The following is a 144179-nucleotide window of genomic DNA, read 5'->3' as shown; positions in this document are numbered from 1 at the left end:
GGACCATGGGACTGATTGCTTTGGGTTTGGGGGGAAAAAAAACTTTCTCTTTCAACTAAGTGAAAACCGCGGGGAATTTTAGGGTCGGTTTTCACCAGATCGGTGCCAATATGATATTGTTGATAAAGCTAGGGATTCTCCTGCCTTGGTGTTGTTGCTTGCCATGGATCTATTACTTGGAACCCTGACAAAGAGAGGACATTCCCATCCAAATGAAGGTTGGTTCTCCTGCTCGTTTCAGGCCTCCAAAGGTCCAACAACTCTGCTGCGTCGTGTCATGTTACTCTCTCAAAGCCATGTCACCACATATGAATACGGGCGATGCCAAGAATGAACTCTCCCAGCTCTCGTATCTGATATATCAAACCCAGCTAATGTTTCTCTCCTCCCTCTCCTCCCCTCCCCCCAACATCACCCTTCTCTCTTCCAATTCTCCGTCGCTTTCGCACTGTTTTGCTTTCTGTCTCGGAGCTTCATTGAGTTCCTCCTCGCTTTGAAGTCTCTCCCTAAATTCAGCCAAAGCAGCCACTTACGGGTTTTAATGGACTTCGTAGGTTAGGTTTATCAGGTTCCCTATGAAGAACAGCTGCTGCCTTGTGGTAGCAAAGCCGCTGAAAGAAAACTGGCCAGACACGACAAAAGGACCAAGGAATTCCAGGCCCAAAGGCATGCCTTTAATGGAATCTTCCTTTCTGAGCGTCTTTTTCTTTCTATTTTTGTTTATTTAGAAAGTCAAGCTATTTAGAGATCAGACTGTCCTGTGGCCTTACAGGGCAATATTAGATTTAGAGAAAAAAAAAACACCTAGTGATTTATTCTGGATTAGTGTTTTGGGAATTGTCACCACATTACAAAAAAAGATGTGAAGACTTTGGAAAAAGTGCAGATGAGAGCCCATAGGATGTTTAAAAGCCTGGAGACTAAAACAATCAGTCACATGGTCCAATCAAGGCACTGTCTCGTTGCCTGGTGACATCACTCCTCCTTCCTCTGACCAGGTGTGAGAACATCTTTGGTTCCCAAGAGAAAGTATTTTGTTTTGGCTACACAATCCCAGCTATGTCTAATGCACTACTCCCTATCCCTCATCTTAGGAAACAGGAAGAGACTAGAAGTTGGGGGCTATAGCCAATCAGATTAGGCCAGTGTTTGTCTACCTTAGCAATGTTAGGATGTGTGGACTTCAGCTCCCAGAATCCCCCAGCCAGCCATGGGAATTCTGGGAGTTGAAGTCCACACTGTCAACTCATCAAATATTTCTATGGTCTTTTTAAAGTTGCCAAGAGACAACAGGGAGGGGGAGCAGTGCAGCCACTTGCAAACCGAAAGTGCATTCCATAAATGTTTTCAAAGATAGTAACTAGGTGACTGAAGTTTCTGCCGTGCAAAATTCTAACTGGAGAGCATGATTGATGACTCTGGGCTATGGATGTGTCCCATTGGAGGATATACACACAGCGGGTGGGGGAAAACCAGGGTCAAGGGTGACAATTGACAATTGATTTATGTGTCTCAGAGTCGGCTACTCCCCAGGCAGTGCCGGACATGTTAACTCCCAATAAATCCTTTTTAAGTTTTGGAAGTTTGGCTTGAGACTCATGATTTAAATGGGGGTAACACACGTCTGTTTGTTGCCGAGACTGAGATAGACAGGATTAGACAATAATCTTGAAATGGACCAACAGATCATGTAAATGGAAGGCAGCTTCCAGCATTCGTGTCCGGAACCTATTCCTTGATCCTTCTCCTCCTACGAGTATTCATCATGATTCAGCCAAGATTTCCACCTGAAATACAGATATCTTTTTTTTTTTCCCTATCGGAATATATGGCTTCAGACATTCCCAAGGAGTAGCATGATCTTTCAGTCTTCCCCTGACATCCCCTAGACCTCATTTGCTTGGAGAATGAGAAAGGCTGATTTAAATATCCTTCTCCATATAATGATTGCAAACATATTCAGTTAAACTAATATAAATTAACTCCCTCCCGGTCATCGGGGATTGGCCTGTTGCCTCGATTTGGAAGCCAGGCGCTGATATGGGAGCGAGGGGGGAAATTCCAACGGCCTCAGGACATGCTAATTGCTTAAAGGAATGTTTGGTTTGGTACAACAGAGAACTCTTGGAGAACAAGAAAGAGACGTGCAAAAGAGAGCCATCGAAATGAAGAAGAAATGTGGCGGCCTCCGATTATGTTCACACCACCACCACCCCCATACAAACAAGGGACATTCAACCTGTCAGAGAAAGAAAGGAACCTATAAGAGAAGTAATTAAATACTGTGTTTTGGGACTGGAGAAAGATGCTTAGCGCATGGATCTTCCGGCAGACACATTTCATATTCCATCTATTAAACTCTCCTGACCTTTCCTTAACACCATTAAAAGATAAAATGTTAATCTACTGAAGAAATGATGCTTGACCTTTGGAAGAAAAAAAAAAGGCAGCACACTGCTCTACAGTTGGCCGTCATTAATAGACTTGATGTTGGAGAGCTGAGCATTATGTGTATCATAACAATATAATTGTTTAGAATAATGTAAGTGTTCAGGCGGGGAGCCTCACAGGCTACTTGTAACATAAATTAGAATCAGAACAAGGTGAACTTTCAGCCGCTGATCAAGTTAGCCTGTCAAAACAAACCTCGCGCGCCAGCTAATCGTTTTTTCTGAGCCCTTGAAGCGTCTTTTTTAAAAAAAACTTTCCTGTGGAATTGAAATGTGTGCTTTGGGGAGGAAGGAAGGGAGGGAGGAGGGCAGGGAAGGAAGGAAGAAAGGAAGGAAGGGAGGAAGGAAGGAAGGAAGGAAGGAAGGAAGGAAGGAAGGAAGGAAGGAAGGAAGGAAGGAAGGAAGGAAGGAAGGAAGGAACTTTCTGACAGTGAGAATAATCAACCAATGGAACAGAAGTTGCCCTCAGACGTTGTGGGAGCGCCATCACTTGAGACTTTCAAGAAGAGACTGGACTGCCATTTGTCGGGAACGGTGTAGTGTCTTCTGCTTGACCCGGGGGTTGGACTAGAAGACCTACAAGGTCCCTTCCAACTCTGGCTATCTGTTATCGGAAGGGGGGAGGGAAGAGGACAGGGAGGGAAGGAAAGAGGGGAAGGGAGGGAGGGAGGAGAGCAGGGAAGAAAGGAAGGAAAAGGATGGAAGGGGGAAGGAAAAGGATGGAAGAAAAGAGGGAGGAGAGGAAAAGGATGGAAGGGGGGAGGGAGGAGGAAGGAAGGAAGGAAGGAAGGAAGGAAGGAAGGAAGGAAGGAAGGAAGGAAGGAGAAGGAAAGGAGAGGGGGAGAGAGGAGGGACAGAAAGAGGGAGGGAGGTGGAGGGAGGGAGGAAGGAAGCTCCAAAGTCCCTCCCAACTTTGTTATTCTCTGTTAATAGGTTTTAATGTCCTTTATTCGTCATCCAGCAACAGCCTGCGTGCCACAATGATGGGATCAGATTGGTTTCTAGGAAAATAAATTCTGCATAGCAAGAACCTAACTCACAGGGATTAGTAGCAACCTCTAAACAATAACAACCCCATTTTGTTTTGTAAGAGTGATCATAATACACAGTGTAGATGCAATCTGATACCTCTCTTTACAACTCTTTAATTGTAAGTTTGGTGGAGTGCTGTAAAATTCCACCCTGTACCGTGCATTTTTACGTAGGTTGGAAGCAGGTAGTACATAGCAATTTCTCTCATATCTGTGTAGTGTAATTACTGAATAAAACACCAAATCTATAATTAACCTCAGTCTGGAATTACAAACTAAGGTTTGCCTAATTATCATATTAAGAGCATTGACAAGAATGATTTGATTAGCACCTAGATAATTGTCTGCTTCTGGTTTATAATAACTGTTTTAAGAAGGAATGCCTTTGCTTATTTATTTATTTTTTAAATAGCAACATCTTTGGGAAAAGATTACATTAACATTGACTTCCTAATCAGGAATGGTGTGAAGAGCATCTGCCTCTAAAATGGGCTGAAACCTGAAACCTGAAGCAAAAGATGAACAAGAAGTGAAAGGATTTTGGATAAAATGAGATAAAAAACTATTTTCTTCCTGGATCTTCCTGCTCCTCCTGCTCCTCCTCTCTTCTTCCTTTGTTTTGCTTTCTCCTCCTCCTCCTTTCTTCTTTCTCCTTCTCCTTTCTTCTTTCTTCTTCTTTTTCCTCCTCCTCCTCCTCCTCCTCCTCCTCCTCCTCCTCCTCCTCCTCCCCCTCCTCCATTTTCTCTGCATTCATTTTTGTTAGTTTTTATCCTCTCTTTAAAACTTCTAATGACACAAGCTGTGCAACCATGGTGATCACCATCTTCACATTGGGGAGAGTTGTAATCCGTAGGTCTTAGAGCTGCCGCGGTTGGACACCCCTGCCCTACATATTTAGTCTGACAACCTCCATCAATTTCCCACTGTCCCCAGTATGGTGAATTCACATGGATTTTCAGAGATACCCCTGACCAATAGACTTTTTCAAATACAAGATTCGATGCATCTGGAAGGTCCCAGGTGTTTGTGCAAGATTGTTGCACGGAGGTGAATGAATAATATTTTCCCTCTGTTTAGTTGTCAGACTAAATATGTAGGGCAGGGGTGTCCAACCGTGGCAGCTCTAAGACCTATGGATTTCAACTCCCCCAAATGTGAAGATGGTGATCATCATGGTCGCACAGCTTGTGTCATTAGAAGTTTTAAAGAGAGGATAAAAACTAACAAAAATGAATGCAGAATATAGCATCTATCAGCATTTTCCTAGCAAAGAACACGTTCTCTTCTCACTTTATATGTATGTATGTATGTATATACATATACATATGTGTGTGTGTATGCATGTATATGTGTATGTATGTATGTATGTATGTACACACACACACACACACACACACACACACACACACATTTAAGCAGAAGACAATTCTTGCCCCTAGAAACAAAAGTACTTAAAAGCCCTTCAAATTAGGTTATCTAGGAAAGAGAAAGGGGAGAACACAGAATATTGTGACATATCATAGCACTGAGTGATATATTACTCATTCAAGGTCTCCGCCCTCTTCCCCCCCACACACACATACAGTCTTTCCAAGTTTTACTACCTAGAGGGAATGCCACACAGTCATGAAAGCTCCAGGAGAGACACCGGGAATGAGTGTGGAATAAATAGGGTTGGAAGAGACCTTGGAAGTAATTTTTCCACTACTCTGTCTGTTTTTTTTTTTTTAAAAATAGTTATCTTCAACCAGCTAACTGAAGAATTCAGTCTCTTCTCTCATGTTGGATCCCTTACTTTCAATTATGCTTCTTCCTCTTCTTCTCCTAAGAGGGATACTGTGGCTCAGTGGCTAAGAGGCTGAGCTTGTCAATCAGAAAGGTCGGCAGTTCAGTGGTTCGAATCCCTAGCTCAGTGTCATGGAGTGAGCTCCCGTTCCTTGTACCAGCTTCTGCCAACCTAGCAGTTCGAAAGCAGGTAAAAAATGCAAGTAGAAAAATAGGGACCCCTTTGGTGGGAAGGTAACAGCGTTCCGTGCGCCTTTGGCATTTAGTCATGCCGGCCACATGATCATGGAGACATTTTTGGACAGCGCTGTCTCTTCAGCATTATAACGGAGATGAGCACCGCCCCCTAGAGCCAGAAACGACTAGCATGTATGTGCGAGGGGAACCTTTACTTTTAACTTTACTTCTTCTCCTTCCTTCAGCTCAAAGATTCTCTCTTATTATTTAAGACTGGAGGGTTATTGGGGTTTTTTTTTTTTCATCTTCAGCCCCAGGAGTGCAAACTGTGGTCTTGAGTGATGCAAATGGCATCATAAAAGTCCCTGATGTAAGGTTTCCCCGAAGTCTTCCCTACCCACCCAACCTCTTCCCAGGGGGACCATTTTTCTCTCCTGGACTCAATAGAAGGATGAAGAACTGGGGAAGGGGGCCTTGGCTTTTCTCTCCCTTTCTCCACCCAAAGGAAGTGCTCTGTGCATAAAAATTGGTGGAAACCAGTGGGTGTTCACATGAAATACCCTGCCGGCTCCTGCGATGACAAGACAAATAGTTATATGCGTGCTTCCTTCTTTTGTACACTCTATGAAAGATGGTGGGGGGGCGTTCTGCAGTGACTGGAAATTGTGGGTTGCAAACATTGCGGCTTGCAGACTACTGTAAAAATAAAACAGAGAGAAAATAAAGAGCCAAGGTGGCGCAATGGTTAGAGTCAGTGGTGGGATACAAATTTTTTTACTACTGGTTCTGTGGGTGGGGGAAGGATACTGTAAAATCTCCAGTCAGAGGTGGGATTTGCCAGTTCTCCAAACTACTCAAAATTTCCTCTACCGGTTCTCCAGAACTGATTAGAACCTGCTGAATGCCACCTCTGGTTAGAGTGCTGAACTGCAAGCCACTACTGCTGCTGACTATCGGCTGCCTGTAATTTGGCAGTTTGAATCCCACCAGGCTCAAGGTTGACTCAGCCTTCCATTTACTTCTGGCCCCAATCTTACTCCTGCTTGCTTAGTCTACTTGGGTATACAATACAGTCATACATCCCAGATAAGGAAGGGCTGGGAAAGTGAGCCTTTCATTATAGTTGACCATAGAGTAACTGAAGACATTTTCAGTGGAGCTGTGGAAAGGTTGCACAGATCACCGGAGCAATGGCTTTTCTATGAAAAATAGGAGCCCAAATGGTTAATTCAGACTATATGATATGTAGACATTTGTATGGAATTTTATATTCATGTCTTTTTCTTTTTCAGGGCGATGATGTTCTTACTCTTTTGTTTAATAGATAAAGCAAAAAGAAATCACGATCACATTAATGGAATCCTCAATTATTTCCTAAATTTCACACACACACACACACACACACAATTCTTCAAAATAATCTCCTTACCAACATATGGAAGGAAAATGGTTTAAAAGTGCAGAAGATACTGGGAATAACAGTTAGATCTGTATCTCGTTTAGTTTCTGCCTTTTCTCTTCCTTCTCCTCCTTTAGTTACTGATACTTTACTCCTTGGCAGTTCTCAGGCAGAAGGATGTTGAAAGCTACATGCAAAATTACTAAAAAAAAAAAAAGAAGTTCATTGTTACAAAAAGCTGAGATGATATTTAGATAACATTAATGGAACGCCAGGAAATAAATGCCTCCATAAACACGATTGTAATTACAACCATTTTAGGCTAAGCATAGCTCTCTAAAGCTTACTTATTACTTAGGATGTAAATGATATTAGCAGCAATAACTTTAGGATAATCAGCCTAGTCTGCAACCAATAAATTTCAAAGACATGGATGGACAGACAGACAGACAGACAGACACATCTAGGACCCAAGAAATGTCTTTTTCCCAAAGAGACTTCACAAGAAAACAAGGGATGGGTCAAAACATATAACTGCACTTACTTTATTTTCATTGCACTCATGAAGCTCTTTATGTTTTGTGGAAAATATTTATGTAATGTTTTCCTTCATTAATGAGTATCATCATCATCATCATCACTATCATTGTCATCACCACTTCTGGGAGTACCTGGCCACCTTGGTTGAAACACAAAAGTATCTACCTTGGAAAAAAGTATTAACACTTCTCCTTTTCATATCTTCTTCTCTTCCTCCTCCTCCTCCTCCTCTCTTCTCCTTCTTCCCATACCACATTCTTCTCTTTCCCCTGTCTTCCCCCTTCTCCTTCTGTTTCTCCCTCTCCTTCGTCTCTTTCTCCTTCTCTTTCTCCTCCTTCCTCTCCTCCTCCATACAAAACTATAACGAGGCAGGCCTCTACACAAGAAAGTGGTTTCTTGAGGGAATCTGGTCTTGAATTATTCCATGTCTTTGCAACCAGCCATAATATATTGATCAAAGAAGCCAAACAATATTGGATTAGCAGAACCAACATTTCTCACTTTTAATACTTGTTTATACCCGGCACACTACTTCAAAAGAATAGACTCCTTCAACAGAATTCAACAGAACAGTCATCAATTGATTATGCTGGAATTTGATGGGCTCAGGTATGAAGGAGATATATAGAGAGAAGTTCCTTCCCAGTAAAGGTAAAGGTTCCACTTGCACATATGAGCTAGTTGTTTCCAGCTCTAGGGAGCGGTGCTCATCTCCGTTACAAGGCTGAAGAGCCTATGCTGTCCGAAGACGTCTCCATGGTCATGTGGCCTGCATGACTAAATGCCCAAAGGTGCACGGAACGCTGTTACCTTCCCACCAAAGGGGTCCCTATTTTCCTACTTGCATTTTTTACGTGCTTTTGAACTGCTAGGTTGGCAGAAGCTGGGACAAGGAATAGGGTGATGCGGTGCTAGGGATTCGAACCGCCGCACTGCCGACCTTTCTGATTGACCTTTCTGATCAACAGTCTTAGCCATTGAGCCACCACATCCCTATTTCCTTCCCAGTAATGAACCCTTAAATTATAGGAAACCAAATTAGACAAGAACGCTGCAAGCTAAGTTATGTAGCACAGCAATTCATCCAGCGTCCAACGTCAAGTTATTTATAAAAGCCACGAGCTTTACAAGGGCTGGCCTTTCTGCTTCTATTCCCTTGTAGCCAATAGATTGGGGCTGTTCCACCTAATCAATCCAAGACAACAGACTGATCTGTTTTCCTCCTGAAAGAATGTTGAGGTGTTGAAAGGACAAACCATCGAGGTGTGGCCTGGAATGTGATGGAGGAAGGCTAAAATAAGTGCAGACAAGAATCCTCATACTTCCTTCTGTGGCGACATGTGGTATCTCCATGGGTTATCAGGGAGATAATGTCCTGCGTTCCTTCTACCCACCATAAGTGTCATATCTCAGACATGAGGCCCTGTGGAATTAACATTGCAGGACAAAGCATACAAGTGTCTCGCTATCCTATTATTGAAGATAGGAACCATTTATGCTTTGAAGAGACTACATATAGATTCTTCCATAGCTCTGCTTCTTTCCAGCTGGAGGAATGGGTTCCATCAAAGAATCCTTCCCCTTCCAAACAGCTTCAGCAGATCATTGGTCAACAAATTATCTCTTTGGCTTTCTATGCTGTTTATACATTGAAATATTTTCCCCCTTCCAGTGATCAGGAGGGCCCTAACCAGAGGTGGTATTCAGCAGACTCGGACCAGTACTGGAGAATTGGTACCGGAAATTTTGAGTAGTTTGGAGAACCGGAAAATACCACCTCTGACTGGCCCCGCCAACCCCATCTATTCTCTGCCTCCATTGAGTCCCAGCTGATTGGCTGTGCCCTGCCCAGGAGAATGGAGCTGGAAAGCAGGTTAGTGGGGTGGGGAGGGAATGGGGATTTTGCAGTATCCTTCCCCTGCCACAGCCACCATGCCATGCCATGCCCACCAAGCCATGACCACAGAACTGGTAGCAAAACATTTTGAATCCCACCACTGGCTTTAACCTCTTTAGTCTTTCACAAACCGTCAGAGATTTGATTGTTCCCCAAGGCAGGAAGTTAGTGGTGCTCTATCGGTGATGTGGCTGAGTCAACCTTGAGCCTGGTGAGATTTGAACTGCCCAATTGTAGGCAGCTGGTAGTCAGAAGAAGTAGCCTTCAGTACTGCATTCTAACTACTGCACCACCACGACTCTTAGGTACAACTCTACAACCACTGCCCCATCACAACTCTAGAAGATAGGTAACTTCTAGAGGTTTTTTGGGCAAGAAATATTTTCCAGAAGACTTTAGGGAGATGAAGAGGCAAACCCGTGGATAATTTCAATTCAATGCTAAACGTGAGAAGTTGTCATGGTGCCCAGAAGCATGACAGCTTCTAGCTTCAACTTTATTTCCAAAAATAGCTCCATTAAGAGCACTGAGGCAGAAAAGTGCTGGATGATGACGATGAATAATAATAATAATAATAATAATAATAATAATAATAATAATAATAATAATAATAATAATAATAATAATAATAATAATGGCAGCAGCTGCCCATAGAAGTTCTCCTGTCCCCTTGTGGTGCAACTTTTTGTGGTGCAACTTCCATACCTTCATGAAGATCGAACATTTTTGGATTATGACTGTATTTTATGGTTTATTTATTGAGTAGTCTAATTACTATTTGGAGTTGAGGGTTGTTTGGAGTTTGTATCATATTGCCATTTTGAGGTACAGATTACTTTTCTTTACCAAGGAACTATCATTATATTTATTGAACTACTATCAAAAATTATCAAATAATGAGATATACAAATCCACAATAGAGAAAAAAATATAGAAACCCCCTCCTCAAATCTACTAAAAACCAAAGAGACAGGTGTTATACCTGTACAGGTTTACCCTACATCTCAAATATTACCATTTTTCTTTTTTCTTTTTCTATTGCTGTGGAGATCGTCTGTAAAAGCTGTTCACATTTCTCAAAGCTGTGGTTCTACAGCAGGATGTTTTATTTGTATTCGTATTAATTTGGTTACCGTGGAAGTTTTATTGCAATGTTACATTGCTGTGAGCTATCATAAACCCTGATGAATCAGCAGTGTAAACACCAGTAGTAATTATCATCATCATCATAAGAAACAACTGGTAATTTTTTTTAAAAAAAAAAGTTGTTGTAGGGTTTTGTCTGCAAAGCAGCTGAAGCATTTCCCTTGTTTGTCCCTGCGTTGCCCTTAACTGTAAGTCAAGATGTTCTTCGTGGAGGAATTTCAGCTCAGATCTAGACTGTGAGCCTCGGGATGGTGAATCAAAACCCAGACAAAGATTAGTCACAGTTTCATGCTTGCTTGTACAGAACTGAGACTTTTAGTTCCTGGATATACCAGACTCCCCCCTGCAGGCACCGCAGTCTACACACCCAGCTTTTTGTCAGACTTGTAATTTTTTAATGACTCTATATTTTACTTACTGAGGCATGGCACACCTTTGCTACAATAAACTCATCTCCTCTCCAAGATGGGTGGTGGATGGATACTTGAGCAGAAATTAAATGCAAGTAATCTTGCTCTCCCTTCCCAGAGAGGTGCAATTTGAAAAAAAGTGAGAAGCCTTGCATTTTCTTTTTAAAATGCAATAACAATATAATAACAGGAGGAAGAAACACCACGTAATTCAATATCAGCATGTTAAACCGCTTTATTCCACTTTCAGAAAAGAAATAGGGTGGGGGGAGGGAGAAACCCTTGATGGAAAAAGTTGCACGGGTTGTCTAAATAGCCATCTGAATATTTGCTTAAAGAGAAAGACTTAAACCCAACTTAGCATAATGCCCGTGACTAAACGTATGAATAAATGCATTCGTTAGAAAAATAAAACTTTCCGGATCAATTTTTTCTAATATAGCTCTCCTGGACAACGGTATCAAGACGGTAGTGTTGATTTATTTGGATAAATATTGGAGTGGATTATTATTTATGCAAGGAATTCAGCTCCACTGATGTTGATCCTATCCGCCAAATATATATTCTCTGGTGGGGGTGCAATCCCCTTATCTGTTGTATTTGTGGGAATTTTGTGGGTTCCCCCTCCCCCCCGCAATTCCTCTCTTACGTGCATACATATTGAGCAGCCAATCTGTCTGTCCATTTTCATTTACCTTAAATGCAGGGATGGGATTCTACCAGTTCTTCCTGGTTCGGCCTGGTTCAGGTGAACCGGTAGTTATGGCGATGATTTGGCCCCGCCCACTTTCCCCTGCCCTATTCTGTCCTTTATTGCCAGGGTTTTCAGCTCAGCTGTTTGGCGTGGTGTCAGGGGTCTGGTAGTTTAAATCATGAGTCCCTAGCTGGATTTTCAAGGCTTAAAAAAAGATTTATTGGGAGTTAACATGTCGGGCACTGCCTGGGTGTAGCCGGCTCTGAGGCACATCATTGACCCTGGTTTTCTTTCCCCACCACCACCCCCGGGTGTATTATAATTCATATTCTCCAATGGGACACATCCATAGCCAAGAGTCATCAGTCATTCTCTCCAGTTAGACAGAAACTTCGGTCACCTAGAAATTATCTTTAAAAACATTTACGGAATGCAAGTTGCCCACTGGTTCCCCCCTCCCTTTCTGTTGGCAACTCTAAAAAGACCATAGACATATTTTATGAGTTGCTACTCCTCAGCTGATTTACTCACCATGGCTACAACAGAAGGTAAGTTTTCGAGCTGAAAAAGCAGCATTTTCTAGATGCTGTGCACGCGCAAAGTGCATGTGCGTATGCAAAGCACGTGCTCACCAAACCGGTTGTTACACCGATTGAATCGCACCCCTGCTTAAATGTCTTTTTTTTTCTTCCCATCTGCAAGTTTGGCAGAAACACCTCGCAGTTGTTTTAGTTGAAGTTCACATTTATATTTTTAGGAATTTTTGTGTACGTTGTATCCTGCCAGAAAAAAAAATATTGGAATGTTCTCCTATTCACTGTATGCTTTGCAAATAGTTTCTCCCAATGTATTGTATTATTTGACATTATTTTCCCCAAAATTGCATTTTGGAGCTGATGTCATCCTTAGCACGTAGATGACTGTTTTTTGACAAGTGAATGGCATAGCAAAAGTTGGACAAAGGTGAGGACGGGTTTAAGAAGATGGCTGAATTTCCGTTGGTAAATGAGTCTGAACCAAAAGAAATAAATAGAAATAAATAGAAACCTTTCCATTCTTTACCATTCAGTCAGAAACAAAGAAGCTTCTTGGATGAGAAGCGAAATGTCTTTGTTTGGAAAAACAAAGAAAGTCTAGTTGCCTTTTTAAAAAAGCACCTTTGGGACAACCATGACCTAGATGAACTGAGAATCTCCATAGACATGTATGTTTGGAAGAGTTAGTGGTAAAAAGGAAACCAGGACATCAAAGAACACAGTGGCTGGACACCATTAAAGCTGGCATCAGCCAGAGCATGGAAGAACTGAAAGAAATAATGCAACATCAGAAGATGTGGAGAGACCTGGCCCACAGAATCGCTAAGAGTCGAACACAACTGAACAGATAACATCACCATCACCTATACATTTGGTGGATATTCCCAAGTGATGATATGTCAATTAGCCTTAAATAACTGCCAAAGAACTGCAGCTTGCATGAATTTCCCATTTCTTATGGACAGGGACCACGGCAAGAAAAGCAAGCGTTGGCATCTCCATTCAGACTTTAGCAGTCCATCACCTTTTCTAAGAAATCTGCCAATCACATTGGCTTCAAAGGGTTGATGGAACACAGCTGTGGAGATCCTCTTTCTAGGACTTGTTGGAACAGAGGAGATACCTGGGGCACCTTGTAATGATAATAAATAATAATGAATTACAATTTATTGAGGCCATGGAAACAATTCTTAAGAAGACTGGGGGTGTTACAGAAGTATCTGAGGAATGATAAATGGCTTTCTTCTCCAGGATTTGGCCTCTGTTCAATAAAAGCATGTCTCGCTTTGTAGGCAATGATTAGATTTTGTGTTAGTTGCATCTTGTTTTCTCTGCATGGGGAAAGGTAGAAGTTCTCGCTTCTGCAGTCAGGATCTAGAAGCTAGCTAGGTGCTTTTGATACCCCAAATTTGTCATCTCTCTCTCTCTGTCCTCTCGCCTCAAATGTAATCATCAATTGTCAATGCTAGCCTAGTCCTTAGATCAAGGGTCTTCCAACTTGGAAAGTTTAAGACTTGTGGACTTCAACTCCCAGAATTCCTGAGCTAACATGACTGGAGGAGGAATTTTGGGAGTTGGAGTCCACAAGTCTTAAAGCTGTCGAGTATGAAGACCCCTGCCTTAGATAAAGGGAAACAACTTTCTCTGCCGGGAGGGACTAGAACTAGAGAAAAGCAAAATGAAAGAACACCGTGAGTTCTACCTGTGGTTGTTGAGTGACCTGACTGCCTTGAAATTCTGTTGAGGATGTTGTCTCATCATTAAGAAAGGAAGGACCAATTTCACGAACACAGCAGAGGAGACAACCTTGTTCCTGCTTGATTTCAATCTTGGGTGAGATATCTCTATGGCTTTGCTGTTGCCATAAATTAGGACAGCCAGGTTAGGTTTTGGGTTTCATTCAGGGGTGGGCTTCAAAAATTTTAGCAACGGGTGCTCTGCCCAGTTGCTGGGTGGGCGTGGCTATGATGGGCGTGGCCTAGTCATCCTCCTGCACCATGGTTGGGGGGGCATATTTTTACTCTCCCTGGGCTCCGGAGGCTTCCCTTGAACCTCTGGGAGGGTGAAAACAGCCTCCCACGGGCTCCGGAGGCTTTCTGGAAACAGGAAACGGGCCTATTTCCTGCTTTCCCGAACTTCTGGGAGGCCCGTTTTTCACCCTCCCCTAGCCTCCAGGTAAGTGCACTTACTTGCATCCAAAACAGGCCGTGTGGGGACTCCTTTGGGGGTTCTTCAAACTGCATAGAATCTTAGCTAGGGGCTCTCCCAAAACCCTGCAGCCCATCCCCCGGTTTTATTGCTTTGTGCTGTTGTTTTTATGTTACTGCTTTGAGTAAATATGGCAATATATAAACATAACCATAGACCAACATTAAGATTGAGTTTTGAGACGGTGACTAACTAGAAGGAACTTCCATAGTTGAAAGTGGACTTTAATGCAGGTTCTCCATCTTGTCTCAGCAACTTAAAGAGTGTTCTCCTTTTCAGAGGAACCTGTTTTGAAGCCTTGAACTTCTTGGGAAAAAGTGGGTTAAAAGCAGGACAAAGTAGAAATATTTCCTAATGACAGTTAAACCAGGAATTGTAGGCGCTAAGATGCCAATATATCTAGAGGGCATCAGGTTGAAAAGACCGCTCTATTATTTTGAATGTAAGATAAGATCAACAATTAGTGTCTTGGGTTCTAAAGTTGGGATGAAGGAAGGAAGGAAGGAAGGAAGGAAGGAAGGAAGGAAGGAAGGAAGGAAGGAAGGAAGGAAGGGAAGGGAAGGAAGGAAGGAAGGAAGGGGAAGGGAAGGGAAGGGAAGGGAGGAAGGAAGGAAGGAAGGGAGGAAGGGAGGAAGGAAGGGAAGGGAAGGGAAGGGAAGGGAAGGAAGGAAGGAAGGAAGGAAGGAAGGAAGGAAGGAAGGAAGGAAGGAAGGAAGGAAGGAAGGAAGGAAGGAAGGAAGGAAGAACTAAAGAGATGTCTGAGCTAGGGCAAATATTGAAAAGATAAACTGGCTCAATCTATTAACTTAAACCACTCGTACTGATCCCAATTCTTAACAAACGATCAGTGATCCTACCCTTCCTAACTAAAGCATTTTAAGTGTTTTTTTCTTCCTCTAATCAAGCAAGCACAGATAAAAGTCGATAGAGTAATTCATTAACAAATCTTGCAAGATTCACCCTCCCTTCTCCCTCTCCCTTCCTCCCTCCCTCTATCTTTCTCTCTCTCTCTCTCTCTCTCTCTCTCTCCTGGGGTTACCAAGGGAAAGTGGATGCACACCGCAGACATAAAGCAAAGCCTCTTTCGGAAGGGCCTTCCATATGCTAAGGGTCAAGGGAGCCGAGTGCTTTTACTCTGCCTACTATTCACTCTACACAAATGCGCAGCTATAAGGTCACGTTGATCAGGCCCTGTTCTTGGGACACAACACAAAATTTCCATATGGCCCATGAAAATGGATCTTCTCCTCCCCTCACACCCCCAGCCAAACTTCCCACGGCTTCTTCTTTGTGCCGTGCTGGTTTAAGAAGAGTCAAAAAAAAAAAAAAGACCCACTGGTGTGTGTGTTTGTGTGTGTGTGTGTGTGTGTGTGTGTGTGCATCAGTCAGTTGCCCTTCCAGCACATTGTGCATCAATCCAATGTAGGACATTGTGGTGGCATTCCTCTCCCCCTCCCTCTCTCCCTGTCCCCCTCCCAACCAGCCCCTTCCTTCCATTCCTCCTTTCTCTCGACCCCTCCCCATCCCCGTGACTCCCTGTGTCCCCCCTCCCCCATCCCATCCCACCCCAGCCATTCAAACCCAAATGCTCATGTCAGTCTATTAGAACGTGATAGAGGTATTGATCAGCGCCTGGGCGTCTAAGTCCTTTTGAAAGCAGTGTGACCTGCTAAAGTGGGCCCTTCACACAACTCTTTCAAAACCACATAAATAAAGCCCTTCGCTGGCTTAAAATGGCCAGTCAAGATTGGGAACTACAGAAGCCTCCTCTTTCTTTCTTTCTTTCTCTCTCTCTCTCTCTCTTTTCCCCCTTTTCTTTCTTTCTTTCTTTTTTCTTTTTTAAAGAAAAGGGTGACATGATTGTCATGGATATTACGCAACAGAAGGAACAAGGAGAGAAGTCTTGGTGCCAAAAAAGAAAAGCAATCTATTCTTCTCCTTTTCCTCCTTTGTTTCCGCCCCCCCAAAACCCTTTCTGGCTAAGGCCTCCCTTCCCCCCCCTTCAGATCACACACAACTCAGTAAATAGGTTGTTTAACCCCTTGAAATTGAATAAAGCAGTAGGAGAGCAATGCATTCAAACGGAGTTTCTGCCCATCTAATGAGCAAAAAAAGTATATTCGTCTTTTTTGGGGGGGTATTCTTGTTATCTGATCGCCACCAACGCTTGGCTACTTTGAATGCAAGACTACAACAGCAGCGATTTTTGCCCCCCCAGATAAACAAGGGGAAACTGTAGTTTCAAAGTCCGATTGGGGTGGGGTGAGGGGAACGAACGATTGTTTTGAACCTTGCTTAGTTCAGAAGTCTACACCCCCCTGCGATGTCAGGATTTGTCGTGCTAGGTGCTTATTAAAGTTTTTTCAAAATATGCCTGCCAGGTGCCAAGATGCAAATCACTTCATCTGCTCTCTGTACATAAGCATAACAAATTACCTTTTAAAATTTCTCAGCTGTTTCCAATTCATTCATATATGAACACACACGTGCATGCACATAGACAGAGGGGGGAAATATGTTGGATGCAATAGTTTTAAAGTGTTTAGCTCTGTCTTCGTGACCCGTTCATGGAAATGGGATTATTTTTGTTAAATCTTTGGAGAGGAGAAGAGAGGAGAGGAAAGGAGAGGAGTGGAGAGGAAGAGGGAGAGGGAGAGGAGAGGAAGAGGAAGAGGAAAAGGAGAGGAAGAGGAAGAGGAGAGGAGTGGAGAGGAAGAGGGAGAGGGAGAGGAAGGGAAGAGGAGAGGAAGAGGAAGAGGAGAGGAAGAGAGAGGCAAGAGAAGAGGAGAGGAGAGGAAGAGGAGAGGAGAAGGGAGGGGAGGGGAGAGGAGAGGAGAGGAGAGGAGAGGGAGAGGAGAGGAGAGAGAAGAGAAGAGAAGAGAAGAGAAGAGAAGAGAAGAGAAGAGAAGAGAAGAGAAGAGAAGAGAAGAGTTGGAAGGCACCTTGGAGGCCTTCTAGTCCAACCCCCTGCTCAAGCAGGAAACCCTATACCATTTCAGACAAAAGATTGTCCAATATCTTCTTGAAAACCTGGAGTGATGGAGCAACCCCAACTGCTGGAGGCCATTCATTCCACTGATTAATTGTTCCCACTATCAGGAAATTTCTCCTTAATTCTAGGTTGGATCTCTCTCTTTGTTTATCTTCCACCCATTACTTCTTGTCCTGCCCTCAGGTGCCTTGGAGAATAAGTTGACCCCCTCTTCTCTGTGATAACCCCCGGAGTCCTGGAAGACAGCTATCATGCCGCCCCTGGTCCTTCTTTTCCTTAAGCTGGACATACCCAGTTCTTGCAAACATTCTTCATATCTTTTAACCTCCAGTCCCCTGATCATGTTTATTGCCCCTCTTTGCATTCTTTCCAGAGTCTCAACATCTTTTCTTTTTAGCATGCAGAAGGTACCCTTCTGTTTTGTCTTTTTATTTTCTTTGTCAGCAAGGGTTTCAATGGCTTCCTTTTCTGGTTACCTTACCCACCAAGGGACATTTTCTATAACTCTGCAACTTTCTGAAGAGTATCATCTTTCTCTATTGAACCTAGCAACCACGATGGCCTAGAGTCTAGACTGTAGTTCAGCATTCTTACTCAAGAAGATGTCTTTACCCTCTGTAGAGAAATCTCCCCTCTGATATTTTGGATGGTCAGTTTTTTGCTAAGAAATCTTTAATCGCTGCTTGCTATTCACACACTGAAATAAATATATATTGTTTTGCCTCTCGTGACTCTTAGCTTGATTACAAGCAGATCAATCCAGGTCAGGAGAAAGCAACATTTAAATACACCTCCCTACCCACCCCACTTCCAATATTATCTACCGAAAAGGAGATCCCGACATTATTACAAATTACAAGGTTAAGACTTCTTGAATGGCATCCTAGCTAGTTAAATATTTAAAACTCCAGAGTAAGAAACACATGGACTAATCAGCTTCAGGCAACAGACTATGGGGATCTGGGGGGAGACAACTTGTTTTATATTAGAGAGCATTAGTGAATATAAACCAGCCACAGAAGTGTTTAATTAAGGATTATATTGATATAGGGAAGGAGAAGAGAGATATGAATTTAGAAAGACTGCTTCTCTGTGTAAATTGGAACTCAGAGGAAGCACTACACATGCGTGCCTATGTTGCACACACACACACAAATTTGCATCTAATGTTCATTGTTATCCACAAAGATCATATTTTTTTATCAGAATGAGTTGAAAAATTATACTTCTGCTATTCGTGAATATTAGATCATGGCCTTCTTTTTCTTTTCCTTCTCTTCTTCCTCCTCTTCCTCTTCTACCTCCTCCTCCTATTCTTCCTTCTCCTCCTTTTCCTCCCCACTCCTCCTCCTCAACATTCTTTCATATCACTGATGCTTCTTCTTTCATTTTATTTTCCAATTTTGGATAGAAACAATACCTCCTAATACTTTCTCATTAACGGGTCGCTATGAAAGGAAGAAGACAGAAAATGTGATTCTCACATACATAGTGTACTTATTAATTACAGACAATCACACATACATGCACACACACACACACACACACTCATCCATTTCAGTTCTTAGAGACCACAGGGATAGATTTCTTCCCATGACAGTCTGATCCCCAACTTAGGGTGTGGGAGAGGACCATTCCTCCATTCCTGAATGATAACTTTGTACACCTGTAGAAGTTGACCAGCAATAATATCAGAAAGAGGGATGGAAGAAAAGAAGGAATGAGGAAGGGAGAGAAGAAATGAAGGAAGGAGTACAGGGAGGGAGGGAGGGAGGAAGGGAGGAGGGAAGTAAAGAGAAGGGAAATGGAAAGGAAGAAAGGGAGGGAAGGAAGAAAGAGTACAGGGAGGAAGAAGTGAAGTAAAGGGAAGGAAGGGGAAGGAAGGAAGGAAGGAAGGAAGGAAGGAAGGAAGGAAGGAAGGAAGGGAAGGAAGGAAGAAGAAGGAAGGAAGGAAGTGCACAGAGGGAGGGAGGAAGAAGTGAAGTAAAGGAAAGGGAAGGAAGGAAGGAAGGAAGGAGGGAGGGAGGGAGGGAGGGAGGGGGAGAAGGAAGGAAGGAGGGAAAGAGTAGAGGGAGGGAGGGAGGAAGAAGTGAAGTAAAGGGTAGGGAAAGGGAAAGAAAGGAAGGAAGGAAGGAAGGAAGGAAGGAAGGAAGGAAGGAAGGAAGGAAGGAAGGAAGGAAGGAAATTTGCCATATGAACCACACTTAGTTTTCTTTCACAATAAAAAACAATCCACAGTAACAATAACATTGAGACTAACATTGGCTCCAATCAACACTAGCAGATGCAAACCCTGACTCACACACACACACACACACACACACACACACACCCTAGCTGCCATTTTAATAAGAAAACAAACCTCCAAGCGGCCCCCCTCACGGGCCCCCCTCCCCACCGGAGAGCATGCATCTGGATCATTAAGAATTGGAGGAGCGGCCTTGTCATCTGGCACGGGGTGGGGTGGGGGAGAGGACGACGCATCCATGTTTCTCCTGCGCCTTAAACTTCTTTTGACATCTAGTTATGTCGAAATGTGACTGATCACCTAGGGGTCCAGGCTGCGGTGAGGGAAAAGTTCAGTGACAGACCAGAGCTGATCTTAAACGAAAATCAAGAAGAGCAAGGGCCATCCTGGCATCTGACAGCCGGCAGCTGCTACCTGAGCCTGCTTAACGAAGAGGAGGACAGCCCCAGTGAAGAGCTCCATTAGCATCTGTATCCTTCTCTCTCTCTCTCTCTCTCTCTCTCATTATCACACATCTGCCCACTTTTATTCCAATGACGCCTCTTCTGATGTGACAGCTCCGGTGATGTCAGGAAATGGGTACCGGGGAAGCCTGGAAGTGGAGGTGAAATTAGTCCCTTTTTACTTGCTAAAGACCACGCTTCTCTTTTGACTAGTCAAATGTCACCCAAGGAAAGAGAGATAATTAACATATTTGGGGCAGGTTGGAAACAAAGCTGGGAGAAGAAGGCTCAGAGGGCTGCGCCAAGGAGCAAGGATGCCTCACCAGGGCTCCCGAAAACAACGAAGGATTTTTGAGCGATGCTTTCGAGTTTTGCTCTGGCTGGGTTGTTCCTCTTCGTTTACACCTGTGCGTAAAACACAAGCATATGGATTCAGCAATAGGATTATAAATGTCCCAGAAAGTGTAAAAGCACCAATGCGTTGGGAGAACTTTTATTTGAAAGTCCCATTTGGTGATCCTACCTCAACTTCAGAGGATAATTAGGACTGCAGAAAAAAACAATTGCTACCCACCTGCCTTCCATCGAGGACCTGTACATTGCACGAGTCAAAAAGAGGGCTGTGAAAATATCTGCAGAGCCCTCACATCCCGGACATAAACTGTTTCAACTCCTTCCCTCAAAATGACACTATAGGGCACTGCACACCGGAACAACTAGACACAAGGACAGTTTTTTCCCGAATGCCATCACTCTGCTAAACACATAAGTCCCTCAACACTGTCCAACTACTTACAAAGGCTGCAGTACTATTACTATTAATCTTCTCATCCCTCCTTATCACCCATTCCCTCCCACTTGTGACTGTATGACTGTAACTTTGTCACTTGTATCCTTATGATTTATATTGACTGTTTCCTAGTATGATTTGATTGTTGATTGTACCCTATGACTATCATTAAGTGTTGTATGTTATGATTCTTGTTTCTTCACGAATGTACCTTTTCTTTATGTATACTGAGAGTATTTACACCAAGACAAATTCCTTGTGTGTCCAATCACACTTGGCCAATAAAGTATTCTATTCTATTCTATTCTTTGCTCAGATCTTGTCTGTCAAAGAAATGTGGTTGACTAGCCAATCATTAGCCTCAAGATCTGATTCTTAGATGATCCCATTGACTGTAATCGCAATCGTTCTCTTCAGGGTTGTCTCTTTTCTTTCCCACCAGGCTAAGTAGAAGAGTTGAAGTTGGAGTCAAGTAATCTTGGGGTTGAAGGTAACATCTGAGGATTTTCTGGAAAGAGAATGTGTTACCTGACAAAAGAAGATAACAAAAGAGTCCTTTACCTGGTCAGAGCTAAAAATATATATATACTTATAGGCTTTACCATTTATGAATGTGAGTGAATATCCTCTTTTTATACCAAATAGGGAAATGGAAAATGATTGCTTCAATGCTTTGAGGTTCTTATAGAATAGAATAGAATTCTTTATTGGCCAAGTGTGACTGGACACCTAGGGAATTTGTTTTGGTGCAAATGCTCTCCGTGTACATAAAAAGAAGAAAAAAGAAAATGAAATACATTCAAGAACCTTAAGTATAACACTTAATAGTAAAAGGGTACAAATAAGCAGTCAAATCATACTAGAAAACATAAGTGATCAAAACAAATCAAATCATACTAGTATACAGTCAATATAAATCATAAGGATACAAGCAACAAGGTTACATTCATGCAGTCATAAGTGGGAGGAGATGGGTGGAAGGAAGGATGAGAAGATGAATAGTAATAGTAATAGTAATGCAGACTTAGTAAATAGTTTGACAGTGTTATGGGAATTATTTGTTGTTATGAGCGATTATGCTCGGGGAAAAAACTATTTTTGTGTCTGGTTGTTCTGATGTGTAGTAGTCTTCTTCTGCTTTTCTCCTCCTCCTCCTCCTCCTCCTCCTCCTCCTCCTCCTCCTCCTCCTCCTCCTCCTCCTCCTCCTCCTCCTCCTCCTCCTCCTCCTCCTCCTCTTCTTCTTCCAGAAATTAAATATAGTTACTGAGATAACAGATGTTAAATATATTGGGAGAATATATTTGGAGAAACTGGAGATCCATCAAAAAGGAAAGAAGCAGGAAGATTTCTTGGACTTCTATAAAGTCTTCAAGAAACTTCTCAAATGGCAGAATCTGGACAGAAATCTGTCAAAGATTTTTGAACATTTTTGCAGGTGAAGTTCACAACTTCATTGTCCACACCTCAAGGTTGTGTTGGCAGATCCTATATCATGTCACAAATAGGCAACCATTCTGTGACTATTTTTTGCAGGTCGATCTTTCGGCATGAAAGGATTTTCAAGCAAGTTAGCCAATGATCTGCCATCGTAACTAACTTGGGGTCAACAAGGAACCACTATGATGAAGTAATCTAGTTTCTACCCATGAAAACCAAATCTACACGGAATGGAGAATTGGTTTGCATTTGAAATCGATAATCATAACCCCTGCTCCCTCATTCTTTTGCTTCTGTTTAATTCTGGGTGACCCCAGTCCTTTTTAAGGTCCTCTTAACCAAGACCAAACTGAGCAATCTTCCTTTGTTTAATTTCTAAGTTTCATTTCCCCTCTCTCTCTTTTTTTGTTTCTGTGATGGCCTAGAATTTTTATGAATTAATAGAAGGAAATATATATACATATACACATACACACACATACATACATACATATATATGTTCCTCTCTCTCCCTCCTTCTTCTCTCCCTCCCTCTCACCCTTCCTCTTTCTCTTTCTCCTTCTCCCTCTCCTCATCTTTCTTTTTTCTCCCTCCCTGTCCCCTTCCCCACCCCTCCTTCCTTCTCTCTCTCTCTCTCTCTCTCTCCCTCCCTCCCTCCCTCTCTCTCTTTGTGTCTCTCTGGCAATCAATACCAGTCCAACACACTCATAAAGCAACAATAGCTTATTCAGATTGCCAAGGCTGGCTTAAATTCACAATAGCAAAGTTTCAATGCAATATAAGACAGTCACTTAAGTGGACCTTGAAGAAAAAAAAAGAAGAAGACGCAGAGAGAGAGTGAGAGAGAGAGAGAGAGAGAGAGAGAGAGAGAGAGAGAGAGGGGAAACCTAGTGTCATTCATTCTAAAAAGGCAATACAAGCTGCCCACACTGTACCAAAAAATAGAAGCATTGACCTTTTTATTACTGCTGTTTTTGTTCGCTTGCCCTCTTTTCAATTGCACGTCCGCTGTCTTCCTTTCTCTCCCTCTCGTGGACACACACAAATGCATACACAGACAGACACAGACACAGACACAGACACACACACGCGCACACACACACACACGCACTTCGGCTGTATGTTATCTCAAATAATTACCCTCTGCTTTCGGCAGTCCCCAGTGGTTCCCGCTTAAAAAAAAAAAACCACTCATTGTCGGTGGGAGAGTAGGGATTTCTGGAGGCCCAAGCAATCCTCTTAATTAACCACTCAGGCATTGAGATGCCTCTTAAGGCCGTCTTCTATCCATATGGCTAGAACTTGTCCGCAGCAATCATCACGGAAGAAAATAGTGTATCAAAAAAAAAAAAGGAAGAGAGAGAGAGAGAGAGAGAGAGAGAGAGAGAGAGAAAGGAGGAGGAAAAAGAAGAAGAGAGGAAGGATGGAGAAAGGAGAGAGCATCTGACCAAAGAGAAAGCGCCTGCAAATTATTTATTTAATGATTCTCTCCCGGGGCATCAGATTATCTGTAATTTCAAGACCGGCAAAGAGCAGAAGGCGGCAAGTCAACCATAGCTGTCTTTTGACTCGCCTCCCTCTGCATTTGCCCTTCTGACCAGCTCTCCACACTGCGACCCTGGTTCTTAACACTGATATCAAAAGAGTGAACCTGATAGATAGCCGAAAACATGCCTTAGGCACTCAGAGAGAGATGCCTTTTTATTGCCTGTGATTTCGATAATCCTTTGTTTCTGCTTTGTGACTTCTTCTTTTTTAAAAAAAAAGCCCATCGGTTAGATGGCTTTCCTGCAAAATATGCGATGCTTGCAACCCAAAGTGGCCACGTCAATTGGGGAAGGTGGGTTTTGGTTCGTGGATTGATTTGTTCTCCCTCCTGTCCAAGATTTGGCACCTTCTTCGCGTGGACAAGCTCCGTCCACCGACGAAGAGGGAAAAGCGGAGAAGAGAATTTGGAGCTTAGCAGCCTTAATTAAAAACAAAAGCTTGGGCCATTTACACTTTTATTTATTTACTTGTTCGGCGCGCGGCAGGAATCGTGCGCTGGTGGTGTCAAAAGACATTATGTATGATTTTCTGTTCTGACAGCAACCATTACATTTAAAAATTCATTACAGCAAGGTTAGTTAGACGTGTGATGGATGCGGCTTTAATCCTTCCATATATTATTATGGTGAAAATGTAAATGATGAAAAATATTTTGTGCTTATCAGCATGTATGTGGAAATGTGTTTTGCAGTGATATATGGTGTTATATTTCTTTTCTTTTCTGCTGAGGAACAACAAAGGAAACGTGGGTGTGGGGTGGGTGTGATCGGTGATAAGCTGTACTTGGGAATGTGGGTATTTGCGTGCATCCCTGTTTCTACAGATATAGAAATGCATCTCTGTGTGTCTATGTAGGTGTGCACGTGTGTGCATGCTTTTTGATAGAAGATTCTTGTTGTATAGGACTTTAACATATTTGCTGACTCTTGAATCCGAAATAAGTATGAAACTTGCTTTGCAAACTGCACTTTGTCTCTCTTCTCTTCCGTTCTCTTCTCTTCTCTTCTCCTCTCCTCTCCTCCCTTTTCTCTCTTCTCTTTTCTTCTCTCTTGTCTTCTTTTTCTCTCTCTTCTTTCTCTCTTGTCTTCTTGTCTCCTCTCCATTCTTTCTCTCTCTTTTCTTCATCTTCTCTTCCTCTTCTTTCTCTCTTGTCTTCTGTTTCTTCTCTTCTTTCCTTCCTTCTTCTCTAATTCTTCTCTTCTCTTTCTCCCTCTTCTTTCTCTCTTTTCTTTTTTATCCCTCCTTCTTTTCTCTCTTCTTCCTCTCTCTTGTATTCTCTTGTCTCCTCTCCCTTCTCTTTCTCTCTCTTCTCTTCCTCTTCTCTTTCTTTTCTTTCTCTCTTGTCTCCTGTTTCTTCTCTTCTCTCCTTCCTTCTTTCCTTCCTTCTTCTCTCTAATTCTTCTCTTCTCTCTCTCTCTCTTCTTTCTCTCCTCTTTCTCTCTTTTCTTTCTCTCTTGTCTTCTGTTCCTTCTCTTGTCTTCTCTCTGCATGTTGGTTTGCTTGTGGTTTTCTTTGATGACAGAGAAAGTGGTTCAGGGTGGTTAACAACACATCATGCCAATAATTATCTGGGATGTGAGGGACAATTGTTCTGGGACAACTTTTCTATTTGTGGCAGGCTTTGTGGCTCAGCCATTAAAATGCCTATGTGTACCAAGTGTGGTGCATAAATATGCCGTACACACTTTAAAAACAATGGGGAAGATGTGCTTGCAAATTCATGTCAGGGGAACAGAGAATTTGTGGAATTAATTATGGGAGTCATATCTTCTTTTTTTTTTTGTGGCTTCCTATGGGAAGCTCAGTGGGGAGAAGAAGAAAAAAGATGAGGCTGCTTTGATAAGTTGAACAGTGGGACTTTTAAAGCAGCTATATCTTTGAAGTACCTCTTCCAAAAGTTAGCATATATCATATATAGGCATATGTTCATCATTAGTTTTTCTGGATATACCATTGAATCACTTAAATGTAACCAATAGTCCCATGTATGGTGTCCAATTAATGGGTGTGTGTGTCAAGGCTGCAATCTGGTTGTCCTCCCACCCCAAAGGAGCAATCTTTCAGAAAGGCATCAACAGGATATATTGGAGAGAGACAGAGAAAAGATCAATCTCAGCTTCTCCATTAAGGTTGAATGTATACATCCAAACTAGACTGTGTTGCTTCTCTGTGTCATGTAATACATGTGGGTATATTGGTAATGTTTTAATTCATTTATTTATTTGTCATGTTTATGCAGTGTATACTGAAGATGGTGACCCTTTGAGAGCTGCATGCAATGAAATTTAATTTTAATGTATGTCAATTAGTGTACATTCAAAGTGACCATAAAGTTATCCTAAGTCTAAGTAACTCTTCGGGAGGAAGTTAAGACTGGGTATAATCTTGGAAGGAATAGCTGACTTAGCTTCCTCCCTGATGCTTGTCCATACCTGATTTCAAAATGGGACATGGAGAATATACGTGCCTGAGCTGAATAATAACAGGATTCTGTCAAGTTAGGCGGAACAGTCCCCGTTCTACTTGTAGAAATAGAGCCGAGTTGTCTGTTTCTGTCTGCTCAGCTTCTCATAACTGTCCATATAGCAACAACTCGGTCTTTGAAGTCCAGTATGTTCCCGTGTCAGAGACACGAGAGCCAAGCTCTTGCACAATCCAGAGTTCAGATTTTTCCAGCTCAAAACGAGGAACCTGCACCTGGAATTTTATTATGAATGAAAGGCGAATATACGTGTCCCAGAATAACATTTCAAGATCACAGTCAGAATAGAGCTGGAAGGGACTTTGGAGGTCTTCTAGTCCAGCCCCCTGATCAAGCAGGAGCCCCTATCCCATTTCCAATCTGGGTCCGTCACCGCAACCAGAGGTTTTGTGTTCCGGGATTTCAGACTCGTTCTGGAACCCATCCTCAGGGAACTTCTCTCTAGCATAGTGTGTGCTGTTCTGTGTGTGGTATTTATATAGTGCCTGTTGTATGTGGCTTTTTAGATGTTGATTGGGTGTGTTGATATGCTGGCTTTTGAGTGGTTGGCTGTTGTTTGCTTGTGTTGCCCCAGCCCTTGCCTTCTAAGTATTGGATGATAGTAAATCAATGCTTCTGTTGACTGACTGTTGACAGGCCTCTTTCCCAGGCTTCAATCTCTTCCCTGGCTGTTTTTGTACCTGCTCGTCCAACAATCCTAAGAGCAGACACAAAAGATTGTTGGGTGAGCAGGCACAAAAACAGCCAGGGAAGAGATTGAAAACTGGGAAACAAGCCCCTCGTCAGTCAACGGGAGTGCTGGGGAAGTTGAAACAATTTATGTCCAGGATGTGAAGGGTCTGTAGATATTTTCATAGCCCTCTTTCTGGCTCATGCAGTATACAGGTCTTCAGTGGAAGGCAAGTTGGTAGCAATTGTGTTTTTTTCTGAAGTTCTAACTATCTGTTGAAGTCTGTGTCCATCCTGTTGGGTTGCAGAGCCAAACCAGACAGTGAAAAAGAACATTTACAGTTGCCATTTGAATCCTGTTTCCGATGGATTAATCATTTTTCAGTTCTCCTCTATCATCCTTTATCTACCCAAGATAAGGGATGAGCCCCTCAAAGTTTGCAGGCACCAAGTCAATGTATATTACAAAGTGAGATCGGAGGTACCCTTGAAATTACAGCTTCCGGTGATAAAACCCAGAGAGAAACACAGTAATGTTGGACAAAACTAAGACCTAAAATGATGTCTACATTCCAAAGACTACAGTGAAAATTGCATCTTCTTTCTGTAGAAAAAATATCTCCCACATACCCGCAGCTATGAAGCAAGTCAAAGAGAAGAACGGTTGGTTCCTGCTCCTTTCTCAAACATCACTTCTGCTTCTATAATCAGAACTAGCCGAATTATGAGAACAAAGGGACTTGAAATATATGATTAGTGGAAATTTCTCTCCCCCTCCACCCCTCCAGGACTGCTAAGTTTTCTTTCTGATGAAACTGGAGAGAGAGAGAGAGAGAGACCCTGTTCCCTTAAGTGCCTATTTCCGTATAACTTTTCAAGTGCAATCATAACGTTTATTCAGTTGTTACTGAAGAAATCCATAGGCCAAAATTACCTAATTTGTTACATAAACTGTTGCTTTTTCTCCTTCCTCATGTCGATGGCAGGATTATTTAATTGATTTTGAATCAGCCAGGCTGGGAAAATTGGTTCCATGTTCTACTCACTTGTTGGAGTTTAAGTTCTTGAGAAATCCATTGAGTGAAAACGATGCAAAGATCAAATGCAATTTACAACAGATTATGGTTAAATTCATACATGTAGCAATATATATGTATGTGTATGTGTATGTGTATATGTATATGTATGTGTGTGTGTGTGTGTGTGTGTGTGTGTGTGTGTATTTTCTTAAGTTTTCGTGGGTACTTACATGTATGGTATTCAGCTTTGTTCAGGTATTTTCCCACGTCATTGTAGTTGTGCTTTTAAAGTTGTAGCAACGTTTTGGCAGAATCTCATCTGCCATCATCATCTCATCTGCCATATATATATATATATATATATATATATATATATATATATATATATATACGCATCTGCTTGTGTAAGGATGTTGTACTATACATAGGGAGTCCTTGACTTACAACAGCTCTTTTAGTGACTGTTCCAAGTTACGACGATACTGAAAAAAGTTGACTTATAACCATTTTTCACACAACCGTTCCAACATCCCCATGGTTATATGATCAAAATTCAGATGCTAGGCAACTGATTCATATTTATGATGGTTAAAATGTCCCAGGAGTCATGTGATCTCCTTTGGAGACCTTCTGACAAGAGAAGCCAACTGAAAGTCAGATCCACTGAACAACAGGGTTACTACTTTAACAACTGGATGATTCACTTCACAACAGTGGCAAGAAAAGCCATAAAGTGGGACAAAATTCATTGAACCAATGTCTTGCGTAGCTTCAGAAACATTGGGCTCGAATGTGGACTTGAGTTGAGGATTACCTGTTATGAATTTCGAAAATTTTAATTCCACTTAGATCGCCTGGTTTACCAAGGGAGAAATTTAACAGAGTCGGAAATGGAGAGATTTCCTTACTCTTTGCTATTCATAATTCCTGTGTTTAGCTCACCGAGACTGTTTTCTTTAGGAAGTCTAAAAGCAAAGGGATGGGATGATCTGGCAGCAGTCCTATTTATAAGAATTAAAAAAAGAAACCCTACGCCAAGCACCTCTGCTGCTTTCTCATGTAAGGGTCACATCCGTTTAAATTAATAGCTATTGACCCAACGCTGGAATGTTGACCATGTAACCCCTATTGTCTTATGAAAGTTGTGTTTGAAGTCAAAAGCTCAGCTCAACCAATCTGTTTCATCACGAAGGTTAAAACATGCCCAACCACTGCTTTTAATTCCCAATAAATTAGGAAGCAAAATGCAGAGCCCTTTACTCTGAAGGGTCTATTTTTATTCTATTATATGCACAGGACAATAGAGAGCAGAAATATGTAACAGATCGAGCCTTTGCTCTTCAAATAACAGCTCTTCCCTCAACAAGAACAAAAATATGATTTTTTAGCCTTCCTGGACTTTTTAACCTGAGAAATTTCCTGTCTCGACAGATAGTAAAAGTCCGTCCTTGCAAATTTGCAAAAAAAGAAAATTCTCTCCTGTGTTTTGTTTTTGTGAAATTTCATGAAGAAGAGAAAAAAATTGGTGAAATCCCACTGGGTGCTGTGTAAATATTCTAGTATGTGTTTAGAGACAAATTAGCCAAGACATGAACGTATTTCCTTGTTTGAGATTATTAGCTACCATCCTCCAATGATCGGTTACAGTTCATTTAATGACTGTTCCAAGTTACGACGATAGTAAACAACAGTGACGTATGACCGTTTTTCCCACTCGTTTTCGCTTGCAGAGGCACCGTGGCCCTCGAATTTGTCATCCCCAGTCTTGTCATTCGTAAAATAATATACCTCTGTTTTATAAGCTTTCATAACCTCCACTCTTTTGGTGGATGGCCCGGGCAATAAAAGAAAAGTAATAACTTAATTTAAAAATTTAAAAACATCTACGGCGATTTATGTGAATTGGATGAACTCATTCGAGCATACCCATGTTAATCTGTTGGAAAAGAGCTACCGCAATAGCCTTGGAATAACTCAACACCATGGTGTAGAAGAGACTGAAATGCAGCCTCCGTTTCGCTGACATTTTCCTCCGTTGATGCCAAAGTAAACACGAGAGATGATGATGGGAAAAAAAACAATGAACTACTGGGAAAGAAACAGTGATATATTTAAGTCAGGTTTTTTTTTTATTTATTTATTTATTTTTAGATTCACAGAAGTCTCAGCTTTCACTAATGCTTATATTTCACCTGCTCAGACAAGCCTTATAAATTATTCTTTTGTCGATTTTGTCTTAGGTCTCCCGACTTTTCAAAAAATCTTTTCGGTCCATATGTTTCTTAGAAGTTTACCATCGTTTCTTGTGGGATTCCTCCTCCCTCTCCTTCCCCCGCCCCCCCAAAAAAACCCTCCTAATTTATTTTTGTTTAAATTTCCTTCATAGTGCAGTCTTCTTGTTTCGCGTCTCACATTTCAAATTCAGCAACTGTTGGGTTTGAAATGTCGTTTAATGTCTTGGTTATGGAGTCCTCAATTTTTGTTAAAAAAAATATTCTTTATGCATTTTAGGTTGCTTCAAGCAGGTGGAACGACCGGTTCTCACGAGCATTGCAAGAATGAATGCAAAGGGCAGATACAGGTAGACCTCAGCTTACCGCTGCCATCGAACCGAGAATTTATGTCGCTGAGCAAGACTGTTGTTAAGTGAGTTTTGCCTCATTTTACGACCTTTCTTGACACAGTTGTTGAGGGAATCACCACAGTTGTTACGTTGCAAAGTGAATCTAGCTCCCCGTTGATTTTGCTAGTCACCGAAGGGGATGACATGACCCCAGGATATTGTAAGTGTCATAAATATGACTCACTTGCCTGGCGTCCAAATGTTGATCACGGGACCATGGGAATGCGGCCATGGTTGTGTGAAAAATGACCACCAGTTTCTTTCTTTTTGATGTTTATTTTTGTAACAAAAAAACCACACCAATTATACAGTGTGTTGGTTGGGTACATATACCTTGTGCACATAATACTATTGAGTTTACATTCATATTATATTATAGTGAACATTATATATCCTCTTATATCATTATTAGATTATCATTAAGTTTTTATTTCAGTTTCAAACTATCCTTAAAGGCAAATCCCAAGTCTTACTAAATAATATTCATATTAGAGCTTATTCAAAAATAATCAATTTTAGTATATCATTATTAATACAATATTCTTCTTACTCTACTTTCTAGCCATCCATAAAATCTTCTAATATTTCTTTTCTTCTTGCTCTCTAATTGCTAATGTTACTCTACTAATTTCTGCACATTCCATTATTTTCTTGATCACCTCCTCCTCCATTGGAATTTTCTCATTTTTCCAATTTTGAGCAAATACAATTCTAACTGCAGTTAAAACATTAATAGTCCAATATGTTATTGCTTTACTATAATTTTCAGGCACAATCCCCAATAAAAAATATCTCAGGCTTTAAGTCTATGTGTTGTTTTATCATTTTTCTCCCAACCATGTGTGTATTTTAGTCCAATATCTTATAGCTCCTGCACATGTCCACCACATATGGTAATATGATCCAGGTATCTAATGACACTTCCAACATTTTGCCGATTTGTCTTGGACCATGTTTGCTAATTTTGCCGGGACCACAAGTTACTTTCTTCAGTGCCATTGTAACTTCAAACCATCATTAAACGAATGGTTTGATGACCGTTTGAAGTTCAATTTATTCTCCAAAGCACCAGAGGGCAGGACAAGAAACAATGGATGGAAATTTATCAAGGAGAGAAGCAACCTGGAATTATGGAGAAACTTTCTAACCGGGAGGAGAATTAACCAGTGGAATGGCTTGCCACCAGAAGTTGTGTATGCTCCAACACTGGAAATTTTAAAGAAAAGACTGAACAATCGCTTATTTAAAATGGTTGAGCAGTGGGCTGGACTAGAAGACCTTCAAAGTCCCTTCCAGCGCTATTCTGATTGATTGATTGATTGAAATGGTTGTAATTTGAGGACTACCTATACAGGGAAATCAAAGATGATTAGGGATTAAAAACACATTCATTTTACCTCTCCCTCCCCTTGCAGACAAATTCAATGCTTTGTGAATGTCCAAAGGGGGCAAATATTCAACATCTCAAGAACTTTCCCTCCGTCCTTGCTCATGAGTTGCTCATGTTGCTGGGCTTCCAGTTAAGTTCCTTTTCTGATTGTATCTTCTTCTACCAAAGATGGATACAATCCTTTCCCTGACCTACTTTTTTGAAATGGGATATGTATCTGAGGCTGTTAGCAGAGGGAAAACGATGACAGCTTGTGAGTTTCTCCTCGCTATCATTAACAAGAGTTTCTTCGATGGCCATAATGATGAAGATTACAGCTGTGGCTGGGTGATTGCTGTGGGAACCAAAGCTTGGAGCTCTCAGAACTCAGAAACAGCTGCAGCACTGACATAAAAACAGATGGGAGAACACTGCTGCAATGGCTTTGCAACACTTGTCAAAGGAAGATGTGCAAGTGATGGTAACCATCAAGGCCAGTCAACTCCAAGACCTCCTGCCTGCTTACATAAAGTGCAGGTTGAACCCACATTGAAACCAAGCCAAGATTCTAGCACCGGCTGGTAAATTTCTTTGTTGATACCTTGTAGAGACAGAATCCATCAGCCAAGGAAGATCTAGTGCACAACAGAGTAGAGTAGAGAAAATAAGAGCAAATTCCACTCGGCATCAAGAGATAGCTGTCTAGTTTTAACAAAATAACAGAGTTGGAAGGGACCTCAGAGTCTTCTAGTTAACCATGGGCGCAACCAGAAGACCCTATACCATTCCAGAAAAGTGACTCTCCATTCTCTTCTTCAAAGCATCGAGGGTTAGAGCAGCCACAACTTCTGAAGGCAAACCGTTCCACAAGTTAATTATTCTCATTGTCAGGAAATTTCTCTTTAGTTCTAGCTTGCTTCTCTCCTTGATTAGATTCTGTTTTTGTCTTGCCTTCTGGTGCTTTGGAGAATAGATTGATTCCCCCTCTTCTTTGTGGCAGCCCCTCGAATATTGGAAGACTGATATCATGTCACTCCTAGTCCTTCTTTTCACTAGACGAGACTACCCAATTCCTGTAACTGTTCTCCGGGCCCTTAATTGTCTTTTTTGCTCCTCTCTGCACTCTTTCCAGAATCTCTATACCCTTTTTATAATAAAATGGCCAAAACTGGATGCAGTATCCTAGATTTTAGTGACCTAGAACATAACTGAAAAATCAGCAATAAGCAATGTTCTCTTCCATATATTCAAGCTCTGAATGAGAAATGGGAAGAAATCTCAGTTCTCATTTTTAATACGAACTGACCTTGCTAAATTAACATGCAAATGGAAAATGCAATTATCCTTGTTTTGCATATTTCCCCAAATGTTGCAAACAAAAAAAAATGTACATAACGGATGAAATGTTCCTGAAAGGAGATTCAGTAGGGAAAATGGGTTGCAAAACTCATTTGAGAGAGAGAAAGAGAGAGACAGAGGCAGAGAGAAAAAGAGAGAGAGAGAGAGAGAGAGTGAGAAAGAGAGGGAGAGAGAGAAAGATTATATAAATGTTTCTATATTATAATAAACTGGTGCAGAAATGATACAGAATGAATTTTTACATGAGAAATACAAAACAAAACAAACATTATTCATTCTTAATCATAATTAGGCCTGCCAACAAAATCTATAGAGCTCAAGGACTGGGCTAGGAAGGGAATGAATGGGAAATATAATTTCCAAAAACAGGTTTCAGCCAAATTAGAACCAGCAGTTAAAAGTATGCTAAGCACGTCTGTATATTTATTCATGATCAAAGTGATTTCCATCAGGAAAAAAGGAACTCTCAGTTCTGTAGCACTTAAAACCATAAGAGCTATGCTAACCAGTTCAATTTATCAGGCGCATTTAGCTCAGGTATTTCTCCAGTCACCAATAGGCTCTAATATGCATTGAGGAAAAGAAGAAAAAAAGAAAGAAATTATTCAGCAAACAGAGTGGTTTCCATGGTGACTACAGGTGGCTTTGAATTTGATGTGCTTCTCAATGAGCTCATGCATTTATGACTGAATAAATAAAAGGTCATGTGTATTCGATGCCACAGGTAAGCAAATGATATAGAAAGGTTATTTTTGTCTGTCATACCATTATTTATTCTCCTTTCTCAAAAGCTGCTTGGGAAGGAGAGAATTTAAACATGGATTTAAATCATTTTTAAAAAAAATTGAAACTGGTTTGGCTTGATGACCACAAGTTGGGGTGCATTCAACCTACCATCCGCCTACACAATGTCAAATCATGGAATATGAGCTAGAACTTCATGGGTGGAGGATCTAATTGCGTGGAGAAGATCTTGAGTTGGCATCTCCAAGAGTCAACTAAGGTTGGGAATGTTTCTGATGTGAAACGGGCAGAAGGGACCTTGGAGGTCTTCTAGTTGTGCTCCCTGGGCTCCTCTTAGGTTTGAGAATAACAGTTTCCAAAATTAAATCAAGCATGTTGGCTATGAGTTTGTGGAGCTTCCAATACATGTGGAGATTAAAACAGGTTGAGGAAGTCTGCTTTGGCAAGATCCAGCTAGATAGACCAACAATTGGAATTGATGCAACAAGGCTTTTGCAAACCACAGCAATTGACTGATATTCCATGTTGATGCTGGGCTTTTCAGTGAATGGGAAGATCAGCACTCAGACCTGAATAGAATATCATATGTGCAGACTGATTAACATCAATCAGAAAATAGCTGATGTTCTTCTTAATTGAGACTGGTGTCTCTTCATACTAATGTAACACATTGTTCAACAAAAGCTGATTAAGGTAAGGGACAACTTGAAGGAAACTTTCCAATAATGAGATAATCAGATTTCAGAAGAATTAATTCTGTTGTTATTTTATTGTGGTGAGTGACCAGATTTCAGGCATATAGGCAAAGATATAGAAGGTGATATAGGTTAACCACAAAACTTACCATTTCAATCTAAAATCATCTCTCAATCCCACCCAACTTGCTTCTGCATATATCAACACATGCATTTAAAAAAAAAGTAGTAGCCATTTAATAAATCCCCAATATTCAATTTCCAATTTTATTTATAAAAGTATGTGAATATATCCTCTCCAGATTTTCCAATTGGACGTTGGCCTTTCCAATATCTTCAGAAGAAAGAATTGGGGGGGTGGGGGTGTCACATTTTAGTTCTTTAAAAATGAGCACATCTAGCCTTTTTCTTTTCTTTTTTAAAAGAAGGGAAGCAAAAGCTTGCGATATATTATTTTTCAAAGACAAGAAAAGAAAGAAAAGCCTTTCTTAAGGTCAGTTTGAAGTGAAAAATATTGAACACGCATCTGACAAAAGCTTATTATTATCAACGAAGGGTGAAGCCATCTTGTCTACTGGGGGGTGTTAAAAATTTATTAAGTAGCTTAGATTTTTGTTGACTAGGGAGGAAATATAGGCACAACAATATGCCTTTGCACATATTGTGGAGGTATGTCTAACAATAAACTTAAAGGATACTATCGGTAATAGATGCCTCTCTTCTGATTACACTCCAATTTGTACTTTGGGCAAAACTAAATAGAAGGTCTGTGGAGATTCTCAGTCCTCCAGGTCATGGTTGCTCCAAAGGTGCTGTTTTCAGGAGGCAGCTGGACTTCTTTTGTTTTTCCTTGAAGACGTTTTGCTTTTCATCCAAGAAGCTTCTTCAGTTCTGACTGAATGATGGGGAATGGAAGGGTTTATATTCCTTGCATCATCATTATGTTCCATTCAGTCAGAACTGAAAAAGCTCCTTGGATGAGAAGCAAAATATCTTCAAGGAAAAACAAAGGAAGACCAGCTGCCTCTTGAAAAAGCACCTTCGGGATAACCTTTTAAATAAAAGGTTACCTTTTATTCATTCTTTCCTACTTTATGCATCTGAGGAAAACTGGAAAGAAGCCATTTTCTGAATCCAGTGTGAAGCCGGGAAAAGACACTTTACAAAAACATTCCTGACGTGTGGAAACTTAATAGGGGAGATGGGCAGCATAACAATTTAATTAATAAATAAAATTAAACAGGTAAAGAAGGCTTTCACCCCTTCTTTGGCAGGAACAACACTGTTAATTATTTTCAACCAATAATTGGAAGAAATGTGCATGCAATGACCTCAGTTGCACCTATTCAGGTAGTCCTTACTTAATGACTAGTCACTTTCAAAGTTATGATAGACCTTTCCAGAGTTACTTATGATGAAGAGCCGTGGTGGAGCAGTGGTTAGAATGCAGTATTGCAGGCTAACTCTGCCAACTGCCAGCAGTTCAATCCTGACCAGCTCAAGGTTGACTCAGCCTTCCATCCTTCCAAGGTTGGCTAAATGAGGACCTAGATTGTTGGGGACAATATGCTGGCTCTGTAAACTGCTTAGAGAGGGCTGTAAGGCACCATGAAGCAGTATATAAGTCTAAGGGCTATTGCTCTCTGTTTTGGAAATTTCTGATGGCCGCACCCATGGTCACATGATCCAATCACTTTGGGTGTTTGGCTACCAGGTCCCATTAATGGGAGTTTTCAGAATCCTGCAGTCATGTGACTGTGATTTTCAGCACAAAGGCAGGATACCAATAAGGAAGGAAGCGGGAAGGAACAAAAAAATTAAATGTCTCAATATAAAGAAATAAATTTAGAGTGCGTCTCGGAGCATTGACCAAACGTATGTTCCCACACCACTTCATAACTTTTTCAGAAAGTTTATGAAGGAACTGGTGGCCAAACAGGGATTTATTGACCCAAAGTAGCAATATATGGGGAACCAATATCCTTCTCCCTTTTTGAAATCCTCTCCAAATCCACCTTACACCTGAAGTTATCTATGGATTAATATTTATTTGTCTCCAAGCGTCAAGCAACTGTTTCCTTCTTGCTGATTGACGGAAAAGAATTTTTTTCAAAGGCATTCCCATTATCTCCGATTTAGGTCAAGCCATCCACTACTTCTGAGTAATTTATAAAATACCAGGCTCAGAGGTATTGCACAATCTCATTATCATTAGGAGGTGGGGGCTCCATTTCTTTCTTTCTTTCTTTCTTTTTTTTTGCATACTTAACGCCAGTTTTTAATTAGATGGTGTTTTATTATTCATGCATATAATTTGACTCCCAGCTCTCGTGCATTGTAAAGGGAAATTCATTTGAATTTGGAGTTTTTAAGGCTGGTTCAGCTGGCACTTTCGGTGAGCTAAGTAAAAAAAAACATCCAGAAATTGAAAAAAAAAAACATTGGTGGGAGACTGCAATCGGTAATGGCTTTCTTTTAATTTAACTAATAGCTATCATGTTATGTACCTTTATAAATTTGTTAAATTCATAGCACTGGGAGTTGTCTCTCGATGCAGCAACAGAGTAAGTAGCTTGCTCTGTTTGGCTTTCACATACAAACTGTTTGCACAGTCCCCTTGATGTATTATTAAAATTGGTAATGGACTCCTGGGGCATTCATCTCGTTATATGCCTTCATTTGCAGAATAAACCAGGCCCATTGTTTTCATCAGAGTCTGCGATTGTTAATGGCATCGGTGATGAGAGGGGTGGGCTTCTAACCCTAACCCCCCACACACACACACACACATCCTCTCTCTCCTTCTCTGCCTTTCTGCAAGCCGTTATCAGCTGGGCTTTATTATGGAAGGAAAATAGCCAGGCTGCTGATTTTGTTTAAGGTTTTCAATTAGTCATTTGACTGAACCCATCTGTTCTTGGCAGGATTCCAAAGCTCGGACCGAGAGCTATTACGGGTTTACACCTGCTGAGACACAGACACGATGGGGAAGAGGTACCCACCCCAAATTGGCTTTTTAGACATGGTTGAGAAAAGAATAAGGAAAAAAAAAAAACAGTGATGTTGCGACTTTGGATTGTAGCGTCGGGAAGGTAGATGACCGTTTCCCCTACCAGTTGAGATGCTCGGTGTCTTGCAGGACGTGTCTTGCAAGCCAAATCTTAAAATCTGCTCCTGGCATCCATTCATTCAGGTGTTTGTCGACAAAATCCTCCAAGTGTGTGTGTGTGTGTGTGTGTGTGTGTGTGTGTTTGTGTGTGTGTGTTTTAACTTCCTCCTTTCAACAAGCTGGGATTAATGAAAGCAGGGTTAAGCCAATAAGTCTGTGTTATATTTTGAAGGAGCGGCTATCTCCTCTTTCATAATTATTCGCTTCTCTGAGAATAGGCAGTAATTTAAACCTGGGAGAGAAAGAGAGAGAGAGAGAGGGACGGGGGGGGAGAGGGAGAGAAGGGGGGGTTCCCGTAATTTTGGATGTGTGCAAGAATATTTATTATAAAAGGGAGTTTTTAATAAAGTTTGCCATTTGTAGCTGAGGTAGAAATGAAATGACAAGGACTAGAGACCAGTAGTTGCAAGATACAAAAACGAGTTTTTATTTCTCACCCTTGTAGATACAGGTATTCAACTTATGACCATAATTGGGGCGGGAATTTTGGTCCCTCAGCGATGCAACCATTAAGCGAGTCTTCACATGACTGGATTTGATTTTACAAGCACTTTTACTGCAGCTGGTAAGGGACTCACACAGTCATTAAGTGAATCACACAGTCAGCAAGCAAACCGGAATTCCCCAATTGACTCAGCCTAGCAGAAGCCGTCTGGAAAAGTCTCAAACTACGGCTTTTATGTGACACTGCAAGTGGCATTAAAGTGAGTCAGTTGGCAAGTGTCACGTGGCTGTAAGGGTGGTACGACAGACAAAATATAAGTCACTTTTTTCTGAGGCTGTCTTCTTAACTTCAAACCAGCATTCAGTGAATGTCCATGAGTCAAGAACTGCCTATATTTTGCCAAGAAAAAGCTCCATGAAAATTAATTCTTGTACAAATAATTACAGGTCATCCTCCACTTACGACCACAATTGAGCCCAAAATTTCTGTTGCTAGATGAAACATTTGTTGAGGGAGCTTTGTCCCATTTTGTGCCTTTTCTTGCCACCACTGTAAGTGAATTGCTGCATTTGGTGAAGTAGTAGCACCATTGTTAAATCAATGTGGTTTTCCCATTGATTCCTTGGACATTGCAACCATCATAACTGTGAACCGGTTGCCAAATGTCTGAGTTTTGATCACATGACCTCGGGGATGCTGCAATGGTTGTAAGGGTGAAAAATGGCCATAAATCACATTTTTTTCAGTTGTAACTTTGAATGGTCACTAAATGAATTGTTGTAAGTCGAGGCCTACATGTATGATCTTGTTCAGTTCGGAAAAGAGGTCCAGGGTAAGAATGAACCACTTTCACCTCCGTGTATAAAAAAATTTACCTCAAAAAACCAGAATAATGAGGAAAGATGGACCTTCTCTTGGGAAAATGGCTGCCCTATTTTTCCTCAGGTTTATGTATTACTTCTTTATTATTATTATTATTATTTCAAAGGCTGCAGAGAATGTGCCAGGGACACGGACGTCAGTGATGGAAGGTGAGATGGAATTATCTTTGTGTGTGCGCGTCTGTGTGTTTTAGGATGTTTCTAAAGTGCCCGCCATCTGCTAATGGAAGAGCTGTGCAAATATTCCCTTTGAAGGCAAATCTCCAAATCAAATTGATTTGACTTCCAGCTCCCATTGTCGAATTGCATTGGATGCCTGTGAATCAGCTCGGACAATCCAGAGGTGTCTAGGCAGAGGCTGAAACGGCTCTTGCTAAATTGATCCAGTTTGCTGTCTTGTTCCCCGTGTCCAGAGGGAAGACGATCAGATTGATTTTTCAAATTAAATTGACAATTCGCATTTGGGTTTGCCCGATTCACTCGAGTCCATTATTTTGCACCTAACCTGGTAGAAAAACTGTGAAAACCCTGCTGGTTTTGCTGATACATTTCAACGAGGCAACTTAAAAGTGGAGAATTCATTGGTGCATTCAGTTTACAGATGGTCCCAGATGTGTGTTGTTCCTACCAAACAGTGGTAGGATTCAGTCAGTTCACAGCAGTTCTGGAGAACTGGTTGTTAACTTTCTGAGCAGTTTGGTGAACTGATTGTTGAAAGAAATCATTAGGGCAGAGAACTGGTTGTTAAATTATTTGAAACCCACCACTGCTACCAAACCGCAAAAAAAATATAGGAAAATCTATCCAAACATATTAATTACTTCAATGGAAAGGTCTTGTGGGTTTTTTCCCCTTACAATTTGGACTGCCTTTGGCGACATGGTCTTGAAAAAAGACCATGTTTGGATTTGTGTGCATGAATGTGTACATGTGTCTTTGTTGTCTCTGGAGATTCTCAGATATCCAGGTCTTGCTTGTCCTAAAGGTGAACAACCCGGAGAAGCTTCTTGGATGAGAAGCAAAATGTCTTCAAAGAAAAACCAAAAAGTCGAGCTGCCTCTTGCAAAAAGCACTTTTGGGACAACCATGACCTGGAGGACTGAGAATCCCCCATCAGTAGATAATAATATCACACACACACACACATAGACAGAGAGAGAGAGAGAGAAAGAGCGAGAGAGAGAAGAGAGAGAGAGAAGACAGAAGAGAGAGAAGACAGAAGACAGAAAAGAGAGAAAGAGAAGAGAGAGAGAGAGAAGACAGAAAAGAGAGAGCGAGTGAGAGAAGACAGAATTCTGACAGAGTGAATAGATGAGAAGAGAGAGCGAAGAGGGAAGTGAGAGAAAAGAGAAAAGAGAGAGAAGAGAGAAGACAGAAGAGAGAGAAGACAGAAGACAGAAAAGGGAGAAGACAGAAGAGAGAAAGAGAAGAGAGAGAGAGAAGACAGAAAAGAGAGAGAGTGAGAGAAGACAGAAGACAGAGTGAATAGATGAGAAGAGAGAGAGAAGAGAGAGAAAAGAGAAGAGAGAGAGAAGAAAAGAGAGAGAGGAGAAGAGAGAATGAGAGAGAGAGAGATTGAAGTAGCTTCTTGAATAGAAGCGAAATGTCTTCAAAGAAACACCACAAAGTCCAGTTGCCTCTTGAAAAAGCACCTTTGGGACATGTATCTTTGCTGTTCCCCATTTTGATCTCATGGTTTCGTTCTGTTGCACAATGCTGCAATCTTCTGGAGTCCATTTAAGCTCATGCCGACTGCTTCAGAGACTCCATCCAGCCACCTCCTTCTCTGTCGTCCCCTTCTTCCTCTATTGCCTTGAATTTACTACTAAATTTACCAGTTTACTAAATCGCTGTAAATGTTTGTACACTTTTCAAAAGTCGAACTGAGAATATTCAGTCAATTCATCTGAACCAGGAAAGTCTGTTTCATCGTCGCTTCAATGTATGCATATTTCAGGGCATGGAGAATTTGCATTTGATGGTTGCGGCTTCCCTGTCCCCCAGGACTATTGATCGAAACTGTAGATACAGTGGGAATTCAATCTGTCGGTTGGCCTTCATACACCACAGGCTCTGCAGACAAAGTTGAGAAAAAATCAACACGCAAGAGTTATGACCTTTCCATAACCACCACCACCCCAGTACTACAGGGAGTGCTAAACTTATGACTACAATTGAGCCCAAAATGTATGTGGCTACGTGAGAACATTGTTAAGTGAATTTTGTCCTATTTTATGACTTTTCTTGTCAGGTTGTTAAGTGAATCTGGCTTCCCCATTGACTAGGCTTATTAGAAGTTCTCAAAAGGGGATTGCAAGATCCCAAGACATGACAAACGTCATAAATCTGAGTCAGTTGTGAAACCTCCATGTAAATCACGTGGCCTTGGGGATGCTTTAACGGCCATAAGTGTGAAAAAAATGATCATGTAACTTAAAACGGTCTCTAAGTGAAGTGTTGTAAGTCAAGGGCTACCTATATTCTCACGTTGTATCTCTAGATTAGACCTCAGAGCTCTCACCCTGTCAGAGCCATTCCTGAATCCTGGCTTAAGTTATGGGTTGAAGTTCTTGTCTGATGTTCTTGACTAATAAGATGGTGGAATGCTTGTGGTAAGCACAAAATCACCCTGAAGGAGCTATGAGTCGGTCCCTCATAATTGCTAACACAAGTGTGTATTTACAACCCTAACAGACCAAAAGGGTTTGGCATCAAACTGGCCCAGCCTGCTCCCACAGAAATTCATTTTGTTTTACAAGCACAGAAAACCTCAGCTGCATGTAGTTAATCTTATCTTCACCATCTCATGCTGGATCTGTTGCTATATGTCGTGAATCAGTCCAAAAGTGTAGAGTTGCAAACTCCCTTCTTGGTGCAGAATTGGAACCTTGTCTTACAAGGACGATGATTCAAGATTGAATCCATATCTACCCAGATCTGATGCTCTTTGGATGAGATGGATTTCAACTCCCATAATCCTCAGCCTCCCCTTATGCCTGCAGAGAAAAGCTTTTGATCAGTGTGCACGACCTGCTCTAACATATGCCGGTGAAACATGGACATGAACTTCACAGTTGATACAAAAGCTATGAGGGGCACATAGAGATATAGAAAAAGACATGCTTGGCATCACGAGACAAGATAGAAAGACCTGCACATGGAAGTATACAATATCATCAAAAGAGTAAAATAATTGAAATGGAAATGGGCTGGTCACATAGCCAGAAGAACTGGTGGCAGGTGGACCAAGGCAATCATAGGATGGAACAGAATGGAATGGAATAGGAATAGGATTAGAAATAGGAGTAGAGTAGACTAGAGTGGAGTGGAGTGGAGTGGAGTGGAGTAGAGTAGTATAAAATAGTGTAGAGTAGCATAGAGTAGAGTAGAGTAGAGTAGAGTAGAGTAGAGTAGAGTAGAGTAATGTAGCATAGATAATGGAATGGAAAGGACTAGGAATAGGAATGGAGTGGAATAAAGTAGAGTAGAGTAGAGACTAGAGGAATGGAAAGGAATAGGAATAAATAGGAATGGAGTAGAGTAGAGTAGAGTAGAGTAGAGTAGAGTAGAGTAGAGTAGAGTAGAGTAGAGCAGAGCAGAGCAGAGCAGAGAATGGAGGAATGGAAAGGAATAGGAATAGTAGTGAAGTGGAGAATGGAGGAATGGAATGGAATGGAATGGAGTGGAGTGGAGTGGAGTAGAGTAGAGTAGAGTAGAGTAGAGTAGAGTAGCGTAGACCTTAGAGGGACCTTAGAGATCATCTAGTCCAACCCACTGCTCAGGCAGGAAACCCTATACCATTTCAGACAAATTTGACCATTCTTGACTTTGTATCAATTAATAACATGAATAAAATCAAGAGGAAGGAAAAGCCCTCAGATAATAGAAACTAACAATAGCTCAGCTGAGATTAAAGTCAAGGTCGTTTGGATCCAATTGCCATATTTTGGAAATCTGCATACAGTCAGATGATCCCAGAGCAAATACAAATTCATTTAGCATCCCTGGTTTGAAGCAAGGGCCATTTTCCCCCCATCTCCTTGAAGCCCTCCTCTTCTTACCCATTCTGCTTCTTGAACCTTTTGAGTTACCTGTTAAAACTTTATTCAAGGCCTAAAAGCTGAGCTCTAAAACTGGAAATTATCTAGAATGAAGATCTTTGCTCAAAACGGAGGAAAGGGGAATAGAAAAAAATGGCCACTTAACCCTCAGTGATGATAAATCACAGCCCATAACAATGGGCCACACTTCCTGGTGATACAAAACTATTGTGAGTTAGTTCTGAACTGGGAGGACAGCCGGTGAGGTGAGTCAAATGAGAAACTTGGCTGATTTAGTCTCAAAGACAATCATGCGCTTATTAACTGCTCCTCTGAAATCATCTATCATTTTGGAAAACAAAGCCACCACAGATGTCATTTATTTATCTGTTTCCTGTATCTGTGTTCCTTTTTTTTTTTCTCTATCATTGCAAATCTAGACGCCCAGAACTGCCTCCTGCCTCGCTCATAATCGGTTTGGATGCCATTAGTTGTATCACGCAGCTCTCAAAATACAAATTCTGCTTTTTCACCACTTCTAAGATTTTATATTTTTAGAAATCAAAAACTCTGCCTCGCGTATGTGACAATGTTTGCCATTCATGTTGTTAAAGAAGCTTGCTGTCACAAAAGTTATGTTCCAACTTCCTTTTTTATTATTATTATTACAGTCACTTTAGGGTAAGGTGTTATTTAAGGATTCCAAGTTGGTCAACACCCAAATGAATGGATTTAGTTTACATCTTCCGGATAATAACCATCAACTAACAACTATCAACTAGAACTAAGGAGACATTTCCTGACAGTGAGAACAATTAATCAGTGGAACAACTTGCCTCCAGAAATTGTGGGTGCTCCATCACTGGAAGTTTTTAAGAAGAGACTGGACCACAAATTGTCTGAAATGTATAGGGTTTCCTGCCTGAGAAGGGGGTTGGACTAGAAGACCTCAAAGGTCTCTTCCAACTCTGTTATTCTCAAAGTTCTATTATATCAAAGTTTTGCTTTTCTCTAATTCCTACAATGTAATGTTCAGCTTAGAGTCTGACTGAAGTATGTTTTAAAATGTGACTTTTGATAACACTTAGAAGATATATTGAAAGAAGAAGTATATTCAAACACATCTCTGTGTGGTGGAACATTTCAGAAATTTGTCTGAGCAGGAGGTTAGTCTAGAAGCCCTGCGAGTCCCTTCCAACTCTGTTATTCTGTTAGCTCCATAAAGCACACGAAAGGTGACAATTTTTGCTTTTGGTTCTCAAAGGAAATATCATGTTTCCAGCCACATCATAACTCCTGTTGACATTATTCCTAAGAAAAATGAGTACGATGTTTCCTGTTTTATTCACAGCAACAGAAGCAGCACGTAATGTTGTAATCGCACTCATTGCAACATGGTGGAAATTCAGGACGTACTGGTTCTTCGACTGAAATCTAACGAAGCTTCATCCGGACATCCAAAAGTTCAACCAGCAGTCCACTCCCATTGTTAATGGATGGGAATGTTTTTTAAAAATGGCGGCATGAGGGGAGGACGCTAAGGAAAAGGTGTGATGAGCTAGAGCAATTGACAGGTAGATAGAAAGGCAGAAACCCCCATCTTTTAGAATACGAAGAGTAATAAAACGGGAGATTAACAGAGAGTCCTTTGGTGCTCTCTGAATTTGCTTTCTTGCAGACATTTCATGACCCAACTAAGTAACATCATCAGTGCTAGAAGGGAGTGGGTTGCCTCTCCAAGAGATGCACGTAAGAAGAAGTGAATATACTTGTTAGATGAGAGTGACTGAGAACAAAATGGCCAAACACATCTTCAGTTGCTGGCATTCCCAATTTCTTTACCTGCAAATGAGATAATGAAACCAAGACAGTGGTATCAAATAGCCTTACATTCTCTGTCTGTCTGTCTATCTGTCTGTCTTATCTCTATCTATCTGTCATCCATCCATCCATTATCTATATATCTACCTATTATCTCTTGCTCTCATCAATATCTATCTATCTATCTATCTATCTATCTATCTATCTATCTATCTATCTATCTATCTATCTATCTATCTATCTAATCTATCTTCTATCTATCTATCTATCTATCTATCTATCTATCTATCTAATCTATCTGTATCTATCTATCTATCTATCTATCTATCTATCTATCTTAGACAAATCACGTTTCCCAGCATATTTTTAAGACAAACCAATTGTCCAGTTAATCAGGGACGCTTTCTGAATTATTCTTATTACTATTCTCCATTTCACAAAGTGATGGTTCCTTTAAAATGGTCCTCTCAAAATCGTGATGTCTTCAGATATATTGAGATTATAGCTGCTATATTCCTCAGCCACCAGGGTTGCTGAGAATCCTGGGAATTGTCGTACTACCACTTCTGATAGGCCCTAGGTTTGTGGGAGATTAATTTAAAACAATGCCTGTCCACGTTTCCCTGAGGGATAAGGTGGGAGTACATATTCGATGGAATGAATGAATCCTATTTTGACAATCTCAGGATCTACCGACCAGGACAGATGTTCAGGGCTGTGGTGTTAGCCCATAGATCATCGCAAAGAGTGCCTATTAGTTAAGTGCACAAAGTCATTATATCCTTCAGCTCTAACCATGGAAGCAGAGAAGGGCTCCATGGGGACAACCCAAAACTTGTCTGCATATGGTCTTTTTTTAAAAAAACCACATTTTTTTTAATACTTTGAAAAACATTTCTTTGGATGAACAGCGGGGTTCCAGATTTCTAAATTTGAATACAAACAGGGCCATGATTAGATATTCAGCTTTCATATCCAAATTTCATATCGTATTATTGCTTATTTCATTTTTCTTTAAAGAGGAGGAGGAGGAGGAGGAGGAGGAGGAGGAGAGGAGGAGGAGAGGAAGAGGAAGAGGAAGAGGAAGAGGAAGAGGAAGAAGAAGAAGAGGAAGAGGAAGAGGAAGAGGAAGAAGAAGAAGAAGAAGAAGAAGAAGAAGAAGAAGAAGAAGAAGAAGAAGAAGAAGAAGAAGAAGAAGAAGAAGAAGAAGAAGAAGAAGAAGCATGAAATCAAAAACAGCTGGAAGGGAAACTTGTAGTTTTAGGATAGGTGCCATACAGCAATTAGCAGGCAGAAGTTTTGATCTGGAAAATCACATTTGTTTTAATTGCTCCGCTGTTATGTTCATAAAGAATTTGGCTCGCTCAGCTGTTCTTTCCCTCCTCCCCCTTCCTTTTCCTTACTAGATATACCCGCCTTAGCAAGGGAACAATATATGCATTAGCACTTTTCTTTCTTGCTCTAACTGGAATGACAGAGAAATCTCCCGCACAGGAGGCTCTAAAGACATATTTACTGTAGCCTTAAAAGATTCCCTGGTAATCCATCTTGATTGCAGAGTACTTCAATCAGCCCAGATATTGCTTCTAATCTTAAGTGTAATGAACAACAGTCTTCTTACCTGTGAATCCTGTAAAGCTCCTTTAATAAATGCATCCTCTCTCTCTCTCTCTCTCTCTCTCTCTCTCTCATTGGCAAACTCCAACATTTCATCTACTAAGTTCTTTCCTGCTGAGGTGTGATAATTTTTTTAAAAAGTGATCTCTCTTCTGTTTAGGAACACACTAAGAAAACGTGCTTTGAATGGGACGTCATTTGCCCCCAAAATTTCTGTTGCAAAGTGAGACATGCATAAGGGGAATTTTTGCCTCGTTTTAGGACCTTTTTGGCATTGTTGTTAAGTGAATCACCGCAGTGGTGAAGTTAGGAACTCTTAGGTAGATCTGGCTTCCCAGTTCACCTGTCAGAAGTTGGCAAAAGGGAATCACTTAACCCTGGGACACTGTAACCGTCATAAATACGAGTCAGTTGCCATGCGTCTGAGTTTGGATCACGTGACCACACGGATGCTACAACCATTGTAGGTGGGGAAAACCATCAGAAAGTCAAGCACCTCTCAATGATGGTGCAGCATTGAGCAACAGAACAAAACCATGAGTTGAAAATGGGAACAGCAAAGACACATGTCCCACAGGTGCTTTTTCAAGAAGCAACTGGACTTTCTGGTATTTCTTTGAAGACGTTTTTTCTTCTCATCCAAGAAGCTTCTTCAGTGTTTGTGTGTGTGTAGTACATATTATTATCTACTGATAAAAGAGTCTATGGAGATTCTCAGTCATCCAGATCATGGTTGTCCCAAAGATGCTTTGTGCAAGAGGCAACTGGATTTTCTGGTTTTTCTTTGAAGATGTTTCCCTTCTCATCCAAGAAGCTTCTCCAGGTTGTCCACCTTTGGGACAACCAAGACTTGGATGACTGAGAATCTCTAGAGACAGCAAAGACACATGTACGCACTCATCCACCCAAATCCAAAATTATTAACATGCTCTGATGCTAAGGAGTTCTACTCCCCTTCCCCACCTGAAAAGAAATCTGTTCCAAGTGCAAAAGACAAGCAGAGGAGAGGAGTTTCAGTTTTGTATTCACAGCACCAAGCAGCTTTAGTACAGAACATTTGAGCTAAGCCACGCCCAGGCTCCTTGCTGTCTCCCTGCTCACACAGCAAATACTGTTTCAGCTCCCAAACAGCCCTCAACTCTCTCACACACTGGCAGGACGCTAGCTAGATGAATACCAATGGATGCTGCTAGGCAGAGTCACAAATCCCCCTTCCCTTATTTTCCTAAAACCCAACCACATAGTTTCGTAGCAAAGCATGGGGATCGAGCTAGTAATGAATATGTTTGGAAGGATTTTCCTAGGGTTTTTTTTGCGGTTTGGTAGTACAACATACATCCAAAGAGTTCTGTTGTACATGCATATTTGGGATGGGGAAAGTGGGGGTGGGCGGGATTGGCCTGCCTGTAGCAGCTACCAACAGCTGTCTCTGCTTTAAAGTAAAGAGGTAGAATTTCATCACTGCCCTTAGTCAAGAAAAAGAATTAGTGTTATGTTAAATTGGCCTGCTTTTTTCTTTTCTTTACTTTTTTGAGGAATAGCAGCTGGGATAAGAAACACACTCACGTTTGACTGGGGAGGGTTCCCTTCCTGCAGGGTGGACGAAAACAAAGGTTTGTTTTAAGAGATGACAACGGAGAGGTTTCGTGTTGATGGAAAACTTCAACAGAGGTGTCAAGTTTGCTATATTACTAACAGTGGACTTTCAAAATGTCCACTGATCTGTAGTCCACATAATTGTTTTTAAAGGTCCATTTATCAACCCAGTGAAGGATCACAGGAATTAGAAGCTAGAAATACTACAGTTGGGGTTGTGTCCATTCTCACACTTTGTCATATAACTTGCCGATAAGTAGTCCCAAAGGTGCTTTCTTTCCCAAGAGGCAACTGGACTTCTTTTGTTTTTCCTTGAAGACGTTTTACTTTTCATCCAAGAAGCTTCTCTGGTGGGAAAGTTTTGGATGAAAAGCAAAATGTCTTCAAAGAAAAACCAAGAAAGTCCAGTTGCCTCTTGAAAAAAGCACCTTTGGGTCAACCATGTCCTAGATGACGGAGGGTCTCCATAGACATTTGCCCATAAGTACGTTCCATATCCAGATTCTTGTCTGAAAGTTCTCCATCTCTATCTGATAGACTTTTAAAATAGTTTTTTCATTGTGTTTGGATCTCGAAAGTTCTTTGCTTGGGTCCAGACCAGCCTCAGTTTTGCATCCTGTAGGATTCGATATATTCTTAAATCTTATCTCCTCAGGGATGGTGGAGGGAGACATCCTGGAGAAGGCCTTCCTTCTTGATCTCACCTGATGGACCTCCTTAAGAGAGAAGACTTGCGATAAATAATGTTTCCCCAGTTTGGTGAGTCAGGTAGATATAACTGGGGAACTTGGGAAGTAGCTTGTCCAGAATTCATTTTTCCTGGAATAAAAACAGTGAAGTATTCTTGTCAAATACTACTGAAGACTTCTTGTGAGCTACTCGTTGACTTGAGAAACGTACATATTGCAAGGGTATTGTTCAACCATCCCCTTATCAGGAATGAAGCTTTAACATTCAATATCTGGAGCCATTATCTTTGGTCTCCCTTCAATAACCTAAACTTGAGAAGCTCAGACACCTCACTATAAAATTACCCTAGGTTGAATGTAATTTGGCCTCTATGGAACCGGTCAAGCACGGTCTTGAGTAGATAGAGTTACGTAATGTACAATGAGACAACAAGAGGCTTTCAGCTGGAATTAGGAGACACCAATGAACTGGGTGATAGGTCACTCTGTATCTCTCCATCCTTTCACCCTCTGCCTATAAGCTTCAGTAACATCTCAACATGGAAAAAAAATAATATCCATCTTTCTGGGTTTGCTTGTTTTTTTGTAGTTTCTAATTCTTACAGTTTTAAGCTTGGGCTATCTATCTACTGGAGTTTGATTCTTAAAGTCATTAAAATTACTAGATTTTTGTACACATTTATCCTAATAAGCACACCCCTGAGTGCTGTTTTGCCTAAAACACATATTCTGTAGTATTTTTTTTTTCTAATAGAAAGTGGTGGGTTTGGGGGTGTGGTTTTTTTGGCTGTTTTCACTCTACACCTCTTTTTTTCTATGCTATAGAATGGAATATACATTTTACGTACAGTTTTGTCAGCTGAACAGCGTATCACTATATTTAGAAACATTTGAATTTCCAAGGGAAACTGAAATGGCAAGATTAGAGACATAGAATATATTATAGCAAACAAAAAAACCCATCTTGCTAACGGGGTCATGTTAATTGATTTAATTTCTTTTCCATAGTTGAACACACCATGAAGTTCCCAAGTCTCTACATACTTTAGAAGAATCTGATTAAACCATAAAAAATACAAGCATTGACGTCACTCAAAGAACCCAAGATACTGTGCAACCATTTGATCCCAACAGAATCCCCTCAACAAACTAACAACCAGATTCCGTTGCCTAATGAAACCCAAACATCTTTAGAACTTTCCAGAAAGTGAGAAGGAAAGCAGGACAGGGGACCTCAAAAGATGAGACATTGACACCGTCCAGGGATTACAAACAAGGAGAAAGTCTTCTGGGTCCCTGTAGGAATTAAGACAAGGTCCACAACATCTTTCTCCTCCATATTTACATAAGATGAGGAACATCTCTCTCATGGCTCTGAGATCTTCCATCCAATTCAGCTTCTCCATGACTGCATGGACCAGAGAGATTGTATCAAAAGAGACAGAGACAGTCTTTGACTTACAAATATTTCATTAGTGACCTTTCAAAGTGATAGTTCTGACCAAGGCTTCCTGAGACTCTAATTAAGCACACGCTTAGTTAGAACAACTCTTGTTTTATTTCAACACTGGGAATTATGTTCATTCTCAGCCTGGAATGAGTCCCAAACAGTCCCTCAAGATAAGCACCCACCTTTCTCTCCTTTGAATGGCTGCCAACAACTAAAGTGCCAAATGAACTATGAAAAACCAACCAAAGTACAAAGTCCACACAGAGCTTCAAGGTTTAATCCGAACAGAGCGAACAAAGTTGCTTCCTGCAAAGGTTTCTCTACTTTTGCACTTCCTTTATACGTTATGGGAGCGGCAATCACCTCCAAACCTTACTCCCGACTCGCCCCTTTTGTTTCAGCTGCTCTTGCCTTCTAGCAGCTCTGCGCACACGCGCACTGGGAACAGGCTCCCCTTGTTCCTCTGCCTCGCTGCTGCCAGACTCTGGAGGCTCCGGATTCAACCCTCTACTCCCAGATGGTCCTGGCCCCATCTCTGCATTGGATGCAGGACCCTCATCCAAGTCCTCTCCAGACTTCCAGACTGGTTCCCTTTTTTCCCCACTGTCCAATTCCGTTGCTGTCTGCACAGGCTGCCACCGGACCACAACAGCTACAACGGCACTCAATAAAGTGACTTAGGATCATTTTTCACACTTACGACCATTGCAGGATTCCTCACAGTCATTTGATCAGACACTTGGCAACGCAGTTGTAAATGAATCTGGTTTCCCCCATTGTCTCATATTTATGACGATTCCAAGGTCCCAGTGTCATGGGAATCCCCTTTTGCGACCCTTCTAATAAAGCCAAGTCCGTGGGGAAACCAGATTCACTTCACAAACTAGGTTACTAACTAAACAACCGCAGTGATTCCCTTAAGGGAATGGGAAGAAAGGTGTAAAACGGGTCAAAACTCACTTAACAATGGAAGCGTTGGGCTCAATTGTGGTCAAAAGTCGAGGACTTCCTGTAACCGCAAAGGTATCTTTGGAGTCCAAAGATTTTCAGAGGATAAAACCAACTAACACAGCTGTCAGAGATTTGAGGTTATGTTACAGAAGCAGCTGTCACATCCTAAGATTTCGGCGGCCGCTTCTTTAGTGGAAAAGCAAGAGGAAAAAATCCCAATTTTTTTGTTTTTTGTTTTCCCAAACCCTTATGCTGAAAGAAGCTTCCCAGGCGATCCACGTTGTAAAAGCAATGGAAGGAAGGGATGTTGAAGAATTAAATGCATGCCTTCAGATTTGCAGAGGCTTCTTTAAAAAGAGAAAACATTTCCTTTTTCATGCCGGGATTCCAAACTTCAAACTAACATTATCGGAGCCATTTTTTTTTTTTTAAACTAACCTGTTGAAGTGAAATGGGCATGTAAATATAAAGGGCCCAGCAGAGTCTGGGCCAATACTACACAAGCAAAATATTTATCAAATTTCTCTGATTGGTTTGGACCCAGTTTTTTTTTAATTATTCTGTTTTATTTCTTTTTTCGTTTTTGCAATGTGAAAACAAACTATACCGAGATTAGAAGAGTTTAAAAATACACACAAGAGCTTTGAGGTTTGGTATCAAAGCTACGTATGAAATACATGTGGTCTATTTTATGCTTATCTGTTCTTCACACGCACCCATATGGACCAATCCACTTGGAATTTAGAACGTGTTCGTTCTCAGGAAAAATAATAATAATAATAATAGTAATAATAACGATGCAGTATTTAATCCAGTGGAATGGCCAGTTCTATTTTTAGCAGGCGAAACGTTCCTTGGCAGGAAAATAAAATTCTGGTTTACTGCTTTCTCCCCACTGTCATAATCCCGTCTCCGTTTTATGAACCAGCAAGACAGATTCGCAAATTCTGGGTTTTATACCAGATTCAAAACAGTGCCTGTAAAATGAAAGTGTTTTACCTAATGGTAGAGCACAGATGGTCAGTAAAAAAGAGTTAAAACAGATTGCATTCAAGGTTATTATAGTTTGCGTGTATATTTTATAATGGTCAATAGCCAGGTTTCGGTCTAGTATGGTAGTCCTTGACTTAACAGCAGTTCATTTAGTGACTGTTCAAAAATCACAGCAGTACTGGGAAAAAGTGACTTAGGATAGTCTTTCACATTTATGGCCGACACAGCTTCCCCTTGGCAACTGACTCATATTTATGACAATCCTAAAGAGGTCCATCTAGCACAGAGGCATTAAACTCAAGGCCCATGGGCCACATCCAGTCAGTGGGGTGCTTAAATCTGGTCCACAGGGCCATCCTAGAAATAGCAAAGGACCGGCCTACGGTGTCTCTAGTAGCCAAAACGGGGCACAGAGATGTGCAAGCCCCCCGCCCTGTGCCCTGTTTTGGCTAGCAGAGTGCTGCAGGACACCATCCAGGCTGAAAATGGGGCAAAGGGTCTCGTACAGCTCCCCGTACCCCGTTTTGGCCAGCAGGATGCTGTGGGAGGCATCTGTCCTATCTCTCCACTCCCAGCTGACCCGCAGAGGAGAACTACAATGGCGATCCAGCCCTTGAAGAAATCCAGTTTGACACCCCTGATCTAGCAGAACCAAGAAGAAGGACCTTGGCCATGGTGGCTCCCTCCCTGCAGAGATAAGATTGGCCCCCTGCTTTCATAAGGCCCTGAAGACACGGTTCTTCCAACAGGCCTGGGGCCCCTAGAGTGATATGGAGCCCATCAAGTGACTTGTTTGATTGTTGTCACCCAGAAGGTTTACTGGAATTGTCTGCTGGGGTTTCATCTTTCTAACTTCTACCAGTCACTGTGAATTGGATGGCCATACACAATTTCTAAATAAAGGAATAAAATTTTGGAGAATATTGTTCATCTCTGGTAAAGAAGCGCGCAATTTTCAATTTGTGAATATTTTTAGGGTGGTCATGGGACACGAACCAGAAAAGGATGTCATAGCTTTCTTCATCTGAGTCAGCCAACTGCTCTGCCTTCAGACAAAGGCTGTACTCTTCTTTCAAAGTGGGTTTAGTGTTTCCCGATCCTGCATTCCCAAGACAAGGTATATCTGACCCCTTCTTTTCCCCAAGAGTTCTCTGAATGTGTGAAAGGGGTCTTTGTTTCTACCCTGGATTCAAAAGACACTTAACTCTTCACTGGAAACAGGCACTCAAGGAGGAGTGGGATTCTACTGGATCAGACCGGTTTAAGCGAACTGGTAGTTCTGGTGATCATGTACTTTATTTCCGTGTTTTACAGCTCAGCTGATATGTGTGGCACAGCAAATTCCTGCTCCTCAGCTCTTTTACTCACCAGGGCTGCAGTAGAAAGTAAGTATTAGAGTTGAAACACTGAGTTTTCAAACGCTGCGTGCACTCACCAAACCAGTTGAATCCCACCCCTACACTTGAGCTATGGTTGACAGACCACCTTCTCTCCGATATGCAAATCAGTTTATTACAGCTTTGCTTCTTCTGAACTGGAAGATGAAATTATTTATGTACATTGGCTGAAAAAAACCCGTGTTTGGTCCTTGGATGAAACAATGAAGATCTAAATGACTGGAAGCCTCCGCAGAGCTATATATCCACTGGAGACTGAACATATTTCTTACACATCTAAACTAACTGATAAAAGTTATATTGGTCCCCTGTTAGCTAGCCTATATTAAATGTTATGGCTTCACATGCCATGAATTCTAAAGCACTTTCTAATGGAGACAGATAGTCCTTTTAAAGAGACAGGGTGATCTATTAGTGAAGGAATATGAAGACACCGAAAACATTTTTTCCTCTTTTCCATCTCCCCACTTACCGCTTCCATGGGAACTGTTATATGGAGACAGCATCTTTCGCAGCAAATGTGGCTCTGAATGAACGCAGGAGAAGCTGTGGAATTGTCCGTGGTCACAATGTTCCCAGAAGGAATTAGGTCTGTGCGTTTATATCTCATTTTATATCGATACTTTGATGTGTAATTGATTTGTAATGCCAGTGTCATTTTTTTTCTTGGATATCTTTAAATTCTTTTACTAAAGTCAGAATCCTTACAGCTCATTTCAAAATAATAGTGCCTTTTTGCAGTTAGGCTGCAATGATATTCTGACTATATTCTTATTCTGGTTATTAACCATTATTGTTCAATTATAACTATTAGCTATTGTTGCGGTTGTCGATATATATAAATAATCTGCTTTCCCAGAATTGTTCAAGCTATACTTTATTGCTACTAAATAGTGCTGTTTTCTCTCTCTCTTTCTCTCTCTCTCTCTCTCTCTCTCTCACACACACACACACACACACACACACACACACACACACACACACACAAAGGCAATTTAACTTTGGTGATTTATCCAAGGGGAACTCTATGCTCTGTGGTGTCTTTTGCAACTATTGTACATCAATCTTTCTGTCTAACCCCCTTCATTTTATCCTAACCTCTGTATTACATTGAATGAAAACAATTTCTACAAAGGTAACTTTCTCTGCATTGAAATGTGGCTGATTCTGCTGTCATTTTGGTACCAAGTTCAAACTCACTTATTTTCTCTGCTCGTTGAAGTAACTCTATCAGTTGTTGATTTTGCTCTGATGTTTTCATGGTTTGGACTTTTTTTTAAAAAAAAATGCATTAAGCTTGTATAATATCATGAGATGTGTTGCTTTTATCCCCCCTTTTTTTAACTTTGACACTCTAAGATAAAGGGTGAGTTTTAAAACACTTTCAGTAAATAATATTTTAAGAAACTGTGAATATCTATGGGTCTGTCTCTGCTACCGAGATAAAAACAAACAGGATTTCTCAGATCTCGAATGTTACACCGCAACAGACTTCTGCCTCTTGCTGCTTTTTCTTTGATTTCTTTTTTTTTGCTATAGGTTCTATCACTTAATATTCAGAATAGAACCTGGTAAGCTTTTAATGAACTTAAGCAAGAGGAAGGGAAGGGAAAAAGAGGAGGAGAGGAGAGAAGGGAAGGGAAGAGAAGAGAACAAGAAAGAAGGGAAGGGAAGGAAAGGGGGGAGAAGGAAGAGGAGGAGGGGAAAACAGGAGGAGGGGAGAGGAGAGGAGAGAGAGAAGAGGAAGAGAAGAGAAGAGAAGAGGAGAGGAGAGGAGAGGAGAGGAGAGGAGAGGAGAGGAGAGAGAGAGAAGAGAAGAGAAGGGAAGGGAAGGGAAGGGGGAGGAGGAGGAGGAGGGGAAAAGAGGAAGAGAGGAGAGGAGAGGAGGGAAGGGAAGGGAAGGGGGGAGGAGGAGGAGGAGGAAGAGGAGGAGGAGGAGGGAAAAAGAGAAGAGAAGAGAAGAGAAGAGAAGAGAAGAGAAGAGAAGAGAAGAGAAGAGAGCCTCTAAATAACTTAGGCCTGGCTTTCTTCATCCACAGGCTGTAAATGTTTTACTTTGATTTGAGATACATGACAATAAATTAGAAGGTATTTATCAAAGCCGCTTTGTTGCATTGCTGACAAAAGCTGCTCTTTGCATAAATTACTGCATTATACAAATACACTTAGCTGGATCTTGTTTCTTTGATGTTGGCGAACAGATTTATGTTCAGTGGATTTTTTTATTTATCTGCCCTATTCACCTCAACAAGAGCCGGACATATTCCTCAATTAGTTCCATACTTCTAGAAATGACAGATATATCTCACATCTTAGAAACAAAGAAATTTAAACAAAAAAGGGAAAGGAGGGGACACCGACAATCAAGCTTTTCCCCCCTTGTGAGTCTAAACTACTGTACACCTTCAAGAATAAATATTTAGTCAGAGTTGTGTCTTTGAAATCTTTGTTCCCAAAACACTTTGAAAACTAGTTAAGTAAGCTATTTTCTTTCTCTCTCCCTCCCTCCCTCCCTCCCTCTCTCTCTTTATAAAAAAAGGCATTACAGAAAGAATGGGGAGAGATGTTTTCAAGACTTCATTACCAGACTAAGCAAACATACCTCTATTTCAACAAATGCTTGATATTGAAAAGGAAGGAAGGAAGGAAGGAAGGAAGGGAAGGAAGGAAGGAAGGAAGGAAGGAAGGAAGGAAGGAAGGAAGGAAGGAAGGAAGGAAGGAAGGAAGGAAGGAAAAAGAGAGAGAAAGAAAGGGGGAAAGAAAGAAAGGGGGAAAGAAAGAAAGAAAGAAAGAAAGAAAGAAAGAAAGAAAGAAAGAAAGAAAGAAAGAAAGAAAGAAAGAAAGAGGGAAAGAAAGAAAAAGGGAAGGAAAGGAAGAAAGAAAGAAAGAAAGAAAGAAAGAAAGAAAGAAAGAAAGAAAGAAAGAAAGGAAGGAAGGAAGGAAGGAAGGAAGGAAGAAAGAAAGGGAAAGGAAAGGGAGAGGGGAGGGGAGGGAAGGTGTGCAGACAGGCAAGAAGGAATCAAGGAAGGAAGGAATCAAAGAAGGAAGGAAGGAGAGGAGAGGAGACAGGAAAGAAGGAAGAAAAGAAGGACAGGAGGGAGGAAGAGAGGAGAGACAAAGGCATGAATTTAATTTGTTCATAAGCTGAAATGACAATCTAATATGCTTTCACTAGCCCAGAAACAGAACAAAACTTCTTTTGTCAAGATTTTTCCTTACTACACTACTCAAATTCCAGAAAATGTTTCTTCCTTCCATCCCTTTGATCTGGACCTTTTTGACTGTCAACAAAACTATTATTTTCAATGCTGCTTTTTATCCTCTGTCCATGTTTCTATTCTTCTCCCACTTTCGCTTGGCTGTTTTTAATGCTTATTTATTTAAAACTGGGAAGATATGAACCAGGGTTTCTTTCCCTTAAAATAAAATAAAATAAATCCTAATTTTAAAATCGGCTATCCCACCTGGGCTTATAAAAGCTGAAATGCCTTAAAACAAAAACAAACACTAGTGTAGACGTGTGCACAACCACACACTGCTCAGTGGTGCACACAATAATAATAAAATGAAATGGAAGGTTTTTGTTTTGTTTTTAAAAAAGAGGAATAAGGAAAAAGTGAAAAAAAAGGAGTGAATGCAAATTCGTTTTGCAGAAGAAGGGAGCATATGAGAACTGCATATATTCAGGGAGTAATTCACAATCTCTAAATAGGAAGCTCCCAAGCTAAATAGCAAAAGATTCATTCTGTAAAGCAGTTTCTCCCATTTGGGAATTCTTTGGGAACGGATGAGTAAATCTGCTACTTTCTGCACTTTGCCAATCCTTCCAGCATTGCTTAATTCAATTAGACAGCCGCATGTGAAAATGTAAATATGCTATATTTGTTAACTTTGCCTAAAGTCATTTACGGGCTGCCTGTCTGTGAGGTTGTGCAAGTGTTCGCGAGGGAGTGCGTTCTCCCAGCTATATATCATCCTTTAAAAAAAGAGAGAGAGAGAGAGAAGGAAAAAAATGGCAAAGGGATCTTTGTGTCCAATTTCGGTAATCTGGATTTTATTCTGATTTATTTATTTATTGCAGGAACCCTGATCGAAACAGCTGGTGTAATAAGACCTCTGTTATACATATATACATTAATCGGATTTTATTCCAATTTATTTATTGCAGAAGCCCTGGTTGAAACAGCTGATTATCTGCTATACAGACAGATAATTTATAGAAGATAGATAGATAGATAGATAGATAGATAGATAGATAGATAGATAGATAGATAGATAGATAGATATTAGATAGATGATAGATAGATAATAAATAGATGATAGACAGATAATAGATAGATGATTGATAGATAGATATAGATAGATGATAGATAGATAGAAAGACAGACAGACAGACAGACAGATCAGGGGCCTTATAACATCAGCTGTTTCAATCAGCTTCTGCAATAAATCAATAAATCGGAAAAAAATCCGGTTTAAATTCAGGCACTAAGATACTTTTGCTAATTAAATATATATATATATATATATATATATATATATATATATATATATATATATATATATATATATATATATATATTTGTTTTCTTAAGTTTTTGCAGGTACTTACATGCTTTGTTCGGGTATTTTCGTGTATTTATAATGACGTGGGAAAATACCGAACAAAGCTGAATACATAGATAGATAGATAGATAGATAGATAGATAGATAGATAGATAGATAGATAGATAGATATAGATATAGATATAGATATAGATATAGATATAGATATAGATATATAAAACCCTTAATCACCAATTATATATATTACCCTTAATCACCAAACTGTGAAACGAGGTTGCCTTCTTCTTGATTTCATTTTCCAAAGAAATATACGCGAGCCTTTCACGACGAACGCCTGGATTCATAACTAGCAGGCCAAGGAAGCCTTCCCATACTAGCCTTCCACTCGAGAACTTTATTAAGGAAGTCAAGGGGAGAGGCAGAGAAAAGAAAAAAAGAAAAATCCTAACCACTTTATGGGTGACAGCACGAGAAGTTTTAGGAGCGATCCTATTTTTTCCTCCTCTTTTTTTTTTTTCTTTATTTGAAGTGGGGGGAGTCAAAGAATTACGCTGTAGCTCCTTGTCAGCCCATTAAAAAAAATATGGCTAGTATTATGGCTATTGGAACCATATGTGCAAAGGAATTTTTTTTTTTTTTTGCTTTTGGTAAAGACATTCCAAATATTGTCCCAGAGCCAAACACTTTGGTGTTATCCTAATTTAAGCAGTATGTTGGAATCGACTTGCAAGCCTTTGATCAGACGGGGATGGTTTGCTACAAATTGAAGTAACCCAGTCTCTCTTTCTCTCTCTCTCTCTTTTTTTTTTTCCAAAGGAATCGGACTGTAAGGTTTGCTGAATTAAATGCCTCATTTAATGTAACTCGAACATAAAAGGAAGCTGCAGTTAGCAAACCGATAGCAAGGAAATAAAGGCTGCTTTGGGATGATGATTAATAAAAAAATTTTTTTTTAAAAAAAAGATGTGTCTTATTTGCTTTCTATTATTATTGCTTTTCAACTTAATCCATACTGGGTGCCTGCTATTCCTGTTTGCCCTTTGGCTCTTTGCGCTGACGTTTTAAATCAGCTCACATGTTACAAGCGGGAGGACATCACCGAATTGTGAAACCATGTAATAAGGAACACATTGGAATTCTAAGCTAAAATAATTGCAATTTTTTTTCTTTTTTTTTTCTTTTTAGGAAGAAAATATAAATTACCCCGTGGGTTTTTTTTTTTCCCCCTTGTTGCTGTTAAAAGAGGCCAATTTGCATCAGAGAGGGCTATCGGTGGAATCTACAAAAGGTTTTGGCCAACATTTTCCTTCTTTTCTTTTCTTTTTTTTTTCCTTTGGCTTAAGCGCAGTTTTATTTCTCCCTACTGTTTTTGCAGCTAGACTTGCCCCCCTCAACGCTGAAGTCATCTTGGGGGGTTAAAAGAACATGAAATAACACCCCTCCTACACATATACACACAGGACTAGAGTTTCTTCCCATTTTTATGAATTGTAATCTTTGGAACTGTGGATGATATAAATCATTATTACTTTTCCTTTCTTCTTTTCCTCTGTTCTTCCTTCTTTCCCTTTCCCTTCTTTTCCCTTCCTCCCTCCCTCCATCCATCCTTCCTTCCCTTTCCATTTCCCTTCCTTTCTTCCTTCCTCCCTCCCTTCCTCCCTCTCTCTCTCCCTCCTTCCTTCCTTGTTTCCCTTTTTGTTTCCCTTCTTTTCTTCCTTCCTGCCCCCTCTCCCTCCCTCCTTCCTTCCTTCCTTCCTGATTTCCCTTTCCCTTCCTTTCCCTTTTTTCTCCCTCCCTTCCTCTCTTCCTTTCTTCTCTTCTCCTTCCTTCCTTCCTTCCTTCCTTCCATCCTCCCTCCCTCCCTCCCTTTCTTTCTTTCTTTCTTTCTTTCTTTCTTTTTCTTTCTTTCTTTCTTCCATCCTTCCTCCCTTCCTTCCTTCCTTCCTTCCTTCCTTCCTTCTTTCTTTCAGAGAGAGAGAGAGAGAAAGAGAGAGTAGCACAAAGCCAAATTTTCATCTGGCATGCTGCTTGTATAAGTTGTTGTTGAAGACACCCTACCAGTGGAGCTGTCAAAACAATCCAAAGATTTTTTTTCTACTTCTACCCACCCTCTTCCTCCACCTTTAAGCGTGAATGAAAGCTTCCCTTAGCATGTCTCATGCTTGCATTCCCCACCCCACACACACATACTCCTCTTTATTTACAAGATAGACTAATGTTACTTAAAATGACAGATCCATTAAGCATTGCCTGTTCACTAAACGAGAGAGAAAACAGGGATCCTACAGTTCCCAAGAATCCATCCATCTTGCTCAAAGTGACTTACTGTACCAAGTTGCAACATACATAGCTGCAAGCAGGAAAAGGCCAAGCTACTTGGTGGGATTCAAGAGGAAAACCCAAGGTATTTAATAAAGAACGGCAATAGGTGTGTGGTTTTTTTTTTAAAAGGAAAATTATTCCAAGCAAAGTGGAATAAATAAGTGGATTTCCCTCCCCCACTCCCTGGCTTGTAGTGTTGCTCTACGGCAGGAAGAGCTTTTAATTTCCTTAAGTTCATTTCCAGCCTCTCTGGGAAGTGCTTGTCTAAGGAATATTGCACCGATAGAAAGAATTTAATTTATTAAAAACTAAACAGGAGCCAGAACAACACTAAGTGAAATATTTTGCCTGGGGTAGTCTCCCCAATGAATAATGCTGCCACAGGTAGAGCGGGAAAGGAAGAGAAGAAAGGCTTCAGTGAACACCATTAAGGTTGAGCTTCCGTTAAAAATGCAAACATTATGCCCCACCCGCTTGCTTCCGTTCTTTCAATTTGCAATAAAACAAAGAGTTTGGATCTCAATCTTCTCTGTCTTCCTCCTGTCCTTCGTGGATTGAGCCAGTAAGGGATGGAATGAGCACAAAAGAAAAAAGGCAAAAAAAGGGATAGGTAATCACTGAATTACTGAGCACAATTGAGCTGGATTGACAGAGTTGGAAGGGACCTTGTAGGTCATCCAGTCCAAGCAGGAGACCCTACACCATTCAAGACACTGGTAAAGTGAGTTCTGCCTCACGTTGTGACCTTTCTTGGCTTATTGCAAAAAAGGGATTGTGTGACACACACACACACACACACACACACCACGGGATACTTTCAACCGACATAAATACTAGTTGGTTGCCAAGCATCTAAATGTCAGAGTTCCAACTAACCAACTCCAAACAAATAAACTCCGAGACAGGCATTTTCTCAAAGGTCCATTTTATTAGAGCTGTCATATTGGCTCATCTGGGAAAACCCAAATTTGAGGGTTCAGGGTTTTCCCTTCCCAATAGAAATTCAAAGATCCATCCCCTGCACCCATCAATCCATCACATGGACCAATCAAATCACCGCCCCCAACTTGAGACCTTCCTTCAGACCCTCCTCTCCAGGTGAAGGGTAACTTGGCCTTGACTTCTAAGAAAGAATGTTGTTGAGTCTAATTGTCCAACTCTCTATGAACCGCCCCCCTCCCAAATTCCCAGGCACTAAATGTGGTAGCCTCGAAGCTTCTACGTGAAATATGGCTTCCAAGGCTGACAGGCTTCCCCCCACTGTAACCATGGGGATTCTGTGACAGGTTGTACGTATGAAAATGATCCTTAGTCACTTTTTTCAATGCCGTTGTTAACTTCAAACAGCCACAAAACAATATGTTATAAGTCGAGGGCTACCTGTATTGGAATTTCTGCCTGGCATCTGGGAGAAAAGGAAGGTAGGGGCGAGGGAAACTTTTTTTTAACAGTTTATTTATATATATTTTTCCTTAACATATATAAGTGTTTTATGAACAGTGTATTGTCTGGGGCAATTTGCGTACATAATAGTATATAATATAATTGGCTTCAACTGGGATAATGTCGACACGTTGCTCCTAATAAATCTTTTGGATTCTTTTGAAGTTTGGCTCGAGGCTCATGATTTAATTAGGGCGGTCGACAGAACCCTGGCAATAATAATATACTAAACATAAGGCATACATCGTAGTATTTTTCCAGTTTCTAATTTCTACTCCTATTGGCCAACCATTGATAAAATAAGGCCCATGTTTGAAAATATTTAGTATCTTCTTTATCTTTTATCTTCAATGTCAACCTATCCATTTCTGTACAATCTAATATTTTTCTATGAGGGAGAGGTGGCCCTCATTTTTCCAGTGTGTTGCATATACAATTCTTGCTACCATCTAGACATGTCATATTAAATATATATTCCCTTTAGCATATTTTTCTAGTCCTATGCCAAACAGAAATATTTCTGGTTTATAATCTTTATAATGTTGCTTTAACATTTTTTTCTAACCCTGTATGTATTTTCATCCAGGGTGAGGGAAACTTTGAAGGGGCAGCCATCCTGAACTCCCGTTTTTTTTTCCAGGTTAAATTCTATATCTCTTTTTTTTAAAAACATTTTTAGTAGATTATAAAATAAGATACAAAATACAAAAGTAAATACGAAAGCAGTGAGGGAAGGGAGAAGTGAGGAAAGGTTGCGAAAAAAGGATAAAAAAGATTGATTTCCCGACTCCCTCTGTTGCAGTAAAATAAGGCATCAAACGACCACTTTTTGCCTTTTCATAGTAATATAAACTAGCCATTTCTATAAGCATCTTCTACATCTCTTTTTTAATTTTAACTGAGAAGGTGAATCAGAGGGAAAGCAATTAAAAGAACATTGCTTAGTAAGGACTTCCTGCTAAGCGACGCATTCATGATCAGAAGTATGGTTGGACAGTGGAACAGACTGGTTTGGAAGATGACAATTTCTTCTTCTTTGCTGGAGGTTTTTAAAGGGTGAAGATGTGGCTACCTTAGCAGATGCTTCAAAGGAACATTTCCTACTTTAACTGACCTTAAATGTTGAGTGTCTTTGAGACCTTGCCAACTTAACCCATGGATTCTCAGTCAAGGAAGTAGAAAACACGAGTATGGAAAGAATTGCCTACAAGGAAAAAAAAATCCAAATTCAGAGAGCACCAAGGATCCCTCAAGATCAACCTTGTATAACATGATCCTCACTGAGGAGTTGAACTTCAACTCCCATGGGGAACAGATGACTAAATTTCCTGATAGTTAGAGCAACTAATCAACTAATGGCTTGTCTCCGGAAGTTATGGGAGCTCCACCACTGGAAGTTTTTAAGGAGAGATTGGCCAATCACTTGTCTGAAATAGGATAGGGTCCTTTGCCTGAGCAAGGGGGGGTTGGAGTAGAAGACCTCTAAGGTCCTTTCCAACTTTGTTATACTGTTAACCAATGGTCTTTTCAGAAGAGTCTGCAGAAAGAGGGAAGTGTTGTGAACCATTGAACAGGAACTAGCTTCAAGAACTATACCACCTTAAATTCCTCCACCCAGTCTCTGATTCAGCCCCAGTGATCCAGCCTCCAGATCTACCAGAGCATTGGTGACATTATGGGGAGAGCCAAAGGCAGAGTGGTGGAGTGCCTGATAGCTTGGGAGAGTTACCTGGGAGGACCCACTTGCTTGTGAGTAAATTGGGAGTAGGCGACAGCTGCCAAACAATAACCCAGAGCTGATCAGGAGTTGATAAATTAGGGTGGAGGCTCAAAGCATCTGATTTAAAACTTCTAAAATGAACGGTGGAACCTGTTGGAGGTTCCTGCTGTCACTGCTTGGCCTTGAATCTTGAACAAGGCCTCCAAAGTTTGGTTGCTTGCTATCCCTTCATCTTTTGAATCTTGACTACTGACACAAAACTCTATTATCTTGATTCACAAATAGGATTGTTCCTCTTTTGGTCAAGTGGTGAAGGCATTGGGCTAGAAACCAGGAGACAGGGAGTTCTAGTCCTACCTTAGCAGGAAAGCCCATTGAGTGCCTTTTGGCCAACCACTAGGAAAAGGTGAGTTCTAGTCCGATTTTAGGCACAAAAGCAGCCGATTGACTCTGGGACAATCACCAGGAGATGATAAGTTCTAGTCCTGCCTTAGGCATAAAAGCTGGCTGGGCTAATCACCTAGAGATGGTGAGTTCTAGTTTTCTCAACTGTTCATCTCCATAATGAGATTTGGGAGGAGGAGGAGGAAAAGGATGGAGGGAGGGAGGAAGGGAGGGAGGGAGGGAGGAAGGAAGGAAGGAAGGAAGGAAGGAAGGAAGGAAGGAAGGAAGGAAGGAAGGAAGGAAGGAAAGAGGAGGAGGAGACAGAGAAAGAAGAAGGAAGAAGAAGAAAGAAGGGAAGAGAAGGAGCAGTTGGTTAAGATGAAGTGATCATTTGAATTTTGGGAAGATAGCATCATGGTGTTTGGGTGTGCATAAGTGTTTTGGATGGGGTTTTTTGAATGTATACTTTATTATTTATCTTTCTGATTCGTATCTGCCTATTTTTTATAATATAGGCTGCTGTATATGTTTTTCTAAGAAATAATGACACATTACATTACACAGTTGGACTTGGATTTAATCTGATCCTAAGTTTTCTTTCTCATCCTCAAAACTTCACAAAAGCCCAGCCCAGCCCCTAAGCTTGTGGGGATAAAATAAATCCAGAATACAACTCAGACAACATAATAAAATAGACCAGCTTCAAAAAAATTATTAACTGGAAGAATCCCAACAAGGGTCGAGAAACAAAAGATGAATTACGAGAGAAGAGAAAGCTATTTCATGTAGACAGGATTGGGGGCGGGGGTGGGGGAGGAATTATCCCAGCTACTTTATTTTTACTCAGAGCAAACATATGCATCACCAGCAAAAATTTGGCCCATCAGCCAGAATCTTTCAGGAAAACATTCAGCAGTGTTTATCATTTATTAAAGATTGAAAAGACGGCAATTGTCCATCAATGGCGGGATTTTCACCACCATTCCAAGGAAGCTGGAAATCCATATATCCATCAAGCTGAACTGACATATAACAAATATGCCACTGAAATTGATGCTATACAGAACATAAATTTATAGAGGCATGGGTGAGGTGTCCGTTTTTGTTATTTTATTTGGTTCTGCGGATTGGCAAAAGTGAACAATGAACTCACGTAACTTTGCAAACCGTTCGTTTTCTTGGTTGTGTCTTTAGGTCATTGTAGAGCAGCTTTTTTTAAAAAAAAAAATCTTCCTTTGATTTTTTTTTTTTAAATCATTTTAAATGCAAATGAAGCTAAAAACGGGGAGGAATAATGAAAACCTGTTTTGTTCTGACATTTTCCATCAACAAATTACCATACAGAATAAGAATTTCCAAGCACGGTGTACTGCTTATTATAATCAAATATCTGATTTTCCCCCCTCCCATCCTTTTCATAACAATTAGTAGTAGTAGTAGTAATAGTGTAGTTAGTACATAGCTTAAGCAGAGCTGGATATTCTAGATTGTAAATGCCAGAATGATTAAATCATGTTGTTTTGCTTAGTAATCCTCAATCTTGATTTTCATCTTTCTTTTCCAGGATAATTACACAAATAATTTTTGGTCCAGATGTGAGAAACAGTAATAACACCTGATCTTCCTTTTCTAATGTAACTTTTTCTCTTGTGGTTTGAGTGTGTGAGAGTGGATGGATGGATGGAAGATGGATGGATGGACAGAAAATGCTTGATAGATGGATGAAAATACACCAGGTGTGTGAAGATTCCTGATAATATCTGTCCCAAAGGTTCTTTTTTCAAGAAGTAACTGGACTTTCATTGTTTTTCCTTTAAGATGTTTTGCTTCTCATTCAAGAAGTTGCTTCAGTTGTGGCTAAAGAGAAGGAGAAGGTTGGGGCCTCAGTGCTCTTTGAGCTTGATGGTTTTCTTGCAGACGTTTCAATACTCAAATTAGGTAACATCATCAATGCTAGAAGGCAGGAGGAGAACCTCCCCAACTGAATTAGTTAACATGCAGGCTGCAATTTTAGGGGAGTTGACCATTCATGCAAGGTAACTGCATGTTCCCACACCTGTTAAATAAACCCAGAGTTAATGGAGTCATAAATGTAGCACAGGTGAAGATGCGCCTGATAGAGGAACAGCTCTGACTACTGTACAGCTTGACATTTATACAGCTGCCTACTGTTGTGGGGGAATCTAATTGTTGCAACCACTCCTGGCTTCAACCACTCTTTTAAGAGTTGTCGGACCTTTGACCTTTCTAGCGGGAGATCAAACCTCATCCAGACTCAGCCACTTCTCTTTCTCTGTCCTATTTCTTTCAAGGAGGAGGAGGAGGAGGAGGAGGAGGAGGAGGAGGAGGAGGAGGAGGAGGAGGAGGAGGAGGAGGAGGAGGAGGAGGACGACCAACAGGTCCTTGGTGCTCTCTGAGCTTGGTGATTTTCTTGCAGCCATTTCATTAGCCAAACTAGGTAACATCATCAATGCTAGAAGAGAATTGGAGTTTGCAGAGAGAGGAGGAGGAGGAGGAGGAGGAGGAGGAGGAGGAGGAGAGGAGGAGGAGGAGGAGGAGGAGGAGGAGGAGGAGGAGGAGGAGGAGGAGGAGGAGGACAACTGATGGGTTCTTGGTGCTCTCTGAGCTTGGTGGTTTTCTTGCAGACATTTCATTACCCAAACTAGGTAATATCATCAATGCTAGTTGCTAGTTCATCAGTAGCATTGATGATGTTACCTAGTTTGGGTTCGTGAAACATCCGCAAGGGGAAAAAAAAACCAAACTCAGAGAGACCACCATGGACCCCTCTTCCATGTATCCCAATCCATCTTTTACCAGCATTTGAACAGCAACTGAGACTTTCTCTTTTTGCAACTGACGGAGGATCTTCTTGTCAAGGGATCTCCTGATCATCACCGAAGACTCATTTCAAGTCTCCAGCCACTGGCTCTCCCAATAAAGCAAACATCACTGAAAAGTCTCCTAAAATCTTAAGGGACCCCCCACCCCCAAAAATAACCAACACAGCAGCTACAGGCATCCAGGAAGCCATTCTTATATTCTATATCTTGCTTCCTAAAGTGCTTAAAAAGTTAAGCACCACTGAAGTCATTCATTTTATCCAATCACTACTGGACAAATTGCCTTTTTTGATGTTTTGGGGATCGATTTGTCATTATCAGTAGCACTTTGTTTAGTCTTTAAGGAAATCCTACCACCCAAATACAGACATTTTGCTTGTGCCCTCTGTCATTAATGGCAATAACCTGACCTTAGGATAGCCTGATGTTTTCTAGACGGTTCTTTTATATTCAGCCAACCCTCAGGCTACCCTGTTTAAATGTTTACAGTGAGAAAATCATTCATAATTGATTTGTTTAAATTGCGCCTTCTTGCCAGGCCATTTTTTAAAAAGGGCAATATTAATTAGCACCGGTTGGTAGAAATCCAGAGGAAGTAAATCGTTTTATTTCTTTAATTGTTTTTTTTTTAATTCAAAAAAGCTTTTAGTCGTTTACTAGATATAACAAATGATGCCTATATAAATTAGACGTAAGGTTTTGGAGGTAGGAGGAAAAAAGCACAGAATGCGAACAATTGAATTTTTTTTCCCCTTTTTCTGCCTGGAAATATTTCAGGGTTCCTCTTCTATTTGCTGAAACAAAAATTCACCAATGGCGAAACGCCAAACGCCAACAGAAAGTGCTAATTAAGTCCATTTGTTGTGTCAGAGAATGAAAAAATAAATGTGACCTAATATGGGATGTCCTTTGTTACATTAGACAAGATTAGTTTTAATACAAGGTATGTAATTATGTCAATTATAGAGCTTGCTCCAACCAAATGAATGGAAGAGAACGTGAAGCTGTTTGTCTTGTTACATGGAAGAACATATTTTCATATCTCTAAACCTCCCAAAGCAATAATTGGGTTGGTTTGTGTGTGTGTGTGTGTGTTGTTTTTAAAGCTACTGAAAATAACCTAAGTCTTTATGCTAATCCAGGAGCATTAAAAATTTATATCACCTCTTCTATTTTTGCGATGCTAATAATACGGTCCAGCTTTCGTTCGTACAAGCATTATCCAAAAAATGTTGACTCCTTTGGCTGAGAACAATGTCATCACCTTAAATGATCCCTTTTCCCTACTTCATATGATGAAGACGAAAACATCATATGAAGATGTTTTCATCATATGAAACATGGGTCCTAAATTAGGGAACTGTCACTTGGAAGGTCTTCTCCAAACCAGGATAGGAAAGTGATCGTCAAGCGCAAGAAATTGGGAACCAGAGTTTGTTCACATGACTACGAGTTACTTCCGTGCTATCTCCCTACAAGAATCTGAACTACTAATGGTCAAGGCAAATTTGCAGGAGATAAGAGTCAAAGAAATTCAAGAAGGGCTGGATTTGAAATCATCTCTTGTGGCTGTGCAGAGACTCCAAACCGATAACACATTTGACCCCTCCTTCAGGCTCAACCTGGTCTTTTCCTACAGCTATCGGTTTCAGGTGATACCGGCTTCAGGTGACTTCAGAGTTCTATGAAGGTGATACCAAGTTATTTGAAGGACCACTTTTTCCCAGTTATATCTATCCAACCCACCAGAATTGGGAGGCAGGAAGTGTTATGGGTCCCCTCTTTTAAGGAAGTTCACTTAGTGGGACCAAAAAGAAGAGACTTCTCTGTGGTGGCCCCCTTCGTGTAGTGCATCATACCTGCAGAGATAACACTGGCCCCCACCTTGACACACATTCAAAAGGTCCTGAAGTTATAGTTTTGCCCGTGGATCTGGGGACTTGGGGATGATGTAGGGCTTTATTGGATTTTGAATTTGGAGTTTTCTGTAAACCACTCAGAGTCACCATGAGTGAGTTGGGCAGCTCCTCAAATCTTCTTAATAAATAAATAAATTTGTTCTCAGTGACACCAGAAGCATCTCTGGCCTGCTCCTTCCATTTGTTGAGCCCTCAAATACCTCTTTGGTTTTGTCTTGATTTTGAATGCAGATTCACTACGTTGGTACATAATCTCGCTGCTCAATGTGTCCTAGCCCAGATATAAGATAATACATAGATGTGATCAGAGATCACCATCTACTGAAAGCATACTGCTCTAAATTTCCCCACAAAAAATGAAGAAAACCAGAAGGCGGGGGAAAGGGAGAAACTTACAAAGTATGGAAGTTCCATAATAGCAAGAACAGAAGCTAAGCAGTAGCTAATCCAATCATAGGTACAATTCCAAATGTTGCTTGTCCTCTCATGATCCAGTTTTATAGAAACTATTGCAACTATTTGAATGAGTAGAGGAACTTTTCCCACATGCTAATTTGAGAGATTGTCCCTCTGGTTTCCTAAGTGCTTATATAAAGTAGTAGAACATGGGGTGGATGCTAATGAATCATTAAGTTAATTATACCTCTCCAATTGAATGGGAAGAAATCTAAAGCAGGAAACATTTGGTCTGCAACATTTTTCTTCACCTCCGAGGATATGAATACTCCAACCACCAAGGAGGTGGGAATAAGATATTGTAATCCTTTTATTGTTGTTTTTCTGGCTTTAAGAAGACCCGGAAGAAGATGTATGTCATGAAAAACGCCAAGTACTTAACCTTGGTCCACCAACCATTTCAAAGGTTTTGTATCTTCTCAAATTGAGAAGGCATTTTTTGGGGGGGTGGGGGTCCCTTTCTCAGAATAGACAGAAAATATTGAGGTCTCCACCAATTCTACACACAGTCTTGTCTCTTTATGGATGTTATCCATTTGGCTGTATTTGGAAGGGCAGAATTTATATATACAGGTAGTTCTTGATGTAGGATCACAATTGACCAAAAATTCTGCTCTAAGAAAGACAGTTGCTAAGTGAATTTGCCCTATTTTATGACCTATCTTGCCACCATTGTTGAGTGAATCACTGTTTCCCCATTGATTTGGCTTCTCAGAAGATCCTAAAAGGTGATCAGAGGAGGCCAGGAAACTGCAAGGTCATAAGTCACTTTTTTACAGAGCTATTGTAGCTTGGAATGGTCACTAAATGAACTGTTGTAAGTCAAGAACCACCTGTAGTGAATGGATATAAAACAAGCGAATAGATCAGTACTGCCTTTCTGTAGTTGATCAGTGCTTTGGAGTTTCTCAATGTTCATCACCAAAGATCTCATCTACAGCCACAGCCACCACCCCTACTATAGGGCAGATAATGTGTTCCTCAACAATAGCTATTGATGGATGACAGCAGGATGTCACAAAAGAAACTTATGTGCCATGAAGCTTATCCTGAACCACCTCAAGATGTTCTTGTTGTGTCTGTCAATAATCCTAAAGAAAAATTCAGCTGGAAGGAGGAGACATCTCATTGTACTACCTCAGTGAAATGTTTTGATCCAGTTCTACAAATCTGTAGAACAACAACCCAGTGTTGCGAGAATCACACACAGAGAGACACACAGAAGTCTGAAACAATCCTGGGAGTTGTCATCTGGATAACAAGACAATGATGCCTCACTCCTTCCTCTCTAACTATCAACTAAACAGAGAAATCCAGAAAATGCCTGTGGGGCTAGTGTTTCCAATTAGAGAAGGGGCTTCTTGGAGTGAAAACAAATCTGAAAAGAGATTCTAACCAGGGTTGAAATGAAAGGTTGAACTGATGGTTTGATAAAGTCATCTCTGTTAAAGATTATGCAACTTTCATGCACAAAGGACAGACTCTGCAATCTCCTTACAAGCTAAAGAATCCTGAGGGTCAAATTAAGTAGTCACAATTGTACACCAACAAAATTATTACAGAGGCAGATCTCACAAGGGACAGCCTGTTTCTTCAGCTGTGGAATGTGGAAGAGATGAGGGACGGGGTTCAAAGGACCAAGTAGTTGGAGGGAGAAAGAGAAGAAGATACATTTCACTCTACAAAGCTTCTGGCAGAGGTTGCTTGAGCTAGTAGGTACCTAAGAGTATGGGATGTATGGCTGCTTAGAGAATCAATGTTCAATGCTCAAGAGGGCTGAGATTAAAATATCATATTAAGGACAAGTTGGAGTTGATAAAGATCCTGAGAGGTACAGTAAGTAAAAATTAATACCCGAAAGCCTAAACGTTTGGCAAGAGTGACTTGAGGAACCTGGAATGAAGAAATGGACAACTCCATGACAAGTTCATTTATGAAGCACAATTGGAGATGTCTTGGAGGATCTCCATCCTCTGATAAGAAATTATGTCCACAGCTGGAATGGATGAAACCAACCTTCAAAGGGCACAGGGAACATACAACTGCAAACTAACTAAAACTGGGTAGAAAGTGATGGATGGAACCAGAAAGAACAGAATAACAGAATTGGAAGCTACCTTGGAGGTCCTTCTAGTCCAACCCCCTGCCTATCCCATTTCAGCCTATTCGATTTCAAATAAATGGCTGTCCAATCTCTTCTTAAAAACCTCCAGTGATGGAGTACTCACAATTCCTGGAGGCAAGTTGTTCCACTGGGTGAATTGTTGTCCCAGTTAGTAATTTTCTACTTAATTCTAGATTGCTTCTCTCCTTAATTAATTTCTATCCATTGCTTCTTGTCTTGCCTTCTGGGGCTTTGGAAAATAAAGTTGACCCCCTCTTCTTTGGGGCAGCCCCTCAAACACTAGAAGACTGCTACCATGTCTCCCCTAGTCCTTTTTTTTTTCTCTAGGCTAGTCACACCAAATTCTTGCAACCATTCTTCATTATGTTTTAGCCTTCGGTCCCTTAATCATCTTCATTGCTCTTTTCTGCACTCTTTCCAGAGTGCAGAAAATCTATGATAAAGACAAGGTTTGCTGTTCTTCTCCAAGCACCCCTTTCTCTGCACATTCCCTACCTGTGGTTTCTCAAATGTCAAGTTTTCCAGGAACACCACAGATGCCCTTCTAACTTTTCCCATCTCTCTGCCTCTCTTTGAACTGGAAGTGATTCCACTCTTTCCAAGTCAATCAGCATCTCGGGGTTTAATCAGAGGGACCTTTCAGCTTCTCCGGGCTTAATTGTCCTCCTCCCCCACCTCATGCATCCCAACTGCTTAAGACAAGGGGCTTTGGAATTTGAACCCGCAAAGGGAGTCTCCTGACATCCGATCACCCATCTCGGAGCAGAGGGCCTTTTACTTCTAAAGGTGCCTTGGATTTTCATTTAAGACTAGTTATAGGTTTGCCCCGAAAAAGGAAAACAATACCGCTCTGTTTCTATTGCCATTCATGTCAACTTTTGTTTCAGCCTAAAATAACACTTTTGCCAGGGGCTGTTTTCTTAACGCTGCTAAGCTTCAGTGCAGACCCAGTGGAAAATGTTTGTCTTGGGATTGTAATGGTCCAAGCTAATAAGAATGTGATGATGTATAGGTGAATTTCTACTCCTGAAGTCCTCTGTGACAGAAGGATTAAGCCTGCCCTTATCTCCTAAGACATCTGGATGAGAGTCTGGGTTTTCATTTCACCACGAAATCACTGGGGACTAGAGTTATGTTATGCGCTTATGAACAAAGTGGAATATCCCTCTTAAGAGAAGAGTGGATTACATTAGATAACTTTGCTTCAACCAGAGAACATTTGAGAATGTTGAGCAGAGGGGAAAAAAGTCCCGCTAATAAAAACAAACAGGGGGCCTAAATTTGTGTCCCATGTATTAAACTTCTAAAGGCACCGGAGGGGTGAAATATGACCGCATGGAAACAGAGCGATAAGGCTAAGCTGACTTTTAAAAGGGCAACATCAAACCGCCAAAGACAACTAACCAACACTAAACTCCTAATGGCAAGGATATATCATCCCCGGGAATTTGCTATTAGAAAAACAAAATCAGAGTCTGGATAATAACCCCAAGCTGCTGTTAAAAGGCTACTAAAGATGTCCAAAGAGGGAGAGAAGGTTCCTGGGGAGGGGACACTCCGTTGTACCTTTCTAGGAGTTTGAGTTCTTAAAACTTTGTCATTTTCTCTCTGACTTCTTCTTGTTTTGCTGTTATCAGCTGTGTCTTTCAATGTGCAAAATTGTGGGTACCCCAAGAGAGGGTGCTGAGTTTTTAGCTACATCCACCAATAAATAGACTCCATCTCTCTCTCTCTCCGCCCCCTCCCTCCCTCTCAACGTATATCATTAATTATCTATCTTCAATAATATATTTATTTATGTGTTGGGTGGTGAATTAAATTTATATAGCTGTCCATCTCACACAACTATCTATTACAGTATCTATATCTATCTATCTCTCGATCTCGATGTCGATGTCGATATAGATATAGATACAGAGATAAAGATATATAGATATAGATATAGATATAGATATATCTCACAGGATAAGATATAAAGCATTTCATTGACATTGTCATTTGAGGGAACTGATTAGGAAAGATTTTTATTATTCGAAGAAAGCAAGGTTATTTGCAGAAAAATATCTCCAATAGATAGAGTACATATCCATCATGTAGAACGTTTCAAAAACCATTTCTCATTTTCTATGTTTTTGTCTCTGACAGACCATAAATGCTCAGCACCCACTCTTGGAGTACCCATAATTTTGCACATTGAAAAACACAGCTGATAACAGCAAAACAAAAAGACAGAGACATTTCTGAGAACATTTTGTCCCAAAACATGCACCTCCATCTTCCCCACCTGAACTTAATGATGGGACAAGCCAGGAATCATGGACTGAGTTGACGATATCAACCAGTCCAGATATGGCTGATGAGTGGATGCTGAACAAGAAGAATGTCTTGAATTGCTTTTCGCTTTGATGCAAAAGTGAGAGGAGGGCCCAAATAATGTGAAAAATGCAGTTATGCATGTGAGCTACCACAGCTTCCATCATGCACACAATCTACAGGTGTCCCTGCCTAATATTGAAATTACTAAGGGGAGAATCCTAATCAAAGGGTGTTTCAGGACAACTGTGGGAGGCTGTGGATGTCTCTGCCAAGGCTCCCCACTCTGGGCTGTTTGTAAGTCAGGCTTTGCAAATGCTCAGCCCTTTAAACACGTTCACACAGCTTTCCTGGGAAGATAGAAACTGTTTCTATCGTAGCCAAGTTGTGAAACCATGTTTTCCCAAAATACTATCTTTTTTATCTTCTGCTCTTGGCAGATAAAGAGGTAATCAGACTGCTCTTAATGTTGGCTTGCTGGATCTACCACTTTTGACAACTTTTGATGGTTTATACAAGACTGTTGTAACAAGGCTTTCTTAGCCACATATGAATTGTATCGCTCTTGTAACTGGTTTAGCTGCAGGATTTTATTACAATTATCAAGGAAGCATCTTGTTGAATATTCACCTGTTTCAATCAGAACTGGACCTACTAGTTGAAAAAGGGAGGAAATGTTCTTTTGGACACATTTGGAGATATTTAGAGATTACAAGTCCTGGAATTATCCCATGTCCATATAGAGAGAGAGAAGGACTCCTGAACTTGGAAAGTTGAAGACATGTGAACTCAACTGCATTTCAATTTGCTTTTGTTTACACTGGATAACAGCAGGGAACTTGTCCTAATTTAAAAGGTCTGGACTGTTGAAAATAGGCTAAGCAAGTTGATAGGCTTTCAATAGCGCTTAGCTGCAAATCAAAACACTCTGCTACTGGATGCAAATCCATGTTGTGCCAACCATTCGCATTTTCTGGTGGAAGGAAGGAAGGAAGGAAGGAAGGAAGGAAGGAAGGAAGGAAGGAAGGAAGGAAGGAAGGAAGGAAGGAAGGAAGGAAGGAAGGAATTGTTCTCCTGACAGTGAGAACAATTAATCAGTAGACTGGATTGCCTCCAGAAGTTATAAGTGCCCCCACACTGGAGGTTTTTAAGAAGAGATTGGGCAACCATTTGTTTGAAATGGTACAGGGTTTGCTGCTGAGCAGGGAATCTTCAAGGTTTCTTCCAACTTTGTTATTTTGTTATTCGGAAGGAAGGGAGGAAGGAAGGAAGGAAGGAAGGAAGGAAGGAAGGAAGGAAGGAGGGAGGGAGGGAGGGAGGGAGGGAGGGAGGGAGGGAGGGAGGGAGGAGGGAGGAATGGAGTGGGGAAGGATGGGAGGGAGGAAAGTCCAAATATAGTTAACAGTTTTTCATTATCCTCTTCCACTGTTGGCTATCAACTGTTCTGGTTTGCTTTGTCATGAATTTGACTCATTTAAGACTTATCCATTTAGTTCCTTGTACTTCTTTGGAATGTTGCTTGACAGAGCAAACCAATCCAAACTAAACCTGAATCATCAAGCCCCCCCCCCCCCGCCCCCACTCAACAAGAATTAAAAGAAAAAAAAGAAGCTAGCTGAACAAACTCCAAAACTTCACAGAGCTGTAGCTGGCCCCAGACAAGCTGGAAACGGTAAATATGGATCTGAGAACAGTGTAAAAAGGGATTACCGATCTTTGTCCCGTGAAAGAGGGAGAAACAAGCAAAGGAGCCACCTCCAAGCAGGTCTCATACAAGGAAAGATCAAGTGATCAAAGTAACTTAGACCAGTTTGCAAATATGCTAATCTTCCTGTTTACCCAACAGTGTCAGCACTTGCTATACATTACAAAGAAACTGTACAGGGGGAAGATTAATTAATACCCTGCCCTGCGAACATTTGTAAATAGCTCTTTTCTCTCTTCCTGTATTTGAACAGCTTCAAGTGAGGTATGTGCTGAAAAAAGGACAATGAATTTAAGACATCTGAATGTCAGTTCTTTCTGGTAACATGATACATGCCCATGGAACACACACAAAACCTTGGTAGTTTCCTGATTTTGAACCAAAGTTCTTGACCAAGAATTCTTCCAGGGTCTACTGGATTTACCCTCCCATAAATATTTTGGACTACAAATCCAATAGCCATGGGTCATGTTGGTTGGGGAATTATGGGGATCTGGAGGAGTCTGTCTAAATATCTTTCAGTGCAGGTTCACAGAAGTCAACGTAGTTTTGGGAGCACCATGTTGTTTTGGGGTCTCTGCCGGGAGGTGTATCTTCTTCGATACTACCAGCAGTCTTGCAATGTAGACCCAACTGAGCGAAAGACATTCTTAAACTTAAGCAGGAGGTTTAATGCCAGAATCAAGGAATACTAAACACAAGATTCACTGCCTCTTCCTTCTCCTTCTCTTTCTCCCCCTTCTTCTTTTTCTCCTTGACTTTACCTCCCTTCCCTTCCCTTCATTCTCCTTCTCTTTCTTCTTCTTTCTGACTCCATCTCCTTTTCCTTCTCCTCCTTCTCTCTAACTCCATATCCTTCTCTTCCTTTTTTCCTTCTCCTTCTCCTTCTCCCCTCTTCCCCCTTTTCCTTTACCTAATTATGTGCTGTCAAGTTGATGCTTAGTGACAACATAGATAGACCTTCTTCTAGGATGTTCTGTGCCAATGTCATCTTCCAAATGTTGGAAGAAATTTCCATCTGGGTTCAGTTCCAAGTGGGAAGAAAGACACTGAAAACATGGAGGCTGCTTGAAAGGATGGTATAATGGTGAACAGGACCACATGGGTCTGAAGTCCTGCGTAGCTGACCAAATGGGCTTTGACCTTGAGCTTCCTGTTCCTGTGGCAAGGGCATGTATCCTATTGGTTGCAGACTCCCATGTGGAGTCATGTTTGTCTGAATTAAGGTTGGTTGAACCTTGGGCTGATGTAATATCCCCAGGTGCCATGTGGTGAGCTCTGTTGCTAGATGGGTAGAGGGCTAATCCTATTATGTCCTGAGGGTCATGTCTTAATCTCATCAGCCTGGAGCTGAGGTCTTTTGTTTTGTAGATAGCCTGGCCCAGTCCTCAATGGGCACCAAATATCTGCTGTGGGCAGGGAGTTGCTTTGTCTTTAAAAACAAGTTTCTCCTTTTCTCATACAAGGAAATATAATATTCTGCTTTTTTAATATTTGCTAAAAAATTTCATTCTTCTAAGAGGGTTGGGTCCTAACTTTCTTCACAAAGGTGCAATCCAGTATATTTGAGTCTATCCATTTTGTGGCTGGTCATCTTCTCTTTCCTTCCACCTTTCTTACCTTTATAGATGAGAATCAGGTCTTCACATTGTGTGTCCAAAATATGATAATTTCAGCCTGCTCATTTGTGCTTCAAGTGAGAATGTTGAGATGATTTCTTGGATGATCCATTTGTTTGTTTATAATCCTCAGGGTTCTTCTCCAACATCAAAACTCAAAACGCCAAAGTTCAAAAGTTTCAAGATGCTTTCTCTCCCACTTCTAAATTCACCCTTCACTTCCACAAAATGCCACATGGGAAACCACATTTTCTTTTATTAAAAGCAGCTGCAATAATTGTAGAATGCAGCACATTTCTTGCTAACGTAAAGGGCAGGTGTGAACAGCTATTTCAAAATAGGTGCTATTATTATTCTTTGACATGCCAAAGAATACATCCAAAGAGAGCCGAAGCAAAAAAAAAAAAAGGTTTGAATTAAATTCAACGAATGACAAATTAAGCAGATTAACTCCAGCTAACGTGACAGCTTGTTTGTTTAACAACTTTCCTCTTGTTTCATATTAGAAAATTCAGTTTTGTGCCAAATGTTAGGATCAACAAGAGGAGAGATCACGCCCAAACAGAGATATCTGTAATCAAAATTATGAAAGCATTGTTAGTGGTATTGTGACACAGAACCTCACCAGTGTTGTATATGCGTGTGATAGCACGACACACATAGAAAAGGGGTGGAGCCTGTGCACAGTGGTACAACACTGGAATTTGATATTTCTTTACCTAGCAGGGCCCTGAGTGGAGATACCCCTGCACTAAACCAGAGGGCATTACTTCTAAACAAGTGTCTAACTGGTGAAGGTTTATGTATTAATGTTTTTACTTATTCAGTTTCTAGAGCTGTCCATCTCAGACTCTGGGTGCTTTACAATTGCTGATGAGTTCCATGCAGTCCCCTGCATTATAGCTTTTCTATGCTCATTTCATGTTCTGAAGAACTTCATGCAGTGAAGTATCACTGAACAAGAAGGGTTGTTACTTAAGTTCTTAATTCAGGGATGTAAACATCTGTGGAGATTGTCAGTCATCCAGGTCACAACTGTCTCAAAGTAGCTTCTTCAAAAGGCAACTGGACTGTTTTTTTCAGAGGAGGAGAGGGAGGGAGGGAGGGAGGGAGGGAAAGAAAGAGAGGAGGAGGAGGAGGAGGAGGAGGAGGAGGAGGAGGAGGAGGAGGAGGAGGAGGAGGAGGAGGAGGAGGAGGAGGAGGAGGAGGAGGAGGAGATGTTTCACTTTTCATCCAAGTAGACAGGTGGAAGGATAAGTACTGACAGTTGAGACTACATGATGGGGGGATGGAAAGATAGATTCTGATAGGATGGTGGGATGGAAGGATTGCATTTCTTTGTTAATTCACTGACATACCCATCCCTCCAGGGAGCCTGAAGTCTGGAGGCTACTCTGGAAGTTACACAAATCCACAAAAGAAGGCATTGGCAAAGCATTTATGTGTTGTACCCTGCAAAGACAAAAGAATGAAAACTTGCATTGATCCAACTGTGAAGCTGTCAAGAGTCAAATTTGACTAGAAGGAGATAGAGGTTCACCAACACAGAAGGTGGAGACAGAATGGAGAACAGGTTCGGAAGTGTGTAGCTGATCCTTTCTGATGTTATGCCACTGCATACTATTCAAAATCTAGAGAATTGAAAATCTGCCATGGATTCCAATCCCATAGTACAGCAGGAACATTTCCCACGTATATTTTGTGAGTTTTTTTCACATGAAGGCAATGCTGGGCAAGTGACTCAGTTCAGTGTTGTCAAATCATCATGTAGCATCTTATATTTGCATATCAGCAGATTAATTGCTGATTACCATTTATTACTCCTAAGTGGATGTGTAGCAATAACAATAATAAAAAAGACTAAAGGGAGTGTTAGTAAAATACTATAACACTTAATTATATGACCATTGGGGAGATTACGGACTGAGATAGTACGTAAGTAAGTAAGTAAGTAAGTAAGTAAATAAGTAAATGAGGAAGGAAGGATGAAGGGAGGGAGGGAGGGAAAGAAAGAAAGAGGGAGGGAGAGAGAGAGAGAGAGAGAGAGAAGGAAAGAAAGAAAGAAAGAAAGAAAGAAAGAAAGAAAGAAAGAAAGAAAGAAAGAAAGAAAGAAAGAAAGAAAGAAAAGCAAAACAGAAAACAAGAGAGGAGAGGGAGGAGAAGGAGAAGGGACTTGGTTAATAACAACTGATTGATTCCTTCCCTTCCTTTTGTATTTTTCTTTTTACAAATAGATCTCATCTATGTTCTACAATCTACCCCCTCCCCCCCGGAAGCATAATTCTGTATTCTCCTGGGCCAAGGGTTTCTACTTTTTAAGTAGTAAGTTGATTCATGCTTCAAAAGCTTGTTGGCAAAAATTAAACTGGCTTTCCTTTCCATCTCACGTTCATTAAATCTCAGTACAGGTCATAAGATCTCTCTCAAGTTATGCCATTTTGGTATCATTCAACTGATGGGGCTTTTAGGTGATCAACATTTTTTGGGGAGGGGAGGAGATTATTTCTCAGAACAGATATATCATTAATTTTAGAGGAACACTCTGATCAAAGGCTATGAGGTCAACTTCCTGGTTACTTCTCCAAGTAGATTTGGATTCCATGGATTCAAGAACATTTCCAAGTTTGTTTTTCTTCCCAAGACCTGTGATTACAAGGTGTACATGCATTAAATGTGCGTTTTAATGGTACCTTTTGCGGTTTAGGGGAGTTGACCTTTCATGCAAGGTACCTGCATGTTCCCACAGCTGTTAAATAAACCCACAGTTTGATGGAGTCATAAATGTAGTACAGGTGAAGATGCGCCTGATAGAGGAACAGCTCTGACTATTGTACAGCTTGTCATTTATACAGCCGCCTACTGTCGTGGGAGAATCTAGTTTTGACAATTGCAGCGCAACCTCTCCCAGCTTCAACCACTCTTTTAGGAGTTGTGGGACCTTTGACCTTTCCAGCGGGACATCAACCCGCATCCAGTCACTTCTCTTTCTTTCTCTCTTGTTTCAGAAGAAGAAGAAGAAGAAGAAGAAGAAGAAGAAAGAAGAAGAAGAAGAAGAAGAAGAAGAAGAAGAAGAAGAAGAAGAAGAAGAAGAAGAAGAAGAAGAAGAAGAAGAAGAAGAAGAAGAAGAAGAAGAAGAAGAAGAGGAGGAGGAGGAGGAGGAGGAGGAGGAGGAGGAGGAGGAGGAGGAGGAGGAGGAGGAGGAGGAGGAGGAGGAGGAGGAGGAGGAGGAGGTGGTGGTGGTGGTGGTTTGGAACAACAGCAACTGGTTTGGATAGCTGAAGAAGCTGGAATGCACCCCTTGGGTTCTCTAAACAACTCTCCTAGATTGCTTCATAAGATAAACTCAACCTAATTGTGTAGCCACAAATTATCATGTAAATTCTCAATTAAAAAAAAAAACACCAAAGAGGAGCTGCAAATCCCAGCCCCAATCCCACCTTCCCAGGTGCAGAAAGAGTGTGGTGCAGGAGGGGACACTGAACCCACAATAAAGTCCTCGCGATTGCCAAGATTACTTCAGAGTTTTCATCAGCCAGAAGCCAAATAAGCCCTTGTGATTTATGATCATGTCTCAAATCAACAGAGTGAAAGGCTGGAACTCTTTCAGGTTGGAGTGTTAGCAATGAGTAAGACCACACTGCTTGTTGGAGAGGGGAGGGAGGAAGATGGGGTGGGTGATGGGGGAAAAAGCTAAGCATGCAGGACTAAGCTTGTAAGAAGAAGCCTGTTCTCCTTCTTGGCTCCAAGTTGGCCCAGCCCTCCAAATTATTTAGAAATTAATCTAGTAGCCCATCACTGGTTCTTCCTGGAACATTTTCCTTGGCTTTGCTTGAGCGTCAAGCGATGGTTCACTTTCAGTCAATTAAATGGTACAACGGAATTAAACCAATTAGGCTGATGTCAACCCAATGTACCAAGTGAGCAATCTTCCTGTTGGCTTTGACTATGGTTCTCCTGATTTCCAGAGGCGGATTTGGGGTGTGGGAAACTAAAGACATAGACTGACAATGGAGGATCAGTTTGGAGGATCAGTTTTGGGAGTATTTTCTATAGAAAAACACTCAAGTTAATTCAGGACCAAGTCATGGCACTGATCTATAGCAAGGCTAAATTTCCTGACAGTTGGGACAATGAATCTGTGGAATAGCTTGTCTCCAAACGTTGTGGGATCTCCATTGCTGGAGGCTTTTAATAAGAGATTGGACAACCACTTATCTAAAATTGTATACAGAACTCCTGCTTAAGCAGGGGGCTGGATTAGAAGACCTCCAATTTCCCTTTCCAACTCTGTTATTCTGTGTGTCTCAACCTTAGCAACTTCAGGTTGTGTGGACTTCAGCTCCCAGTATTCCTCAGCCAAAAACTCTGTACAAAGGTTCACCCAATGGTGAATGAGGCAAGAGCTAGCTGGGTTCAGAATTGTATTCAATTTCAATTACACTCAGTATAGAGTTGGAAGAGACCTTGGAGGTCTTCTAGTCCAGCTTCCTGCTCAAGGTAAGAGTCCTTATATCATCACGTCAAATGGCTGTCCAGTCTTTTCTTAGAAGCCTCCAGTGATGAAGCACCTAGAACAGTGGTGACTAACTTTTTTGGGCTCCTGTGCCAAAAATTGTGTATGACGTGCATGCGCTCACATGCCAGCACCCAGAAGGAAGTGCTGCTCCATGCTTCCTGCGCATGCACGCACAATTCCCCCCTCCACCGCCCCTTACCTGCACTATGCCTCACAGCTGATTTTTGGCCGGTTTGAGGCCTTTTTCGGCCTCTCAGAGGCTTGAAAAAAAAAGCCTCTGCAGGCTTTGCAGACTGAATAATAAGGCCCATTTTGTCCCTTTTGGTATTACAAGAAGTGATGAAATAGGCCTATTATTCATCCTGAAAAGCCTGCAGAGGGTTTTTTTCAAACCTCTAGGAGGCCAGAAAAGTCCTCAAACCAGCTGAAAAATCAGCTGTGAGGAGCGTGCATGTGCAGTGAGGTAAGTTTGCCTGTGGCTCATGTGCTGGCACAAATGGCTCTGTGTGCCACCTGTGGCACGCGTGCCATAGATTCCCCATCACGGACCTAGAACTTCTGAAGGGAAGATGTTCCACTAGTTAATTGTCCTCACTGTTAGGAAGTTTCCCCTTACTTCTAGGTTGCTTCTCTCCTTGATTAGTTTCCACCCGTTGTTTTTTTCTTGCCTTCTGGGGCTTTGGAAAATAAATTAATTCTTTCTTCTTTGTGGCGGTCCCTCAAATGCTGGAATACTGCTATCATGTCATCCCCGAGTCCCTCTTTTCTCTAGACTAGCCAGTTCGGATCCCCAATACTTCTCTCTGCATAAAATAATAACATTTATCATATGATAAAGATTGTGAGTTCTCCTCCCAGATCACTTTTTGGAAAAGCCGCTTTAGCCTTGTTCTACAAATGATCGTACAGCTGAATAAAGATGGATTGAAAGTCTCTCCAAACAATGGTCACGAATCCTCTTAGTATGTACTACTCCACCCATAGGATTGTAATTGCCAGCAGCTTAATCGGAAATGCTTTTGTAGGTTACCTTCGTGACACACACGCACAATCTCAACAATTAATTAAAGTCTTTTTAAACTGTTCTGTAAACACACAACTCACCTGGCCAGATAGCAATCAACTGATCAACCCTGCGTTCTTCCCCTCCTGATGCGGCTTTTCATTTCTCCGTTGTCACTGGGGAAACTGGCATGCTCCAACCATCAAATATTTGCTAAACATGTTTTGGGCATCTGTGTAATCTCTCCAAAGGTGCATGATTAACTCAGGCCAAACCTGAGTTGTTAGTGCTCCTCTGTTGTCAGCACACCATGATCTGGAAGGAGATATAGATTGAGGCAAGTTTGCGATGATCTTACACAATTTAAGACTTTCAGAATTATACTCAATTACATCAGACAAATTTATGCTGGCTTCCCTTCTTCTCCCACAACTAACATACATGTGGCTTCAGGATTCATTTGAGGATTACCCAATGAGTTAATAGCTGTAGGTCTTCTGGGCTCCGATCTAAAACAGTGGTCGCCAACCAGTGGGCTGGGGATGACTGGTGGTCCGTAAGAAGATTTTGGTGGTCTGCAGAGAAATGTCACCCCCAAAGCAATTAATGTGGGGTGTGAAGGATGTGTGTCTGTTTATTTTCATGGTCATGATGTGCACTGAAGATGGTGTTTGATTTCGTTGTACGAGGTGCAATGACAATAAAGTAAACTAACTAACTAATCCAGGCTGCGCGGGAACACAAGGCTGCACTGCCCACATGGCCCGCGGGAACACAAGGCTTGTGTCACTTGCATTGCACACAACACGAGGTAGTGAGGGGAGGTGGGGAAAGAGCAGAGGGGGGAACTTGCCCCACTCACCCCATGTGCCAGGCCTGGCCACCAGGCTGCTTCTTTCTTCTGCTTTTGGCTGCACGCAAGGAAAGCAGCAAAAGTCTTTCTTTCTCTCCCCCAAACTCTGCCAGAAATGAGTCTTTGGGACCCTGCAAGACATCCTGCTCCAAGAGGTTGTGCCAGCATGAAAAGTCTCACAAAGACTCATTTCTGACATTCTTTGTGGAAGAGAAAGAAAGATTTCTGCTGCTTCTGCTGCTTTCCTTGCATGAAGCCAAAAGTCTCTCTCTCTCTCTCTCTCTCTCTCTCTCTCTCTCTCTCTCTCTCTCTCTCTCTCTCTCTCTCCTCCACCCCCTGAGAATGGAGCTGGAGACAGAATCCTGCAATCCCAAATAAACAATGATTGATTGGTAGGAAAAAGGTGTGGGGAATTTTCCTGCAGACTTTTTGGGGGATTTTCCCAGGGTCTCTGATCCACGGGATTTAAAATTATAAGTTTGGTGGTCCCTGAGGTCCAAAAGGTTGGCAACCTCTGATCTAAAGTACCACAGTCAATGGAAGGAGTTGGGGAAGGTGTTTCTCCAGGTATCTGGACTGGAGGCCAGGTGGCCATTTATGTCCAACTTAGCTAAAGTCTGAGCTAGTTGGAGGATGTCCCAAAGGTGCTTTTTTCAAGAGGCAACTGTTTTTTCTTTGAAGACCTTTTGCTTCTCATCCAAGAAGCTTCTTCAACTTCTGGATCACTGAGAATCTCCACAGATCGTTGGAGGATAGTTGAATTGAAGTCTATAGAGATTCTCAATCATCCAGCTTGTGGTTCTCCCAAAGGTGCCTTTTCAAAAGGCGAACTGGACTTCCTTGTTTTTCTTTCGCTTCTCATCCCAGAAGCTTCCTCAGCTCTGAACTGAATTGAAGTCCAACACATCTGAGAGGTCCGAAGCCTGAAAAGACGGTCCTATCACATGGAAAAGTTCATAATTCAATGACAGTCTAAATTGTCTGCTTTGATTAAAGAATAGAACACAATATTGTTTCGACTTGGGAATTACCTTTGGACTTTGTGCTTGAGGTGGAAAAAAATGGAACTTTGATTTTGAGTTTTGCTGATTAGATAGGCTCGATGTTATAGAGAGGGCTAGTATGTATTATTAGATAAAAGTTAAAAAAGAAGATGAGGTTTCATGTTATGATCTTATTCTACTGCATCAAAAGGTGTTGGAAGTCAGTGCTTTTTCCTTTCTTTTCCCCTTCTCCACCCTCCACTTTCTTCTCTTCTCCTTTCCCTCCCCTATTCCCCCATTATCTTCATTTTTTTTCTTTGTATTTCTCTATTTTACTTCTTGATAAACAAATACAAAGTCTGACCCGCCGACAATTCAGTGATACTTATCAATATTTATCCATTAGGATTTTAATGTTTGAATGCTGTAAGCCACCAGGGGTCCTTTTGATGTGAGCGGCAAAATAAATTTAATAAATGCATAAATACTTTGTAATCCATTTGATGTTCTCTTGGTTATCAATGAAACGTCCTGCATTAAAAAAAAGCGAGATTGTTACATTATAATTCCAAAACAGGGGCGTCCAATGTACATTGGCTTTGTTGAAGTCGGATACAAAGTCAGCCTCCTGCAGATATTAGGAAAATCTAACAGTGAAATAATGCAAGAAAAATGCAAGAAATAAAGAAGGAAGTTCACGAGTGGCCTTTGACTAAAAAAGTTCCTTTCTCTCTTACATCTGGCCACCGGTAACCTCTGCAAAATATTTGCCAGCTACAATTGCCAAAAAATGCCTTTAAAAAACAACCATGAATTTTCGCTGATAAATAACAGTGGTTAATTATCTCACATGCCCGTCCACAAACAATTTACAACAACTTCTGTTCTGAGAGATGGACGTTTTGCGCAAATCTTGGTTTCCTGTACAAAGGAATAATTCTGTAGTTTCTTTCCTATGTCCACTAAGCTTCTCGGGACTTCAGGGGACTTCTGAATTCTGAACAAATACATGCCATATTGCGCCATAAGCAAAGCCAGATACTGTATGGAGTTTCTGTAACCTTTGCAAGGGAATCTCGTGGGTGGCTCCCAGATTACAGTCTATGAAACTTGTCTGTAAGGACTAATCAACATACGGCTTAAATAGCATAAGCTACTGTTAGAAAAACAAAAGACTGATGAAATGGAAGAGAAGATACCAGGATTTATTTACTAAACAAAGGCTCTGATTTCCTCGACTAGCTGGAGTTTTGAGATGTTTAAAAAAAAAAAAAACTCAACGAGAAAAAGTGCATAAGATACATCAGCAGGTGGTCTGGAGCAAAAAAAAAATATTTAAGTAACTGCCTTGGTTATCTAAAGTAAGCTTTTTCAAACCTAGCAACTTTAAGACAGGTGGACTTCAAGTCCCAGAATTCCCCAGTTAGCATGCAGAAATAATATGTCAGACAGACATACAGAATAACAGAATAATAGAGTTGAGAGGGACCTTGGAGGTCTTCTAGTCCAACCCCCTGCTCAAGCTGGAAGCCTTATACCATTTCAGATAAATTGTTGTCCAATCACTTCTTTAAAACGTACAGTATTGCAGCATTCACAACTTCTGGAGACAAGTTGTTCAACTGGTTAATTGTTCTCCCAGTTAGTAATTTTCTCCTTAGTTCTTGGTTGCTTCTCTCCTTCATTAGTTTCCACCCATAGCTTCTTGTCCTGCCTTCAGGTGCTTTGGAGCATAGCTTGACTCCCTCTTCTTTGGGGCACCCCCTGAGAATTGGAAGGCTGCCATCATGTCCCCCACAGTCCTTCTTTTCATTAAATTAGCCATACCCAGTTTCTGCAACCATTCTTCATCTGTTTTAGCCTTCAGTCTCCTAATCCTCTTTGTTGCTCTTCTCTGCACTCTTTCTAAAGTCTCAACATCTTTTTTATATCATGGCAACCACTTGGATGCAATAGTCCAAGTGTGGACCGTTGCAAGGTATTAGTAACACTTCATGCGATTTTGATTCTATCCCTCTCTTAATGCAGCCTAGAACTGTGTTGGCTTTTTTGGCAGCTGCCACAACACTCCTGTCTCATATTGAAGTGATCATCCACTAGGACTCCATGATCCCTCTCACAGTTACTACTATGGAGCCAGGTACTGCAACAAACCTCTTCGTGCTGTCCATTGCCAATGAAAACATGGTGGTTCAACCTTAAATTATTGGTCTGAGATTTGTAAAGGTTTTGCCAAAACACTAGTTCGGCATCCCAAAATGCCTCAGTAAAGGATAAATTTATTTCCCGTGGAATGAGGGGACTTCGTTTAGATCAAAGTAAGTCTGGGCATGAAAATACCAAGCAATTTTATCCTGAAGCAAGCAAGGGGCCTCCTCCTTTTTGAAATTCGGACTTGAGAGGTTGCAAAATTTGGACCGAGCTTGAGAAAAACATGGAGAGGCAGCTTGGCTTTATGTTCCAATACTGTTACATTCTAATTTGTTTGGCAGCTTCTCACCAACCACTCCTCTTCATCCTTGCCCAGAGAACCCTGAGGAGATGTGATTCATGGAACATCGAAGGAACTGCCAGTCTCTTTGGCCTAGTTGTGGTGGTTCACAAACAAGGTATTCCAAAGCAACTCCCAAGACCAACCCACACAAATTTCCCAGAATGCAACCATCACCTTTGAGTGGGAAGTTCTGCGTCCCATCCCATCATCATGAGATTTCACATTGCCTTGATTCTCAGCTTTAGAAGTTGTGTCCTTCCTTCCTTCCTTCCTCCCTCCCTTCCTTCCTTTATCCATCCCATCTTTCTTTCTCTTTCTCTTCTTTCTCTGTCTTTCTTTTCTTCCTTCCTTCCTTCTCTCCTTCTTTCTTCCTCCTTCCTTCCTTTCTTCATTATATGCCAAGTGTGATTGGACACATAAGGAATTTGTCTCCTGTGCATATGCTCTCGGTGTACATGCAAGCAACCAGTGGTAAATCATGATCATAATCATAAAGTACAATCACCATAAATCATAAGATACAATACGCAGTGATAATCATAGGATACGAAATAAAAGCAATCAACATCAATCATAAGATACAAACAACAAAGTGATAGTTATAAGATGCTAAAGGAATAGGTAATAGGAAAGACGAGAAGGGTGATAGTTAGCTAATACAGCCCTACTATGTGGTTTGACATGGTTTGCTTGGGAATGAAGATTCCTTGCCTTTAATATTCATGTTTGTAAGTTGCTTATTGGCAAAAACTGAAGAAAAAGCTAATTAAACTTTTTTCTGAGGATTAATCCTCACTGCAAACTGGGCACTGGTTTATTGGGATTCTGGGTTACCATAATTTGTTCTAGCTGCTTTGTGAAATGTTTGTGAGGTTAGGCCAAGGGAGAAGTGACATATACATAAATTTAAGTCCGTTCCATTAAACTTAGTAGCAACTCTCAAATGACTAGCTTTCCTTTCCTTTCTTTAACTGATGTCCTAACGAAGAGAACTTTTGAACTCCCTGACCTTGAATTAAACTACAAGGATGAACCCTGAAGGTCAGAATGTTTATCTGTTGGTTTCAAGTGTCCTTTGACACCAAAATGTAATTAAGGAGACCACCGTTTTCATGTCAGAGAGTTCCAGATTAATGCAGAAATGACACAGTGAGAGTTGCTTAACCTTCTTTGAAATGAACAGTTTTACATTTTTTCCTTTAAGCCTATGTTGGTCACAATGATGAAACCATTTAAAGAGAAAAGGTCATGGCAGATGTGTGAATTTTACATGCAGCTCAGGGTATAAAAATCTCCAGTAAAAAGTGGTGTGTCTTGTGCTAAAATTTTAAAAAAGCAACGGTGGAATTCAGTCAAAATAATATATTTGGAAGCTCTAATAAATCTTGATTTTTTTCCCTTTTACTGGACATTGAACAAAGACTGAGAATATGCACTTTCCAAAAAGAAAACAGAAAAAGAAGATTTTGGATTTTGTTTTGATTTCCCCCAAATTAGCTTTCCACGACCAACGATGAAAAACAGGAGACAAAAATTATCCTGACTCTGTCTGAACTGAATCTTTGGAATGTCAATCAATCAGCCAATCAATCAACAAACAGACCAGCATTGATGATGATACCTAGATGGGTCATGAAATGTCTGCAAGAAAACCACCAAGCTCAAAAAGCACCAAGGATCCTTCATTTCAACCCTGAGCTACAAATAGTTCTCCTTTATCAACAAATCAACAAACAGTAAAGAAAGAAAACATGACACCAATCCACCATTCTCTTTTTTTTCCATTTGAAAAAGTGGGTTGTCTTCTTTACATACACCATCAAAAAAAAATTTGCTAAGTTATTCAGAAGACCCAAGGCTATTCCTGGGTGTCTTGTGCTTTCTTTCAATCAAACAGCCTCGATAAAATACTGCTAGAAATAAATACTCAATGAATGATCAACAGTCTGCTGGCAAAAATAGACAGTATGCAAATAGGAAGATAAATTATTCTTTATGAATGATTAGCCAGGATTGCGCTTGCTACCAGCGAAGGAACACCTGATTTACATTTCTGTTTACTGGAAATCACCCACTTACTGATGTCCTCGCACGATATGGAATGAAGCACCAACATCTGACTCAATTATTTCCTAAATTCATCACAAAACTACATTAAGCATCTTATATACCATGTAATTGTCTGCAATGAATGCTGTTAAGACAGTAATTGTGTCATCACAAGTTAATTTATTTTCAGCAAGCCTGAGCAACACAGATATTAATCTCCTGGAGTACAAAAACTGTTGTTCAGGGTGAATTCATTTGTTTCTCCTGATATGAAAACAAGTTCCCTTTCGGGGTCTGTTCACATCAATTGCTAACTCATCACCTGGAGAAGCTGTCAGAGATCCCTTAGGTGGGAGCTTCCCTTCGACAGCCAATAGGCCAGGAATAACCTGTTTTCTCTTTTTTGTGGGCTTTGGATTTACCATGGGGTCTCTCTCTCTCTCTCTCTCTCTCTCTCTCTCTCTCTCTCTCTCTCTCTCTCTCTCAGCAGCATCCCTACTACGATGGGAGAGAAATTAGCTGACTTCCTTTTGTGCTGTTTGAGGCTGGAATGGGACAATTTGCCACAGCCAACTCACCACAGCCATCTCTATTAAAAATATGAGGGCTTATTTTTCTCTCCTTTCTCCCAATTTTCCATTTTTGTAGTTGGTTGATTATGTGACAAACCCTAATATTTCTGGTAGAGTTGCCTAATGCAGTCAATTAATGTCTATGGAGATGCTCCATCCTCCAGGTCATGGTTGTCCCAAAAGCGCTTTTTCAAGAGGCAACTGGACTTTCTTGGTTTTTCTTTGAAGACGTTTCACTTCTCATCCAACAAACTTCTTCAGTGTTTCTCTCTCTGTGTCTCCTCTCTCTTTCTCTTCTCTCTCTTCTCTCTCTCTCTCCCTCCCCCCTCTCTCCCTCATATATTATTATCTACTGATAAAAGAGTCTATGGAGATTCTCAGTTCTTTGGTCCCAAAGGTGCTTTTTCAAGAGGCAACTGGACTTTCTTTGATTTTCTTTGAAGACCTTCCACTTCTCATCCAAGAAGCTTCTTCAGCTTTGACTGGATGGTGGGGAATGGAAGGATTTATACTCCTTGTAGACAGTTGGTCATTTGCATCCTTTTAGAGAGCCATTGAGGACACTTGGAGAGTGTCCTGTGGAGGACCTGTGTCATCAGGTTCACCTGGGTGGTGCAAATTGGTGTGGAGCCTTCTTGGAACTGTTGAAAGGTTTGCGTTGTAGAGTCAATTAAGCATTATATTGTGCTTATTCCCCCACCCCACCCCTGAATGTAGGATTATGAATCCAAGGAAAATGGGAAATCTCATATTAGGATGAATGATTAGCCATTCTTACATTAACTATACCAGTTAATCCAATTTTACTCTAATTTCTTTGAACTAATCCTGAGTTGAAAGAGCATAGTAAAGCCAACCACATAAGATATATTACAACATTACCTAGGCTAAAATGCTGCTGCCTGTTTTGCAATTCCTAGAAATTCAGCCTTGTACAAAAATAGGCAGCTGTATTGGCAGAACTCAAGTAAAGAATGAAGAAAGTCGTTTTTCAGAGGAAGCACTTTTAAGATGGAAACACTTCCTAATACGCGATCCACCTAGGCTGTGTGTGTTTTTTTACTGTTTACCTTCCTGTGTTAATTACAAGATGCAATTAGGAAATACTGTAAATGCCAAAGCAAAATTACTTCTGCAAGGAGATAAAATTAGAGCTTCAGTGATACAATTTTGGCTCAGTGCAGCTTGGTAGATGATAGAAGCTCTGCCTTCTTCCCTCTCATCCCATTCCTCCATCATTTTTCCATCACCCTCACTAGCAGCTAACTTCTCATCAGCCAGGAGTCCCACTAAATATACAAATAAATGGAGATTGCAAAAAGAGGGCCTTGAAGGGGTTCAAACCACCCCATTTCCCCACATAGCTCAGTCCTCTGTGCTTGTTTTTTTCTTTGCTCTGGTGACTCTTCGCAATGAGAGAATAGTCTTGTAATAATCTTGAGAGTCCATGACAAAGTAAGATCGGTAAGATTGCTTTGGATGGATTATGTAGACTCTACGCAAAGAAGTAATGCAAGGTAGGAAGATATGGAGAGACCTAGCCCATAGAATCATCAAGAGTTGGATGCAACTGCATGGATAACATCATTGCCAACATATCATCATGTTGACTCTTGGTGACCAGGAAGATAAAAACTTCCCCAGGCCTTTCAGGGCCATCTAGACTGCTCCTAGCCATCTTCTCTTTCTTTCCATCTATCCCAGCGTTATAGACTCTCAAGAATGGTGAAAGAGTAGAAGATGAAAAATGGCTGCTAGCCATAATGATGTTTTCCCATTTGGCAAATACATGAAAACCTCAGAAGGTGGGATACATGACGAAGCAAGAATTTTCACAGTATTTCCTTTAGAACAATTATTAAGTTGATAATTAGTTGACTTGGTTTCTTCCTGGGTACCTCAGAAACCTAAATCTATCTAGGGAGATGGAGCTTCCTTAGGGAAGGAGCCCAGTGGAGTCAATTCAGACCTCAGGCAATGGACAGTAAAGGATATAAACTTTGGAAATAATTAATGATTTTGTATCATCTGAAGATGATTAATAGTCAAACTGTACCTATGTATTTTAGGACTGTATACCCAATTCCTAGCTTCTGCCAAAAAATCTCATTTTCAGGACAAGTACAAATATGTTTCCCTTCTTGCACATGATACAATTTGGAGCTCATATACCTTATAAATAGAGTGTAAGTAATGCTAAATAATGTTCAGACATGACTGCTATCAGCTTCTCTTCATCCTGTCAAAAAACAATCTTTTCTTCGCCCACGTCTTGTTGTTTGCTTCAGTGAGGTTAAAGAAACAGTCAAGCAGGAACCTTCAACTTTGGTGTAACCTCCAGGACGTTTCTTTGGCCTAAGGACCACCAATCCATGACCATCTACTGACCTTGCCATGAGCAACGGAAAAGAATTTAATCTGAAATGACTTAAATGGGACAAGCAGCAATGGCTAGAAGAATTCCCGAATCAGACCTTTGGTTTTTTTTCAGGCTTCTGTCTCAAGGGGAAAGCTTTCATTCCAGAATGATAAGATTAGCTACACTTTCTTACGGTGTTATTCTCCCACTTCTACCCGCCACCTAAGCCAGGGACTTTAATTTGGGTTCCACAGTTGCTTGGTGATGTCTTCATCAACCATTTGAAAAAAGCTCTGGGTCAGGAGCTCGGAGATTTGAATATATAATTTGGTTAATTGACTCAAGTGTCCCTTTTGACCATAGTCAATTTCCACTAATTAGAAATAAGGATCATTAGCTAATGTGTGTAGAGTGGCGAGAAGAAACACAGCGCAGGAAGTATGGTACACTCGGTACTTAAGATATGATTGGTTTTTTTGAGATGGAGTGAGTTCAGAGCAGCACTCATACTATTAAGCCACATGAAGCTGATGATTCAGGTTGTAGATGTTGGAGAATGACCACAAGGTGTTGGAGAAGACAGCTGCAGGCCTGCCCTACTGACACTAAGCTACCCTGCTGTCTTCAATTGTCTACCCAGTAAACATTCCCATGTGGTAAAAAGGTGGTGTTGGTGGTAATTTGTTTGCCAAGCTTGCTGTTTAGCTTTCAAATGTTTCATCACCAGTCTAGGTAGCATTGTCAGCAGGACTTTAAGCATCTTGGTTCAGGTTTCCTCCAGTTATATGAACTTCTGTGGCCATGTGGTTGGTTTGTCACATACTTAGTGGTCATATCATACGAAGGTGAGCTGGTGAAGAGGTGGTTGGTGCTGTCATTGGTTGGTTGCTTGATTGATCCCCTCGTACAAGCTTGCAGGCCAGTTTCAAATTGATGGGTTTATTGATTGATCTGTTTGTTGAGTACCAGGCTTCGATGAATTCATGTGCATGGTGTGTGTGGGTACCATCTTCCTCTTTACTATGGAAATCCTAATTGGTCAGTGCTTTAAATCCCCTCAACCATTGTTCTCTCTTTCCTCTACTCACAAATGTTCTCAATTCTCCTGTAAATCGGTTTCAGAGTTTGTTTAGATTTCAACTGGAGGTGGTTTCAACTGAATCATCTTTATGAAAGCTAAAGCATTGCTGATCTGTAAGTGTGAGCGTCTTACCTAAACTCTACCGGTTGGGACTGTTCCCTCTAAGAAATAAGAGAAGGGTGGAAAACCAGCTCTAATTGACCCCATCTCCAAGAATGAAGACCAAGAATGAAGAAGAAAACGAACGAAGAAGAAAATGAAGCAGCATCAAATGATGGCTTCCTTTCCTGGCTGCCAGTAAACCAGAATAAACCTGGTCAAGCCACAGGGGGCCTATTGCGTGGAACTGGAGTTTAGCTTTTGAGATTTGCAACCATGACAAATCTTAAGTTTCAGAATCTTGGCCTGCCAAGATGAGTCATGTTTGTGTACTACCAATCTCTTGAGAGGACTAAATCCAGAGGGAAGACCTCTGAGTGATATTTCAAGCAACATGTCAAGGCAAAGGGCGGCTCTCTTTTTTAGCAAAAACTCATCTGTCTCTGACTCTCTGTTGCATCATCAGGCTGCCTTTCTCTGCCTAGTGAAAAGCACCATTAATGTTATTTGGGTGTGTGCCTTGCTCTGTTTCCTTATATTCCTTACAAAATAACTCCACTTTCCCACTCTTCTCTGAGTAGTTTCCAGCCATCTGGAAAAAGAAGCAATGATCATAGAAATGACCATTTACAAAAGGAGTCCTAGCATGTCAATCGAACAATTGTGACATTTTCTCACAGCGACTTGAGGAGCCTTTCAAATGCTTTAACACACACACACACACACACCCAATCAGAGGGAAAATAAAATGGACAAGTAGTACTAAGTAGTAAAATAATAAGTAGTAATGAGTAGCGGTTAGTAGCGGTAAGATAAGAGTAAAAGAGACCATTTGGGTTTAGGCACCAGGCTAGAAAGCTAGATATTGTGAGTTCTAATCCTGCCTTAGGCACGAAAACCATCTGGGTGACTTTGGGCCAATTACCAGGAGATGGTGAGTTCTAGTCCCACCTTAGGCATGAAAGCTGGCTGGGTGCTTTTGGGTCAATCACCAGGAGACAGTTGGTTCTAGTCTCACTTTAAACATGAAAGTTGACTGTGTGACTTTGGGCCAATCACCAGGAGACCATGAGCTCTAGCCCCGCCTTAGCCATGAAAACTGATTGGGTGATTTGGGGACAATCACCAGGAGACAGTGAGTTCTAGCTTTGCCTTAGGCATGAAAGCCAGCTGGGTGACTTTGAGCCACTCCCTCTCTCTCAGGGTTGTTGTTGTTGGGAAAACAAGAGGATGTTTGCCATCTTGAGTTATTTGTAAAAAGAAAGGGAAGGAAATAAATAAAACAAAATAATCTCATTGAAAAATAGATCTCATAACTTGGCCTTAGTTGGCCAGGAACAGGGGTCAAAAGATAACTATGTTTTGAATCATATTTCTAGGGGTCTGGGAGTTGGTAGTCTTCCTCCCAGATGCATTCACATTTTTTTCTGACCTAAGAAGAGTTAGTAACAAAGGGAAACTCACTTTCTACAATGCCAGATTGCTCTTTGGATCTCCAGAATCTGGAGGGAGGTAAGTTGACTTAGGCTGTCAATGGTCAGTATGAACAGTTTCAGGTCATTGGCTAACTCTTGCTCAATCTCCTGATCATTTTAAAAGGTCAAGTGGTCTCTTAAAGTGGATGTTTTCCTCCAGTTATGTACTTTCAGTGCTGTGCTTCTTAGAAGTAATTTCAGCCGGTGATTTATTAAGAGGAGGGTGGAGTCTAGCTTCTGTTGCAATTCTCGAAAAGTTGATAATAAATCTGATTCTTATCATAGGCGAGAGTTATTTGTTTAATCCTAGATCGTTCTGAAGTTAACTAATCAAATGTAAACCTATATTCTTCAAATTACTTTTAATCCAGGCGAGTTTGGAACATAGAATTGCGAGTCAAAAGCATGACAGAGACGTTTCTTTTTCTTTTCTTTTTTCTCTTCTTTCTTTCTCTCTCTTTTTCTTTCTTTCTTTTCTCTCTCTCTTTTTTTTCTCTTTCTTTTTTTCTGTCTTTCTTTCTTTCTCATACACTTCCACATTAATAAATGTTCTTTTAATAAGAACAGAGGCTAAGAGTAGAGAAAAAAGCCAAAGTTTAGATGTTTTAAAACCACGTTGTCTGGGCTCATTTGTGTCAGCCTTTATAAAACCTTTACGGAGCTACAGAAGTTTGCTCGGGTTTACTGGTCGAAAGAAAGCTAGTGTTACAGGCCTGTTCAACTTTAATATTGGAATCAGCATCTGGAAAAAGAAGTGGCAGATAAAGAGGAGAAGATGAAAACGAACTCCTTCATTTAAAAGGCTGTAATCATATATTCAGAAGTCGTCCAGGTAATTCATTCAAGGTTGGCCTCTTGGCAACTGCTTATTTTGGGGTCAACCACAACAACTTCAGTGGGATTTCCTTCCAACTAGTACCTATTACAACATGCTGTAACATTACTTTATTACCTAATACTGTTTTCAATCAATGGCTTGTTTAAAAAGCTTTTCTAAACCAGAACTGGTATTGCCATGCTCTTAGTTACCCAAACAAGCAAGTTATGTCAAAAAGTCAATACACTTGTCACGATGCCATTCTGCAACAGAGGTTTGATCAAAGGAAAAGGATGAAGAACATTATTCATGTGATTTGTGGAAGGGTGTCATGCCAGTTTTATTGCCAGTGACACCTGTGCCTGATTACTTTCAATTCAAAATAACAGAGCTGGAAGGGACCTTGTAGGTCATCTAGTCCAACTCCCCACTCAAGCAGGAGACCCTACACCATTTCTGACAGATGGAAGTTCAACAGTTCTAGAGGTCCCCTCACCAGATGCTCCATTGTCACTGAAGAACAGAGCTAGGAAATCAACTCACCAGCCGGTATGAAACTTTGGTATTCATGGCCAAAGAAAACGCAACAGCACACCACTTGATATAGAAGTGTAATAAAACTCCCTTCCTCCACGTGGTGTATATTTGCACAGAAAGAAGGAGGAAAACGGGAAACAAGAAAGCCAAAAAAGGATTAGCTTAGGAGCCTTCAATGCAAAGGATAACATTACCCATCGATCATTTGGGTACTAACTTGAATGTCATACAGACAAGAATGTGATGAAAAAGTTTACAGTCAACACAACCTCCCAGACCAAAACCAAAAAAAAGAAGGTGTTTTACTATCCGTTCCACACAAGGTTGGCAACCGTCTATCTCCCACTCACGCTGACATTTTAACCAAGTCTCTGTCAACCATATTAAACAATATTCCAAGCTGTGAGTTATTAAGCGTGGGTTATTAATGTGACCGCAGCAATTAAAGGGAAGTTAGAGAATAAAAATCAGCATTCTGTATGGTGTACAAGCCACTTTCCCCTGCAACACAGAGAGCCTTCAAGTCAAAAGCGTGTGAAAACCGTATCAGAAATGGGAAAGATTCATCCAATCTGTTCATTGCCCAACTCCTTTCCATCCTTCCTTGCATCCCTACAACACACACACCCCGGGATGAGAGAGAAATTTATTCCATTCCATCAGACGGGCTGTGAGAATTACTATATTCTGTATTCCATGATACACTTTCCAGCTGTTTTATTTTTAAAAATAAAAAATACAAATGTACACTTCCTAGTAAAGATGCAGCTTTGGGGGAAACTGCTACAGAATGTGTTGCAGTGAGAATTCTGTATTTATTTATTATGTTTTTAATCCCAGTTTTATTATTTTATAGGTAATTCAAGGTGACAATGAAAGATAATATTTCTCCCTCCTCCTGTTTTCCCCACAACAACAATCCTATGAGGTGAATTGGTCTGAGGGAAAAGGACTGGTCCAAAATCACCCAGTCGACTTTCGTGCCTCGTGTGGAACTAGAACTCACTGTCTCCTGGTGATTGGTCCAAGGTTACCCAGCCAGTTTTCATGCCTAAAGCAGGATTAGAACTCATACTCTCCTGGTTTCTAAGCCAGCACTGGAACCGCTATGCCAAACTGACTGTTATTCATTCATTCATTCATTCATTCATCATTCATTCATTCCTGGAAACTGTAAATTAGAAAAAGTACTTTACATTTTCTGTTTTTTCCCCTACACATTTGATTTTATCTTCTTTTTCCTCCTCCTCCTCCTTCTCCTCCTCCTCTTCCTCCTCCTCGTCTTCCTCTCTTTTCTTCTTTCATTTCTTTATTCCCAATATCAGTTTGTTGGGTTTTTTTAATTCCTTTTTTGAAATGTAAATAAAGTTATATTAAGGAAGTAGAAAAAAGTAGGGGCCGAAGATATGAATCCACACATACCCTTCTGAATTCACAGCCTGATGAAATGTTGCATGTCTTAAATTTAGGGACTGCTCCCTCCATCCACCCAACAGTCACATTAGAACGGTGCAAGCATCTCTGCTCACATTGTACGGCATGGTGCAATTTCCTTCTTCAGAGTGGAAGAGAGCAACCCTCGTCTCTTTCATCCAAAGTGCTTCTCATCAGAAGGAGGTAGATTAAAAATCAACATCCGGAATAAATAACGTCAATATATAACATCAATAGATGCCAGATCCCAACATGGGCTTCACTTCATTCTTCACACAGGCAAATTGTAAACCTCTCAATGAGAAGGTGGATTATGGGAAATGCTGACGCCTTTCTTTCAATGGCTTGCTGTTACAATAAGCTATTTTTATCGTTGGAGTGATTCCACTTTAGAAAATGATGGATGGGGATAACAGCTCTTGAGTTCTAATGAAAGGAAGTCTGAAATGGCTCCAGCTGATATTACAGCTCTTTAAACAGATGAAACAACAACAAATAATATTACAAGAGGAGGATAAGAGAGAGGGGAAGGGCGAAGGGCAAAAAAAAATATATTGTAGAAAAACCTTAGCATAACCTCAGGTCTACAACTGGTGGCACAAGGCGATGAAGTATTTTATCATTGGCTTTAAAAATACCCATCAACCACAGGATACAGGTAGACTTTGACTTATGATCCCAATGGAAATCCAAATTTCCCACGCTAAGGAAGACAGTCGTTCAGCGAGTTTAGCTCCCATTTTACGACCTTTCAGATTCCCAAAGATCAGCTTCTCCTCGTATGCAAAGCTTTTCAGAAAAGGACTCATGTGGGTTGCATATTACTTATGTATTTATTATTTTTTATTCATCGACTGTGCTTTGCCGATCTCAAGTCTCTCAGCAGCTAACAAGATATGAAAATACAATAAAGTCAAACAAGCCTTAAATGTTCACTACAAGAAAGCTTTTCCCCTTCTGCCAACTGGTAACATATTTGCATTTTTTAGTACTTTCTCATACTCTCCTTTTTTGAAGTACCCTCCCCTTGGGAATAACTTCAGATGGCTGGCTTTTTCTGATTAAAGGACCGCAATAAATATATTTCAGGGTAGGTTCAACCTTCACTGAAGAGGTCTCAGTCAAATCAACTATACAGGAAGCACCCTGGAAGAAGAAGAAGAAGAAGAAGAAGAAGAAGAAGAAGAAGAAGAAGAAGAAGAAGAAGAAGAAGAAGAAGAAGAGGAGGAGGAGGAGGAGGAGGAGGAGGAGGAGGAGGAGGAGGAGGAGGAGGAGGAGGAGGAGGAGGAGGAGGAGGAGGAGGAGGAGGAGGATTGTGAAACTCCATCATTCTATATGTCATATATATTTGTGTGTGTGTGTGTGTGTGTGTGTGTATGCACATATGAATACTCACATGGGGAGTTATAGCAGCTCTCAAAAGGAAAACAGAAACATAAGAAAGAGAAAACATTGGAATAATGGCAATTTTGAAGAAACAGCCCAAGACAACCATCCTTAAAAAATTTTAACTCATGAGTAATTTATCTTCTCTGAACTTGAGATGGTCCAGAAGCCCTAAACGATGATGAACTATTTTACTACCTCACTCAAAGAGTAGTTTTATGGTGGAGGGATTCCTTGGTGGATGAAAGGAGTTGCAGACAGTTCCATTTGTTGGACATTGATCAAACAGGTATCTATCTGTAGATCATGGCCCATTAATCACTCCACCCTCCCATTATCAGTTTCGCCAGCAGAATATGCAAATGGGGTGGCTGTCATTGATAAGAGCAAATGGAATTTATCCTTCAGCTGAGTCCATCTGGAAGGAGTGATACCATCTTCCCTAAGAGAGTAGGCTGTAGAGATAAATTCTTCACTTGTGTAATGCCAGCCTATTGACAGATTCCGCCACCCCCCCAAAAAAAGAAATAACACTCAAGTACAATTGAATTAAACCTCTCTAAAGGGGAACTGGAGTTGCAGACTCTCATTCAACTGGCTGAACCCCCAGAAGAAAAACCTTTGTTCCAGCGATGGGATTCAAAAAAATTTAAGACCAGTTCTGTGGGCGTGGCTTGGTGGGCGTGGCAGGGGAAGGATACTATAAAATCTCCATTTCCTCCCCATTCCTGGAGGAAGGTTACTGCAAAATCCCCCTTCCCTCCCCACCCCACTAACCTGCTTTTCAGCTCCGTTCTCCTGTGCAAGGCAGCCAAAGAAGACTCAGCCGATCAATTGGGACTCGGAGGCAGAGAATAGATGGGGGCAGGGCCAGCCAGAGGTGGCATTTGCCGGTTCACCAAACTATTCAAACTTTCTGCTACCAGTTCTACAGAACTGGTCAGAACCAGCTGAATACCACCTCTGTTTGCTCCTTTCTTTCTATAGCAGAGATGTCAAACTCAAAGTCTAGAGGCCGGATGCAGCCTGCGGGGTACTTATATCTGGCCCATGGGGTAAATAGTGAAGGACTGACCCACGGTGCCTTTGCCAGTGAAAATAGAGCTTGGGGGTGCCACTCGCAACCCCCCTGAGCTCCATTTTCGCTAGCAGAGGGTTGTGGGAGGCCATTCCAGCCAAAAACAGAGCCCAGGAGCCCATTTTCTTTGGAAGAGTTCTTGAGCCACCACAGGCGCCCCTGACCCAAGTGACATCACACTGGCCATGCCCCCCCGGGGGGCCCCCAAGGTCAAACACAACCCTGATGCGACCCTCAATGAAATTGAGTTCAACACCCCTGTTCTACAGCCACAAAATAGACTGAGGACCTCAAATACAAAGCCAGGACTTCTTGTTTTCAATAAAATCTGTTCTAATTATTCTGGAAAAACCAACTCCTTCCAGGTCCGGGCCCATCTGCGGAATATTTGCCTCATGGCAAGTGATAGAAGGCATTTCTCGGAAAGCTCAGGGGTAAATGTTCTCCATCCCAGATGGTTCCCCTTTGGTCCTATGAATAAGAAAATAATTCTCATGAGTGGAAAAACATGGGCCTTGTTGGAACAGCGAAATTTTTCATTTACGTCTACCCTTCCTCCAGAACCGCTGGCACAGAATCACTTGCAATGATTAAGAATGCCTTCAAAGGATGCCTTGGACCTTGGTGAATTGTTGCCAGCTGTGCTTTCCCAAATAGCATGGTTGGTGAGGGTGAAAGGAAGGACAGGAGGAGCGGGGGAACAAAAGTTGGAGGTGCTGGAATGGTTTTTGGCACCACCGGAGCAGGGAGTCATGGGAAGGAGCTCAAAAACTAGATTTTTTGTCTGCAAGGAGTTCATTATTTGTGTATCCCCAAAATTTTGTTTTGTTGCAGACTCATCAGACAAAGATAATTTTAATCAGGGAGGCAATTGTTTATTATATGTCTCTAATCTATTCACAGGGGAAGACCCAAAAGATGATTGCCTCGGTGTGGCACTGGAGGTTTTCAAGAAAAGATTGGACAACCAAATTGAAATGAGGACTCCTGCTTTGTGCAGAGAGTTGGACTAGAAATCTTTCATGGTCTTTTCTCTGACTTCCTGAAAACATCTAATTCCCACCCTTATAACTACTTACTCCACAAAAAAAGTCACTTAGTTGCCTCTTCCAACCTTCCAGAAGATCACAAAATTGAGATGCATCTCCTATCCCCACAAACATCTTCCAGTTGCTCAAATCAACTATGAAATTCAGTTAATTCTGTGAAAACAATTGGCTAAAGGTATAGGATACATTAAGCTCATCTCCAAACATTCATACTAGGAGACATTTGGTATTAGGATGGAATACAGCCTGTGAACCAGATTCCTACCTTGGATGGTTGGAGATCAACACAGATTGGGAGTCTTAATTGCCTACCAGCATTTTAGAATTTGGAAAATCAGTGAGAGGCCCCAGTATGGTATAAAGGAGACATCACAGACCAATTTCACTGGATGCCCAACTGCCTGACTTCAGAACATTTCTCTAGGTATCGATTCCAAGAACGACCAGCTGAAACCCCCAGATTCCATCAGCCAAAAACTGAAGTTGAAATGAAGGAGAGAGCAATAAATATCTTCACTGGTCTGTTCATCTCAAGCAAATTAGTTTCTCCAAGTCTTGGGAAGTACAAAGAGAGGGACACTTAGAAGTAATTGCTCAAAAGCTAGTTGGCAAGAGGTACATCACCCAGGACATTGAAGAATGGAAGTAAATGGGAATAAATGTACACATTAAATCCCCCCTCCCTTCAGACTCATTCTGGATGCTCTGTCCAGCCAGGCCTCCCAGCTTCAAGTAATCTTTCACTGTCAACATATGCCAAGAAATGGATTCAATTAAGATTAGCAGCCTCGGGGCTGGGGTAGGGTACGTAGATGTGTGTGCATGGAAAGAGGACCCAACATCCCTGTCGGTGACCCATAAGAGCTAAGGATAACCTAATTATAATGGATCATCAGGTAAATCTCGAGTCCAGTTCAAAAGATAAGCAAAGCTAATGGCTCTTCCTGAGGGTGGACGCCAGGTCTCTGGTGCTGTGACCCTGTGAGCTCTTGTAGCGGCTTAGAACTTTTGTTTGAAAGTGTGAGGTTGGAAGGGCAGCCCAGAGATCAATACATCATTTTTAAGGTAATGGCCAATTCAGCCACCAGAAAAGCAAGGGTCAGGATTGATGGTGGCCTCCTTTGAACTTTGCCATTTGCATTTTGTGAATATGGGATGAAAGGCTCCAGGAACTGACGGTGTTTTACATGTGCAGGATCAAATATAGTCTGAATTAATGGGATTTAACCAAGCCTGGCTATCAAGAGAACTCAAAACGAAGTACGGTTGATCCGTAGTTGCCTCTAATATGACTCAAATGTAATCATGGTTCTAGATTCTGTCTATATAACTTGAGACACGTCTATATTTTATTTTGTTTTATTTTTCAAAAGGACAGTTCTCCATTGTCTCACTGCACATAAATCATAGAATAAAACAGTTGGAAGGGACCACAGAGATATTCTTCCCCTGTTCTAGCAGGAGACCCGATACCAGTGGTGGCTAACCTTTTTTTTTGGCAACCTCCTGTGCCAAAAATTGTGCGTGCATGCCAGCACCCAGAAGGCACTGTGCATACCACATGCATGCGCAATCCCCCTGCTGCCACCCCCTTACCTACACTGTGACTCCCAGCTGATTTTCGGCCTATTTGAGACCTTTTTCAGCCTCCCAGAGACTTGAGGAAAAGGGCCTGTTTCATCACTTCCTGTATTTCCGGAAATACAGGAAGTGAAAAAATGGGCCTATTTTTCAGCCTGCAAAGGCTTCCCTCAAGCCTCTGAGAGGCCGAAAATCAGCTGGGAGGTGTGTGCATGTGCAGTGAGGTAAGTTTGCCTGTGGCTCGTGTGCCAGAACAAATGGTTCTGCATGCCACCTGTGTCACACATACCATAGGTTCACCATCACGGCCCTATACCATTTCAGATATGTGATGGTCCAATCTCTTCTTCAAAACCTCCAGTATTGGAGCACCCACAATTTCTGAAGGTACAATATAGAATCGCAATGGTTGGTTGGTTGGTTGGTTGGTTCATTTGAACAATTTAAAGAGCTGAGGTACAAAGTCAAGAAAGCTGAGAACAGCGTTGGAAGGAAGTCCAAAGGAAATCTGTAGGTCAAAACACAAAAGAGTAACAGGCAGTCCGGTTGTGACACTGTTGATGTCTGGGAATCCGCGAAGAAGTAGCATGCCAGCACCCAGCTGTCTTTCAAGCATGAACTATCAAAGTGGTTCCTAAGGCTCAGCTGCAGGCTACAAAAGGTCCTTGAAGAGCTCCTGAGAAAGAGGAGCTATGGTAAAAGGCTAAGGCCTAGGGCTTTTATTCATTGGGACATCCACATTTGGTATTTAAATGGACTCCAGTTTGCTTGCCAGTCAGCTGAGCCTGTATCCTGAGCCTGTCCTATGTTGGATTCAGTAGGGGTCTTTTTTTACAAGGAAAAAAGGATGGTTTTGAACAGCTGGACCCAACAGTGAACCCAACCCCTTATAATGAATTCATTTGTATGTGAGGAACTCCACCAATAGGAGATAAGGTAAAGGTAAAGATTCCCCTCGCACATACATGCTAGTCGTTTCCATCTCCAGGGGGTGGTGCTCATCTCCGTTACAAAGCCGAAGAGCCAACACTGTCCGAAGATGTCTCTATGGTTATGTGGCCAGCATGGCTAAATGCCAAAGGCGCATGGAACATTGTTCCCTTCCCACCAAAGGGGTCCCTATTTTTCTACTTGCATTTTTACATGTTTTCGAACTGCTAGGTTGGCAGAAGCTGGGACAAGTAATGGGAGCTCCCTCCATTACGCAGCGCTAGGGATTCGAATTGCCAAATTGCCGACCTTTCTGATCGACAAGCTCAGCGTCTTAGCCACTGAGCAATCACGTCCCTCAGCAGATAAATAGACATATATTACTTAATGGTCAACTGTATAAGTACGATTGCCTCTCTTGGACCGGACATTGGGCAAAAGTCTTATCAGGACCATTATATTAAACAACATATTTCATGTTGTTCAGAACTTAAAAATCACATATAACATGGCCCTTTATTTGTGTAAAATCTTTCAGTTGAGATCCACATATGTGGGTCTGATTGGGGTAAATTGTAGGGGTGACTCAGAGACATGATATTATATTCCTTATTTCATTCTTTTCATCTTATTGTATTCCATTGTTACATATGGTTTTATTGTGTAATGCTTTATGTTTTGTTCTGCATTTTGATATGGGCTACAGGCTAATGAGCAATAAAGTTTTTACAAGAAAAATGAAATTTTCCATATCCGGAAGAGATAAGGCAGACAACTTGGTATATCTGTATCTAAGCCAAACGCCCCCACTTTGAATTAACGTCCCAACTAGAATACTGTTCTGAACATGGCTTAGCTTCAGGCAAAAATTCCTACCTAACAAAACTTCAAATTTCTACCATCTGGGATATAATTCTATACTGCCTTGCTGCAAAGTTTCATCCATCAGGACTTTATATTCTGTATATTCTTTATATTCTGTAAATTGGGTATGGCTAGTCTAAGAAAAGAAGGACCAGGAGTGACATGATAGTAGTGTTCCAATATTTAAAGGGTTGCCACAAAGAAGAGGAGGGTCAACCTATTTTCCAAAGCACCTGAAGGCAGGACAAGAAGCAATGGATGGAAATTAATCAAGGAGAGAAGCAACCTAAAACTAAGGAGAAGTTATGACAGTTTATCAGTGGAATGGTTTGTCTCCAGAAGTTCTGGGTGTTCCAACTCTGGAGGTTTTCAAGAAGAGATTGGACAGCCATTTGTCTGAAGTGGTATAGGATTTCCTGCTTAAGCATGGGGTTGGACTAGAAGACCTCCAAAGTCCCTTCCAATGCTATTATTCTGTTAAATTTGTCATATCCTCTACAAAATTAATTTCAATCCAGAAGACCAGCCGTATATTCCCATTTCATCTCGAAAAAGAAACAAGAATCAAGCATGTCTCCAAAAGAGTGGGTTTGTTGATCAAAATGAATTTCCTAAAAGTTACCACTCTTTTTTCAAGAGTTGCCTTACTCATCCTTTCTCTGCAGCTGCAATTGCCCAAAAGAAAGACAGGCCCGTTGAACTCTTGCCTCTGTTCACAATTCACTTTTCAAGGGCCCTAACAATTTTATGGCCCTTAATGATCAGCTCCTTTTGTGTATTGGCTTGCCAATCAAGGATCACTTAATGACAAAACAGAATAATTTAACCCCTATTCAAGGGACAATGCTAGAATAGCTTGAGGTAGTGTTTTGACACCCCCCGACTCCCTGAAGAAAGCTCTCAAGAAGGTATCATTAACAAGCAATTCTCTTTTGGTTGCCATCTACAATAGCTTGACCTTTGCACTTTGGGCTTTCTGCTTTGACCCACTCGCAACTGTTGGGTTACTCATTTAAAATCCGCAGGTGTGGCACTCACACAAATACTAATAAAGTGCATCCATGAATGTGTGGGCTTCAGCAAAAAAGAAGAAGAAGGGCTCCCTTCCACACCACACAATGTCCCAGAATTAGCCTGAGCTCTTCAAAACGCTTAATGGACCGTAATCCAGATCCAGTTGTTAAGAGTAACAGAGCTGGAAGGGAGTGTTATTTTAGCTCACAAAAGAGAGGTTCAATCTAAAGACTGGCCAATGGCAGAGTCCATCAAATTTCAAAGGGAGTCATCTCTTAAAATGAATTTGCATCGGCCTCACTGACGATGTTGGGTTCAAGAAATAGCCATCCATAAATTTTCATTTACCAGCTTGAGAAAGCTGTCAAATATTAACACCGCCACCCTTTGGGGAATTGGGAGTTTTTGAAGAGAAGTTTGGTTATTTTTATTTTGTTCGTTTGTTGGTTTGGGATGGAAATTAATCGAGGAGAGAAACAACCTAGAACTAAGAAGACATTTCCTAACCATGAGAACAATTAAAGAGTGGGACGAGTTGCCTTCAAAAGTCATGGCTGCTCCATCACTGGAGGGTTTTAAGAGGAGATTGGACAGCCATTAGTCTGAAGAGGTATAGGGTCATAGGTCAAAGGTATAGGTGCTTGAGCAGGGTGCAGACTAGAAGACCGCCAAGGTCCCTTCCAACTCAGTTATTCTGTTATTGTTGAATATAATTTTGTGAGAGTGTCACATTCATTCTTCATTCAGTCATTTCTATACATTCAGCGTTCACAACCCAAACTCTCTTTTCCCATACAAATGCTGTTCATTCCTTCTCTCCTGGTCGTATAGGGCAGCTCGACATCCAATGCTTGGAACACTTAAAAACTTTACCCAGAAACCTTATAGCTCACTGACATCATATGCCAGAGCACCTGAAGGCAGGACAAGAAGCAATGAGTGGAAACTAATCAAGGAGAGAAGCAACTTAGAACTAAGGAGAAATTTCCTGACCGTTAGAACAATTAATCAGTGGAACAACTTGCCTCCAGAAGTTGTGAATGTTCCAACACTTAAAGAAGAGATTGGATAACCATTGTGTTATAGGGTATCCTGCCTAAGCAGGGGGTTGGACTAGAAGACCTCCAAGGTCCCTTCCAATTCTGTTACCCTATTCTATTAATATCTCTGAGGATTGATGTATCTGCAGCTCTTCGTCTGCCAAAAATGGATTGCAATGTTAAACTTTCTCCCTTTCCTTCTGCGCGCAGGCCAACAGCCTGGACTTGACACCATAAAGGTGATGATCAGGCCATGCCTGGATTCTGCCTGGGACCCCTCCCAAGAAACTATTACTTTCTTTGCTCAGAAATGCCCCCTTTGACCAGTTCACAGCTTCGATATTCCAGGCAAATCTTGATTCCATTGGCAGGCTGCACTTAATTATATCGGCTTGAAAAGGAGGAGGTAAGCTTGTTTATCTCTTTGCAACAGTGCTTTGGTTGCAAACATTTGTTATCTGGGCTGTGAAATGTAGACCAACAACAATTAATGTCTCTTTATCCTAGCAGCCCTACAGCTTTCTTGGGGGAGGACGGGGGGGTGGGGTAGGCTGGCGGGCTGGCGGGCTGAAGCGACCTAATTCCCATTGTTACCAAAAAGGCAAACCTGGATTCTTCCGTGTCGCTCATTGTGTGAGCAGGCAGGAAAGTCACAGCAGCAGCGGCAGGAGCAGCTGACAAATTTGTGGGGCCTCCGGAGAGGACAACCCACCCCCCACTCCATCCATGATAAAGCACCCTGCCTTAGTGGTGTAATCAGCTTGCAGTACATGTATTACTTCCTAATGAGAGCTGTGTTTAAACAAGTGTATAGAACACATCTGTCCGAGCTCTGGGATTTGAATCCGTGTGACCAATTCAACATCTGAAAGTTAAATTAATGGTAAAGAGTTTAATTGTGAGTAAACAATGCCACATTAAGGAGCAGTAAATACAGCAGTGGGGAGCTTGGAAGATGGAGTATTTAATCACAGATGTGGCCGGCTGCTTGACTGCTTTCCCTAATGGCTTCGTCCCAGCTGTATTTTAGGCGTGTGTTATTTCGTGACAATGGCTCTTTCTTCTCTTCTTTCTTGAGCTAGGCAAGGCGCTGTCCCAGAAAGCACGTCGGCCCACAAGAGAAAGATCCAAGGGGTTGTAAAGCCTTGAAGGCCCTTGGGAAGGAATTTTGTTCCCCTCCGAAAGAAGAAAAATACCCATGTTTGATGTTCTTCATGCATTGAGGAGGGAGTTTGATTGTCCTTCGCTGAAATTGCTCTAAACTCGATTGTAAAAAATTAAGATTGTTGTAGCAGAATTGTCGATGTCTGGTCTATCACTTCTGAGATGGACTGAACAAGGAACTGCCCCCTATAACTTTCACAGCTATAATGGTACCTTAAATTATGTGGACCTCATCCCATATTTAAGAGGCCCCTCTCCCATTTTGATTTTCTTACTTTCTTTGAATCTGTCATGTTTATTGGTAAAATAAATAAACAAAAATAAACAAAATAATGGTGGGAGGGAATATCCTTGAGGGTGGAGGATCCCTTCTAGCATAGTGAAAAGTCTCTCTCTCACACACACACACACATATCCCACCTCATTTCATCCCCATGTAATGGAACCTCAGCCCAATTTGCAGTATTGTTGAAAGATGTTGGTTAGCTAAATGAAATGGCGTTAAGCTGACCACTGGAACTGGACTCCTGACCTTGAGGCAGCTCAGATGCAAATTTGAGCATTCTCATGCAGCCGGCCATTGATGACCCAATGGAATGGTGGTTGGTCTTGCATCAAAAGAGAGAACCCAAACCTACATGAGTCTATTTAGCTCATTAGGCACAATCTCTATTATTAGATCAACTGGGACTTTTTTTTTCAACCTTGCAGGAACGAACTCTGAACCTTCTGCATGTAGTTGGCATGTTAAGAGAGTGATTGCCACAAAAATTAACATTGTTCTATCATTACAAGGTCAACAGGGGGTTGGGCAACTTTCTGTTTCTTTTTTAACCTTATCGTTGCAGTTTTCCAGATCCTGTCACCCAAACCAAACTTCAACTGGCTCACACAATGTTGTTGTTATCTGTTTTACTCATACTCTTCCTTTGCACTCCTGCAAATTCTCCAAGAGGTCAAAACATAAGACAATTGAGAAATTCTGAGGGGAAAAAATGTCAACCGCCCCATTATTCAGCACAACCATTGGATGCAACAAACTGCTTTGAATTAAGCAAGATGTGTCATGATCATGGAGGCCAAGTCTTTCCAACGTCTTCTGGAAGACATCACATATGGGCATCGGAAAGAACACAGTGGTCCTCTGCTCAGTAAGGCAGGCTATTCTTATAAAATTTGTATTAAGAGCCGTGGTGGCACAGTGGTTAGAATGCAGTACTGCAGGCTAATTCTGCTGACTGCTGACTGCCAGCAGTTCAGCAATTCAATCCTGACCAGCTGAAGGTTGACTCAGCCTTCCATCCTTCCAAGGTCAGTAAAATGAAGACCCAGATTGTTGGGAGTAAGAGGATGTCTCTGTAAATCGCTTAGAGAGGGCTGTGAAGCACTGTGAAGCACTACATTAAGTGCTGTTGCTATTGCTAGCCAATTAAACATCTATCTTTCAAAAGAATGAAATTGCACCTTTTTCTAGAATATTTAGCAATAATTAATAGGTGCCTGTAGGTGCTTGCCTGTGCATAGGTTTTAAAGAAGCAGCAAGTCCATGTGCAGGAAAAAGAAAGAAAGAAAGAAAGAAAGAAAGAAAGAAAGAAAGAAAGAAAGAAAGAAAGAAAGAAAGAAAGAAAGAAAGAAAGAAAGAAAGAAAGAAAGAAAGAAAGAAAATTCTCCTAGCCATCTCTAGCTTTATTTTTTATTATTATTCTCCCTCTTCTACCAGCTGTGGAAGTCCATTCTCACTCTTTATTGATTTTAGTCTCCAGACAGCATATGAATGACAGACTGTATTAAGATGATGGTGGTTGAAATGCCACTGCCATCGATAGCAAAGTGGCGCTAAGTGAGAATCTTTTTACTGTTTAGTGAGGTATGGATACCCCTCCCTTAAATGCCTTAAGAAAAACAAATTAACCTCTGCCAAGGAAGATGTCTTTGGTGGTAGGTGGGCTTCTAAAGTGTTTCCCTGCAGGGGCTCCAAGTGGGAAGATCTTCATTTTAGAAAATAAGATGGATGAGCTGCCTCCAACCCCTTCTGTGGTCACCCATCATGCGAGGAAGCTAAAAAGAGACATTTCTTGCTTGTTTAAAGCAAAGCTCCGATTATCCCTGCTAGAGATAATGCAGAACACTGCCAGGAAAACAAAACATATCATTGGTTCTATCAACTGGCTGGCTGCAAATGTTTCCCCAAGGAAGCAAGTTCAGCATTTCTTTCTTCTTTTATTGATCAGAAACAAAACAAAGTTGTTCTCTGAATCCAGCTCAGTTCCTGGTGACTTCTTGGGGACATCTTTATTTTTAGGGCACTGTAGGCTAAAGCATATAAAGAACAGTTGCTGGAACTGGGTATGTCTAGTCTGATGAAAAGAAGGACTAGGGGTGACACGATAGGAGTGTTCCAATATCTCAGGGGTTGCGATGAAGAAGAGGGAGTCAAGCTATTCCCCAAAGCACCCGAAGGCAGGACAAGAAGCATTGGGTGGAAACTAATCAAGGAGAGAAGCAACCTAGAACTAAGGAGGAATGTCCTGAGAGTGAGAACAATTCATCAGTGGAAAGACTTTCCTCCAGAAAGTAGGTGCTCCAACACTGAGGAAGTTTTTAAGAAGAGCTTGGACAACCATTAATTTGCAATAGTATAGGGTTTCCTGCTTGAGCAGGGGATTGGAATAGAAGACTTCCAACTCTGTTATGCTATTGTATTCTTTTTTTTCCTTGGCATCAATGAAGATACAGTTTTTGCATTTTTCCAGCCTTCTTTGATCTTTCTGGCCTGCAACTCTTGTAGATTTCCTTGGAGTCTCCACCCAGAGTTAAACCAGAGTTGACCTACTTAGCTTCTTGAGATCAACCAAGTGTTGGCAACTAGCTGACTTTAAGCAGCCGTAGAAAGTTCTCGCTGTCACAGGAGATGTCCATTCTGCTGACTTTTCTTGTGTAGTAATTCCCCCAAGAAATATCCCCCGTGAAAATAATGGGAGAAACTACAGGGCGAATTTCATTTCAACACTACATGATCAAAACCATAGAACTACCTCGGTCCAAATCAGCTTTAATTAGGCTGTTCTCTGCTTTCCATCCCTAAATAAAAGACTTATTTAAGTGTCAGCAATCTGACTGGTTCCCAGAAGAGCAGATGCAGGGCAAGTAATTAAAAGACACCCCCAAAAGTCACAGCTTTCCCCAATCCCAAACAGATAGGAAGGTCTCAAGTTCTCCCAGTTGTTTATAAAAAAAGGAAAGAAAACAGGAGCCTGACAATAAAAGGTGTTAATAGCTTTAACGAGGGAGCTCCCCCACTCTCCCGCTGAGAGGTGACCCATTAGAGTTATCCACTCACCAAGAAAATGGGAAATAGGTTTGATCAATTTGATTTTAATGGAAAGCCAAGCATCCAAGGAAGCGTGGCCAGCAAAACGACTGTCTTTAGTTGCTAATGTGTCTGAAGAAATGGGAGAAGGAGAAAGCACTTAATTGAGGTCATAATAACATTAGTGATGATCATCATCACTAATACAATATTTATTATATTTATTACTACATGGACAAAGTCCTGTTCACTGAAAAAGATTAGGGTTTTCTTTACACTGTCAGACAAAGCCCTGGGCATTGCAGATTTTTTGTTTTAACCAACATTTAATGATATCCTTTCTCAGAGCTTTGACTTATGCAACAGGGTTGCTTCCATTTGCACAAAATATTGGCAAGGAACTTAAAAATAAATCATAAATCCTATCTCTCCGTGGGATTCTGATCGCTTGTGGTTAGTTATCGCCTCTAAAAAAAAGAAAGAGAGAGAGAGAGAGAGAGAGAAAAGAAAATCTAAACGAACGGGTAATTACAGAATCTCACTCTAGGAGTTTAAAAGTTTAAATGTATTATAAAATGCTTCGTTACTCAGGGTGTCTTAAAATGACATACTTGTCCCTTAATGGGGCATTCCGTGAAGGAGCAAAAAAAAAAAAAACACCTTAGAAACTTTAGGAGAGAGATATTTGGAGATGATAGGTAGGTAGACAGGTAGGTAGGTAGGCAGACAGACAGACAGACAGACATGGTAGGTAGGTAGATAGATAGATAGATAGATAGATAGATAGATAGATAGATAGATAGATAGATAGATAGATAGATAGATAGATAGGTAGATAGATAGATAGATAGATAGATAGATAGATAGATAGATAGATAGATAGATAGATAGATAGATAGATAGATAGATAGATAGATAGATAGATAGAGATGGTTGGTAGGTAGGTTGGTAGGTAGGTAGGAATGCTTTGGAGAATAGGTTGACCCTCTCTTCTGATATTAAATCAGAGGATCAGAACCAATTGCAGAACTTCCAATCATTTCCAAACCATGAAGAAGTACAATTGAGGAATGCGCAAAGCATTCTAGATGTGTTTCACATCCTCAAGATTATTCTCTTCAGACATTTGAATCGATTCAATTCATAGTATTCATTCAAAAGAAGTGTGCGTGTCTGCATGGAAATAAACCTCCAAATCAATTCAAAGACATCCAATATGAGTTGTCCGAGTTCATTCTTTCCACAGTTCCATTTGAATGGTAGGCACTCTGAAGGGGTAATTCAGGAACACCTTGAGTTTCCTTGGCCTTCAGGAGGAAAAGGAGTTGAGGAGAACCTACCGAACCCTCTTCACACAACAATTATTAAGCTAAGCAGGGTCAGGCCTGATTAATATTTGGATGGGAGAGCACCAATGCTCTAGCCTAGGTAGAGAAGCCGAAAAAGAAATATTGTAAGAAGGGAAGGACAAACCACTTCCTTATGCTTGTCGCAAAAACTACACAGATGTATCCATGAGTTCATCTTGAAGATGTTCCCTTTTTCGGTACCAACTGACACTTTCCTTTTTATTTGCAGCCTTAGTCTAAGCTACTAGGGGGGAAGATAGATAAAACTTCTTGAAAGGGAAGCTAAGCATCCTTATATTCAATAAATTGTGTATTTGCTGGGTGAAGCAAAATAATTGTCTGTTGGAATAAAACAAAGGCTGACACTCAATTTTGCCTGACCAGAAATCTGATGTGAATTTTGAAGGTTTTGGTCTTGTTACAAGGGCATCTTCCCAGTAGATTGTAGGAATTATCAGTCATTGCTCTGTTCTGACAAAACATTGCCTAGAAGTGACACGTTACATCGTTGGACATTTTTGATGTGAAGAAAGATAGCATCAAACTGCGTGAGACGGAATTGTTTCTAACACTGGATTAAACTGTGTGAGGCAGAGTTAGCTCCCATTGCTTCCTCCTCTCCTGGGTGGGTTGTGATTTTTTTTTTTTTTTGTAATCTAACAGTCAAGTATATGATTGGATTTCAGCTCCACAAAACCTTAAAATTACACACCTATTGTGCCTAAATTAATCCTGGTTTCATACCAATGAAAAGAAAGCAGCTCCTGTAGTTTTCTTGGCAAGTTCCTGCTATCGTTTGCAAGTTGATGAATGAATAATAGGATTAGAAAGCTTCATCTCTGAAAAAGCTGTAATTGTCACAACAGGCCAATTGACAAAGAACCCAGATAACGGAGTTGTGCTCTTAAAAAGCAAAGACATGACAACTTAACATTTTACAGGTGAGAACACACCGAATGAAACCAAGAATGAGTGACATGTCCAATCAAATGCTCAATGCAAAGCACAAAGCAACTGTAATGCTTAGGATCGGCTCACACCTGCATACCTTGATTTCTGTAGAGAAGATGCTCAGATACACAACCAAAGAGTGTGTGTTGCTTCAGAAGATACTGGATTTGAGAAGCAAAATGAAAATTCTATCTAGGTTTCTTTCCTCCATAATGAATCTTTGAATCTTCACAATAAGGCTGTATGTTTGGAAGCAGGTTTGGAACTTAATAACAACTTAACCAGGATGTTCCCTAGAAAATTGCATTTCCTAAATCCAAATGGGTCATCTACCTTGATTTCATAACCATGCATAATCTTCGCCACTGTATCTTACTCTCCCTGGAGAGCTACAATTTCTATGACACATCCAAGGGAAAAACTCTGTTGGTCCAGCATGCAAACTCTACAACTGACTGGACATCTTCAGACAAGACAAAGAATAAGAAATTGAGGAGGGCAGGAGATTGTCTGCCTCTGTTGGTGATATCAATGGATATCAATATCTTTCATCTTAAGGAAAATTGTTGCCTTGGAACAAAAGAAAATGGGGACAGAGAATTGGGTCCTATAGGGCTTCTCTTCTCCAGAAAGGTTGACGTTCTTCAGATGCACCAATGTAGTTGTAGCTAAGGAAGTTTCTGTTCACCTCAGCCTATGAAATAAGGATAAAATGTTGAGCTATCCAATATTTGGTGGTCAATGGGCACATTTCACAATTCATGATGCTATCACAACTTACCTAGGTACTCAATGGGACATTGGAAGATATGTAAAAGGAGAACTTCCACAGTGTTGTCACCACCCAATGATGTTATGGACAGAAACAATCTTAAAGTTAGAGACAGCATCTCCCTTTCAAATAAATATGGAATCCAAGCTCTTTCCCACCCACCCCCATATTTTCAGCCACTAAACCTGTTTTAGGCCTCCAGAGAACACTGGTTTCGTAGAAATAGCTCTAACAGTTGTGTGAATATATGTACTTGTACATTCCAAGACTGGCACTGTATTTCGGAAATAGAAGTTCCCTTAATATGAAATCTCTCCTTCGTTTAAAAAAAAAAAAACTGAACTAACCCAGGCCTCATTTACTGCTGATTATTTTTCCTCCATCTTTGACTCTGCTAATAGGTTTCAATGGAAAAGGCCAAAAGCTGAAATTTATTTTTAATTTACAGTTTCCATTATCCTGCTCCTTTGGCTCAGAACAGCAATCCCAGAAGGCAGGCTATTAAGTCTATAACAGAGTCTAATAAAGTCAGATCATTCCAAAGGGTTTTTTTTAAAAGAAAGAGAGAGGAGAGAGAGGAAGGAAGGGAGGAGAGAGAGAGAGAGAAGAGAGAGGAGAGGAGGAGGGAGGAAGGAAGGGAGGGAGGAGAGAGAGAGAGAGAAGGAAGAGAGGAGGGAGGAAGGAAGGGAGGGGAGGGAGAGAGAGAGAAGAGAGAGAGAGAGAGAGGAGGAGGAAGGAGGGAGAGGGAGAGAGAGAGAGAGAGAGAGAGAGGAAGGAGGGAGGAGGGAAGGAAGGAAGGGAGGGAGAGAGAGAGAGAGAGAAAGAGAGGGAAGAAGGAGGGAGGGAAGGAGGGAGGAAGGAAGGAGGAGAAGAGAGAGAAGGAGGGAAGGAAGGAAGGAGGAGAGAGAGGAAGGAGGGAGGAGGAAGGAGGGAGAGAGAGAAGAGAGAGAAAGAGAGGGAAGGAGGGAGGGAGGGAAGGAAGGAAGGGAGGGAGAGAGAGAGAGAGAGAAAGAGAGGGAAGGAGGGAGGAGGGAAGGAAGGAAGGGAGAGAGAGAGAGAGAAGAGGAAGGAGGGAGGAGGGAAGGGAAGGAGGGAGAGAGAGAGAGAGAAGAGAGGGAAGGAGGGAGGAGGGAAGGAAGGGAGGAGGAGAGGGAGAGAGAGAGAGAAGAAGAGAGGGAAGGAGGGAGGAGGGAAGGAAGGAAGGGAGGGAGAGGGACACAACTATTAATCTTATTTTATTGGGTAACACCTCTATCTTTCTTTCTTTCTTTTTAGACAGTTAGGTGTAAACATTTACCGATGCAACAGCCTACCTCTCTTTCAGAATTAAAATCCAATTCAAAGGCATTTGATAAAGGACTCATTTAACATGGGTCGGTGAGCATTGTTTCGACAGACTGCTAACTTCCAAGCATTTCCTGACTTGAGTTCTTAATGTCAATTAACACCTTCCTGCAGAACCTCAAAAAATTCACCCCTGATTAACAGCTGGATGCGGATCCTTTCCTGGAACACCAAAGGAATAAATCTTACAAAATGGAAAAAGTTATAATAGGTTCTGTAAAATTCTGGGCTTGTTCCTCAGAAACCATGTTTTTTTTTTCTTCCAGAATTCTCCCTTCACCCATATTCCTATCATTTCTCAATGTCAGGTAGTAAGCTAGGTGGAAATAACACAGAATCTTGGAAAGAAGGCAAGGTGAATTCCTTCAATATTATTGAAAAGGGGGAAATGACACCATTTGTTCAGGAAATCACCAAAGAGCTGAGCTTGATAGATTTGTAAACCTTCATCAAATTTAATTTAAATCAAGACTGTTTAATCTGTAGTCCACAAGCCCTGGGCAGCTAGTAATATGATCCAGCAAGACCATAAACTTTTAATATTATGTGATTGATATACAATACATTAATTATATATATATTTTAATACAGTCCAAGACCATTCCTCTTGACTCAATGCACCCCAGGCCAGCCCAAAGTTTGGACAGCCACGATTTAAATGAAATAACTTGTAGATCTCATTCAAAAGTATCTGGTGAAAATTACAGGGACACAGATATGACCCAAAAAATGGGTTGCAGTGTCATGAGACAAACTCCATCCATCTCAAAATTGGTTTGACGTCCAGATACAAGTCTAAAAAGATGTAGAGTTTGCATTGCAATGTCCTAACGGATCTTTCATCAGTTATCCCCCCAGGCACCCAAGATCTCACCCTGATGCCATCAACTTCTTCATCTCCCCTCCGCAAAGACGAAGTTCCTCTCTTGAAAGAAATTTCACCTCCAAAATTGGATCCATACAAACCATTACACTTCTTAGAAAGAGGCTTTTCAGAAATTCCAAACCACAAAACCTCCTAGAAAGCTGATTTCATGACCCCATTGTTGACTTCAAACCCCAAAAACTAGAGCAGAGGCTTGTCCTAGCAATGAGGTAGAAACCATTACATTGTGAAACAAAACCAGTAACACAGTTTAAACTGTAAATGAAATGCCCTGATCGCCAACCAAGAAGAAAGCAATGGAAAACCCATCAGAAGAACATGTCAGATAATATCGCACAATTGTTGGCAAATGTAGGACGTGTTCCAACAGCTTTCAATTAAAAATACAAATTTGCTACTTGGCTCTTGTGCTTATTTTTCCAGCCTGTATGTATACTCTCAGGTGTGGCCAGGTGTAACATTGCAAATATTTATCGCTTTGCAGATACTACATGGAATTATATTTCAGCATTCGGATTAGTTATCCCTTGGCATCTTCAACAAATTTACTAAGCAAATACAGACAACACACCCTCCCTGGGCTCACCACACCTTGGGTGCTTTTTCTTTAAAAATCAAGATGCACCCAAGTTCTATCAAGGTGCGCTTCACGTTTTTCATCTGCAAATGTATTTTCCACCAGATATGAAAATCTCCATGTTGGTGTGAAGCGTTAGCTATGGGAAGTGGCCTTTCTTTTTCCTTTTTCTTTCTTTCTCTTTCTCGTTCTCCCCGAAGCAGTTGCACATTGTTCTCATTTAATTGATAAATTCTTCATATGAGTAATTTGTATGAGCAAATGCTTCTTTGTGGTTTCATAATGCCACGACTCGTGTTTCTTGGCACGAAACACATGGAAAAAAAATAAAATAAAGGGAGAGTACAAAAGCCAACAATATCCGAATATGTTGAAATAGAGCATGAAATGCCTTTCTTAGGTTTTTGACATGGGAAAAGGAGTCAGGTGGGGAAATGTTGAAATCTGACAGTTTGGGAAGAGAGTGGATTTTATCAGATTCAGCCCAACTTTTCTATTCCAAGAAGTTTCACGGAAATGTTTGCATGGAATCTGTGCGGTCCTCAATCATTGGTGTTTGCTTTTATTGCTAGGGAATAAACCCTTCCTTCCTTCCTTCCTTCCTTCCTTCCTTCCTTCCTTCCTTCCTTCCTTCCTTCCTTCCTTCCTTCCTTCCTTCCTTCCTTCCTTCCTCACTCCCGCCCTCCCACATTATCTTCCTCTCAATTCATTTCCTCCCTCCCTCCTTTCTTTCCTTCCTCTCATCTCCTTTCCTTCCTCCTTCCTTCCTCCCTTCCTTCCTTCTTCACTCTCTCTCTCCCTTCCTACCTTCCTCTCATGTCCTTTCCTCCCTCATCTCCTTTCCTCCCTCCCTCTTTTCTTTCTTTCTTTGCTTCCTTCTGGAATGGTATAGTCTCCCGCTTTAGCAAGGGATTGGACTAGAAGACCTCCAGGGTCCGTTCCAGCTCTGTTCTGATTGATTGATTGATTGTGTCCGACTTTAGGACATGGTGGTCATCTCCGTTTCTTGGCTGAAGGAGGGGTCAGCATTGTCTGAAGACACTTCTGTGGTCATGTGGCCAGCATGGCTATACGCAAAAGCTCACAGAATTCTGTTATCTTCCCACCAAAGTGGTACTTATTTATCTACTTGCGTTTGCATGCTTTTTAACTGCTAGGTGGGCAGGAGCTGAAGCAAGTTCCAGGAGCTCACCCTGTCATGTGGCATCCCAGTCTCAAACCCAGGCTGCCAGCTCTCAGCTGATGTACTCAACATCTTTAATGGCTGGGCCATCACACCTCCACTCATCTTTAATACTTCAGAACCTCTCTTTGAATTCCTGCAGAAATCCAGACAGTGATTAATGTGGCTTTCATGGGTCACACAGAAAGTATATGCAGTATATAACAATATTTCCATGCAGTCCCTTCCCTATTTCTCCTTCCATTTCTTGTTCTTCACTTAATTCAGTGCATTATTCTTTTAGTAAGTCAATCAGGAATGCCAAGTCTCTTTCCCATCCACAAATCAATCATAGAAATTTCCTCCAATGTATTTCACCTTTATCACCGCAGGCATCTGGAGTCTTCATAAAGGTTCTTATTAGGACTCCACCCTAAAGCCAGTTTGTATACCAGCTAAATAATGCTTAATAAATTACACTCCACCCTCTTAAAACTGGTGAGGTTAATATACAACAGCTAAAGAGTTGTTTGTAATTAAAGGTAGCCCTGTTACAGCTTGAATGTTCTAACACAGAACATTAATAAAGGCAATAAATTCCTTCCACTTAACAGACTGACACATCTGATTATTGTTCACATCATACTTACATTTAAATTTCTCCTACTTGAATGGCAAATAAGGGCAGGGTTGGGTCTTTGGCTGAACTCATTCATTTTACATTCCATTGAGTGGGTGGATGGATGGTTAGTTGGTTGGTTTGGTTAGTTTGGGTTGGGTTGGGTTGGGTGGTTGGTTGGGTTGGTTGGTTGGTTGGAAGTATGATTAACTCCCTGAGGGAAACATAGGACTTGGAAGCTACTTGGAAGACAATGTCAGACTAAAATATTAATCATTCTCATCATCCAAAACCTACTAAATATTTGCACCTATGGTCAAAAGGAAATGTGCAGTATATTTTATTTATTTTATTTTAGATTTTATTTGTATCCCACCTTTATTATTTTTACAAACAACTCAAGGTGGCAAACTTATCTAACATACCTTCCTCCACCTATTTTCCCCACCACAACAACCCTGTAAGGGGAGTTGGACTGAGAAAGAGTGGACTGGCCCAAGGTCATCCAGCCTCTTTCATAGCGAAAAGCAGGACATGAACTCACAATCTCCTCTTTTCTAGACTAGTGTCTTAACCACTAGACCAAACTGGCTCTTGATATTAACTTCTAAACGTTTGCCCATTCACCTCTCTTCTACATTAGAAGTTAGGTATCTATGCATCAAAAGCTACTGTGGTATAGTTGTGAGCCAGTATGTCATATCTTTGTATCTCCCAGTGGTCTTACGATTTAAAAAAATTCTGGGCTTCTCTCTTAGGGTTGAATTGTGTTTCAGATCTGACACCCTATAGATGCTTCAGAGCATGTGAGCATGTGAACATATTCCTGTGCATGAAAGGAAGTGTCTTGATCTTAAGCTTATCAGTTGCATTTAGTTATTCCAGTCAAAAGCCATGCATAATTTGTAACAGAGAAGACTAACTTCTCCATGGAGAAAAAAATATCCCTAGTTTAAACAAAAACATGCGTAATGTCAATTATGTAGTCTCCCGAATAAATTCCACATTTAATTTTTTGGTCTGAAATTAAAAAAATCTTTTTTTTCCCCTCTGCCTCTTCATTTTTCGTTTTTACTCAACTTGCTTCTAATAAGGGATATTTCTAGGCAGGTATGCCTAATCTTCTCCTCCTAAACTAGATTATGCAAGGATTACCAGATCACTTACTTGCTCCGTAGATTAAAAGCAACACACTTCTCTGTCATTGTATGATGATGATAGGCTGTTGAATAAGAGCAGAGCCCTGGTCTAATCTGATCTATTTTAATTCAATCCCACACAATGTCACTAGGTTTGCCCATTTTACTAGGTGCTGGGTTCAGCTGCAAGGTCAGCAGATAACCTTGCCCATCACATCTGCATCTGAAACACCCAAACATTTCCAAATAAAACAATAGGGAGCGATTGCAAGTCCATATATCACTGATATATGGACTTGTTGCAAAGTGTCTATGGCTTTGTGTCTACTGATCACTATTTTGGCATGCAGACAAATCAGCCATCGATGGACACGTAGAAATGAACTTGTTCTCACACCATTGAAAGGAGAGACTAAAAAAGCTAAGAAGGTAACAAAATGACCAGAGCATATCCCTTCCAGCAGCCAACATCCAAATGAGTAGGTATTGATACCAGAGAAACAATCAAGCAGAAAAGAATACCCTAATGAAGAAACTGCCATGGGGAAAACACACACACACACTGGCAGGACATGCTACTGCTTATAATTAGAGAGTAAACCAGTGGTGGGATTCAGCCAGTTTGCACCAGTTCAGGAGAACCAGATGTTAAGTTTCTGAGCAGTTCAATGCACTCGTTGTTGGAAGAAATCATTAGGGCAGAGAATCGGTTGTTAAATTATTTGAATCCCACCATTGGAGTAAACACCACACTCAGTCACACTGATGATGTTACCTGGATGGGTCATGAAATATCTGCAAGCAAACAGCCAAGCTCCAAGAACACCAAAGATTTCAAGTTTAACCCTGATCCAGAGAGATTCTCTTCTATTGTGTTTGTTGGGAAGTTTGTGGAGACTTCAGGCTCCTTTCCAACACTGTAACTAAATGAGTCATGTAACTCAATGACTCAATGAGTCCCAACTCAAAGGTGGGGAAGTGGATGGAACAAAAGGTTATCAAGTTTGATCAATTTGCCCATAACTCATTTGGAAAATTAATCTATTATGATTCTTTGCTCATGGTTCTTTCTAACTTCATGAGTAATGGCTCTCTCCCTCCCTCTCCCTCTCCCCTCCTCCTCCTCCTCCTCTTTCTTCTTCTTCTTCTTCTTCTTCTTCTTCTTCTTCTTCTTCTTCTTCTTCTTCTTCTTCTTCTTCTTCTTCTTCTTCTTCTTCTTCTTCTTCTTCTTCTTCTTCTTCTTCTTCTTCTATAAGGACACACTGTCTTTTAAGGAGAAAGACACCATCACAATATTTTGCAGCAGCCAACTCTCTCAATTATCCAATATAGAAAGAGGCACTTTCTTTTTGTGTTCTGGACCAAAGCCTCAATGTATATTTGTATATTGGTAACTTTAGTCACAATATTTTTGAACTGCAGTTCCATAACCATCATCAAGGTGATGTACTGCAGATCAATTAGATAATGAAACTTTTTTAAAAAAAGCAATCAAGGAATATTGCTACTGACTGTAAATACAACAGCTGTATGTTAACAAGCTTTTTGATGTGATTGTCCTCAGACGGGCCCCGTGCTATAAATAGAAGTCAATCAACTGCAGTATCAAAATAAATCTAAGTAGCCACCATGATAAAATAGTATCGGTGTGAACGTCTTTTTCTAATTGCCATTAGTCATAAGAGACCAGGATGGTAATCGTTACAAATGAATAAAACAGACAACGCACCAAGGGGAAGAATTCCACAACTAGGACACAACCAGAGAGGATTATCTATGGAGATTCTCAGTCACCCAGGTCATGGTTGTCCCAAAAGTACTTTTTCCAAAAGGGAACTGGACATTTTTGATTTTCCTTGAATACATTTCACTTCTCATCCAAGAAGCTTCTTCAGTTGAGTTCCCTCAAGTACAAATGTTGCCTCTAGAAGGAAGGGCAGAGAGGGAAAAAGTAAAAAAGGAAAACAATAGAATCTCAGCAGTGGAAGACGACTAGCTCTGATTAATCAGAGTTGTATTTTTAGTCTGAAATCGCACCATTAATCTCTTAATTGCACCCATTAATCAGATAATGCTCCAGGCCATGTGGTTTGGTGTGGAGAGACCATATTTGGTAGCCAAAATAAGAAGTTCATTTGAGAACCCTGAAACATATCAGTGGTCCATCTTTTCAGCTTTCATGTCACTATGATGGTCCAAGGTCACTTCTACACTGAAAATGCAGAGTGTAGAACTCAGGATTATTCGCTTTATGTTAAAATTATGGGCCGGATGCTATATTATAGCTATATTAATAAAGGAAGACATTTGTAGCTCTGGGCTGAACTGTGGGGTCCTTGGTGCTCTCTGAGCTTGGTTGCTTTCTTGCAGACAATTCATTACCCAGTTAGTTAACATACATACCGGTAATTCTCAGCTTACAACCATTTGTTGAGGAACATTTCCAAGTTATAATAGTATTGAAAAAAGTTACAACCATCCTTTCACTTATGACCATCACAGCATCTCCACAGTCATGTAATTGCAATTTTGGCCCTTGGCAACCAGCGTGTTGTAGCTTCTCAGGGTCACCTGCTCCCAAATTTCCTAGCTGGCTTCCAACAAGCAAAACCAATGGTGAAATCTGAATTTGTTTGATGATTGCCACAAAAGCGGATAATAAAAATCCAGGCATGGTCACTTAAAGACGTAAAGCATTGCTGAGAGATGGATATCTGGTCCCAACTGGGCCTGTAAGTCCAAGTCTACCTGTGGTTGTTCAGCCTGCTCTCCAGGCACTCAGGGTTGATGAAAACAAGTCTAGGTCCTATATTTTTCCTTTTCATGGATCATAGAATAATAGAGTTGGAAGGGACCTTGGAGGTCTTCTAGTCCAACCCACTGCTCAAGCAGGAAACCCTATACTGTTGCAAAAAACAGTTGTCCAATCTCTTCTTAAAAACTTCCAGTATTGGAGCACCCACAATTTCTGGAGACAAGTCATTCTATTGATTAATTGTTCTAACTCTCAGGAAATTCCTCCTTAATTCCAGGTTGCTTCTCTCCTTGATGAGTTTCCATCCATTGCTTCTTGTCCTGCCTGCAGGTCCTTTGGAGAATAGATTGACCCCTCTTCTCTGTTGACCAACCCCACAAGTATTGGAATGTTGCCATCGTGTCATCCCAATATATTTTATCTTTAAACTAGGTTTGACCTAAACAAACCTTCACGTCAAGAATGCTTCCCAAACAAAAGATTGTTTTCTTTCTTTTCTTTTCTTTTTGCAAAGTAGGACATCTCATTGTCCTAGGGATCCACCTTACTAAGCAAATAGAAGATGCAAATGTAAAGTTCTAAAAAGGATTGGTTGGAACCCTTTTGTCCCCATCTCCAAACTCAGCCAGGAAAGCAATTGTGCTGCTGGCTGATAATTAAATACAGGGAGGAGGACAAACTCCTCTGATTATTTTCCAAAAAGACCTAGGCCTTCAGTGGGGAGAAAAACTCCTGAGTCCTGAGCAGACTGAGTGTCAGGCTGAACTAACTCTGTTTCAAACGATGCCTGGATATAGCGCCCGATGGCAGAAGAGGAGACTAATTGAAACTCAGTCCTGACAAGGCAAGGGTTTTTGCTGTCGCCCTGAAGGATCAGCTACACAGTTGTGGGGCGGGGGAGGGGGGTGATCACAGATATGCCTTTGTTGAGCCTCAGTATATCCAGATGTGTGTTATCTGTTCAGGCTGATAACATTGCCTAAAACCTTTCCTACACACCAAGATAGCCAGCCTATGGTTATTCATGCTCTGGTATCCTCCAAGTTGAAGAACGGTAATACAGTTCCACCTACACAGGGCTTCCTTATTCAGAAATTTTAGATGTTTTCAGATCTTGCTGCTGGGGCAGGAATGAGACAACTTGCCATGGCCAACTTGCCATGGTCAACTCACCATGGAACAACTCGCTGAGGCCAACTCGCCATGGCCAACTCACCATGGAACAACTCGCTGAGGCCAACTTGCCATGGTCAACTCACCATGGAACAACTCGCTGAGGCCAACTTGTCATGGCCAACTCACCATGGCCAATTCACCATGGCCAGCTTACCACAGCCAACTCACCATGGCCAATGCGCTGTGGCCAATACACCACAACCAACTCACCATGGCCAACTCATCATGGCCAAGTCACCACAGCCAACTCACTGTGGGATAACTTGCCTCAGCCAACTCATTACTGCCAAGTCACTGTGAACAATTTAACAATTCAATTTATTTAGAATAAATGAAAAATTAATCCTTATCATTCTTTCACATTTCATTTAGTTGCTCCTTTGGCGTCCTTTCTTTGAGGATTCTATTCTACCATTTGGCAAGTTGGCCATGGCAAGTTGGCCCATAGCAAGTTGGTCACGGTCGCTTGGCCATGGCGAGTTGGCCCAATGAATTGCCATAGACCCGCTGGGAATATGCAGAGGCTTATGCAAGATCTATCAGCCTTGTATGGAAATGCCTTCACTTGGTGCTGGAGGAGTCTCCAAGCTCCGTTCAAAATGGAGATGCGATTCTTCTCACCCTTTTGTCCTGTGGTACCGTTTTTACATCTTCACCAGTCTTAATGAGAAACCTGAGCGTTAGAATCTGACACATCTGTAAAGCCCTCAGTTAGAAATTGAGTTAAGCAGATGATCTGAGAACATCTAAGAACAGAATGAGCTGGAAGGGACCTTGGAGGTCTTCTAGTCCAGCCCCCTGCTGAAGCGGGAGAAGCTATAATACCATTTCAGACATGTGATGTATTTAGACTCTTCTTCTGAATATAGGGAGCTAGGTTTTTGGTACCTGAGGGCCTGTCACAGCAAAGAGTCTCCCGCTTGGGCAGGGGGTTGGACTAGATGATCTAAAAGGTCCCTTCCAACTCTGATTATCTGTTATCTGTTAAAGAGGGGGTCCACTTACTCTCCAAAGCAACAAAGCCATGCAGATGCTTTGATTTATTTTTTACAACAAAAAAATTTAGAAGCACAAAAACACCTTTTTTGCTCATGAGGAACCACAAGATATCATCACCACAACACTTTTCAAATGTATAACCATCTCTTTCCATTCCCTCTCTAAACAGAGCTTTTTAAAAAGAAGTCACATCGAGATGTTTCTTGGATAGGCTTCCTCCCAACAACCTTAGAAATAGAAATAGAATAACAGAGTTGGAAGGGACCTTGGAGGTCTTCTAGTCCATCCCCCTGCTTAGGCAGGAAACCCTATACCAGGTCAGGCAAATGATTATCCTATCTCTTCTTAAAACCTTCCAGTGTTGGAGCACCCACAAGTTCTGGAGATAAGCTGTTCCACTGGTGAATTGTTCTCACTGTCAGGAAATTCCTCCTCAGTTCTAGGTTGCTTCTCTCCTTGATTAGTGTCCATCTGTTGCTTCTTGTCCTGCCTTCAGGTGCTTTGGAGAATAGCTTGACTCCCTCTTCTTTGGGGCAGCCCCTCAAATATTGGAAGACCGCTATCATGTCAATCAGAAACCGCCCAGAACAATTCTATGCATCCCTCAACTTCCCAACTACAACCGTACCTTCAGCAGAAGTTTTCTGAGTTCAAGGTCACATTAGCCAACGTGCTTCAAAGCATATCTTGACTAACTCTCAAGGGATGGGTCTCAGCCATGACACTGAAAGAGACCCACAAATTATGGTGCATGCTACAGTTTCATATCTGTTCAAGAGCCAGGCTGGAATTAATCTAGTGTGCTTTGAAAGTTTTGACCAATATGCACGACCAGACTCCAAAAAATGCAAAGACTTCTGCTCTTTGGCTCCGCCAGCCACAGGAGTCAAATTTTAAAGACTAATTTTGCATTCCAGGCAGATAATACAAAGCGACATATCTTGCTTCAAAGAGAGAGACCCCTGTTCATGCATACATCTAGCAATGGAATGCAGTGAAAACAAATCACTGCAGAGTGACATCAAAATATGTTAGAGGCCCAATAAAAACTTTCTCCACGCAGTCTCCAAACTTCATCAATACAGATAGCCCTCGACTTACAATTCATGAAGCAATCATTAAAAGTTACAATCAGGGGTGGGATTCTACCAGTTCGGACCAGTTTGGGAGAACCAGTAGTTCCGGTGATCATTTGGTGAAGTGCGTGCTCACCAAACCGGTTGTTACATCGGTTGAATCCCACCACTGGTGACAACCACACTGAAATCTACACGCTTGCAACCATCATGGCTTCACGTGACCATCAAAATTTGGTTGTCTTGATCCTAACCCCTCAAGTCCCGGACTTAAATTGTTTCAACGTCTGCCGTCAAAACAACGGCATAGGGCAGAGGTCTCCAAACTTGGCAACTTGAAAACTTGCGGACTTCAATTCCCAGAATTCTCCAGCCAGCATGGTGAATTCTGGGAATTGAAGTCCACAAGTCTTAAAGTTGCCAGGTTTGGGGACCACTGCTATAGGGCATTGCACACCTGAGCATGCCATCACTCTACTAAACAACCAATTCCCACAACACGGTCAAACTATTTACTAAGACTGTATTACTACGCTTCTCATCCTTCCTATTACCAATCTCCTCCCACTGAGGACTATAACCTTGTTGCTTGTATCTCTACGATTTATATTGTTGTATTTGTTTCCTAGTATGATTTGATTGCTTATTTAGTAACCTATGACTATCACTAAGCGTTGTATCTTAGGATTCTTGATAAATGTATTTTTTTTTCTTTTTATGTACGCTGAGGGCATTTGCACCCAAAACAAATTCCTTGTGTGTCCAATCACATGTGGCCAATAAAGAATTCTATTCCATTCATTTATGTATTTGTGATGGTTACGGCATCCCAGGGTCATGGGACTAACACCTGCAACCTTCCCAGCCACTTTCTAACATTGCTCTATAGGCTTCCAAGCATATACAAGAGAGCATTTCATCCCAGGAAAACCACAGGTTCCAGGAGTTGTAGAATTACAAACAGTTTCAACACTGCCAAATGGGCCAGTTTCTATTGTGAATTTCAACTGCACAACACAAACCACTGCACGCCCTCATTATAACACCATCCTTCTCCAGAGATGCAAAGTACAAAAAAATATTGAATGGAAAAATCAAACTGGAAAACAAAAAAAACACAAAAATATTCCAACTGATAATTTCTCTATCTGGTCATTTAAGATCTTGGTAGGAAAATAATGCAGTTTTGCCAGCAAAAGCTTGCATTTGTTTGTTTGTTGTGTGCATGTGTTTCTGTGTGTGTAGCAATTATCTTTAAATGAGTCCCAAAACAGTCGAGCTGAGCATTGGAGAAGAGCCTGATGAGAGTTCAGGAAAAGAGATAAGGCCCTGGTCCTTTTTTTTTTTTTAATTTATCATACATTTTAATTAAGTGTCTTGTTAACGGCAGTTATCTTAACAGTCATAAAATTATAGCCAGTAATGCGTTTTGTTTGTGTGGGTTGTACTTTTTTTTTCTGAGGGAGGAGAGGAAATGGAAGCGACAGGGTGGGCTCTCAGCAGCCTTTATGAAAACAGCGGCCGGATTGCTTTCACTTTAAATCAAAGGATAAATTCTGAATACGAGGGATGCAACAGTGATCTCAGCCTGAGCCACTAATGGTTATTTAATGTGGCCATCAATGTTTAGAAATCCTGAGCATTTTGGAATGTATACAATAGTCTCCGGGCCCTCTTTAACACTTATTTGAGATGACAGGAAAAATGAAACTGTTTGCGCTTTCAATGGGAAAGCAATCATTGCTACATTATATTCGGCTTGCCCTATCATGCTAATGTACGGTAAAAATGTCACCAACTGTATTTAAGGACCTGATGGAGTATTGCCATTGAATTCCTGTTACCGGGCTGATTAATAATAAGCAGGAAGGGGGAGGGCAGTTGGGAGGGAAGGAGAGGAGAGGAAAGGCGAGCCAAAAAAAAAAGAAAAAAGATTCTTCAATTTGTATGTAAATGCAAGCGGGGTTTCATATCATCTGCGTACCTACACCCGGAGAAAATAATAATAATAATAATAAACTGAAGTTTAATGTGGCAATTATAAGCATTTATGCATCCCTTGAATGGAGCCTTTCCTCTCCTCCCTCCCTCCCTTCCTTCCTCCCTTCCCACCGAATCCATCCCGCTCGGTCATCAAGATATTCACCAATGTTCGCACAAGGATGGTGGCAGCTGTTTTCATACCAGGCGTGCCTGGCTGCAGATGGACTCATGCTCCCTTTTGGTAGAATAAGGTGAGCTACTTAGTTTGAGACAAAAGGGGTCTTCACCATCAACACCAAGCTCTCCAGACGAATGAGAAATGCATTGTGATGCCCCGGAGTGTAACGCAGACATAACAAAATCCAAAACGTAAATAAATGTCCTTTAAGGCCTCCAACTTGGCCCCACTGTTCGATAATTCTCAGTCGGAGGTAAAACTTACTCAAAAATAATCTTCTAAAGAAAGCAATACAGTCCGAACTTAATGAGCAGATAGAGGTGAAATAAAAAAACCAAAACAAACTACAATGAAGGAAATTCCACAATGGACCAGGATAAGTAATTAGCAACTTCAAGGAGATAACAAGGCACAGGCTGTTGGAAGGACGCCAACCGACATGACTTCAGCCCAAAATAAAACACACTTTGCTTCTGGCAATGCTGTGTTTTAACTGTCTCTCTTATATACTATTCTCCCCAGCTGCAACCAATGAGGGGGATCATGGCCGCTTCCTCTCTCATAAGCCAAGTTGTTCCCTTCTCCGTTCCTCCCTGCATGTACTAAGATGAAGAGGGGATGGGCCTGGTTCTTCCTCTGACTGCCCAACTGGCCTCTGCCCTTCCCCAATTCCTCCACAACCTCCGGAGCTACACCTCCACTCCCTGTTGGCTGTTCCTCCTCTCCCTCAGAGTCCAACTCTACCAAGGGCATGACACACATCCAGGAGAACAAGGGGATTGGGAAAGTGTGGTAGAAGCCCAGGATGGAGGAAAAGGGGTAATTAAGCCTTGTGGGAAAGCAGATTGTTGTGGGGGGCAATAGGATGACTCTGTAAACTGCTTAGAGAGGGCTGTAAAGCACTCTAAAGCAGTATATAAGTCTAAGGGCTATTGCCATTAGACAATGCAAGCCCATGGGCCTTGTTGCAATGTACGTTAGACACCCAGACACCCCTCAATCTTTGCTCAGGCACCAACATCTCTTTCTGTGACATCCCACCCCTGGATGTTCCAAAATGGTTGTGTTGTATTGATCGGTGCTATCATACTCCAGCCTGTGAGATGACAAACAAGCACATTAGGCAGTGAGCACTGCCAAATGGGGAACAGGATAAATTATGATCCTTGCATTGCCACCAGTACATCCTCATTAGAATGAAATCCTTAACTAACCCAGTGGGATGTGGTTTGTTTTCATTTACCTTAATGTGCCATAAAAAGTTATATATATTCTACATAGATCATCTCCGCAAGATGAAATCAATGACCTGTTTAAAAACCACAACCTTGACAAAAAAAAAAAATTTGTAACACACTCAGACAAGAGAACGGGGGAGGGGGGGCAGGTTAACTTCTACCAGCCTCAGGCTTATAGTATTTTAAAACAGGCAGCTGCTCTTTCAGTGGCTCAATGTGGGTTCAACCTCATTGTCTGAACTGGGTTTGAACTCACTGAACTGAACAGAGTAGAGTAGAGTAGAGTAGAGTAGAGTAGAGTAGAGTAGAATGGAATGGAATGGAATGGAATAGAATAGAATAGAATAGAATAGAATAGAATAGAATAGAATAGAATAGAATAGAATAGAATAGAATAGAATAGAAGCTGGAAGGTACCTTGGAGATCCAATCCTGTCTATTCCAGAGGTGTCAAACTCACCTTGTCACGGCAGTATCTTGTGACGTATCAGGACTTTTTTCTCCTTTGCTAAACCAGATGTAGGTATGGCCAGTGTATGACATATCCAGCCCATGGGCCAGAACTTTGGCACCCACAATTTCTGGAGGCAAGCTCTTCAACTGGTTAATTGTCCTATTCTATTCTATTCTATTCTATTCTATTCTATTCTATTCTATTCTATTCTATTCTATTCTATTCCCATTCCCATTCCCATTCCCATTCCCATTTCCTGTTCTATTCTATTCTATTCTCTATTCTATTCTATCACAGGCTCAAAAGTCCTTCCCTCTGTCTCTTTTCATCTTTTTTTCAATGTGGAATCGTTTTAGTAAATTCTTCTGGGAGGTTCTATATAGGATTGTGAATAATCCGCCTGTCATTTAAAAAGAAAAAGAAAGAAAGAAAGAAAATTCAATTTTCCTCTGGTTCTAAGTGTAAATTACATGGGTTAGTCAGTTGAAATCAAAACTTTATGATGAGAAGCGTTTCTCCTCTCAGGGCTCGCAAGGACCACTGTAATCAACTTGCTAATGCTGTCCACTGGGAAGATCTATTAGCAAAGCCTCCTGAGCATTTTCAAAGCTTTGCGTTAAAAAAAAATTGCTCAGTTATTTTCTCTTTGCGTAAAAGAATCCCAGCTCATTTTAAGCAAACCCGTTGGATTTTTGAGCTGGCTTAAACAGGCTTCCCAATGATCCTGCTTGCATACAGGTCCACAATGTCGCCATCATCTAATCATTGTTTAAATTTGGTTGAATTGACCAAAATAAACGGGGTTCCCCAGCATCAGACATGATTGGCAGCCCATGGTTGTGTCCGGCTACATGCAGAAGGCTATTAAATTAAACAAACTACGGGGAAATGCATTGAGATGGACGAATGGTGTGTTTAATATTCCTGGACATTATTAATAAATTAATTAGATTTTTTCCCCTTACCTTTATTGCTTTATAGGTAACTCAAGGCAACGAACACACCTAATACTCCTTCTTTCTCCTATTTTTGCCACCACAACAACCCTGTGAGGTGGGTTGGGCTGAGACAGAGGAACTTGCCCAAAGTCACCCAGCTGGCTTTCATAACTCAGGAAGGACTAGAACTCACTGTCTCCTGGTGATTGACTCAAAGACACACAGTTGGCTGTCATGCCTCAGTTGGGACTAGAACTCACTGTCTCCTTAGTGATTAGCCCAGAGTCACCCAACTGGCTTTCATGACTCAAGCAGGACACCAACTGGCTTTCCTACCTGAGGAGGAACTAGAATTCACCGTCTCCTGGTTCCTAGGGCAGCATCTTAACCACTAGACCAAACTGGATCTTATAAAGTGCAAGAATATACCACGGCGATGATATTACATCAATTGTGCAATGAGGTCAGTGCATAAATGACAGGAATCATCTCAGATCTCATCAAATGGGAAGGGGGGGGGATCCCATCCCTTTAACTGCCCCAATAATGACTGGTTCAGATTCAACATCCATGGGAAACATCCAAACGGCAATTTGATCAGCTTCAGCTTCAAGTCGGTTAAATGGGGAGTCCATGAAATTTTGGCTACCACTGGAAATCCGGCAGGTGGAACAGAATGCTGATTGACAGAGGTAAAAACAAGCAAAGATGGACAAGACAGAAGTAGCCACAGTTCTAAATATGGATCATTCACGCTCAAACATCTGGTTTCATATCCCATTTTTTACTTATGTTAACTTCAGGATCCTATTCAAGGTCATTTAACCTCCTTCCACTCCACCTCTTGAACTTCCATTCAAATCTTTTTTCCTGTGTCCACCTCTCCTTCCTTCCTTTCCTCCTTTCTTCTCTCTCTCTCTCTCTCTCTCTCTCTCTTTCTTTCTTTCTAATTGTCTCACCCTCCCTACATGTTCTTATTTTTTCCCTCTTTTTTCACCCTGCCTGGGCTTAAATGATGCCATTTTCTTCCAAGCATTTTAAACATGAGATTTAATTGTTATTTATTGCATGAGAAACCACAAGGGGTTGGTGAGAGGGCAGGGACATCCTATAAATCCTCTCCGGCTGCAAATAATGATAATATTAAGAGGCACATCTGGATACAGTTTCACAGAAGAGATTTCCCTTTTTTGAGCAAGGCAGGGCTCAAATACACAGATGGTACAAGCTGGTATGAAAATATTCCTCTCCCGTCTCCTTCCACTGCTACATTTGTTGAAAACCATGGTAAGCCAATGAGTGGGTGTGGGGGGATGTTTAAGCTTACATGTCTCCCCAGCATGCCAACCCATAGCCTACTGTGATATTTGACTGAGTGCTGCGTCTAAACAGCTGGAGGAATGTCAAACTGTCACCACTGATTAAAATGGGATTTTACACAAGGCATCAAACATATTGTCAAAAATTCTAGATTTCACACCATGCGATGGAAAAGAAGTTAATCAATCTTCTATAGAAACAGCAAACTGTCAGGATATTTATTTCAGCCTAGGAAGGAAAGAGCAGAATTCCATCTTTGCTTCTTCCAGAGTAACTTAATTGAGATTCAATCCCTTCCCAACCAGTATTCCCAACCGCACCGAACTGACGAAGAAGGCACGCCCAAAATCGTACATGATGAAACTACGAAACAATCTATTTCATATAGATGTATTCAACATGTTCAATAATCTATCTTTATCAACATATTTACAAATCCAGGGCTGCCTCGGTCAATGTTCACTACCATTGTCTCACATGTCAAGAAGTTGGGTCTTGTGAACCTGTTGTGAACTGATTCAGAAGGGAGACATTGTTCCACTAAGCAATAATAGTTCCACCAGAAACCTCGAACATCTAAGAACCAACTCTATTCTATTTCCTTGAAGCTACCATTGACCCAGCCAAGCTGTTCTTCCATCCGTCCCAATACTGATCGCTTGGTTTGGCAGAAGTTCTCCAGAAGTTCCAAAAGTCCTGTTCTTCTCCGGCTGTCTGGGACAATTTAACTACAATTTCAGATTAAAGGTGGTCATGTCAGAAAGTAGATGTTGAAAGGAGAAAAAGATGAGTGTTGGAAGTCAGAGGAAACTAGCAGTCCACTGACTTTGTGGTTCAAAACTACCGCTATCTCTCAATGAAGGAGGTTGCCTCTGTCCATAGAAATTCTCAGTCATCCAAGTCATCAGAACAATATTCAGGTCATCCAGGTCCAAAAACTGAAGACGCTTCTTAGATGGGAAGACAAACATTTTCAAAAACAAACAAAAAGTCCATTTGCCTTTTTGAAAAGCACCTTGGGAAAATCATGGCAGAACTGAAGAATAGTTGAGAAGTGAAATGTTTTCATGGGTAGGAAAAAAACCAAGAAAGTCCATTTGCCTCTTGGAAAAGGACCTTTGAGACAACCATGACTAAACTGAAGAATCTTCTTGGATGAGAAGTGAACCTTTTCAAGAAAAAAACCCCAAGAAATTCTAGTTGCCTTTTGGAAAAGCAAACCTGTGTTGTATCTCTAGAACAGGGTTAAAAAAAACAGTTCAATCGCCAGCCTTGTCCACTCCAGTGGTAGGATTCAAAAAAATTTACTACCAGTTCTGTGAGTATGGATTGGTGGGTGTGGCAGGAGAAGGACTGTAAAATCTCCATTCCCTCCCCACCCCACTAACCTGCTTTCCAGCTCCGTTCTCCTGTGCAGGGCAACAAAAGAATACCCAGCCAATCAGCTGGGACTCAATGGAGGCAGAGAATAGATGGGGGTGGAGCCAGTCAGAGGTGGGATTTGCCGGTTCTCCAAACTACTCAAAATTTCTACTACTGGTTCTCCAGAACTGGTCAGAACCTGCTAAATAACACCACTGTTCTCCATATGGAAAACAGGCATCATATTATCTTCCCCTTGGACTAAGAGTTTACCAACCAGATCTAATTAAATCTAGTACCTACTATCTACAAGGCAGCGCACTATGACATCTCAAATCCTTCACAGGTAAATCAAGTTTAAAATCCTTTGGATGATCCCAGTCTTACTGGGACATGGAGCATATTGTTATGTTCACATAAGGCCTGGAAGAATTCACATTCGCAATCAAATTAAGACCAGGCTAGTCATATGGCTGGAAGGGGGATATTTTTATGAGTAGAAATTGTATGCCTTTAATAATTGCACAAAGGACATGCAGAAATTCAATAGGGGTTAAATCAATTTAACTGGATAATCCCAAATTCATACATCTAGTTCTTCAATCACATATATATGCAGGACATCACATTTTGCTTATCTGGCAGCTGTTTTGTGTTTTATAATAATAACGTTGCAGGGTTGACTTCCTGGCATGATCTTGATCCCACCAAAATTATTTTAAAAAAGAAAAAAAAAGAAGATAGACAATACAAAGAGCCTTCAGAAATGATTTGTTGGGTGGAAATCAACTTTAAGGCCTCAGAAGTTGCCTTTTTTTTAGTTCATTCTCTCTTTTTTCTTTCTTTGCAACAAGTTTGCTCAGTCAAAGATATCCTCGTAAAAAGTACTCTGGGACAGTTTCAGAATTTCAATATGGAGATAAGGCAAAGGTACAAACAAAAATAGAAGATTAATCTCTATGCCAGAGAAGACCAAGATGGTTGAGAACAGCTGCCTCAAACCTCAAGAGAAATTGGCATCCTCCATATTTTACAATTCACAGTCATTAATAAACGGAGGATTATAGTTGGGTTTTTTTTTTTTTTCCGTTTACAGATCGGTTTGAAATGAAATGAGTGAGTTTGTTGGTTTATTTTCCCAAGGGGGTGGGGGAACATTTATGTGAAATGTTCATGGACAAGAGAGTGGATTCTAGATCTGGGTGATTAATGCTTGGAGAAGTCCTCCTTGTCATGGTATATTCTGTTAGTGGTCAGAGAGCAACCTTTTTGATTTTTTGCACTTGAATTATCTCCTAATGCAGTGGCTTTTCCCAAGACTTGGCCATTTTAAGATGGGTGAGCAGCATGCAGGATGGGAAATTCTGGGAGTTGAAATCCTCTCATCTTCAAGTTGCCAAGTTTGAAAAATACATGCCTAAGGGAAGCTATTATAAAGGAAGGTTTTCAAATCAGGAAGTATTAGCAGTCAGAGAGGCTATTCAAGAAGAAGGAAAAGCTGTCTAAATAACTACAAAACCAACATCCCAAAAATCTTCTTGACTTCCTCTTTTGCTACTTTGGATGTCGGGAGAGAGATATAAAGTTCTGGTTCTTGCTCTCCTGGTGGCCTCAACCCTTTTTAATTGATGTTTTATAGTGTGATGTTGTCTCTCCGTCTTCTCCTGGGTCTGCCTTGTGCTCTTTGACCTTCTCCTCTTTTTATATATGCCTCCCTGGTACGTCTCGAAGGGGCTCTGTCCAAAAGACAAAAGGGTTTTGTTTTCCTTTGAAAACGTTTCGCTTCTCATCCAAGAAGCTTCTTCAGATCTTGAATGAGAAGTGAAACATTTCTAAAGATAGGGGGAAAAAACCCAAGAAGGTCCAGTTGCCTTTTGGGAAAAGCACCTTTGGGACACAACTATGACCTGGATGATTGAGAATCTCCATATGCAAAATCGGTGGTTTTAGATACAGTGCCAGAACATCACTATCACTGATGATGTTACCCACTATGGGTAATGAAATGTCTACAAGAAAGCAACCAAGCTCAAAGAGCACCAAGGATCCCTCAGTCATCGCCCTCCCTCCTCCTCCTCCTCTCTGCAAACCATACCATCTAGCACTGATGATGTTACCTGGTTGGGTAATAAAATGTCTATAAGAAAGCAATCAAGCTCAAAGAGCACGAAGGACTCCACAGTCATCTCTTCTCCCTCCTTTCTCCTTCTTCCACTCCACAAACCCCACTCTTTTCTAGCACTGAAGATGTTACCTACTTAGGTAATGAAATGTCTGCAAGAAAACCACCAAGCTCAGAGAGCCCCAAGGACTTCCTAATCATCATTGTCTTCCTCTTCCTCCTCACCACCACAGACCCCACTCCTTTCTAGCACTGATGATGTTAACCTAGTTTGGGTCATGAAATGTCTGCAAGAAAGCAACCAAGCTCAGAGAGCACCAGGGACCCCACTTCAACTCTGCGTTGCAAATATTCTCCTTTATTGGGCAAGAATGTGTTGTATTTTTTTTTTGCAAAAGTTTTTCTCCCGCCCATTATCCATCTCGCCATCACTCAACCCTTTAGGATTTAATTGAAATATGGGAAGACAAAAAGACTGCAGTCATGAAGAATTGAATGTCCCACGAAGGAAACATCCCCTAGCAAGTAACCTCTCCTAGATAAAGATTATTCCAAAGCTGAGTCCATCACCAAGAGGTCCTCCTCCTTTGGTAGAGAAACAAAGAACATCATTTCTTTTCCATAGCCAAATCAGGAAGAAGAATTGAAAACAGAAATCAAAATTAGGTTTCCGCCCAAAGTTCAGGAGCCCATACTTAGTTTCTCTTCCCTAACCACCCTCTTTTTGCTGTTTTTCTCTCTCCAACGGCGCCCGTCGCTCCTGAGAAATTGCAAGAGGTGTCCAATGCAATTGAAAACTTGCCGGGTAGTAAGTCATAAACCAGAAATGGATTATTCCACAAATTGTGTCTTGCCAGCTCACCATTAAGCGGTGACGGCTGCCAATAAGATTTTGAATAATGGCGAGATTTTTTTCCCATTATTTTTTATCAGATTTCTTGGGAGCCTTTTCAAAAGAATAGACCTTTCCTGATGTGTGTGGTGGGGGGGAAGAGAGAGAAACAAGTCAGCTGGAACCTCAGACGGACCCTTACCTATCTCATATGTTTCACTTCCTTCCCGTCAAAACTGTAGGGAATTGGCCATTTTCATGCAACAACACAACGGCCTCATTACCATCTTCTAAATATGCATGATGAAAATGTTGAATAATGGCCATCCAATTGTCACCCAGAGTTTGGCCTTTCACCATCCAATGAAGCAACGTATTCATCCCGCAATGATGGGCACACAAAGAGCTAAACACCTAGAGGGGTTTCATATTTTTATTAAACACACACACACACACACATATGTGTGTGTCTGTCTGTGTCTGTGTCTGTGTTTGTGTCTGTGTCTGTGTCTGTGTGTATAAAATGTGTGTGTGATTATATATATATATATATATATATACATATATATATATATATATATATATATACATATAACCAAAGATCCACATACAAATACCCGTGAGAACCTCAGAAAACATATATATATATAATATACACACACACACACACACAGAGTATATTCACATATACACATACACACATACGTGTGTGTGTGTGTATGTACACGTACACATAATGACAGGGGGAAAAAGTACTAAAGCAGAGGGTGGGGGGTTTCGAAATGCTAATTAATAACAATAAAAAAATCCGTCACGTTGACTGACATTTTTAAAATCCATGCATCTTATCCGGGGTGAGATATGATTATCTGACTGTCACAGGATATGACATGACAAATCTCTCAACTCTGAATAAGAAAATGAAGGACAAGCGCAATTCAGGCAGCTGAGGGACAATAATGCCGGCAATTGGATTCCTCCCCAAAAAGAAAAGAAAAAATTAAGAATCATTACTTTATGCCTCTCTGATCAAACGAGAACTCGCGGCGAATATGCAGTTTATGTAAACAGCTCATGCAAAAAGCCAGAAATAAGCCCAATAATATCCCTCCTCACTTGCTTGTTTGTTTGCTTATTATATTTGTCGATCCATTGTTCTAATTCAAAACAAGGTTGATTTTTATTTTTCAGTCGGGTTTTACTCCTTTAGCGTATGGATAGCATATCATGCAATCACTGATTACAAATCAGATGTGATGCTCTGAAAAGCTTAATGTGATGTTTTTATTAGTTTTGTTGCTATCCTCAATATCATTGCATTCCCAGCGATGAGAAAAACAGAGAGATCCAGAAATATGAAATCTGTTTTTTTACTCACAGAATTTGCAAAAGGTAAAATTCGGAATTGCTCCGTTTGTTATTTCAAGGTGTCAGAAGTTTTAGGTCCCAATTTTTTTCAGCAAAAGCTAAGTTCCCTAACTGCTCTATTTTTGTATGAAAAGTCAGTTTTTTAAAAATGTTTTGTTTATTTTGTGTTTTTTGTTTGTTTGTTTCCTGTTTTTTTAAAAAAATGGAATTTTGTATTTTAACTTTTTTTTTTTAATAGAACAAAATTAAATTGAAAAAGAAATATGAATTTTGCAATCTGGAAATGCTCATGTCCAAAAGCTGGGCTTTATACCTTTTAAAATCTATATATTTCCAAACACAGCATTTCATCGGCATGTTGAAAACCGTCCAAATATTTTTTTTAAAAAAAAGCCTTTCTACAGTTGCCTTATAAATTGAGGCATACAATGACGAGATGTGTTTGCATTCCAATATGGGAAGGAGAAGAGAAAATGTCAAGGAAAATATTTCTATTGAAATATTGAAAGCTAGGGAAGAGGAGGGAAAAGAGATTTCTTCTTGATCCTTCATCTTTTTTTCATTTCTGGTGAATTAGCATTCATTATTATTATTATTTTCCTCCTTTGGCTTTCTTCTTCGAGCTTTTATTTCACATGGTTTCCTTGTTTGTGAAGGAGGGATAAACTGTCACATTATCCCTCCTTTCTTGACGATCCAAAGTGAGTGCTTGAAACTCATGTCCAGAGAATTTTGATATGCTTAGAGTCTCTTATATGTCAGGATGAAGAAGGAGAGGGAGGGAAATTTCTCAGCTCCATTTAAGTCTCATGCAAAAAGCTTACAACTGTAATTAAATCATTAAATTCTTGTCTACGCTTCACAGAGCGTAGAGAAATTAACTTCCCACCAACCTCATTTTCTATTTGAACATGAAATAATGATTTTCTGCCAGTCTAATTACAAAGGCAACATCTGATCAAGCCAGCATCCAGAGGGGATTATCACGTGCCCGAGTATTAGACCTCATTACTAGCTTGAGTGCAAAATTATTACATCTTGTAATTGGATGGTGAGATTTATATACAGATCGGGCCGGTTTCTGTAAGATTATAATTACAAGCTTCGTTGGTTAGCTACTTATCAGAACTTTGCAGGGGGAAAAAAAAAACACACAAAAAAAACAAACCAGTAGGCCAAAATGAGGATTTCATTAACCTGTAACCCTACCGTGGGGGAAAACGACTGTAACATTCATGTTATGCATTAAAGAAAACGGGCTTCGTCCATCCCTCTGTTGGCTTTGTGATGGTTGAGCAAAACAGTCTGTTTCATTTATTTAACCTGGATAATCTGGCCCTAAGAAGACGGAGGGGAAAGAGAGAGAGAGAGAGAAAGAGAGAGAGAGAGAAATAAATGAATGAGCTGTCTCTTCTGCTACACTGGGCCCAATGTATCTATTACTTAAGGGTAACCGGCTGTAAAACCATCCATTTTGTGAGTTGCAAAGGGGCTGCGGGTTTCTTTTTTTTTTTTTCCTGCGGGCAAGGAAACCAGGAGAAAAGCATTGATTGCAAGCTGGGGGTTTGGAGAAGGAGGGGTGACAAATTCATAGGCCACGCGGACACCTAAACACAGCCACCCCAGATCCATCAGCCCAAAGATATTTCACAAGTAACGTTATAACGTAGGGTGGGTGGGTAAAAATGTGTTACGCGACAAATGTATTTCTGTGTATGGGTCTCACCTTCTAGTTTCATCTATGGTGGCATACCAATGCAAGATGATAAACACATAATTTCTGTGTGAGATACAATGGATACCTTTGGGTTTATTTATTTGTCAAATTTGGACAGCTGCCCATCTACCCAATGGATTGCCAACGGTAGGACACAACTGAGTGGATAACCTTATCATCATCATCATCGCATTTATTGTATCATATATTGTGTTTCATCTTTCTTCACCATTGTTAGAAGGAATATCCACCTGGTTCAGTTCCAAGTGGGAAGAACGAAACTGGAATCATGGAGGCTGATTGGAAAGGTGGTTTAATGGTGTAGCAGAACCACCAAGCACATGTAATTCTGGGTAGCTGAACACATGGAGTGGAGAGTGAGAGTTATTTATACCCTTTCTTGGGCCTTGCCCTTGAGCTTCCTGTTCCTGTGCAAGAACATGTATTCTATTGGTTGCTGTCAGACTTCCGTGAGGCTAAGCAGGGGTCATAGCTGAAGTTGTCTGAGTTAAGTTTGGTTGAAACTTGGAGGGCAATGATGGAATGAAGAGGCTTGTGTTCTGTTGGCAATTCCTATTGTGTCTTAATGGCTTTGCCCTGGTTTGGATCTTGAGTGAGGGCTAATCCCATCACCCTTTCGGCTTGTAGATAGGAGAGCCGAGTCATTCATAATAGATACCAGATATCTGCTGGGGGGCAGGGATCTGAATTTCAGGGGCTCTGAGTTTCTCCTTTAGAGAAATATAACATTCTGCCTTTTTAAATATTTCTCAAAACATTTCATTCTTCTAGGAGAGGGGTGGGTGCTAACTATCTACACCAGGGGTCACCAACCTTTTGGACCTCAGGAACCACCAAACTCATAATTTGACTTGACGGTGGCTTGCTGACATTGGTGGCAAAGTCGGTCCTATATTCCAGAGCTGCAATAGTCACAGGAGTGTCCCTTCGGTCATCCCGGAGCAGCTGCTCCTCCACCCAGGTGCACCGGCCTGCCATGGACTGGAGGAGCTGCTCCGGGATGACCAAAGGGCCAGTCCAGTGACTACTGCAGCTCTGGAATAGGGGACCGACTTTCCCACCAATGTCAGCAAACCATCCCAGGGCGGATTTCCCTCCCCTGCTGTTGGTCTTACCTTCCGGTTCCAGCTTGTGTGGCTCTACTCAAGGTAAAGTTTGCACCTGGCTGAAGGGTGGGGACCAGCGGCTGGACGGGCCATGTGGGCGGCACATCCTTGTGTTCCTGTGCAGCCTGGATTAATTGCTTTTACGGGGAAGACATTTCTCTGCAGACCACCAACATTTTCTCACAGACTACCAGTGGTCCCCGGCCCACCGGTTGGCGACCACTGGTCCACATCATCCACTGTCCAATTCAGGACCTGTTTCCATGGCTGTGGGCATCGTGTTTTCTTCTGGCCCGGCAACCTCGGTCCTATCCTAATTCTCCAAGATTGAAACAACCAAGCTCCGAGCTCAAATCCCTGCTTAAGAGATTCGGTTTTCAAGCCATCAGGAATATTCCCTTTTGCAGAAAAGGCTCTCAAAAGTCTCTTCGCCTTTGCCCCCTGGGGCTTTCAGCCCCCTCTCCATGCTTGACACTGCAGCCTGGAGATGAATTCCAGAGTGCCCTGCGCAGCTTCAGAGCTTCACATCCCTATCCAGGGTTTATCAATCCTATTTTAGAAACACATTGATCTTTGCAGAAGATCTAATCCGAACTATGAAGTTCAATAACTCCATTACCTGCCAGGTTGTGATTGGAGACGCCTAATGCTAAGATTAGTGGCAGCCTGGCTACCCTGCCAACATTGATTTGAACAGTGGAATTGCTTGTTTAATGGGAGGGGAAGGAGGGGGGGGGACAAAACAAAGAGAGGAGGAGAAAGAGAAAACGGTGTTGCTTGGCCATCGGATAATTTTCGCTTCTCTTTTTAGTTGTTTAAAAGTGTGCCCCCTTCTTCGTTGCCTGGTCAACCCCAACGCTTGCATCATACACCTGTTTGGGTTAGGGGTTCTGTAAGAGAAAGGGTGGGGAAGGCCAGGTGTCAAAGGTCTACCTCCTCTCTCTTTCTAAACTAAACATTTACTGGGTGGAAACCTTTTGGGAGACCGTGGCTCCTACAGGGAATTACCTTGTTGATCCAGGGTAAAGAGCCAGGTGGTCTTCAGATGTTTTAGAAGGACAGATCCCATAATCCCTGTCAAATAGCCATGCTAGCTGTTGCGTATCCCAATGGTTGCTTCATTGTCATAGAGAAGCATCACTAGGCTAAGGTCATCTAACTCTCCCTGTCAATAATGTGATCCACATATCTGGATAGACCATATTAAAAGGTAAAGGTTCCCCTTGCACATACGTGCTAGTCATTTCCGACTCTAGGGGGCGGTGCTCATCTCCGTTACAAATCTGGAGAGCCAGCACTGTTCAAAGACGTCTCCGTGGTCACGTGGCCGGCATGACTATAGGCCTAAAGGCGCATGGAGCACTGTTACCTTCCCACCAAGGTGGTCCTTATTTTTCTACTTGCATTTTTACATGCTTTAGAACTGCTAGGTTGGCAGAAGCAGGGACAAGTAACAGGAGTTACTCCGTTATTCGGCGTTAGGGATTCGAACCACCGAACTGCCAACCTTTCTGGTTGACAAGCTGAGCGTCTTAGCCACTGAGCCACCCTGTCAACAATAAACATGGGCAAAGGCGGAGCTTATGGGAGACATGCAGAACATCTGGAGGGCATCAGGTTGTCCCTTGGTTGATGCATTGTTGCATTCTGAAATGACTAGCACGTGTGCGCGAGGGGAGCCTTTACCTTTATTGTTGACTCTTGGGATGGACTCCTTGTTCCATCAGATGATCTGAACTGAGCAGGTGCAAATATCTTCTGTTTCTCAGCACCAAGTAAACTAACAGCGCCGTGTTAGCTTGATTCTCAAAGACACTGGGTTGGCCCTTAACCAAATCAGCAAATGGTTTACTAGGACATAACATGCTAAATTCAGTTGTTTTTAAATTGGGCTAGAATGGGGAAATCACCCTAATGGGTCAACTCATCTTGTTTGTTTCCATGTGTTGTGCCTCCCCCAAATATATATTTGTCAAACCTATTGATTGAACTCAGTTAGACTGCTGGATAACAACTCATAGAGAAATGTGTGGTTCTGCTTCCCTTCATTCTAGCTAAACTTGGAAGATTATACCTTAGTTAGGTCACCGTCTGGCCCAAAGAACCAAGTAATAGAGTTATTTTAGGAGTGCTTGCTTTATTGTTGTTTGCTGATAGACAGAATCTTGCCAGACTAATGCAATTATCTGCATAAACAATAGTTACACTTTATGAATTGCTAAGGAGGGTCTGTCCTCGCTTTCTTCCTGCCCACCAGACGTTCCAAGCTCTGCTGTCTCTTTGACCTCTGGGAAAGGACTTCTCCCTCCTGAAAATCCAGACAATAGGTAATTGCAGTCACTTAGATCAGTGTCCCCTGACTTTTTGGGCACCAGGGACTGGTTCCATGGAGAAAGGCTTTTCCAGTGTCTTGGAGGGGGCGTGGTTTTGCATGCTGTCTGCATCCCATGGATGGGTGCTTTGCTTGTTGGCACCACCAGTTGCTGGCACACCACGGACCGGTGCCAATCCACAGACTGGTGGGGGAGGACTCCTGACTTAGACAGCAAAGAGAAGTGAGGTTCCACTGACACCGCATAAAAGCTCCCACCCAAATATCTGGACAGACTTCCAAAATGCATCTGTCTTGATCAACCTGCAAGCAAATGCCACAATCACTGTAGGTTTGGTTGCAACAGGGTCTTGCAGAAGGCTGATGTGCAGTTTGGTATCTATCGCTGAAGTGATGAACTTGGGTCAGCTCCTAAATCATCACAGTTGTTCCTTTTTGCTGTGGGGCTACATTCTTCTCCTTTCCCTTTCACACCATCTTTAGATCAGATTAGATTAATAGAGTTGGAAGGGACCTTGTAGGTCATCTAGTCGAACCCTCTGTCCAAGCAGGAGACCCTACACCATTTCTGACAGATGGCAGTCCAGTCTCTTCTTGAAAGCCTCCAGTGATGAAGCTCCCACAACTTCTGAAGGCAACTTCTGTTCCATGGGTTGACTGTTCTCCCTGTCAGAAAAATTATCCTTATTTCCAGGTTGAATCTCTCCTTGGTCAGTTTCCATCCATTATTCCTTGTCTGGTCTTTGGGTGCCTTGGAAAATAGCTTGACCCCTTCCTCCCTGTGGCAGCCCCTCAAATATTGGAAGACCTCTATCTTGTCTCCCCGGGTCCTTCTCTTCACTAGACTAGCCAGGCCCAGTTCCTGCAACTGTTCTTCTTATGTTTCAGTCTCCAGTCTAAAAATAAGCACAGTCACTCTAAGGATTTCAACAATAATTATAATGGAGATCTTAAATGTGGCTTCTGTGTGTTTTGTGATTTCCCAAAATAAATCCAGTTTGTTTTTTTTAACTTATACATCTTTTTTCCAGAGTTCCAAGGAAGGAAGGAAGGAAGGAAGGGAGGGAGGGAGGGAGGGAGGGAAGGAGGGAGGGAGAACACTTCCATTTAGAGTCACTTAATCAAGGTCTCCAAAATGAATCTTTAAGGAGCTGTTTATCTAATGGCAAATGGGAGAGGTGATTGAAATCCTTAAGGAGTCACACTCAACTCGACTTCTGGGGTCAGTGGTGGTAGCTCATCCCAGAATGCTTGCTGCATTTCAGGCCTTTTGATATATGAGATGCCACTGACGTTAAATATCAAAATAATAAAGTTATTGCCATGAAATTATAGCTACTTCAACTGGACGCTCGCTTGATTGATGGCAATGGCTCTTTTCCGACACTCTCCATTGGACTCCAGAACTTCTTATTCCTAAGCTTCCACTTATTTATTTACTTACAGGCCATTCACTCAACAACCCATGCACAAACAGAGAGACAGAGAGAAAGAAAGAATGAAAGAGAGAGAGGGAATGAATGAATGAGACAAAGAATGGAAGAGAGAGAGAGAAAGAAT

Source organism: Pseudonaja textilis, chromosome 11, assembly GCF_049901715.1.
Source record: "Pseudonaja textilis isolate UNSWEBS1 chromosome 11, rPseTex1.2, whole genome shotgun sequence".
NCBI lineage: Eukaryota > Metazoa > Chordata > Lepidosauria > Squamata > Elapidae > Pseudonaja > Pseudonaja textilis.
Note: the sequence above shows the minus strand (reverse complement) of the source record.